The sequence below is a fragment of the Lethenteron reissneri genome, chromosome 71 (assembly GCF_015708825.2).
Source record: "Lethenteron reissneri isolate LAM-NWPU_2019-01 chromosome 71, ASM1570882v1, whole genome shotgun sequence".
Lineage (NCBI taxonomy): Eukaryota > Metazoa > Chordata > Hyperoartia > Petromyzontiformes > Petromyzontidae > Lethenteron > Lethenteron reissneri.
The window spans coordinates 4,405,524-4,549,702 of NC_083849.1; the positions used below are offsets into that span (position 1 = coordinate 4,405,524).

At 51.8% G+C, this 144,179-nt stretch overlaps 2 protein-coding genes across 4 annotated transcripts; both read left to right on the plus strand.

Annotated features, from left to right (window-relative positions):
• The first annotated feature begins 50,616 nt into the window (after positions 1-50,616).
• On the plus strand, positions 50,617-90,333 carry LOC133361098 (uncharacterized). Of its 3 annotated transcripts, none has more exons than XM_061579922.1 (10): positions 50,617-53,566; positions 55,621-55,731; positions 58,036-58,352; positions 59,835-60,048; positions 62,037-62,152; positions 75,933-76,188; positions 76,318-76,437; positions 77,113-77,293; positions 78,977-79,067; positions 88,039-90,333. In XM_061579922.1, the coding sequence occupies exons 3-10, from the start codon at positions 58,044-58,046 to the stop codon at positions 90,316-90,318; spliced, it is 3,567 nt and encodes a 1,188-aa protein (XP_061435906.1). In that variant the 5' UTR covers positions 50,617-53,566; positions 55,621-55,731; positions 58,036-58,043; the 3' UTR covers positions 90,319-90,333. The 3 variants fall into 3 exon arrangements, with proteins under 3 accessions (XP_061435906.1, XP_061435905.1, XP_061435904.1); XM_061579920.1 differs by having other exon boundaries at positions 52,439-53,566; positions 55,665-55,731; XM_061579921.1 differs by lacking the exon at positions 55,621-55,731 and having other exon boundaries at positions 50,618-53,566.
• Positions 90,334-90,412: 79 nt separating this feature from the next.
• LOC133361208 (uncharacterized) lies at positions 90,413-104,745 on the plus strand. Its single transcript, XM_061580092.1, has 9 exons — positions 90,413-90,696; positions 90,731-92,450; positions 94,480-94,641; positions 95,788-95,893; positions 97,227-97,383; positions 98,068-98,342; positions 102,214-102,405; positions 102,666-102,825; positions 104,644-104,745. The coding sequence occupies exons 1-8, from the start codon at positions 90,413-90,415 to the stop codon at positions 102,785-102,787; spliced, it is 3,018 nt and encodes a 1,005-aa protein (XP_061436076.1). The 3' UTR covers positions 102,788-102,825; positions 104,644-104,745.
• Positions 104,746-144,179: the final 39,434 nt, after the last annotated feature.

Sequence of the window (144,179 nt, forward strand, 5' to 3'; positions counted from 1 at the left end):
CGAATTATATTCTTCTTGAGTAGGTTCTCCAAGGTTTCTTGGATTGATTCGTAGGCAGCCAGTGGAACCTTGTATTGTTTCACATATACCGCTGGCGCTCCTTCCAGTGTGGGAATAGATACCACGTGTAGGTCGGTTTTGCCGCAATCATAGGGGTCTTCTGAGAACAGGAAGTGGTATTTGTGGAGCAGTTGACGAAGCTCATTTCGTTGAGTGTCGTTCTCGAGGGCGTCTGCTGCTTCAATTTGTTGTTCGATTTGTTCTTCTATTATGGAGACTCCTTGTCCTGGGTCTGGGTCCAAGGCCTTCGTGGTTTCGGGCGGCTCGGTTGAAAGTTCCTTTTGCGTTACTATCGGTTGAGTTGCCTTGGCTTCATCCGAGGGTAATACGCTCTTGCCCTTGTGTTCTCCTTCATCAGTTTGCAGTTCGTCGGTTTGGCCTCCAGGGGGCGGTAAATACTCTATGAGGGGACGTTCATTTGGTGATACTGACTCTAAGTCAGCTTCCTTTCGGTCTTCTCTCAGTCTGTTAGTCATTAGCTGAGTGATTCGAATTCCTGCTGGGAGCTCGTCTTCGTTCCTGATTGTCGTTGATAGGTCGTCGAGCTCTTGTGTTATCACTTGGATTCCCGTGGAGTCTCTCATAACGTCTTCATCTTCTGAGTCCCTTTGTTGCTCCGGCATTGACTGTGCCCAAATTTGTCGGGATTCAAGGTTCATAATGGGTTTCAGGCAATTCAGTAGTTCTATCCCAATGATCAGCTCTTTTCCGGGGCTCCGTACGACATATAGGGGATGGTTCATGTTGATTTTGTTGAACGTCAACTTCGTCATAACTTTGCCCAATGGTCGCATGTGGGTCCCTTCACATCCTGAGTAGGTAAGTTTACTTGGCATCATTTGTAGTGTTTCATTCTTCCTCTGGAGGGCAGTCTGGAGTTCGTCAAATAATTCTCTGGATATCATGGATATTTCTGCTCCAGTATCACAAAGGCCCTGGCTGGTCAGGGTGTCTTGCAGTATTACTTCCACGTGGACTCGTCCGACTGGTCCTACGGGAATCAATTCCCCCAGATGGTACCCTTTTCCCTCTGGTACCACTTCGGTGATTGCTTCGAGGCTTCTTGTCTTCCCTACGTTCACTTGGGCTACCTTTGCGCTGGGTGTGTCCTCCTCCTGTGTGGGTATAGTTGGTATTCTTCCCTTCGCTACTTGCATGGGAGTCTTCATACTCCCTAGGAGCTCTTTTTCCATCCTAATGTGGTGAGCATATCGATTCCTGTTAGCTAACGGTGGTCTATGCTCTATTGTTAGTGGAGGCGGCAGTGGGGGACGATATGGTAACTGGTTTGGTGGGCGTCGGCCTCCGCGGGGTAGGTATGGCCCGTCACTCGCTCTTCCTCCTCCATAATTCCAGCCTCCGCCCTCTTCTGCATTCCATGGTGGTGGCGGTTGTGGGTGCCAGGTTCCTCTGGCCTCGTTCCTCCCCCCACGTGGAACGTTATTCAGCGTGTTGTGGACGGGTGTTGATTCTATTGGGTTAGGCGCCCTCTCCTGGGGGAATTCATGTCCACCCCGTGTGGCGCTAATATTATTCCTTGGAGATTCGCTTCCCTCCAGATCGAGGCATTCTTTATCTCTGGTGACGATGTGGGTTTTGGCTATGCCAGTGGTTTTCCGTCCGTTCACCCAGGCCGTGTGGGCCTTGCTTTCAATCTGGCGTAGGGAGGCAGTCTCGGGGTCCAACATCATTCCTACTATTCTCACTATTTCAGGTCTCAATGATTGGAAGAACATCACTTTTAAGACTGTCTTATCTCCCTGGGCATTGTCCACGTCCCCTGCGTAATATGCTTTCTTAAGGCGTAGGAGATAATCTCGTGGGTCTTCGTCTACACGCTGGGTCATCAACTTTGCCGCGTTCAATCCTTCGGATAGTGTGGAGTATTCCCCAAATCTCTTAACTACTGCTCGGCTCAATTGTTTAAAGTCACTCTTCACCCTATTTGGCAGGGAGGCTACCCATGGTCTGGCGGGTTCATGTAGGCTCCTTGATAATAAACATGCCTTTTCTGCTGATTTACCCAGACCCCGGATCTTAGCCTCCTGTTCTACTGTAGCTATGTGAGTGTGTATCTCCCTGTTCTTGTTATGTGGATCGAAATAGGGAATTCTCACGAGTGCTTTGTCCATTAGTTTTAGTGTCTTACTGTTAAAAGTGTGTTGTTCGTCATCAGTGGTGTCGGTTCCTGAGGAGTGCTCCCTTGAGCTACCCTTGTCTCCACTATCACTGTTGTCATGTGTCCCGTGTCTGTGTCGTGATCTCCCTCTGTCCGAGGATTCGTATCTGTCCCGTTGCTTGTGTCTCTTGTTTTCCTTATGTGGGTCTCGTGATTCGTGCTTGTGGGTTGGTGTGCGTGGTCTCCTTGAGCGGTGTCTATGTGGTGAGTGTTTTTGTCCTTGACCTTCATACTGCCTACTACGTGTGTGGTGCCTGCTAGGTGAGGTGTTGTATTTATGTTTGTCTCGTGCTTCATGGTTATCGGGATTCCTGTCTCTGTCATCTGTGGTGCGGGTGGTTTTGCGTGAGTGATTTTTACATGTCATGCGTCCCTCTGGTGAGCTCTCTCTGTTACCCATGTCGTGTTGGTCATCGTCAGAGGAGTCAGTGTCAGATGAGCCGTCACCATCACGGTGGCTCTGCTTAACATAACTTTTGTAGTGCCTTTTGCACCTGTTACGTGGGTCAACTTGGCTCGGTGATTTCTGCTTATCCCATGGCTCATGCTTGTGTGATGTGCGTCTCTCTGGTGAGCTCCTGTTACCCGTGTCGTGTTGGTCGTGTTTGTGCGAGGTGCGTTTCTCTGGTGAGCTGTCTTTGTCATCTGCATCATGTCGGTCATACTTGCGTAGCGTGCGTCTGCCTGGTGTGCTGTTTATGTCATGTTTCCCGTCTTGCACCAGCTCCGCCCTTTTCCGCTCTATCATTACAGTGTATCCTGATGACTTAGGGTTAATTATTTGTCTCTCTCTAACGTTGGGGTGGTCGGCCTCATGTTTTCCCGTTTGTATTATTATTTCCTCTTCTCTCTCCTCGATTTGCGAGGGTGTTACTTTATCAAAATTGCTTTGCATAGTAGCCATACTCGTTGTGAGATCTGGCCCTGGGCTACGTCCACGTGGCTCGGAGTGTGGTAAATTGTTACTCCCGTATGTGTTCTGTATATCAACGTCTGGGTGTTTCACTGGTGCATTTAGTGCGGATTCTTTCTCTCTCACGAGGGCGTGCAGACGCTCTACCTGCACCATTAAGGACAGTTTCTCTTGTCTCTCCCTTTCAAATTTTTCCTCACTCCATAATCTTTCTCTGTCTGTCGGTGCGAGGAGATACGAGTCTACCCTCGCTATTTCTGCAATTTTTACGTCACGTTTGGCTTTGCCACATTTCATCACGTCCTTAAGTAGTTTCCTTCTATGGGCCTTAACATCTTCTGTATGGCTCCCCTCCCATATATCTCTCTGCTCCGTCTGCTGGCTAGCAGTCCGTCCAGTACGTTTTAACACAAATTCCCGATATTGTTTTTCCATAGATTCCATCTCCTCCTCAGAGGTCCACTCTGTATCAGTGTTATGCGTTGGTGTGTCAAACTCAGAATGTTGTGGATCCTGTGCCATCTCTATTATGTAGTGTGGTTAATAGACTTAAGTGCGTATCTTAATTCTAACATCTCATGTGCGTCGTGAGTTACTCTAGAATTCCCCTTCAGAGCACATATAAACAATTGTATCACAGGATGCGTCAGTTCAACTCGAGCAAATAATCTCAGCCCAGCTGTCTTTGTTATACTCTGCTACTCTGGTATTTCCCTTCAGAGCGCGTTTTGTTTGTATACCCCCGTTTACAATCACAAGGCAACGTTAGTTCACAACACTTTGATTAACACAACAGTGATTCGTTCCTGAATTCATGCATAAACTGTCTGCGAGAAATCCCGGACGACGCCCACATTATGTTGTATATGTTGGTTATCAAAATTTGTTATGTTGTATGCGTGCGTGGGTGAAATTATTATGTTGTATATGTGGGTTATGAATATTCAGTGAAAATAATAATAATTCAATGAAATTTGGCCAAATGTGTAATTATCCGGAAATATGTTAATTTATGTAATTACGCACATTTTAATTATGCCAATTCGAGAGGTAATCGTATTAATTATGCGAGTGGGTGTAATTATGATAATGCAAGTCGTTATGATAACCAGACCCCGCCTCGGTGATGAGGGTGGGTTATCGATCGGAATAAGGCAATTAATCGTATGCAGTTATGCAGGTGTGGTGTAAGTATGCAAGATTAACTTAGATTAACTCGGCATCGTTGTCTAGGTTCGTCTCATTCTCGCTTTAACATTCCCAGAGTGTGTATTCGTGGTTATATTTTAGGTCCCCGGTTCACCCCGTTATCGCTTTAACATTTACTGAGTATGTGTTAGTGTGTTTATTAAGGTCACCAAGTTCAGATCTCAACGCAGAAGCAGATCTTATGCATAGATTTCAGGAAAGAATCACACAACCACTTCTGTATTGATCAATTTATTACTAATTCAACCTTAATTATGATATAGTATGCGAACTCTCAATCCCGGAACGTCAACACGGCATCAATACAGTATCATCAACGATTGTCTGATTTCACTTTGACAACGGCACATGGATCCCGCATAACGCGATGGTTGTTAGTGAGAGAGAGAGTCGTTAAAATATGCAAATACTATGCTAAGAAAACCTTAACGTTAATGAATGATTATACTCAATTTTGTTCACGCAGTACCGCACTCCTTATTGATCATACGCAACCCTTATCACGTTGTTAGCACCTTGGGTCACGGGACAGTTGAATATTCTGTAGAGGATGCGAGTACGTGCGGCGATTATGACTGAAAGATACTTGAAAGATTATACGGCGATAAAAAAAACACAATCAAAAACAGTTATTATTCTTAAAGGCACCAATCTCAACAGATACATCGGCAGGTTATCTGACAACAGAACGGCTCGGAGTAAGGGCCTGCGACGGTGCTCCTTTTCCGAAGATCGTTATCTCATACCAAGTTTACTAATTGGGGACCAGATCACCTGATAAGGATCCGGTGGGCCACCACTCCCCACGTGAGCGTGGCTCGGCGGAAGGAGGTGCCAAAAATCAGTTCGTATTGATGGATCTGTTGGGAATTTATGCGATTAAGAGTACAGCCCACTAAATATTAAAGATAAAAATTACGAATACTTTTATAAACGACGGATGGCCATCACTCGGTCTCGTTGTGATGCCTTCCCAGCCACGGATGGCTTATGGGTTCGAGTGTGTTTGAGTGGTAAGAGTTGTCTTGAATAGTCAGTGTTCGGAGTCGATTCTTTATGTCAAACAGACGCCTGGTGGTCGTGTGATGAGGGGGCGGTGCGCGTCATACGTATCAGTCGCTCCCCTGTCACCGTGGTGAACTGGTTCGGATGGCTGTTGATACGCTGTCGCAGTTCGGAACCCGGTCGGTAGGTGGCGCCCACAACCCGCTCGCAGCGCGCAGTGCTGGGTCGTCGCCGAACCGCGATGCTCACCACTCCGGCGGCAGCAGAGACCTCCGACTCGGCAGAGGTTGACGAGCTGAAGATGAGTCGAGCCGACCCGCTGGTCGCAGCTCGCTCCTGAGTCGACCCGCTGGTCGCACCCCCCACGTGAGCCGACCCGCTGGTCGCACTCCTGAGTCGACCCTCTGGTCGCACTCCTGAGTCGACCCTCTGGTCGCACTCGTTCCTGAGCCAACCCACTGGTCGCACTAATTTCCAATGCTCAGGATCCTTTCCTTTATGCCGAAAAATCCCCCTGGATCCCGCCCACAAGGCGGGGCTTCTTTTCGATTTTTGCTGTGTCAGGATCTGTCCGTAGGCAGGTGTGTCCATGTGTGTGTCCGTACGTCCGTATGTCCTTGTGTGCATCACTCACGGTATTCCGTTGTCCCACTCCCTCCATAAAACCCACGAGCAAACAATCAGATGTTACAAATTGCCTCGAGGTCGTCTCTCTGTCTGGGTGCAATATTATCTCTTGTCTGGCCTTCTTCATGAACCCAAAACACAGACGTTACAAATCGTCTCATAGGCGTCTTTGTTCGTGTTGCACCACCTGGAGGGAGGGGCAACACTCTCTCCGACCCGGCGCACAAAGAAATGGTTAAGAAGTTTTAAGTTAACATTTGTCCCTTACTATTTCACAGTTATGATTCTGTATGTAACCTAAGGTCTGTCGTTTCCCATCGTGGTGCTTGACTCAAGTGGAGGTGTTTCCCCGAGCGTATACACACTCCTATCCCGCGCTGCGGAGATACAAAGACGGCCGGGATCTCCCTTTCTCTCCGACCCTGGGTTTAACATCGTTTTTTTATTATGTATTTATATTCGACCTGGTGGTGATTCATCCCGTTATCCTGGCTTTTCATAAGTTTTACTTTTGTCTTTTCATGCATATGCTTCGGGTCGAGTTGTATAGAAAGCATTAAAGTATGGAAATAACATTTCATATTGACTTAATGATGGTGATGGTTCAGTAGGCGTACTTGTGACCTGGTTTAATTGGAGTGGGTGTGAATATCAAACTTTAGCCTACCCTGTTGTTAAATTCCGACTTTAACGTTACTTTAATAGCAATACAGAATAATTGAGCTTTTTGTCTTAACTAGGCGAACGCGAACTTCTGGTGACCCCCGCAGCCTTGTTGTTCAGCTGGGTCTGCATCCTTGAGAGATATACAACCCTCTTATTCTCGTCTCACCGTGTATCACCTTCTGCTCTGGGAGTGTTATTCTTAATTTCAGGTCCAGGGCCCCCTCACGTTCAGACGTGCAGGGTTGTTTAAATCAGCTCCCTCCCCTGTGCACACAGCCTTGAGCTGACCCACTTAATTTAATTTCTTGGCCTTCTTGGGTTTATCTTTGCTCCCTCAGCTGCAGGAGGACAAGGCGTACTTCTACCTCCCCCCCTGTGTGCACGTGTTCCAACTAGCTCGGAATCCCTAAACACACAATCAGTGATGATTCTTGGCTTTCTGTGGTTGTGATTTAGACAAAGGCGCCTCTGTTTTCTTCCATTGCCTTTGAGTCGACACTGCCCTATTATTTGCCCATGTGCTGAGGTCATAGAATTCGTTTTGACTTCAGTAATATTAACATTCAGTATTGGATTAGCAAATGGGCAATGGTTCATTGATGTAGCTCGCAGCCTGGTCTCCAATTTGAGCGAGCGCGAGGATCGATACTTTAGCCTACTCTGTTGTTGAATTTCGAATTTTGTTACTTTAAAACCATGCAGGATGGTTGGGCTTTTTGCCTTAACTATGTCTGGCTGACACTCCCACTGTCTCTGCCGCCTGCACGGGTGACATGTGCCCGTTCATCAGGCCTTATCTTTCCTTGAAGCAAGGTTGCAAATTCTGCCATCCTAGCCCTCCTCCAGTTCATCACTTAACAACACCTGGTGTTTTGCAGTTTGCTGCGCTTTGGTGTGTTTAAAAAAACAAGTATAAAGATAATATATAAAAATCATCAAATATTATTAATCTCAATTTTGGAGGAAGGGTTAGTATACAACAAAACTCACCCACACACACTGACCCACATACACTCATACACTCACTCATTATATCATTGTATATGATGGCAATATTGTCAAGAGCTAAAAGGCCCGAGTCCGAGATCTGCTCACCATGAGAGGGCGTCAGGAGAGAGTTTGCTGCAGGTGTTTTGTTCCTTCTCTGTTGAAGGAGCAGTCCATAGTTTGGGTTGAATGGTCACAATCGTACTCCTTGTGGTTTGTGTTTTTCATGTATCTCTATTAATGTATAAGGGTCTCTATGAATAAATATCGATCTCATTGCATCTCTATGTATCTATAGGTGTCACTATGGTCTCTATGTCTCTCGATGGGTTCACTATAGGGACGATAGTTTGAGATGCATGACCATAATTGCACTACTGTGGCTTGTGTCTTTAATGTATCTCCATGAATGAATATGGGTCTCTATGTGTCACTATGGTCTCTATGTCTCTCTATGGGTTCACTGTGTGGTCCATAGTTTGGGTTTGTATGGCCACAATCGCACTACTGGTGGCTTGTATTTTTACTTTTTTCAATTATGTTGATGTTCTGATGCGATTGATGGTCATACCACTGGTGTCTTCCAGGAGTATCCAACTCAGGTGAAAAAAAGTGTGAACGGCCATTCCATTCCAATGTTTTCCAGCAGCATGTGTTTCAGCAGTTCCACATGGACAGGTTTTGACATTCCCAGTGTTATCTTATTTTTTATAAAGTCTAAATCCTAACATAGCATTTAAAAAAAACTAAATATGTTTTGGATGTAATACCATGGCGACAATACCCATAGTGTTCGTGTTCAGGAAACACAGTCTTTATTCTATATTAACTATTAACTGTTTGTATAGTGAATTATCAAGTGGAAATTTAAAGCAGCCAAAGACGCTGAACTAGCGTTGATTTTAAATGTGGAGGGAAAACCCGGAAGACCCGGAGAAAAAATTAACCCGTAAAAACAAAGTTTTTCACTATAAATCCTTTATATACGTGGCATCGGGGTGGCTAGAGTCCTCTCGTCCTCTGGCTTGAGATGGCTGCCACCTATGGGTAAGATGATTGTCTGGCAGCATTAAACAATTGGTAATTAAATATTTGTAAAAAATTCCCTAAACAGTGTAAAATTTTGGAAATGTTTTTTCACGAAAATGCATTGTCACGCACGAGTCTGTGTGCAAAATGTCAGCTCGATTGGATCACGGGAAGTGGATTAAAAAACGACCGAAAGATTTGCACGGTCCTAAGCAAGCAAGCGAACTTAATATAAAGGATTTAAAAATCCACGCGACCACGGGGAGAGAGACACTCAAACTCCAAATACACAGCAGGCGTCAGGGTCAGGATCGAACCCAATACCTGTTTACCAGGCGAGATAGTTTACATCTCCAAGCCACCCTAATGCAATTCAGTTCAGCTGTTTTTTTGTAAACAAGAGCAGAGTGAGCCCATGAAAAAAACCTGTTTTTCAAGGGGATTGGAAAATACAACAAATGAATGCCCAAACACGGAAACAGTTTTTTTCAGTTTCATTTATTTGGCATAGCCCTGTGAGCCATTCGGCTCTTGAATCGGGTGCAACCGCAACAAACAAAAGACAAAACACATGAACAAGAAAACATCTTAAAGTGACGATGTGACTATGTGCAAACAGAAAATCCAGAAAAAAACAGCAACATATTCCAGAAAAAGCACCGTACACCAACGCAGTGTGCAAAAATCCCAGTGGGACAAGGGTGTGTAATGGCTACTTGGGCTACCCGGTCTATTTTTTGTTAATCTAATTAGTTAAATGTAAGTGAGGGAGAGGATGTGGCAGTAATGGTGATCAGGATTGGTTTTAACAACCGACCTTATCATATAAATATTAATAGTTAATATAACGGGCAGTCTTCGACTTAAGAACACAATTCGTTCCTGAAGCCCATTCGTAAGTTGGGACACGGTAGTCTACTGCATGTTAAAAAGCCCACACATCAAAACAAAACAACTCAATCCCAGCACGAGGCTGACTCCTTTACATCTCACGGAGGATCGCTCAGCTGAACAAAAATAGTGCTGCGGTTCAATTCGCAAGTGAGAGTTCGCATTTGAAGTTGATGTTAAGGGGCCGTCCATAAATGACGTCACAAGATTTTGGATGATTTTTGACCCCCCCCCCCCTCGTCACACGGCATCACAAAAGTCAGACCCCCCTCAAATATGACATCACAAACCTCTGCACCCTCCCCCCCAAAAAATAAAACATGCTTCAATCGCTTTAAACGATTGTCATTGTAGTGCGTATTTAATGTGCCGCTGCACTCTGATGTTGTAAGAGAAAACATTTATTTAAAAGTCTATTTAATTAAGTAGAACGTGTTGTCTATATATATTAAAAGTTGCGCATTTTGATGTGACGTCACATTTCTCACCCCCCCCCCCCCCCCATCGTCACACATCGTCACAAATGTCTGAACCCGCTGCCCCCCCCACCCCAGGTACGTGACGTCATTTATGGACGGCCCCTAAACAAAACATTTTCAGTTTAACACGTAGCAGCTGGCTGCTGGCGGAATAGGGGAACTGCGGTGTACGTCAGTATTGAAGTCAGCAGCCCACGGGAGACACGAGAGGGGGCGTCTAGGGGGGGAAAGGTCACAGAGGGGGGCCCATCGGGAAGCCCCCGAGTAGGTTCCAGAGAGGGGGCGGGGCCGGGGTGGAGAGGGGGCGGGGCCGGGGCGGAGAGGGGGCGGGGCCGGGGCGGAGAGGGGGCGGAGCCGGGGCGGAGAGGGGGCGGGGCCGGGGCGGAGAGGGGGCGTGGCCGGGGTGGAGAGGGGGCGGGGGCGGGGCCGGGGTGGGGCCGGGGCGGGGCGGGGCCACGCTGAGAGTAAAAGAAGGGCCCCTGTGAGGGACCTCGTGGCTATTGCTGGAAGTGGGATCCCAATCGTGCTGTTCAAGATCGTCATTACCATCTCGTCATCGTCGTTGCCGTCTTCGCTCGATATTGCGCTGCTAGATCGTTGTTGGCTGTCTCGGTTCAGCGCCGTCAGTGTTAGACAGTGTTGTGTATAAGCTAGCAACAGTAACAGTGTGTACCACGTGGTGTTGTGTGTAGGCTAGTAACAGTGACAGTGTGTACCCACGTGGTGTTGTGTGTAGGCTATCAACAGTAACAGTGTGTACCCACGTGGTGTTGTGTGTAGGCTAGCAACAGTAACAGTGTGTACCCACGCGGTGTTGTGTGTAGGCTATCAACAGTAACAGTGTGTACCCACGTGGTGTTGTGTAGAGGCTAGCAACAGTAGAGTGTGTTCATAATCAACGTTTTTGGGTTTAGATCGCGTTATTTATAAATGTGTCGTAACCCTCCACCACCCGACACGGCCAATCAGTAAAAAAGTGTCACGTTGACAAAATACAAATAGTTCACTGCTTTAGCCCACCGGTGTGTTGAAGCGTGAAACCACAACATTTACAATTTGAGTATGACGTTTCGCTGGTAATTGCATCCAGCATCATCGGGCAATTCGCCAGAATGGTGAGGCTCTGCTCTGTCTCCCGTTCTTATATAGAGCAGCAGCAGGGTGACGTCATCATTAACTCATCCGGTGCAACGATTTGAGGGGGGGGGGGGGTTATTGTAATTATATACTAGATTAGTAATCAGGCAGTTGTTACGATGCGAGTTGTAGATTAGTAATCAGTTGGAATGTGTTTTATTGTGATTATGCTACATTAGTAATCAGTTAGTGTTTGTTTCCCTTATAAGGAATTGTAATGTATCTTATTTAACAATACGCTTCCAGGCTGCACTAAGCCTGTAGCTGTCTGAGCGATTAAAGTTATTTCTGTTTCTCTCAATTTCAATGGACTCTAATTAGTCTTTGCCAGTAGTAACTAGTTTTACACAACACTTCAACGTTGTCAAAATCAATTGAGTGTCCCTGTTGGCAAGCATGTTCTGCCACTGCCGACAGTTGTGTTTGTGATAGTTTAATATTTCTCTGGTGTTCTTTTAGTCTTACACTAATGTTACGCCCTGTCTGTCCAATATAGCATCTGCCACATAAACAATTAATCCGATATACACCGTCTGTTGATAATTTAGGTAATTCGTCTTTAGTGCAAGTTACTAGTTGTTGAATTTTGTGTACTGTACCAAATCTTACTGTAATGTTTTGCTTTTGCAAAACACGGGCTAATTTGTCAGTTACTCCTGAGATAAATGGTATTTTTATTGTTTTAATAATCTGATCGCTTTCAGCAGTGTTGCTTTGCGATCGTGATTTGGCATTTAGTGCTCTGTTAATTTGAGCATTATTGTAGCCATTCTGTCTTAGTGCTTCTTTAACATGTTTAATCTCTCTCACTAGACTTTCACCATCTGACACTGTTTTAGCCCGATGTATGAGCGTCTTGATAAGAGAGGATTTCTGAGCTGGGTGATGATGCGAATCTGCATTCAGATAGGCATCAGTGTGCGTTTGCTTTCTGTAAACGCTGTGTGTTATTTTACTATTTAGGCCATGCCCAAATAAAATATCCAGGAACGGGAGTGTGTTATTCACCTCCATTTCCATGGTGAACTGAATGGCCGGGTTTTGTGCATTGAGATGATTTAGAAAATCGTTAAGTGTATCTTTACCATGTGGCCAGACAACCAATGTGTCATCCACATATCTAAACCAAAAGGATGGGTTTAATGTGCTCGAGGCAAGTGCTCTGGTTTCAAAGTTTTCCATGTACAAATTTGCTATAGCAGGAGATAAAGGAGAGCCCATTGCTGCTCCCTCCCTTTGTGTAAAGAATTCGCCTCTCCATAAGAAGGAAGTGTTATTTAAACAATGGTCAGCGAGTTTCGATTCCAAGAACACAGGATGAGATGTTACTATCCTTTGTGCAAGCACTTCCAAGAGTTCATGAACAGTGAGCCTGGTGAAATTTGGGGAGCGCATCGTCAGTAGTGTACCTTTGGTTCCTAGGGTGTTTCGGCCTTTCATACTATACACCCTCCCCAAAGGCGGCCAGCGACAGGGTGATCAATCCTACGCTTGCGTCCCATTCCCAATTAGTCATAGGAGTTGCCTTGTTGTTGATAGCCAACATCCCATGGGACTATGCATGGCAGGGGCGTCCTCCTCCCTGAGTCAAGCATTGTTGACCGCATACCTCCTGGCCCTCTTACTTCGGAGCCCAGCTGGGGTCTTTCCTCTTCATCCAGAGCCACTGACTGCTGCCTTCTGCCGCCTCCGATACAGCTCTGATTGTTGAACGCTGGCTCTCGCCCTTAATTCCCAGGTCTCTAAGCAGTCTGGATGTAGATGTTGCCATAAAACCTCTGCAGCCCACCTCCACTGGTCGGACTTCTGTGTTCCAGCCATGATGCAGTGCTTCGGCAGCTAGATCGGCATAGCGCAGATGTTTTCGCTCATAAGCCTCATCTACTGAGTCCTCCCAGGGTACTGTGAGCTCGATGATGAAGACCTTCTTGAGCGAACGGGACCAGAGCACCATGTCAGGTCTTAGGGGGGTGGTTGCGATCTCCGGAGGAAACACAAGTTGCCGGCCAATGTCAGCTAGCATTTTCCAGTCGCGGGCCAAGCGCAGCTGGTCTCGCTCTAATGGTGTAGAGCCACTCTTCGGTGGTTTAGCCCCTTCGCGGACAAAGGTCGTCCGTAAGGGGTGTGATGCTGCTGGGGGTGGTAGGGAGTTGGTGGCAGCTCGCTTGTCCTCCAGGGCGGACACAAGGTTTTTAAAGACTTGGTTGTGACGCCAAGTGTAGCGTCCTTGGGTGAGGCTTGTTATACACCCTGTGAGAATGTGCCTGAGGTTGGCTGGCATGGACCAGAGGGCACAGTCCGGATCTTCACCATACCATTGGTGAAGATTGACTGGTGTTGGAAGGACGTCATATGTTGCTCTGATGGAAAAGCTCAACCGCCTCACTTCCATGGCCCACAGATCCTTCCAGCTGATCTTCCTCTTATCCACTCTGTCCCATCGAGTCCACTGTCCCTGTTTGGCAAGAGAGACTGCCTTGGCCCACCTTGCAACCTCCTCCTGATGGCGTACTTCCTGCACTACCATCTCCCGCCGCTCTGGTGCTGTGGCCTTACTCCAAGCAGCACGGCTAGTTAGCCCAAGGCCTCCTCTCCCTTGCTGAACATGACCCACAATGTCAGCATGTCTGAGGGCTGCTGTTGCCTCCTGGACTGCTTTTCCTGGCCTCCATTTGCGCCCAGTTGCCAAGGTCAGCGCGTTGTTGCTCACCACTGGGTCTCGAGATGCATTCAGTGTCATCTGGAGCCTGGTTTTTGCACACTTGAATTCCTCTGTTAGACTGGTGAGGGGCAGCTTGAGGACACCATCTCCATAGAGGCCTATGCTGGTAAGGCATCGTGGAACTCCGAGCCACTTCTTTAAGTAGCCTGTGACTCCTCTTTCCATCTTCTCCACTGTTGAGATTGGAACCTCATACACTGCTAGGGGCCACAACACCCGGGGTAGGAGACCAAACTGCAGACACCAGGCCTTTAACTTTCCAGCTAGCTGGGTGTTTTCGATGGACTGTAGGCTACTACTGATGTCTTTGCGCAGCTGTTGCACCTGGTCTTTGTCCTTCAGGCTTGCATCATACCACCTTCCAAGACTTTTTACCGGCTGCTCAGACACTGTTGGGATTTGGTCATCTCCGATGAAGAATTTCAGGTCAGAGAGTACTCCCTTCACAATCGAGATGCTGCGTGACTTGGATGGTTTAATCTTCATACGGGCCCAGCTGATGTTCTCCTCGAGTTTTCTGCGCAGTCTCCTGGTGCATGGGACAGTGGTGGTCAATGTTGTAATGTCGTTCATGTAGGCTCTGAGTGGAGGGAGGCGGAAACCAGAGTCGACTCGCTGTCCACCAGCAACCCATTTTGAGGATCTGATGATAACCTCCATTGCCATTATGAATGCCAACGGAGAAATGGTACATCCCGCCATTATACCTACATTCAGGCACTGCCATGAGGTGGTGAATTCTGAGGTGGTGAAGCAGAACTGCAGATCCTGGAAGAACGACTTCACCAGGGTTGTGATGGTGTCCGGTATGTGGAAAAATCTGAAGGCAGACCACAGGAGTACATGGGGCACAGAGCCAAATGCATTGGCGAGGTCGAGGAAGACTACATGGAGGTCCCTTTTCTCCACCTTGGCCATTTTGATCTGGTGCCAGATCATGCTGGAATGTTCCAAGCAGCTAGAGAACCCTGATATTCCTGCCTTCTGTACAGATGTATCGACGTACGTATTCCTTTGCAGGTACTCGGTCATCCTCTGGGCAATGACCCTAAAGAAGATTTTACCCTCGATATTCAGTAAGGAGATTGGGCGGAATTGGCTGATGTTCACTGCATCCTTCTCCTTAGGGATCAGGACCCCGCCTGCCCTATGCCACACTTTGGGTATTATCTTCTTTTGCCAAGCTGTTCTCATAAGCCTCCAGAGGAACCTCAGGACGTCTGGTGCGTTCTTATACACTTTGTACGGGACTCCATTTGGCCCCGGGGCTGATGCTGTTCTTGCCCGTCGAACTGTGTTTTCCACCTCTTTCCATGTCGGAGGGCTGGTCTCAATATGATGTTCCGGGGGTTCAATGGGTGGGATATCTGATGGGATGGCCAGATGTTCATGTCGCTTTGAGTCAAAGTTTGTTGTTCTCAGGTGCTCCTCTAGGTCTTTCTTTGTTGTTTTTAGAGCTCCAATTTTTTCCTTCGTGAAGAGACTTTTAAGGAACTTGAAGGGATCTTTATAGAATCGAGTTCTAGTTTGTTCTTTCTTCCTTATGCGTTTCCGTAGGTTCTCTGCTCTACGGAGGGATGCCAACCGGGTTTTGATGTCAGCCTGAAGTGCCTCTATGCCCTCCTTTTCCACTTCCGAGGCCTTCTTCCACTGTTTCTTAAGCTGTCTCCTTTCTTGAACGAGGCGCTTGATTTCTTGTTGCCTCCTGGAAACTGGTGGGGTTGGAACCTTTCTTCCGCCTTTTGCCTCTTGCACTCCAAAGCTTTCTGCCCCGTACTCATAGATGATGTCCCCCATCCTCTCCAACGTCTTCTCCACTGTGCCTCGAAGTTTCTCGAGGGTCAAGGTAAGGTCAGTATTCACTGTTTCCCACAACTTCTTGTCACTGGCGCCAGGCCACTTCACATACGGTCTGTACCCTGGTAGTCTCCTCTCGACTGTAGGTCTGGGAGGCTGGGTGAGTTCCACTTCTGTTGTTGGTTCCACCTCAGTTGTTACTTCGGTGGTTGAGTTTACGTCCTCCATGACAGTGGTACTGATGCACTGCAAACTATGCTTTGCGTCCAGTTGCTGTGCTTCATTCGACTGATTTGATCGCTTTCGCAGAAAGTAATCAATGCGAGGCCTCTGTCTCTCTTACCCAAACACCCCTGAATATCTTTTGGTAAACCTGTATTCTTTACTAGTGTATCAAGTAATTTAAGCGACTCGCTCACTGGAACCTTAGTGAATAGCGAAATCACATCAAAATTTACCAAAATATCATTAGGGTTAAGCTTAATATCTTTGATCACATTCACAAGATGTTCTGAATTTCTTATGAATGAAGATGTCCTACCGATGTAGGGCTGTATTTGTTTAGTTACATATTTTGCTATTTTATATGTGGCAGAGCCAATTGTACTGACTATGGGTCGTAATGGGATGCCGATTTTATGGAGGGTTACGACACATTTATAAATAACGCGATCTAAACCCAAAAACTTTGATTATGAATAATATTGGTCGCGAAAGCCTACGTGTTAAGTAGAGTGTGTACCCACCTAGGGTGTATATTATACCGATGGTGCTCGTTAAATAAAATAAGTGCCACCAAGTCTCATAGTTTCCGAGTTAAGTCACTACACTAGTGTAATATGAGGATACACCCGGGGGGTAACTGATAGGCTCTGCCGGCCTCAGCCCGCAGCCAATGGGACGGCGAGCCAGGGGCGTAGCCCTGTGGCTGCATAGCAACATCTGGAAGGTTCCAGGGGAGAGGCTGAGGATTGGCTGGTGGTATCACGTAGGCCAGGGGATACAAGGGGTGGAGAGAGACAGCTCGAGGAGAGTGGAGAGGGGCTGAAGAGAGAGACCACGTCTTGTGCCTCCGGCACGCCAGCGGCCACGTGGCAGGCCGGAGGCTGTCTCCCACACGCTGTTAGCCAGCGGCGTGAGGGAGCGATGAACGGGAAAAAGGGACCCGGCGTGTGAGGGAGCCGTGTAACCAGAGAACGAATAAAGAAAAGACAACAAGACACAATATCGTCCGGAGCGGGTTTATTACACTAGGATGGAATGCACATCATACAGTGGAATTATTTTAAAAATAACTTAGAGAATGTTCCTCTTCTCAGGTATTTTGGCTCGTAGCAGCCTTGTCACGCTTTGGCACGCCGTGACGCTAAAAGACATTGTCACAACACAGCCCAGCCTATAAACCCATTCATAGCTCGCATACTTGGAATGCATGCGTGTGGCCCGCGTAGCTTTTGAAATATCACTGAACGAAGTTCGACATACAGTACAAGTATTGTTCGTACGTACAAAAGGGGAAGTGACTCAACCGTGTAAAGAGACGACAATCGGGCATCGCAACCCACGGGGTCGGTCTGAATTCACCTGCCCGCTTCTTCAAGGAAGACGACCGCTCGCTCTCTTACAGCCACGATGAGTGGCGCAACCAGCAACAACTTCGCCTCGACCGCCAGCCGGTGGGATTTCAAGAAGTATTTAAAGAGTCCGGTCTCCGTTAACGTGACGGCTGTGTCCATCACACTGGGCCTGTTTACGTGGCTCGGCGACGAATTTGAATGCCCCTGCGTTGACGACGGCCGACGAAATGCGTTCGCCTACCTCTTCATGCTAACACCTGCGTTGTTGCTCGCCCTTCTGAGCTCCTGGGCTATGTACGAGATGAAACGGCCAAAGAAAAACGTGAAATTTGGCTTGATGACATTCGTCTTGGTCTTTTTGACATGGGTGGAGGTCGTGCTGCTCGACGGCAAGACTGTATGCTGCATGGAGAACTCCTACCCCGTTGATTTCACCTGCCACCTGATCAACGCGAGCGCTGCAGAGCGTGAGCAGCAGCACGAATCTTGCACCGCCACGTCGAAGGTGAGCTGTGCACTTCTCGAGCCAAGCACATTTTTTTGCGCAATGCTCCAACAACCCCTTTGATGGTCCGGTTATGGATCGAGATCGTGTAATGGTAGTGCGCTGTTTTTTGTCGGCGATACTTGCCATGTACGAATACCGTTCGACTCATTTGAAGCTGATTATCGAAATTTGGTAAATTGGGACCGCCACGGTTGTAAAAACCATCGCGGGATCTTCAATATTCCCTGATAGAAAACCCATCTTAATACAATACACAGTACTCCAAAATACCATAACTACCCATCTTAACATAGGCACTGTACACAGTACAGCACTCCAAAAGACCCTCATAGGCTACCATCACAATATTAATTTATGGAAAAAGCACGCATACATTAGGTGCTAGTACTGTGTGTGCTCGTATGAAAAGACGAAGACTCCCATTGTAGCCTTAACAGACCGTTGGGGCAAGTGCTGACAACGAGCAGCACCTATGAAGGCCGGTACGGCACAGGAGTGGGTGGGTGGCCAGCACCACTCGCAGCCACCTTTGTCTCCGTAGTGGCGATGTTTTACACTGCACCAGCTACTCATTTTAGGCTGAGTCGACTTAGGGGAGGCCAGGATTGGTTCCTATAATCGTCACTGGAATCGAACTCGGGTCGCTGCTTATCGCTACACCACTACCGCTAGTTACAGTACAGCTGTCGACACATCACTTTTGAGGTTCAGATAAAGCCAAACACGTCGACTTTCGCCATCAATCTGGCTGTCCTTCTGATGATGCTAGTTGTAATTACTGGCAAAACGTCGTACTCAACATTGTAAATGTTGCGGATTTGCTCTCCAACACACAGGTGTGCTGTACTAGTGAAGTACCGGTGAAGACGCTTGACGCCGAGGTTGAGGCACACGTATATTTATTTCACAATACGACAGTGGGCATATACACACTCGAGGGGGTATCGGCCCCCTCACCCGTATAACTCGGGATACACCCCTAGCTAACTCTGTCCTAGCCCCGAATCCTCCACTAATGGGCTAGGGGAGGCTAACTGGCCCGACACTGGTAAGTCGGGCCCGGTACCCGGAGTTCTAGACCAGCTCTTACAAGAGCACCGGCTCTGGCTTTCGGGACCACGCCGCTGGCTCAGTCCTGTCCGGCCCTGAAAAGGACATCGAACTAGGGGAGTCCAGGGCTCTATCTAAGACGTCTTCAGTCTTCTTCCCTTAGCTTAAACATAACTGACTCGAGCCCTTTGAACATCCCCTTTTATACCCAACCCCTCCCTGAGGGGTGGGGCCCCGGGGGATCATAACGTTCGAACCAGCCCCCCCCAGGGTGTCTGGCTCGGACGTCCTCGTGCACTTACGTAGCCCCGCCCACTGTGTTTGTTTTCCATAGGCTGCCATGCATAACGGGCCCTCTCTTTAACACCCCTACACTAGTAACGAAGTGGCATGTCTGTTTACGTGACAAACCTTAATAGTTGGCTGTGTTGGGTGGTGGCGGGTTTAACAACACATTTCTATTTTCGCGATCTAACCCAAAAAAATCAGATACAACTTTTATGCATTCATGACTACTGTATTCACATAATCAATGTGTGCATACGTTTATTTTTTTCAGATATGTTTTCTTTCCATCCTCATTACAATTGCTGCAATTTTGGCAGCGATCATCTACCGAAGATGTTCTAGAAAAAACGTTGAGGTGCGTGAGATACAATCATTGACAAAGCAGTGATAAAAATGGTATTTCCAACCAAATCACCAATCAGAGATTTGCCCGCCCCCCCTCCCCCATATTTGTAATTCAGTTGGTATGACTTTGGATGAAGGGGGTTGTCTTTGCCCATATATGGGTATGCGGATCGTTAATAGAGATTAATTGTATGGATTGCCACTCAGCCTATCCATAATAAACAAACATTAAAACTACCCAAACTCCTCTACTTACGAACACTAGACTTACCTACTTTTCAGAAATACGAACAAACCTGGTCTGTATGCCCAGTTGACTGTTCGGGCCGAGAGTCGTAATTTCAACCGCCACGCAATCTGCAAAACATGAATAACCGGTGGCATCTGTATCTACAGGAGATTATACGACTTTTCAAGCCATTCCACTTACTCTCTGGTTCTTTCGGTAAAGTCACGTAGGTGTAGGGGTGTTATGGTAGAAACACACCTCTGTTACAGCCGTTAGGATGCTACGGGACAAACACGTCGGTTACAGCTAGCACCCTGGGGGGCTGTGGGTTTTAGATCCCTCGCGCCCCTCCCAACGGGTGGGGGCTGCGGGGTGTGTTTTGATCCCTCAGAGCCCCGCCCCTCGGTGGCCAATTCATGTAAAAGATGGAAAGCCAGAGAGCTCGAGGCAGTGTTGGGGAGCCGAAGAGCGAAGAGCCAGTGAAGACTGAAGACCGGAAAGATAGACCCTGGAACTCCTCTAACCCGCTGTCCTTCTCAGGGGTGGGCAGAGCAAGCCAGTGGTGCGCCCCAGAGCCTCAGAGCCGATGTCCTACTAAGGTCTGTCTGGCTGGGTGTCGTGACCTGCGCCTTGGCTGGGCCAGGTCAGGTAACCTCCCCTAGCGCCTTTAGCGGAGGACCTGGGAGCATAAATAGTTAGGCAAAGAGCCTAGGGGTGTATCCCAGTCTAGTACGGGTGAAGGGGCCGTTACCCCTTCTCAGTATTACCCTGTTGAGGTATAATAGTGCTGCCTCGACTACACCGTCTCTGTCGCTTGTGAACCCACTACATAGGTATAAAATAAAATAAATCGCGACGTTTTGGGCGCAACAAAGTATCCATCATCAGGTTTGAAATGGGTGTAGTTCAAGTGTTTTAAAGAAGTGGCCAGGGCTAGTGATGTTAATGTGAGGGATTAGCATGTGAAAGTAAGCTAGGAGAGCAGCCTCCTAGACGAGGGCACGTAAGTGGCTATGTTAATGTGAGGGATTAGCATGATGTTAATGTGAGAAATTAGCATGTAACTGTAGAAAATAAGGAGAAGAAGAGCGGCCTCCTCGACGAGGGAGTGCAACCCAATGGGTGTAATCCAAAGGGCCTGTGAGTATGAGAGTGCAATGCAACGGACATGTGAGAATGAGATATCTAAGAGAGAGGCATAGAGAGACACAGAGAGTCGAAATAACAGATGACATATGCAGGTTGTATGGAAACATCACAGTCGGTTAAGACTTTACCTGGTTAATAACGTCCTTCCAATGATTGATCAGTTTGTAACCATCCTCTAGGTTGAAGTTGTGTCTGTTTTTAAATCCTTTATATTAAGTTCACTTGCTTGCGCGCTTACGACCGTGCAAATCTTTCGGTCGTGTTTTAACCCACTTCCCGTGATCCAATCGAGCTAACATTTTGCACACAGACTCGTTGTGCGTGACGATTTATTTTCGTGAAATTTTTTTTCCACTTTTTAGGAAAAAAAATGTCATATTTAATTTAAAATACCAATGTGATAAAAAATGAAACTCTTACTCAAGAAAAACATAAATGAATAATAAAATAAAAACGATGCCACGCATATAAAGGATTTATAGTGAAAAACTTTGTTTTTACGGGTTAATTTTTAAATCCTTTATTAAATCCTTTATATTAAGTTCACTTGCTTGCTTGCTTGCGCGCTTACGACCGTGCAAATCTTTCGGTCGTTTTTAACCCACTTCCCATGATCCAATCGAGCTGACATTTTGCATTATCACATTGGTACTCGTTGTGCGTGACAATTTATTTTCGTGAAAAAAATTCCAAAATTTTCCACTTTTTAGGAATAAAAAATTAATATTTAATTTTAAATACCAATGTGATAAAAATGAAACTCTTATAATTGGTTCTTTACCCTTCTATCTGGCAACAAAACTGACACCTTTTTGCAAGGAGTCATGTTTGCATAGACCGCAATTCCTGCAGTCATAATACAAACAAAAGAACATAACTCTGATAATGTGCACTGTCCTCAAGGACAGTGGGAAGTGGGTTAAAAACGACCGAAAGATTTGCACGGTCGTAAGCGCGCAAGCAAGCAAGCAAGTGAACTTAATATAAAGGATTTAATAAAGGATTTAAAAATTAACCCGTAAAAACAAAGTTTTTCACTATAAATCCTTTATATGCGTGGCATCGTTTTTATTTTATTATTCATTTATGTTTTTCTTGAGTAAGAGTTTCATTTTTTATCACATTGGTATTTTAAATTAAATATGACATTTTTTTTCCTAAAAAGTGGAAAAAAAATTTCACGAAAATAAATTGTCACGCACAACGAGTCTGTGTGCAAAATGTCAGCTCGATTGGATCACGGGAAGTGGGTTAAAACACGACCGAAAGATTTGCACGGTCGTAAGCGCGCAAGCAAGTGAACTTAATATAAAGGATTTAAAAACAGACACAACTTCAACCTAGAGGATGGTTACAAACTGATCAATCATTGGAAGGACGTTATTAACCAGGTAAAGTCTTAACCGACTGTGATGTTTCCATCCAACCTGCATATGTCATCTGTTATTTCGACTCTCTGTGTCTCTCTATGCCTCTCTCTTAGATATCTCATTCTCACATGTCCGTTGCATTGCACTGTCCTCAAGGACAGTGCACATTATCAGAGTTATGTTCTTTTGTTTGTATTATGACTGCAGGTATTGCGGTCTATGCAAACATGACTCCTTGCAAAAAGGTGTCAGTTTTGTTGCCAGATAGAAGGGTAAAGAACCAATTATCATATTTTTACTGGCAAATGAGGTCCCCATAATGAAACTCTTACTCAAGAAAAACCGAAATGAATAATAAAATAAAACCGATGCCACGCATATAAAGGATTTATAGTGAAAAACTTTGTTTTTACGGGTTAATTTTTAAATCCTTTATATTAAGTTAACTTGCTTGCTTGCGCGCTTACGACCGTGCAAATCTTTCGGTCGTTTTTAACCCACTTCCCGTTATCCAATCGAGCTGACATTTTGCACACAGACTCGTTGTGTGTGACAATTTATTATCGTGAAAAAAAAATTCTAAAATTTTCCACTTTTTATGAATTTTTTTTTCATATTTATATATAAAATCGTGCATGTCTGTCTGTGTGTGTGTGTGTGTGGATTTCGGACCATACGCACTTTCATTGGACGGCGGTTGCCCCTGCTAACGGCTAGCCACGCCTTCGCCACTTTCATAGGCTCCGTAAATAATTAAATAATAGCCATTACACAGTATTGTTGGAGCGCTGAGGGGGGGGGGGGAAGGCACGCCACCCGTACCCTGCCTTTGCCGGCTGGACAATTTTGGCGAGGCCGCAGGCTCTGCACGCTACTAGGCCTCGACACCCACCACGCCACTCTGAGGTAAATTCATCAAAGTTTTTCCTACTCTTCACTCCACCCCCACCACAATGTGTGCAATTTATATTACTTTTAAACCCAACGCGCCAACAATCGATTACTTAAATGTTCACTGTACAAATAGTCATTAAGCTGGGTCAGCGTACTGCCAGTCTATCATGTAGACTGTAGCCTGCTTATTAAACTCTGTGAGCGTACTGCCACTCTATCATGTACACTCTAGCCTGCTTATGAAGCTGAGTGCGTGTACTGCCAGTCTATAATGTGGACTGTAGCCTGCTTATTATAATCGATTCTTTATATGTTCTTTGTACAAATAGTCATTAAGCTGGTTGAGCGACCCCAGTTCCATTCCAACTCACGCCCACCACCGCTGACGATTATTTGAAACGGACCTGGGCCTCCCCTAGGTCGACTCAGCCTCAAACGCGTAACTGCTGTCGTGTGTGAACATCGTCACTGGGGAGACAAAGGCGGCCGGCCATCGTGGATCCAAGTCCCGGGCGAAGCCGGGTCATGTGTATGTGTGTATGTGTTTATGTGTATGTCTGTGTGTCTCTATGTATGTGTGTATGTACGTGTGTGCATGTGTTTGTGTGCATGTATGTGTGTGTGTATATATGTGTGTGTATGTGTTTCTGTGTATGTATGCGTGTGTACGTATGTGTGTTATGTGTGTGTCTGTGTATCTGCATGGATGTGTGTGTGTATTGTGTATGTGTTTGTGTGTATGTATGTGTGTGTTTGTGTGTATGTGTTTGTCTCTGTGTATGTATGTGTGTATGTATGTGTGTGTATGTGTTTGTGTGTATGTCTGTGTGTATGTATGTGGGTTTTTTTGTATGTGTTTATGTCTATGTCTGTGTGTCTGTATGTATGTGTGTATGTACGTGTGTGTATGTGTTTGTGTGTATGTATGTGTGTGTATGTGTTTCTGTGTATGTATGTGTGTGTATGTATGTGTGTTATGTGTGTCTCTGTGTGTCTGCATGTATGTCTGTGTGTATTGTGTATGTGTTTGTGTGTATGTATGTGTGTGTTTGTGTGTATGTGTATGTATGTGTGTGTATGTGTGTGTATGTGTGTGTATGTGTTTGTGTGTATGTGTGTGTATGTGTTTGTATGTGTTTGTGTGTTTACGCTCGCATTACACAAATGTCTTGCAGGTCTAAGGCGTTCCTCGCGCAGCATTGCCGCTTTATTATTGCAGTCGTTTACTGCCGTGCGCACCCTGAAAGTCGTGTGTGTCTGCAGCAAGCGCGTGTATGTGTACCTATGGACGCGCGCGCGTGTGTTGTGTAGGGGGAACGGTAGTGTAGTGCTTAGCGTGCTGTCTGTGTCTGTGTGTGTGTCTGTGTGTGGTGTGTGGGGAGCGGTAGTGTAGTGCTTAGCGTGCTGTCTGTGTGTTTGTGTGTGTGTGTGTGTCTGTCTGTGTCTGTCTGTGTGTGTCTGCGTGTGTCTGTGTGTGTGTCTGTGTGTGTGTCTGTGCGTGTGTGGTGTGTGAGGAGCGGTGGGTGTAGTGCTTAACGCTACGCTGCGCTACCAACCCGGCGAACCGAGTTCGATTCCCGATCACGGCCACCACCGGTGACGATTATTTGAACCTCCCCTAGGTCGACTCAGCCTCAAACGAGTAACTGGTGTGGCGTATTAACATCGGCACTGGGGAGACAAAGGCGGCCGGGCGTGGTGGATCCAAGTCCCGGGCGAAGCCGGGTCATGTGTATGTGTGTATATGTTTGTGTATGTCTGTGTGTCTCTATGTATGTGTGTATGTATGTGTGTGTATGTGTTTGTGTGTATGTGTGTGTGTATGTATGTCGGTTTTTTTGTATGTCTTTATGTGTATGTCTGCGTGTCTGTATGTATGTGTGTATGTACGTGTGTGCATGTGTTTGTGTGCATGTATGTGTGTGTGTATATATGTGTGTGTATGTGTTTCTGTGTATGTATGCGTGTGTACGTATGTGTGTTATGTGTGTGTCTGTGTGTCTGCATGTATGTGTGTGTGTATTGTGTATGTGTTTGTGTGTATGTATGTGTGTGTTTGTGTGTATGTGTTTGTCTCTGTGTATGTATGTGTGTATGTATGTGTGTGTATGTGTTTGTGTGTATGTCTGTGTGTGTATGTATGTGGGTTTTTTTGTATGTGTTTATGTCTATGTCTGTGTGTCTGTATGTATGTGTGTATGTACGTGTGTGTATGTGTTTGTGTGTATGTATGTGTGTGTATGTGTTTCTGTGTATGTATGTGTGTGTATGTATGTGTGTTATGTGTGTCTCTATGTGTCTGCATGTACGTCTGTGTGTATTGTGTATGTGTTTGTGTGTATGTATGTGTGTGTTTGTGTGTATGTCTGTGTGTATGTATGTGTGTGTATGTGTTTGTATGTGTTTGTGTGTTTACGCTCGCATTACACAAATGTCTTGCAGGTCTAAGGCGTTCCTCGCGCAGCATTGCCGCTTTATTATTGCAGTCGTTTACTGCCGTGCGCACCCTGAAAGTCGTGTGTGTCTGCAGCAAGCGCGTGTATGTGTACCTATGGACGCGCGCGCGTGTGTTGTGTAGGGGGAACGGTAGTGTAGTGCTTAGCGTGCTGTCTGTGTCTGTGTGTGTGTGTCTGTGTGTGTGTCTGTGTGTGTGTCTGTGTGTGGTGTGTGGGGAGCGGTAGTGTAGTGCTTAGCGTGCTGTCTGTGTGTTTGTGTGTGTGTGTGTGTCTGTCTGTGTCTGTCTGTGTGTGTCTGCGTGTGTCTGTGTGTGTGTCTGTGTGTGTGTCTGTGCGTGTGTGGTGTGTGAGGAGCGGTGGGTGTAGTGCTTAACGCTACGCTGCGCTACCAACCCGGCGAACCGAGTTCGATTCCCGATCACGGCCACCACCGGTGACGATTATTTGAACCTCCCCTAGGTCGACTCAGCCTCAAACGAGTAACTGGTGTGGCGTATTAACATCGGCACTGGGGAGACAAAGGCGGCCGGGCGTGGTGGATCCAAGTCCCGGGCGAAGCCGGGTCATGTGTATGTGTGTATATGTTTGTGTATGTCTGTGTGTCTGTATGCATGTGTGTATGTACGTCTGTGGATGTGTTTATGTGTATGTATGTGTGTGTCTATGTATTGTGTGTATGTGTTTCTGTGTATGTATCTGTGTGTATGTATGTGTGTTATGTGTCTGTCTGTGTGTCTGCATGTATGTGTGTGTGTATTGTCTATGTTTTTGTGTGTATGTATGTGTGTGTTTGTGTGTATGTGTATGTCTGTGTGTATGTATGTGTGTGTATGTGTGTGTATGTGTTTGTGTGTATGTGTGTGTATGTATGTGTGTGTATGTGTTTGTATGTGTTTGTGTGTTTACGCTCGCATTACACAAATGTGTTGCAGGTCTAAGGCGTTCCTCGCGCAGCATTGCCGCTTTCTTTTTTCAGTCGTTTACTGCCGTACGCACCCTGACAGTCGTGTGTGTCTGCAGCAAGCGCGTGTATGTGTACCTATGGACGCGCGCGCGTGTGTTGTGTAGGGGGAACGGTAGTGTAGTGCTTAGCGTGCTGTCTGTGTGTGTGTGTCTGTGTGTGTGTGTCTGTGTGTGTGTCTGTGTGTGCGCGTGTGTGGTGTGTGGGGAGCGGTAGTGTAGTGGTTAGCGTGCTGTCTGTGTGTCTGTGTGTGTGTGTCTGTCTGTGTGTGTCTGCGTGTGTCTGTGTGTGTGTCTGTGTGTGTCTGTGCGTGTGTGGTGTGTGAGGAGCGGTGGGTGTAGTGGTTAACGCTACGCTGCGCTACAAACCCGGCGAACCGAGTTCCATTCCCGCTCACGGCCACCACCGGTGACGATTATTTGAACCTCCCCTAGGTCGACTCAGCCTCAAACGAGTAACTGGTGTGGCGTATTAACATCGCCACTGGGGAGACAAAGGCGGCCGTGCGTGAGTGGTGAGGGAGGGAGAGTGGTGAGGGAGGGAGAGTGGTGAGGGAGGGAGAGTGGTGAGGGAGGGACAGTGGTGAGGGAGGGAGAGTGGTGAGGGAGGGACTCAGCCGCAAAACGAGTAACTGGTGTGGCGTATTAACATCGCCACTGGGGAGACAAAGGCGGCCGGCCGTGGTGGATACAAGTCCCGGGCGAAGCCGGGTAGTACAGCTAGTATTTAATTAAAAATGCCAATGTGATAAAAATGAAACTCTTACTCAAGAAAACCAGAAATGAATAATAAAATAAAACCGATGCCACGCATATAAAGGATTTATAGTGAAAAACTTTGTTTTTACGGGTTAATTTTTATATATTTGGATGGCTTCATGAACAAATCACTGAAGGTAACCGGTAGGTTTGCAGAGTACCTCCGTCTTGGAAAATATATTTCGAGTGAGCCCACAGCGTTAAAACAATGATCGGCAAAGGCAGAGGTATTAGTCCTACCGTGTTTCAGATCTGCCTTGTGTTCACGGACGCGGTCCGACACATGTCGTTTCATTTCCCCAATGTAACTGCTGCCGCAACCACAGCTCAGTTTGTAGGCACCAGGGTATTGCATGTCAGGAATCACATCTTTTACAGATGGGATTAAATCACGGATTTTGTGTACTGAATTTAAACGAACCTGGATCTTGTATTTGTTTAAGATTTTGGAAATCTTTTTGGTAACCCCAGCTATGTACGGTAAAGTGATAGTTTTGGTTAGATCCTCAGAAGGTTGTCTCCGCATGGCTGGGGAGACAGCTTTGCGGATTGTACGGTCCGAGTATCCGTTCATCTTGAGGGCTTGGTGTACGTGCTCCAACTCACTGGCTAGGTGGTGCTGGTCGGAGATGCAACATGCCCTATGGTGTAGTGTTTTGATGAGGGAATTCTTCTGGGCTGGATAGTGGTGGGTGTCAGGCTTCAGATAGGCATCCGTGTGGGTAGCTTTCCTGTAGACCGAATGTCCCAACGAGCCATCGGGTCTCTTCTCGATGAAAACATCCACGAATGGTAACTTGCCATCCTTTTCCACTTCCATGGTGAATTTGATAGACGGGTGTATGGAATTGATGTGGTTGAGAAATTGGTTCAGTGCTGGCAGGCCATGTGGCCAGATGACGAACGTGTCATCCATGTATCTCTTCTACAAGGAAGGACATAGGGTGGATGTCTGGATGGCATCTGTCTCAATTTTTTCCATGAAAACATCCGCTACCACTGGCGATAAGGAAAACCCCATTGAGGTACCCTCATTTTGTCTGTAGAATGTACCATTCCAGGTGAAGTATGTGTTGGTAAGACAGTGCCTTACCAAATTTGGTACTTCTGGTTTCAGTCCTTGTTGGACTAAGTCTTCAATGATTGCAATGGTGTCAAGTACATGTACATTGGTGAACAGAAAGACTACATCGAAACTGACAAGCAAATCATCCGGAGACAGTGAGATGTCCTTGATTAGAGAAACCAAGTGAGCTGAGTTAAGTACAGCTGAGGTGGACTTGCCAGAGAAAGGAAGCAGAGTCTGACATAAATCGGGCCAGTTTGTAGGTGGGTGAGTTAATCGTGGAGATGATAGGACGGAGCGAGGTACCTACTTTGTCTATATTTGTGTAATAAAGGTCACGGAGGCAACTTCTGGAATCAGTGTTGTTTATTAGCTTTCTTCCACAGCTCTCATCGTACGGGCTCCTCTGCTATCTGACTCCTTCACGCTGTTGGCAGACAGCGTGAGAGGGAGGGATAGAGAGTGAGAGAGATGACTGTCGCTGCCACGTGGGGCAGGCTCTAGACCCCGCGCTCCCGCGTGGCTTCCCCCTTCGTTCGTTCCAGCTCTGACCACGTGTTGCCCGTCTCCATCCCTTTTAATCCCTGGGTCACGTGGTGCCTCTCAGCCAGTCCTGGGTAACCTCCCTGGAATCTTCCAGATCCCATCCTACGGTCCCAGGACCACGCCCCTAACTCGTCCCCCCATTGGCTGTGGCTGAAGCCAGCAGGGCCAATCATCTCCTTCCAGGTGTCACCTTCGCATTACGTCAGGGCCATGCCCCTACTCCTCTCTCCATTGGTTATGGGCCTGGACCGGTAGAGTCAATCATTATCAATGAGGTGTGACCACTTAATCACCCACGTGTACCCTCACATTACATTTGGAAGGCCATAAAATCTGGGTGGTCTAACAGCCGAAGGTTTTAGGGGGCTCTGCTTGGTCTGATCGATTAGAGAAGTTGATTTAGTGATGATATTGTTGGTTTTAGTAGCTAGGCAGTTGGTGGGATCTGATTTTGGTATAGTCATCCATCATTAAGAAGGTCCTGAATTTTGTTGTTGTAAGTAGTTTTATCCATGATGACAGTGGCATTGCCCTTGTCGTCTCAGAGGATGACAATGTCATCTCTGTTTTTTTCATTTAGAGAGTTCAAAACGCTCGTCCTTGCTGATGTTGCTAATGGGTTTCTTAGCGTTTTTGAGGATAGCAGCGATTTCAGATCTAGCAACGTCTGCTGGGATGTGTCCCAAGCCTTTGAGGGCTACGGCAACCTGGGCGATTATATCATTCACTGGGATATGTTTAGGGGTTTCTGCGAAATTCAACCCTTTAGCTAGTACCGATTTTAGGCTGTCGGAAATTGGGATGTTACTCTGATTGATGACAATATTATAATTGGTTCTTTACCCTTCTACCTGGCAACAAAACTGACACCTTTTTGCAAGGAGTCATGTTTGCATAGACCGCAATACCTGCAGTCATAATACAAACAAAAGAACATAACTCTGATAATGTGCACTGTCCTTGAAGTTGATTGGTCCACACCCGAGACAGCTTTCCTTCGAGCCTAGTCTCATATGGGTTGGACCAGATGACGCCAAAAGGCGCCTTTTGGCGTCATCTGGTCCAACCCATATGAGACTAGGCTCGAAGGAAAGCTGTCTCGGGTGTGGACCAATCAACTTCAAGGACAGTGCACATTATCAGAGTTATGTTCTTTTGTTTGTATTATGACTGCAGGTATTGCGGTCTATGCAAACATGACTCCTTGCAAAAAGGTGTCAGTTTTGTTGCCAGGTAGAAGGGTAAAGAACCAATTATCATATTTTTACTGGCAAATGAGGTCCCCATAGTGATGACAATATTGTCAACATCTAACTTTTTAACGTGTGGCTCTGGCTTCTTTTTTGACAGGAGGTTGAATTTAGCGATCAAGTTAACTTTACATTCGGTTGACATTGAAGTAGCAGAAGAGACTGTCCTGTTATCTACATGGTTCCAATCAGAAGTGGACATTTTATCTGTTAATTTTAAGTGTGATTGTAAGAGAGTCTTGTCTAAATCATCAAGTTCAAATCGGAGCAATCTTTTTCTCTCTGAGATTAGCGATCGGCTAGCTTTGAACAAGATCCATTCAGCATTAGGAGAAGTGACAGCAGCAGATGTGAGTGTAAATGCGATCGGTATCACCTTGTTATCGCGGCATCTCTTGAGAAAGGTTAGCAATTCGATTCGGTGAGCCTTCTGTCTCGCAGTCTGTTAAAAGCTCTAACAGATGTGTGAAAACCCTCCGCGTAGAGGTGGTTCAATCTTGATTTGAAGCTTTCGGGACTGCAGGAATCCATACTCTTTGGTTCTTTCGGTAAAGTCACGTAGGTATAAAATAAAATGAATCACGACGTTTCGGGCGCAAAACAAGCATCCATCATCAGGTGGAAAAGCATGGTCTGCTGCTGAGGCAGACTGTTTTAAAAGGTTTGAAATGGGTGTAGCTCAAGGGTCATAAAGAATGGCCGGGGCTTGTGATGTTAATGTGAGAAATTAGCATGTAAAAGTAAGCTAGGGGAGCGGCCTCCTAGACAAGGGCACGGAAGTGGCTATGTTAATGTAAGGGATTAATGTAGATGCCGTACAATATGTTTGAAATTGACATGAGTAAAGTTGAACTTACGAACAAATCGACTTATGAACAGATCTCTGGAACCTAACTCGTTCTTAAGTAGAGGAGTCCCTGTACCGGTTTAATCATAACTTGCGGGTTAATCGCTGTGTCGATTGCTACCAATCGATCCATGGATCGAGTAATGATGTGACATGCCCCCTTCATTTGCTTGGCAAATATCAGCAAAGTCGGTGATTCCGTCGCATCCAGCTTTTATTGTACCACAGCGTTGCAATATGATGAAGTTGTACACCCGACGAAATCGCCGGTCAGAGCTTGGCCCTCCCCATATGTCAGATTGTATCTTAAATTAAATTCCACGGTTCACATATCATACAAAACAACGGTATTGATGTCCGATGTTTACGGAACTTTTCATCGTAATGTGTTCATGTAGTCGATCAAATTACTGTGTTAAATCGCTGTTTAACATTTTCCTTTTTTATGCTAAGGGGCCGTCCATAAATGACGTGACGCGATTTTGGACGATTATTGACCCCCCCCCCTCGTCACCACACGGCATCACAAAAAGTCAGACCCCCCCTCAAATATGACGTCACAAAGCTCTGCCCCCCCCCCCCCCAAATAAAACATGCTTCAAATCGCTTTAAACTATTGTTATTGTAGTGCGTATTTAATGTGGTGCAGCACTTTGATGTTGTAGGACAGGGGTGTCCAAACTTTTTGCAAAGAGGGCCAAATTTGATAAAGTGAAGATTACCCGGGGGCCAATAGTTAATTCTGACATTTTTTTCACTACAAAAGTTACATGAAAATACACACCGTTATGAAACAAATTTCATTGTCACAATTACCTTTATTTTTCAAATGACAATGTAACCAAATATAAGCCACTCAGGCAGACGTGAACAACTCTAAAAACACAATTCTGCCTTTCATTCAGTCAGATAACATTGAACAAACTGTATAGAATACCTTAAATTTCCATGAGTTAAATATCTTTGCCTCATGAACATTTTAAACAGGAGTTATAAGTAATGCAAAGTGGTCTGTTATCATTCAACTTTAAAACAAGTGAATTTTGCCCTTGTCTTTTACAAGATCTTTCAGAAAACAATAGTCTGTGTCACATCTACAGGTACATAACATCAACAGTTATAACCAAATCTTATTTAAGAGTTTAATAAAACAAGTGCCATAAGTCCAAGTGCATTAGTGTGCTTTTGGCTTTTCACTGTTAATAGTGACAGATGTTACCGTTCAAAACACTCAATTTCAGATTAATCAAGGAACAGAAAACTTGCTGACACTAATGAGAAGGGTGATACTGAGATCTAGATTTCAGTAAAGAGACCAGGTCTGGCTTGAGGGCAGTGGTTGAGATGCGTAACATGTCACGCAAGTGGGAGTCACTCATCCTTGACCTCAATCGGTTCTTGTTTAAGTTCATGACTGAGAATGTTTGCTCACACAAATATGTGGAGCCGAATAAGCTCAGCATTTTCTTAGTGAATAACCGCATTTCTGGAAACCTGCTTTAGTCCAGCTGCCGGTAAAAGTCAACAAGAGAACACTGCTGGTGTTTTCCGCAGCACTCATCGTCACACTGTAGCTCAATGAGCTCCAGCTGCAGCTGTGGAGGAGCATCATCAGGGTCCACGGAGAAGGGAGAAGAGAAAAGCAATATGTCCTTTTGTTGTATATGTTGGTTATCAAAATTTGTTATGTTGTATGCGTGCGTGGGTGAAATTATTATGTTGTATATGTGGGTTATGAATATTCAGTGAAAATAATAATAATTAAATGAAATTTGGCCAAATGTGTAATTATCCGGAAATATGTTAATTTATGTAATTATGCACATTTTAATTATGCCAATTCGAGAGGTAATCGTATTAATTATGCGAGTGGGTGTAATTATGATAATGCAAGTCGTTATGATAACCAGACCCCGCCTCGGTGACGAGAGTGGGTTATCGATCGGAATAAGGCAACTAATCGTATGCAGTTATGCAGGTGTGGTGTAAGTATGCAAGATTAACTTAGATTAACTCGGCATCGTTGTCTAGGTTCGTCTCATTCTCGCTTTAACATTCCCAGAGTGTGTATTCGTGGTTATATTTTAGGTCCCCGGTTCACCCCGTTATCGCTTTAACATTTACTGAGTATGTATTAGTGTGTTTATTAAGGTCACCAAGTTCAGATCTCAACGCAGAAGCAGATCTTATGCATAGATTTCAGGAAAGAATCACACAACCACTTCTGTATTGATCAATTTATTACTAATTCAACCTTAACTATGATATAGTATGCGAACTCTCAATCCCGGAACGTCAACACGGCATCAATACAGTATCATCAACGATTGTCTGATTTCACTTTGACAACGGCACATGGATCCCGCATAACGCGATGGTTGTTAGTGAGAGAGAGAGTCGTTAAAATATGCAAATACTATGCTACGAAAACCTTAACGTTAATGAATGATTATACTCAATATTGTTCACGCAGTACCGCACTCCTTATTGATCATACGCAACCCTTATCACGTTGTTAGCACCTTGGGTCACGGGACAGTTGAATATTCTGTAGAGGATGCGAGTACGTGCGGCGATTATGACTGAAAGATACTTGAAAGATTATACGGCGATAAAAAAAACACAATCAAAAACAGTTATTATTCTTAAAGGCACCAATCTCAACAGATACATCGGCAGGTTATCTGACAACAGAACGGCTCGGAGTAAGGGCCTGCGACGGTGCTCCTTTTCCGAAGATCGTTATCTTATACCAAGTTTACTAATTGGGGACCAGATCACCTGATAAGGATCCGGTGGGCCACCACTCCCCACGTGAGCGTGGCTCGGCGGAAGGAGGTGCCAAGAATCAGTTCGTATTGATGGATCTGTTGGGAATTTATGCGATTAAGAGTACAGCCCACTAAATATTAAAGATAAAAATTACGAATACTCTTATAAACGACGGATGGCCATCACTCGGTCTCGTTGTGATGCCTTCCCAGCCACGGATGGCTTATGGGTTCGAGTGTGTTTGAGTGGTAAGAGTTGTCTTGAATAGTCAGTGTTCGGAGTCGATTCTTTATGTCAAACAGACGCCTGGTGGTCGTGTGGTGAGGGGGCGGTGCGCGTCATACGTATCAGTCGCTCCCCTGTCACCGTGGTGAACTGGTTCGGATGCCCGTTGATACGCTGTCGCAGTTCGGAACCCGGTCGGTAGGTGGCGCCCACAACTTGCTCGCAGCGTGCAGTGTTGGGTCGTCGACCAGGGTGTGCACGGAGCCTCGTCGCCAAACCGCGACCCTCACCACTCCGGCGGCAGCAGAGACCTCCGACTCGGCAGAGGTTGACCCACGCAGGCCGAGTTGAGCTGTCAAGCGGGTCTTGCCCGCCTGCAGAGGAGATGGGGAGCCGCTTGAGTCGAGCCCCGAGAGCCGGCTTTGGTAAGCCGATCGAACTCGGCTGAGTCCCAGACGAGCTGAAGATGAGTCGAGCCGACCCGCTGGTCGCAGCTCGCTCCTGAGCCGACCCTCCCGGTCGAGCTCGCTCCTGAGTCGACCCGCTGGTCGCACTAGTTTCCAATGCTCAGGATCCTTTCCTTTATGCCGAAAAATCCCCCTGGATCCCGCCCACAAGGCGGGGCTTCTTTCGATTTTTGCTGTGTCAGGATCTGTCCGTAGGCAGGTGTGTCCATGTGTGTGTCCGTACGTCCGTATGTCCTTGTGTGCATCACCCACGGTATATTCCGTTGTCACACTCCCTCCATAAACCCACGAGCAAACAATCAGATGTTACAAATTGCCTCGAAGTCGTCTCTCTGTCTGGGTGCAATATTATCTCTTGTCTGGCCTTCTTCATGAACCCAAAACACAGACGTTACAAATCGTCTCATAGGCGTCTTTGTTCGTGTTGCACCACCTGGAGGGAGGGGCAACACTCTCTCCGACCCGGCGCACAAAGAAATGGTTAAGAAGTTTTAAGTTAACATTTGTCCCTTACTATTTCACAGTTATGATTCTGTATGTAACCTAAGGTCTGTCGTTTCCCATCGTGGTGCTTGACTCAAGTGGAGGTGTTTCCCCGAGCGTATACACACTCCTATCCCGCGCTGCGGGGATACAAAGACGGCCGGGATCTCCCTTTCTCTCCGACCCTGGGTTTAACATCGTTTTTTTTATTATGTATTTATATTCGACCTGGTGGTGATTCATCCCGTTATCCTGGCTTTTCCATAAGTTTTACTTTTGTCTTTTCATGCATATGCTTATTATTATTAATTTATTTCCGATATCTTAGGTTAAGGGGTAAGTTTCTTGATCCTAGGAATTCGTATTCCTTGGTGTCTGCATGGTTATATAAGCGGAATATAGTTTACGGTGAATAGCGTTAACATTGATGTTATGTACGATATTATGTATTGTGATGTCTTTAACTTAACTTGTTTGTCAGGGCTTTACTGACACGAAGTTGCATTCCATAGCCCCGCAGTCTTTGCCCCACCCTATCTCTGCTCGCCGTTGTTGTTGCTGTCCAGCTGACGCCGTTAACTCAAGGCCTCATTAATTTCCGTCACTCCTTGTAGGTGAGGGCGGTTGAACCTTGGAGTCAGTTCTGGTTTTTGTCTGCCTGCTTCTTCTTGTGTCCCCTGACCCCGGGAGTTATTATTTCTACTTTTATGGCCTGTCGAAGCCCGACTCGCTGTTGCTGGGCTGGTGTCGTTCCCGGCTTTTTGCTTACGTTTGCAGTTCGCCGTGCTCTTAATTTCCTTCCCTCTTCAACCTTATATCGACTATTCGCTCCTGTCTGGGTGCGATTCAATTTTGACTTAGGAAGGTTCTGATTGTCATATGCTTCGGGTCGAGTTGTATAGAAAGTATTAAAGTATGGAAATAACATTTCATATTGACTTAATGATGGTGATGGTTCAGTAGGCGTAACTTGTGGCCTGGTTTAATTGGAGTGGGTGTGAATATCAATAACTTTAGCCTACCCTGTTGTTAAATTCCGACTTTAACGTTACTTTAATAGCAATACAGAATAATTGAGCTTTTTGTCTTAACTAGGCGAACGCGAACTTCTGGTGACCCCCGCAGCCTTGTTGTTCAGCTGGGTCTGCATCCTTGAGAGATATACAACACTCTTATTCTCGTCTCACTGTGGCCATCCAACCTTCTGCTCTGGGAGTGTTATTCTTAATTTCAGGTCAAAGGCCCCCTCACGTTCAGACGTGCAGGGTTGTTTAAATCAGCTCCCTCCCCTGTGCACACAGCCTTGAGCTGACCCACTTCATTTGACCACTCACCCTGGATTTAATAATTTAATTCCTTGGCCTTTTTGGGTTTATCTTTGTTCCCTCAGCTGCAGGAGGACAAGGCGTACTTCTACCTCCCCCCTGTGTGCACGTGTTCCAACTAGCTCGGAATCCCTAAACACACAATCAGTGATGGTTCCTGGCTTTCTGTGGTTGTGATTTAGACAAAGGCGCCTCTGCTTTCTTCCATTGCCTTTGAGTCGACACTGCCCTATTATTTGCCCATGTGCTGAGGTCATAGAATTCGTTTTGACTTCAGTAATATTAACATTCAGTATTGGATTAGCAAATGGGCAATGGTTCATTGATGTAGCTCGCAGCCTGGTCTCCAATTTGAGCGAGCGCGAGGATCGATAATTTAGCCTACTCTGTTGTTGAATTTCGAATTTTGACGTTACTTTAAAACCATGCAGGATGGTTGGGCTTTTTGCCTTAACTATGTCTGGCTGACACTCCCACTGTCTCTGCCGCCTGCACGGGTGACATGTGCCCGTTCATCAGGCCTTATCTTTCCTTGAAGCAAGGTTGCAAATTCTGCCATCCTAGCCCTCCTCCAGTTCATTACTTAACAACACCTGGTGTTTTGCAGTTTGCTGCGCTTTGGTGTGTTTCATTCATTAAAAAAACAAGTAAAAAGATAATATATAAAAATATCATCAAATATTATTAATCTCAATTTTGGAAGAAGGGTTAGTATACAACACTTTTCAATAACTGCAAAGTCCCGAAAGCGTTTGTTAAATTCCACATAAAGAGATGCGATAGCTGTTGCATAACTTCATTTGCGCACCGATGTTGTCCTGTGGGAAACTGTCCATTACCTCTTTCAAAGCTGGGAAGTGCGCGGTGCAGGGCTCTGTTTGGGACAAGTGTCTTTGGAATAGTTGCAGTTTGGTTCCAAAGGCCTTGATGTGAGCGTATAGCTGGCTCACCACTGCAACTTTTCCTTGAAGATTAACTTTCAGCGCATTCAAATGCTTAGTTATGTCAACCAAAAAATCCAGATTTGCCAGCCATACAGGATCGGACAGTTCTTCCATTGGTTGTCCCTTCTCACCCAAAAAATCTCCAATTTCCTCTTTGAGAGAGAAAAATCGCTGCAGTGCGGACCCCCGACTAAGCCACCTCACATCGTTGTGATATATTACGTCACCGTATTCAGCCTGGATGTCACGCAAGAACTGCTGAAACTGTCGGTGGTATAGAGCTTTAGAGCGAATATGATTGATTGCCTTTGCCACTGGTTTCATAACATCGTCAAATTTGAGATGTTTGGCGCAGAGAGCCTGCTGGTGAATGATACAGTGAAGTTTAATAGCGTTACCTGCTTCTTCGCTGACTTTATTGTAGATCAGTGTGGACAATCCACTTCGCTCACCAGCTATGGTAGGCGCACCATCGGTAATGATCCCAGAAACTTTACTCCATGGTAGTTTCATATCATCAACAGCTTCACAAACAGAAACGAATACATCTGTTCCTCTGGTTTGCCCTTTAAGGCTTTTGAGGTCAAGCAGCTCCTCTGTCACGTTCATGTTGTCATCAACTCCTCTTTAAAAAAATAAGTAGTTGTACAGTGTCAGATGCATCGGTACTTTCATCGCAGGCTGATGAGAAATAATCAAAAGCCACTCCCCTGTCCCCCAGTTGTCTCTGAATATCTGACGATATGTCCTCAACTTTCCATGCCACAGTGTTGTATGCCAGGCAAACATTAATAAATTCTTGCTCCTTCTTGGGGCAAATGTTCTCCACCATTTTCATGACACAGTCTTTGATAAACGCACCTTCAGTAAAAGGTTGCCATGTTTAGCTATTAACATGGCCACTTCGTAGCTGACTTTGGTGATGTATTCCTTTGACTCATAGGCCCGCGTGAAGAATCGCTGTTGCTATGCCAGAGCAGCTTGGAGTTGCTTCGCTTTTTCAGCGTGGTCACTCCCTGTTAGCTTGTCGTATGTTGTAGTATGTTTAGCCTCGTACTGTGTCTTTACGTTGAAATCCTTAAACAAGGCAACCGTCTCTTTACAAATAGACAAACACAATTGCCTCGATTTTCAGTGAAGAAGTATTGTAATTCCCACCGCTTCTGAAAGCAGCGGCCCTCACTGTCAACTTTTCTCTTTTATTTTGCAGTCACCATGGCAGAAATTATTCGAGAAGGGTCCACGGCATGGATGCAGAGCCAGAGAGCATTAGCATGGTGCTGCCACCGTGTGGTGAAAGGAGGAATTACATCTTTAAAGTTTTATGATTTATTTATTCTGACAGAGCTAGCGAACCATAAATAACACATTATAAGAAGCTGCGGGCCGTATGAAATCTGACCGCGGGCCGTAGTTGGCCTGCCGGCCGGACTTTAAACATGCCTGTTGTAGGAGAAAACATTTATTAAAAAGTCTATTTAATTAAGTAGAACGTGTTGTTTATATTTATTGAAAGTTGCGCATTTTGATGTGACGTCACATTTCTCCAACCTATCCCCCCCTTGTCACACATTGTCACAAATGTCTGCCCCCCCCCCCCCCCAGGTGCGTGGAAGGCCACAAAGGAGTGCACACCTATCTTTTGAGGGAGCCGACGGAGACGTGGTAGAGATGGAGGCCATGCAGGGTCCCGTTGCAGAGAGAGAGAGGGGACGTGCTGACTCAGGGGAGTGAAGAGGGCCCGAAAACGAGCTGTCTTGTGGTTGTTGTTGTTTGACTTGCATCCCACTGAGATTTTTGCACACAGCGTTGGTGTACGGTGTTTTTTCTGCAATATTTTTGCTGTCTTTTCTTGGATTTTCTGTTTGCACTTAGTCACATATTCACTTTAAGATGTTTTTTGTTCATGTTTTTGTTTTTTGTTTGTTGCGGTTGCACCCGATTCAAGAGCTGAATGGCTCACAGGGCTATACCTAATAAATGAACTTGAACTTGATGTGACGCTGGCTCCAGTTCCGTCTCGAGAGACCGAGGAGGGGGCAGAGCGAGGCCACGCTCGGGAGGAATCAGAGGAACGGGGGCGGAGCGATCGGGGCAGTTTGGTGGGGGAGCTGACGGTGCAGGCGACTTCGGGGTTCGGACAGCGTCGGTCATCGTGGACTCAGTTACGGGGAGACCCCTTTAGGGGTCTCGTGTAACCCCGAGTGTTGTTAACCCGTAGCCCTGTAAAGTTGTTAATAATCGTGGTGCCTCCAGACTTCTGTGTGTGCCTCATGAGACATACACTACACATGTGTAGTGCTGAATTTCAAGCGACAGCTTCTTGCTCTTCCGTCGTCACTTTATTTCGCTAATACCATACAATTCAACATCGTTCCAGCATGCTCTCCGCTCACTCGCCGCGTTCCGCCGGCCTCGCTCGCTCCGCTTCTCCGTCTACGTCGACTCTCCTCTCCGCTCCCCCGTCACACTCCAGCCGCTTCCTGTCCGCTTCTCCATCACACTCCAGCCGCTTCCTGTCCGCTCCCCCATCACACTCCAGCCGCTTCCTGTCCGCTCCCCCGTCACACTCCAGCCGCTTCCTGTCCGCTCCCCCATCACACTCCAGCCGCTTCCTGTCCGCTCCCCCATCACACTCCAGCCGCTTCCTGTCGGCTTCTCCGTCACACTCCAGCTGCTTCCTGTCCGCTCCCCCGTCACACTCCAGCCGCTTCCTGTCCGCTCCCCCATCACACTCCAGCCGCTTCCTGTCCGCTCCCCCGTCACACTCCAGCCGCTTCCTGTCCGCTCCCCCATCACACTCCAGCCGCTTCCTGTCCGCTCCCCCATCACACTCCAGCCGCTTCCTGTCGGCTTCTCCGTCACACTCCAGCTGCTTCCTGTCCGCTCCCCCGTCACACTCCAGCCGCTTCCTGTCCGCTCCCCCATCACACTCCAGCCGCTTCCTGTCGGCTTCTCCGTCACACTCCAGCCACTTCCTGTCCGCTCCCCCGTCACACTCCAGCCGCTTCCTGTCCGCTCCCCCATCACACTCCAGCCGCTTCCTGTCGGCTTCTCCGTCACACTCCAGCCACTTCCTGTCCGCTCCCCTGTCACACTCCAGCCACTTCCTGTCCGCTCCCCTGTCACACTCCAGCCACTTCCTGTCCGCTTCTCCGTCAAACTCCAGCCACTTCCTGTCCGCTGTGTTGCATTGCATTACATTTTAAAATTTTACCAAGTTCGTTTGATTACGTGTTTTCTCTCTCTCTGTGTGTCCTCGCGTTGTTGCTCTATTATTTCATGCAGTCACGAAAGCTCCAAATCTGTCATTGACATGCTAATTTCTCCACCCCCCCCTCTCTCTGCCCCTCTCTCTCACTATTTAAGGCCTCGACACAGAGGCGTTGTTTCTCTGTGTGCCTATGTGTTTCTCTCTCTGCTTATGTGTCTGTCTGTGTCTCCGTGTCTGTGTTTTGTCTCTCTCTCAAATTCAGCAATCTTTGGAAGAACGTAATCAACCAGGTAGGGTGTTGACTGTTATGTTAGCCGACTCTCTGTGTTGTATTGCATTATATTTCTAAGTTTACTAGGTTTTTTTCCTCTTTCATTTGTACCTGATGATGATTGCTCGTGTTGCAATCGAAACGTCATATGCTATTATTTAATTAAGAGTAAGTCTTAACTGTTTCGTTCCTTATATAGAGGCGTAGATGTGGTGACCACGCTTCTGCGCTCTTGTGCCACGGGGGGGGGGGGGGGTTACTAAGGCAACGTACATTATGCATTATGCGAGCCCTTTGAAGTTTTCCTTCGGGTTATAATGACACATTTATATATTTACACGATCTAACCCAAAAAACCTCTATTATGGATATTGGTCGCGAAAGCCTACGTGTTAAACCAATGCATTTGTAATACTGCTGTCCAAAATGATGTTTTCTTTAAGGTGACAGGAGACTTATGAAACGAAAATCATGACAACTGTAAAATATTGTAAACTGTATCCAAAGAATAAAAACATGGGAGGTGCGATTATATCATCAGACCTCAGACTGTATGTTGGAGACACTCGGATGAAGAGAGGGGAAGAGCTGTCAACTGATCACCGCGGGGCGAAGTCACGGCCAGGCAAAAAAAAAGTTGGATCTGACGTGTGGGCACCGACCAGATAGACGTGGAAGCCCTAAACAAAAAGTGTGGGTTTTCTGGGAATGTCTGGCGGAAGACCCAGTAGAGAAAGATTTCAACTTCCACCTCTGGGAAAACTTCTCTTGCACTCCAGGGGAGGTCGTAAAAATTTAGTCCAAATGGATGATCTTTAGGACCTCAATTGTACAGTGAGGGAAAAAAGTGTTTGATCCCCTGCTGATTTTGTACGTTTGCCCACTGACAAAGAAATGATCAGTCTATAATTTTAATGGTAGGTTAATTTGAACAGTGAGAGACAGAATAACAACAACAAAAAACAGAAATACGCATGTCAAAAATGTTATAAATTGATTTGCATTTTAATGAGGGAAATAAGTATTTGACCCCCTCTCAATCAGAAAGATTTCTGGCTCCCAGGTGTCTTTTATACAGGTAACGAGTTGAGATTAGGAGCACACTCTTAAAGGGAGTGCTCCTAATCTCGGCTTGTTGCCTGTATAAAAGACACCTGTTCACATAAGCAATCAATCAATCAGATTCCAAACTCTCCACCATGGCCAAGACCAAAGAGCTCTCCAAGGATGTCAGGGACAAGATTGTAGATCTATACAAGGCTGGAATGGGCTACAAGACCATCACCAAGCAGCTTGGTGAGAAGGTGACAACAGTTGGTGCGGTTATTCGCAAATGGAAGAAACACAAAAGAACTGTCAATCTCCTTCGGCCTGGGGCTCCATGCAAGATCTCACCTCGTGGATGTGCAATGACCATTAGAACGGTGAGGAATCAGCCCAGAACTACATTGGAGGATCTCGTCAATGATCTCAAGGCAGCTGGGACCATAGTCACCAAGAAAACAGTTGGTAACACACTACGCCATGAAGGACTGAAATTCTGCAGCGCCCGCAAGGCCCCCCTGCTCAAGAAAGCACATATACATTCCCGTCTGAAGTTTGCCAATGAACATCTGAATGATTCAGAGGACAACTGGGTGAAAGTATTGTGGTCAGATGAGACCAAAATGGAGCTCTTTGGCATCAACTCAACTCGCCGTGTTTGGAGGAGGAGGAATGCTGCCTATGACCCCAAGAACACCATCTCCACGGTCAAACATGGAAGTGGAAACATTATGCTTTGGGGGTGTTTTTCTGCTAAGGGGACAGGACAACTTCACCGTATCAAAGGGACGATGGACGGGGCCATGTACCGTGAAATATTGGGTGAGAACCTCCTTCCCTTAGCCAGGGCATTGAAAATGGGTCGTGGATGGGTATTCCAGCATGACAATGACCCAAAACACACGGCCAAGGCAACAAAGGAGTGGCTCAAGAAGAAGCACATTCAGGTCCTGGAGTGGCCTAGCCAGTCTCCAGACCTTAATCCCATAGAAAATCTGTGGAGGGAGCTGAAGGTTCGAGTTGCCAAACGTCAGCCTCGAAACCTTAATGACTTGGAGAAGATCTGCAAAGAGGAGTGGGACAAAATCCCTCCTGAGATGTGTGCAAACCTGGTGGCCAACTACAAGAAACGTCTGACCTCTGTGATTGCCAGCAAGGGTTTTGCCACCAAGTACGAAGTCATGTTTTGCAGAGGGGTCAAATATTTCCCTCATTAAAATGCAAATCAATTTATAACATTTTTGACATGCGTTTTTCTGGATTTTGTTGTTGTTATTATGTCTCTCACTGTTCAAATTAACCTACCATTAAAATTATAGACTGCTCATTTCTTTGTCAGTGGGCAAACGTACAAAATCAGCAGGAGATCAAATACTTTTTCCCCTCACTGTAGATGCAGATGACTTCAACCTGCTGCGGAGTGCATTGTTCGCATAATCGTCGTCGTCGGCGTGACCGAGCAGTGGGTAGAGCATGACCCCCCTAATGACGATAAGTCATTTTTGTGTTTACAAAATGATGTTGGTGGTGGTGATGATGCTGCTGCACAAGAACAACAACAACAAATTAACACGGCGCGCGTGTGTGAGTGTCGGGGGCCTTTACATTGATACTGTGTCATTGACGACGTTTCGGTCGATGGGCCTTCTTCAGAGCACATATATTTTTATGTGGGCGGGGGGGGGGGGTATTAAAAAGGCCTATGGACCAAAACGTCGCCTATTAACCTATTACCAGGCGCATGCGGTTGAGTTAGTGAGTTGGTTGTGCAATGCGCGTGGTGGTGGTGGTGGTTGTGGTGGTGGTGGTTGGGGAGCCAATGAGCGCTACCAGCGGTGTCAAGATCGGCCTCTGGAGGAGGAGGAGGAGGCTCGTGAAGGACGCTGCTGCTACTGGTGTTGTATATGTTGGTTATCGAAATTTGTTATGTTGTATGCGTGCGTGGGTGAAATTATTATGTTGTATATGTGGGTTATGAATATTCAGTGAAAATAATAATAATTAAATGAAATTTGGCCAAATGTGTAATTATCCGGAAATATGTTAATTTATGTAATTATGCACATTTTAATTATGCCAATTCGAGAGGTAATCGTATTAATTATGCGAGTGGGTGTAATTATGATAATGCAAGTCGTTATGATAACCAGACCCCGCCTCGGTGACGAGGGTGGGTTATCGATCGGAATAAGGCAATTAATCGTATGCAGTTATGCAGGTGTGGTGTAAGTATGCAAGATTAACTTAGATTAACTCGGCATCGTTGTCTAGGTTCGTCTCATTCTCGCTTTAACATTCCCAGAGTGTGTATTCGTGGTTATATTTTAGGTCCCCGGGTTCACCCCGTTATCGCTTTAACATTTACTGAGTATGTATTAGTGTGTTTATTAAGGTCACCAAGTTCAGATCTCAACGCAGAAGCAGATCTTATGCATAGATTTCAGGAAAGAATCACACAACCACTTCTGTATTGATCAATTTATTACTAATTCAACCTTAACTATGATATAGTATGCGAACCCTCAATCCCGGAACGTCAACACGGCATCAATACAGTATCATCAACGATTGTCTGATTTCACTTTGACAACGGCACATGGATCCCGCATAACGCGATGGTTGTTAGTGAGAGAGAGAGTCGTTAAAATATGCAAATACTATGCTAAGAAAACCTTAACGTTAATGAATGATTATACTCAATATTGTTCACGCAGTACCGCACTCCTTATTGATCATATGCGAGTACGTGCGGCGATTATGACTGAAAGATACTTGAAAGATTATACGGCGATAAAAAAACACAATCAAAAACAGTTATTATTCTTAAAGGCACCAATCTCAACAGATACATCGGCAGGTTATCTGACAACAGAACGGCTCGGAGTAAGGGCCTGCGACGGTGCTCCTTTTCCGAAGATCGTTATCTTATACCAAGTTTACTAATTGGGGACCAGATCACCTGATAAGGATCCGGTGGGCCACCACTCCCCACGTGAGCGTGGCTCGGCGGAAGGAGGTGCCAAGAATCAGTTCGTATTGATGGATCTGTTGGGAATTTATGCGATTAAGAGTACAGCCCACTAAATATTAAAGATAAAAATTACGAATACTCTTATAAACGACGGATGGCCATCACTCGGTCTCGTTGTGATGCCTTCCCAGCCACGGATGGCTTATGGGTTCGAGTGTGTTTGAGTGGTAAGAGTTGTCTTGAATAGTCAGTGTTCGGAGTCGATTCTTTATGTCAAACAGACGCCTGGTGGTCGTGTGGTGAGGGGGCGGTGCGCGTCATACGTATCAGTCGCTCCCCTGTCACCGTGGTGAACTGGTTCGGATGCCCGTTGATACGCTGTCGCAGTTCGGAACCCGGTCGGTAGGTGGCGCCCACAACTCGCTCGCAGCGTGCAGTGTTGGGTCGTCGACCAGGGTGTGCACGGAGCCTCGTCGCCAAACCGCGACCCTCACCACTCCGGCGGCAGCAGAGACCTCCGACTCGGCAGAGGTTGACCCACGCAGGCCGAGTTGAGCTGTCAAGCGGGTCTTGCCCGCCTGCAGAGGAGATGGGGAGCCGCTTGAGTCGAGCCCCGAGAGCCGGCTTTGGTAAGCCGATCGAACTCGGCTGAGTCCCAGACGAGCTGAAGATGAGTCGAGCCGACCCGCTGGTCGCAGCTCGCTCCTGAGCCGACCCTCCCGGTCGAGCTCGCTCCTGAGTCGACCCGCTGGTCGCACTAGTTTCCAATGCTCAGGATCCTTTCCTTTATGCCGAAAAATCCCCCTGGATCCCGCCCACAAGGCGGGGCTTCTTTCGATTTTTGCTGTGTCAGGATCTGTCCGTAGGCAGGTGTGTCCATGTGTGTGTCCGTACGTCCGTATGTCCTTGTGTGCATCACCCACGGTATATTCCGTTGTCACACTCCCTCCATAAACCCACGAGCAAACAATCAGATGTTACAAATTGCCTCGAAGTCGTCTCTCTGTCTGGGTGCAATATTATCTCTTGTCTGGCCTTCTTCATGAACCCAAAACACAGACGTTACAAATCGTCTCATAGGCGTCTTTGTTCGTGTTGCACAACCTGGAGGGAGGGGCAACACTCTCTCCGACCCGGCGCACAAAGAAATGGTTAAAAAGTTTTAAGTTAACATTTGTCCCTTACTATTTCACAGTTATGATTCTGTATGTAACCTAAGGTCTGTCGTTTCCCATCGTGGTGCTTGACTCAAGTGGAGGTGTTTCCCCGAGCGTATACACACTCCTATCCCGCGCTGCGGGGATACAAAGACGGCCGGGATCTCCCTTTCTCTCCGACCCTGGGTTTAACATCGTTTTTTTTTATTATGTATTTATATTCGACCTGGTGGTGATTCATCCCGTTATCCTGGCTTTTCCATAAGTTTTACTTTTGTCTTTTCATGCATATGCTTATTATTATTAATTTATTTCCGATATCTTAGGTTAAGGGGTAAGTTTCTTGATCCTAGGAATTCGTATTCCTTGGTGTCTGCATGGTTATATAAGCGGAATATAGTTTACGGTGAATAGCGTTAACATTGATGTTATGTACGATATTATGTATTGTGATGTCTTTAACTTAACTTGTTTGTCAGGGCTTTACTGACACGAAGTTGCATTCCATAGCCCCGCAGTCTTTGCCCCACCCTATCTCTGCTCGCCGTTGTTGTTGCTGTCCAGCTGACGCCGTTAACTCAAGGCCTCATTAATTTCCGTCACTCCTTGTAGGTGAGGGCGGTTGAACCTTGGAGTCAGTTCTGGTTTTTGTCTGCCTGCTTCTTCTTGTGTCCCCTGACCCCGGGAGTTATTATTTCTACTTTTATGGCCTGTCGAAGCCCGACTCGCTGTTGCTGGGCTGGTGTCGTTCCCGGCTTTTTGCTTACGTTTGCAGTTCGCCGTGCTCTTAATTTCCTTCCCTCTTCAACCTTATATCGACTATTCGCTCCTGTCTGGGTGCGATTCAATTTTGACTTAGGAAGGTTCTGATTGTCATATGCTTCGGGTCGAGTTGTATAGAAAGTATTAAAGTATGGAAATAACATTTCATATTGACTTAATGATGGTGATGGTTCAGTAGGCGTAACTTGTGGCCTGGTTTAATTGGAGTGGGTGTGAATATCAATAACTTTAGCCTACCCTGTTGTTAAATTCCGACTTTAACGTTACTTTAATAGCAATACAGAATAATTGAGCTTTTTGTCTTAACTAGGCGAACGCGAACTTCTGGTGACCCCCGCAGCCTTGTTGTTCAGCTGGGTCTGCATCCTTGAGAGATATACAACACTCTTATTCTCGTCTCACTGTGGCCATCCAACCTTCTGCTCTGGGAGTGTTATTCTTAATTTCAGGTCAAAGGCCCCCTCACGTTCAGACGTGCAGGGTTGTTTAAATCAGCTCCCTCCCCTGTGCACACAGCCTTGAGCTGACCCACTTCATTTGACCACTCACCCTGGATTTAATAATTTAATTCCTTGGCCTTTTTGGGTTTATCTTTGTTCCCTCAGCTGCAGGAGGACAAGGCGTACTTCTACCTCCCCCCTGTGTGCACGTGTTCCAACTAGCTCGGAATCCCTAAACACACAATCAGTGATGATTCCTGGCTTTCTGTGGTTGTGATTTAGACAAAGGCGCCTCTGCTTTCTTCCATTGCCTTTGAGTCGACACTGCCCTATTATTTGCCCATGTGCTGAGGTCATAGAATTCGTTTTGACTTCAGTAATATTAACATTCAGTATTGGATTAGCAAATGGGCAATGGTTCATTGATGTAGCTCGCAGCTGTTGTATATGTTGGTTATCAAAATTTGTTATGTTGTATGCGTGCGTGGGTGAAATTATTATGTTGTATATGTGGGTTATGAATATTCAGTGAAAATAATAATAATTAAATGAAATTTGGCCAAATGTGTAATTATCCGGAAATATGTTAATTTATGTAATTATGCACATTTTAATTATACCAATTCGAGAGGTAATCGTATTAATTATGCGAGTGGGTGTAATTATGATAATGCAAGTCGTTATGATAACCAGACCCCGCCTCGGTGATGAGGGTGGGTTATCGATCGGAATAAGGCAATTAATCGTATGCAGTTATGCAGGTGTGGTGTAAGTATGCAAGATTAACTTAAATTAACTCGGCATCGTTGTCTAGGTTCGTCTCATTCTCGCTTTAACATTCCCAGAGTGTGTATTCGTGGTTATATTTTAGGTCCCCGGTTCACCCCGTTATCGCTTTAACATTTACTGAGTATGTGTTAGTGTGTTTATTAAGGTCACCAAGTTCAGATCTCAACGCAGAAGCAGATCTTATGCATAGATTTCAGGAAAGAATCACACAACCACTTCTGTATTGATCAATTTATTACTAATTCAACCTTAACTATGATATAGTATGCGAACTCTCAATCCCGGAACGTCAACACGGCATCAATACAGTATCATCAACGATTGTCTGATTTCACTTTGACAACGGCACATGGATCCCGCATAACGCGATGGTTGTTAGTGAGAGAGTCGTTAAAATATGCAAATACTATGCTAAGAAAACCTTAACGTTAATGAATGATTATACTCAATTTTGTTCACGCAGTACCGCACTCCTTATTGATCATACGCAACCCTTATCACGTTGTTAGCACCTTGGGTCACGGGACAGTTGAATATTCTGTAGAGGATGCGAGTACGTGCGGCGATTATGACTGAAAGATACTTGAAAGATTATACGGCGATAAAAAAACACAATCAAAAACAGTTATTATTCTTAAAGGCACCAATCTCAACAGATACATCGGCAGGTTATCTGACAACAGAACGGCTCGGAGTAAGGGCCTGCGACGGTGCTCCTTTTCCGAAGATCGTTATCTTATACCAAGTTTACTAATTGGGGACCAGATCACCTGATAAGGATCCGGTGGCCACCACTCCCCACGTGAGCGTGGCTCGGCGGAAGGAGGTGCCAAAAATCAGTTCGTATTGATGGATCTGTTGGGAATTTATGCGATTAAGAGTACAGCCCACTAAATATTAAAGATAAAAATTACGAATACTTTTATAAACGACGGATGGCCATCATTCGGTCTCGTTGTGATGCCTTCCCAGCCACAGATGGCTTATGGGTTCGAGTGTGTTTGAGTGGTAAGAGTTGTCTTGAATAGTCAGTGTTCGGAGTCGATTCTTTATGTCAAACAGACGCCTGGTGGTCGTGTGGTGAGGGGGCGGTGCGCGTCATACGTATCAGTCGCTCCCCTGTCACCGTGGGGAACTGGTTCGGATGCCCGTTGATACGCTGTCGCAGTTCGGAACCCGGTCGGTAGGTGGCGCCCACAACTCGCTCGCAGCGTGCAGTGCTGGGTCGTCGCCGAACCGCGAGCCTCGTCGCCAAACCGCGACTCTCACCACTCCGGCGGCAGCAGAGACCTCCGACTCGGCAGAGGTTGACCCACGCAGGCCGAGTTGAGCTGTCAAGCGGGTCTTGCCCGCCTGCAGAGGAGATGGGGAGCCGCTTGAGTCGAGCCCCGAGAGCCGGCTTTGGCAAGCCGATCGAACTCGGCTGAGTCCCAGACGAGCTGAGGATGAGTCGAGCCAACCCGCTGGTCGCAGCTCGCTCCTGAGTCGACCCGCTGGTCGCACCCCCCACGTGAGCCGACCCGCTGGTCGCACTCCCCCCGTGAGCCGACCCGCTGGTCGCACTAATTTCCAATGCTCAGGATCCTTTCCTTTATGCCGAAAAATCCCCCTGGATCCCGCCCACAAGGCGGGGCTTCTTTTCGATTTTTGCTGTGTCAGGATCTGTCCGTAGGCAGGTGTGTCCATGTGTGTGTCCGTACGTCCGTATGTCCTTGTGTGCATCACTCACGGTATTACGTTGTCCCACTCCCTCCATAAAACCCACGAGCAAACAATCAGGTGTTACAAATTGCCTCGAGGTCGTCTCTCTGTCTGGGTGCAATATTATCTCTTGTCTGGCCTTCTTCATGAACCCAAAACACAGACGTTACAAATCGTCTCATAGGCGTCTTTGTTCGTGTTGCACCACCTGGAGGGAGGGGCAACACTCTCTCCGACCCGGCGCACAAAGAAATGGTTAAGAAGTTTTAAGTTAACATTTGTCCCTTACTATTTCACAGTTATGATTCTGTATGTAACCTAAGGTCTGTCGTTTCCCATCGTGGTGCTTGACTCAAGTGGAGGTGTTTCCCCGAGCGTATACACACTCCTATCCCGCGCGGCGGAGATACAAAGACGGCCGGGATCTCCCTTTCTCTCCGACCCTGGGTTTAACATCGTTTTTTTATTATGTATTTATATTCGACCTGGTGGTGATTCATCCCGTTATCCTGGCTTTTCATAAGTTTTACTTTTGTCTTTTCATGCATATGCTTCGGGTCGAGTTGTATAGAAAGCATTAAAGTATGGAAATAACATTTCATATTGACTTAATGATGGTGATGGTTCAGTAGGCGTACTTGTGACCTGGTTTAATTGGAGTGGGTGTGAATATCAAACTTTAGCCTACCCTGTTGTTAAATTCCGACTTTAACGTTACTTTAATAGCAATACAGAATAATTGAGATTTTTGTCTTAACTAGGCGAACGCGAACTTCTGGTGACCCCCGCAGCCTTGTTGTTCAGCTGGGTCTGCATCCTTGAGAGATATACAACCCTCTTATTCTCGTCTCACCGTGTATCACCTTCTGCTCTGGGAGTGTTATTCTTAATTTCAGGTCCAGGGCCCCCTCACGTTCAGACGTGCAGGGTTGTTTAAATCAGCTCCCTCCCCTGTGCACACAGCCTTGAGCTGACCCACTTAATTTAATTTCTTGGCCTTCTTGGGTTTATCTTTGCTCCCTCAGCTGCAGGAGGACAAGGCGTACTTCTACCTCCCCCCTGTGTGCACGTGTTCCAACTAGCTCGGAATCCCTAAACACACAATCAGTGATGATTCCTGGCTTTCTGTGGTTGTGATTTAGACAAAGGCGCCTCTGTTTTCTTCCATTGCCTTTGAGTCGACACTGCCCTATTATTTGCCCATGTGCTGAGGTCATAGAATTCGTTTTGACTTCAGTAATATTAACATTCAGTATTGGATTAGCAAATGGGCAATGGTTCATTGATGTAGCTCGCAGCCTGGTCTCCAATTTGAGCGAGCGCGAGGATCGATACTTTAGCCTACTCTGTTGTTGAATTTCGAATTTTGACGTTACTTTAAAACCATGCAGGATGGTTGGGCTTTTTGCCTTAACTATGTCTGGCTGACACTCCCACTGTCTCTGCCGCCTGCACGGGTGACATGTGCCCGTTCATCAGGCCTTATCTTTCCTTGAAGCAAGGTTGCAAATTCTGCCATCCTAGCCCTCCTCCAGTTCATCACTTAACAACACCTGGTGTTTTGCAGTTTGCTGCGCTTTGGTGTGTTTAAAAAAACAAGTAAAAAGATAATATATAAAAATCATCAAATATTATTAATCTCAATTTTGGAGGAAGGGTTAGTATACAACACAGCCTGGTCTCCAATTTGAGCGAGCGCGAGGATCGATAATTTAGCCTACTCTGTTGTTGAATTTCGAATTTTGACGTTACTTTAAAACCATGCAGGATGGTTGGGCTTTTTGCCTTAACTATGTCTGGCTGACACTCCCACTGTCTCTGCCGCCTGCACGGGTGACATGTGCCCGTTCATCAGGCCTTATCTTTCCTTGAAGCAAGGTTGCAAATTCTGCCATCCTAGCCCTCCTCCAGTTCATTACTTAACAACACCTGGTGTTTTGCAGTTTGCTGCGCTTTGGTGTGTTTCATTCATTAAAAAAAACAAGTAAAAAGATAATATATAAAAATATCATCAAATATTATTAATCTCAATTTTGGAAGAAGGGTTAGTATACAACACTGGGCAGTTGGAGGCAGTCGCCCTCCAGCAACAACGGAGGGGGGAGGAGCGACGCTCACAACAACGAGCGGAGCGCCGGGCGGCTAAAACACAGCGAGTTGGCACAGTAGCGGGCACAGGTGGTGGTGCATCTACCGGTCATCTCAGTCAGTCGATCCGTGGCACCTGCTGGGTCTGTCCCGAAACCTCCTGCACCTAGCCTGGCACAGTAGCGGGCACAGGTGGTGGTGCATTTACCGGTCATCTCAGTCAGTCGACCCGTGGCACCTGCTGGGTCTGTCCCGAGACCTCCTGCACCTAGCCTGGCACAGTAGGGGGTACAGCTAGTGGTGCATCTACCGGTCATCTCAGTCATTCAACCCGTGGCACCTGCAGGGTCTGTATCGAGACCTCATGCACCTAGCCTGGCACAGTAGGGGGTACAGCTGGTGTGCATCTACCGGTCATCTCAGTCATTCAACCCGTGGCACCTGCAGGGTCTGTATCAATACCTCATGCACCTAGCCTGGCACAGTAGGGGGTAGAGCTGGTGTGCATCTACCGGTCATCTCAGTCAGTCGACCCGTGGCACCTGCAGGGTCTGTCCCGAGACCTCCTGGTCAGCGAGCCTTCAACGCTTCACGTGATAGCCTCAAAGTGCACCTAGCCTGGCACGGGCGCCGTGGTGACGTCTCTGTGGTATCGGTGGGGGAGCGGTGGTGCAACGGTTAGCGCGCTGCGCGCTACTAGTGACGGCTATTATCTTGAACAGGTCCTGGGCCTCCCCTAGGTCGACTCGGCCTCCAATGAGTACCTGGTGCGGTGTGTAGTAAAGATCGCCACTGGGGAGACAAAGGCGACCGGGCGTGCGCGCTGTTGGCCACCCACCCCCTCGTGTGCCGTGCCGGCCGTCAAAGGCGCTGCTCGCTAACAGCACTTGCCCCTACAGCCTGTTACAGGCTACGCGGGCCACCTTTGCCTACAGCACTTGCCCCTAAATCCCCTGGAGGCTATGCGGGCCACCTTTGCCTTTGGTGGCGGCCTCCGCCTCGTCACGTGGCTCGCCGCTCTGGCCAATCGCGAGCGCCCGGCCACGAGGGCGCCGCTGCTGCTGCCACAGCGCGAGCGCTCTTAGCCCGGAGCCGCAGCACGCGAAAGTGTCCCCAGTGCCTCTCTCTCGCTGTGTGTGGGTGCCTCTCTGTGTCTCTCTGTGTGTCTCTCTGTGTGTATCTGTGTGTGTATCTGTGTGTCTCTCGCTGTGTGTGGGTGCCTCTCTGTGTCTCTCTGTGTGTCTCTCTGTGTGTATCTGTGTGTGTATCTGTGTGTCTCTCGCTGTGTGTGGGTGCCTCTCTGTGTCTCTCTGTGTGTCTCTCTGTGTGTATCTGTGTGTGTATCTGTGTGTCTCTCGCTGTGTGTGGGTGCCTCTCTGTGTCTCTCTGTGTGTCTCTCTGTGTGTATCTGTGTGTGTGTCTCCCTCTCTGTGTCTCGCCGTCTCTCACTCTGTGTGTCTCTCCGTGTGTGTCTGTGTCTCTCTCTCTCTGTGTCTCTCTCCCTCTGTGTCTCTCCCTCTGTGTGTCTCTCCCTCTGTGTGTCTCTCCGTGTGTGTCTCTCTCTCCGTGTGTGTGTCTCTCTCTCCGTGTCTCTCTCCCTCTGTGTGTCTCTCCGTGTGTGTCTCTCTCTGTCTCTCTCTCTCTCTGTCTCTCTCCCTCTGTGTGTCTCTCCGTGTGTGTCTCTCTCTGTCTCTCTCTCTCTCTGTCTCTCTCCCTCTGTGTGTCTCTCCGTGTGTGTCTCTCCGTGTCTCGCTGTCTCGAGAAGTCGCGCGAGAGAGAGAGAGAGCGGCGAGAGTCGTCCCGTCCGGCGGGGCTGGATGATAGAAGTCGAGGAGGCGACACAGAGGCGCCTCTCTCGTCCGCGCCTATCGCCTGGGCCCTGCGCCGAGACCGCGCTGTGAGTTTACTTTTACACCGTGCACACTGTCCGCGCCGTGCACACTGTACGCGCCGTGCACACTGTACGCGCCGTGCACACTGTACGCGCCGTGCACACTGTACGCGCCGTGCACACTGTACGCGCCGTGCACACTGTACGCGCCGTGCACACTGTACGCGCCGTGCACACTGTACGCGCCGTGCACACTGTACGCGCCGTGCACACTGTACGCGCCGTGCACACTGTACGCGCCGTGCACACTGTACGCGCTGTGTACTGCGCTCGCACTGTAAACGGCGCGCGCGTGCAGCCAGTTGTATACTGTACGCGACTTTGAGAAAAGTTACCATCATCACCACCACCATCATCATCATCACCACCATCATCATCATCATCACCACCACCACCACCATCACCACCATCACACATCACTATCACATCATCACCGTCATGACCATCATCACCACCATCATCATCACCACCATCACCACCACCATCATCATCATCATCATCACCACCATCATCATCATCACCATCATCACCACCATCATTACCATCATCACCATCATCACCACCATCATTACCATCATCACCATCACCACCACCATCATCATCATCACCATCATCACCATCATCACCACCACCATCATCATCATCACCATCATCACCATCACCACCACCATCATCACCATCATCATCACCATCATCACCATCATCACCACCACCATCATCACCATCATCATCATCACCACCATCATCATCACCACCATCATCACCACCATCATCATCATCATCACCACCATCATCATCACCATCATCACCACCATCATCACCACCATCATCATCATCATCACCACCATCATCATCACCATCATCACCACCATCATCATCACCATCATCACCACCATCATTACCATCATCACCATCACCACCACCATCATCATCATCACCATCATCACCATCATCACCACCACCATCATCACCATCATCATCACCACCATCATCATCATCATCACCACCATCATCACCACCATCATCATCACCATCATCACCACCATCATCACCACCATCATCACCACCATCATCACCATCATCACCACCATCATCACCATCACCACCATCCATCACCATCATCACCACCATCACCACCATCATCATCACCATCATCACCACCATCACCACCATCACCACCATCACCACCATCACCACCATGATCACCATCATCACCACCATCACCATCATCACCACCATCACCACCATCATCACCACCATCCTCATCCATGGTCAATCCACTGCTGGGCGAGGGCCTTCCTCTGCAAACCGATGCCATAACAGTGCAGCACTGTACTACAGTCTATAGCATGCACAGTCTATACTCTATAGCATGCACAGTCTATAGCATGTACAGTATATAGCACGTGCAGTACCGGTCCGCTACAACCCGGCTCGGATGAGGGTCCCATGGTGCTGATCCCACCACTGAAACAGCATTGGGGCTCCGCAAGCCTCTCCTCAGCGTGCCTATCAAGGCGATGTTGAATAATCCTTGCCAGCACCTTTCCCGGCACACTGAGGAGTGAGATGCCCCTGTAGTTGTTACAGTCTGTACGGTCCCCCTTCTTAAAGAGGGGGACCACCAGGGCATCCTTCCAGTCCTGCGGAACCGTCCAGTGGCCCAGACTGTTGTTATGATGTCATGTAGGGTAGTCTGCGCACAAACGCCACCCTCCCTGAGCATTTCGCTTGGGAGATCATCTCTGCCCGGTGCCTTTCCTGGTCTCAGACTCTGGATCGCCCTCAGTACTTCCTCAACAGATGGCACCTCAGCCAGCCACTCACAGGGGGTGACTTCTTCCTCCAATATTTGAGGCACCGCAGCCTCAGCAGGGTCATCCCCACTTTGTCCAATGTTGTTTTCCAGGCTGAGGGATTCCCCCTCCCCCAGGACCTCAGAAATGCTCAGCAAATCTGCAAACCTGTTACTGGGGGTCGGAGATTGGATCACCCTTCTTTCCCCTAATGATGGTAATAGGTGTGGTGCTGCAGGTTACTTTTTTTATGGAATTAAATAGGGATTTGTGATCGCGGGCCATTGAAGCAGACTCCATCTCCTCAGCAACCCGCGACCACCACCCATCCTTGCAGCGCTTCACGGCTCTCCGAACCTCCGAGCGAAGGCTGCGGTAAGTCGCCTCATTCTTTGACGTGGGATGCTGTAGAGTGGGCCTGTCCCTTTTTCTCAACCTTCCTGAACACCTCCTCTTTCAGTCAGTCGGTCTCTGGGGAGGTCTGGACCGCGTACCCAAAGCAGCCATTGCAGCTGCATGAGTCGGTCCTAAATCTCGCCCATTTACCCTCGACATCTGGAGGAGTGGGGGACGATGCCAACCCCAGCCGCAAGCGATGATTAAATTCTCGCTTGCAACTTTCATCAGCTAGCTGAGATCAGGCCACCTTAGGTTGGAATGGGGTCCTGGGTGTACACCCACCACCGGAGTGGAAGAATGGCAGGCGCATCTTACAGATGACAAGTCGATGGTCAGAGGGCAGATCAGCTCCACGCTAGGTCCTGGTGTCAAGGACATGGGCTCGCATCCGCTGGTCCATCACTATTTAGTCCAGCAGATGTTCTTGCTTGGACCCGGCATGCATCCATGATGTTGTGTGGATGCGCCGATGCCGGAACAGCATGTTGGTAATTTCAAGCCCATGAGCTGCACAAAAATCTAGCAGCCTCCTACCATTGTTATTGAGCTTATCTGGCCCATGCCTTCCAATCACTCCAGACCAGGTGCCAGCATCATGACCAACTCGAGCATTGAAGTCGCCCAACAAGATGACTCTATCCCGAGGGGCCACTTCAGCCAGCACCTGTGACAGGAGGTTATAGAAGGCATCTGACTCATCGGCCTTGCCTGCATCCCTCCACGGATGTTCGTCTTCGATGGGGGCATAAGTAACCACCACCACCTCTCCTCGCCTCTGGTTGATAGGAAGGCGAGCCCAAAGTAGCCTGGGGCTTACAGCTTCCCACACCTCACCGCCACATTCCCACGTCCCCTTAATTTTTTTGTTCAGAAGAAGAGCCACACCCTGTTGTTTGGCAATCTCCTGCCCCGAGTAGAGGACTTTCCACCCCTCATGGTGACAGGAGCCAGAGCTGGTCCAACGGACCTGAATGCCACAGAGATCCAGGCGGTACCGGTCCAGCTCCCGACAGAGGCGTGAAAGCCTCTTCTCCGCAGTGAGCGTTCAAACATTCTACGTGGCCACACGTAGTGGCTTTTTGTTGTTTCTCGAGTAGCCCCGAGGGTAAAGATTCAATCTCCTGGCTCCGCCAGATGGGGTTTGGCCAGGATACATCATAGACGCCTGTCCCCCCGGAGCCTCCGGCACAAGCTTATAAATTTGATATTTTTCACGTGGTTTAGTGCTAATTTATTGAAGGTGGAGGGGTTACCAGCCCCTCGCACCCATCCAGAGCTCCTGATTAGCCGCTGTGGTGGTCACAAACGCCCTGAGGGGAAAGGCCAATCAGAATTGGCCCTCCCTCCCCCCACAGCACTGTCCACGACAACGTTGCCCATCCGGCACCACGGGGAGGTAGGGGGGGTTGTTTTTGGCAGACATGAAACTACACACACTACACCACACATGCTACACTACACATGCTACACTACACGCACTACACTACAAGCACTACACTATACACACTACACTATATACACACTACACTACACATGTTACACTACGCTATTATATACTACTACACCAGGGGTCGGGAACCTTTTTGACTGGGAGAGCCATAAAAGCCAAATATTTCTAAATATATTTCATTGAGAGCCATATAGTATTTTTAACGTTTAATAAATTAAATATGTCTTACTTTTAATGCGACTTCTGGTGCTGCATGGTTTTGCTGATGGCCTTGTAGTCTGGTTCATACGTGGTGAGGTTGAGCTTCATGCAGGCGTGACCCGTGAAATTTATCTTCAAAACTAATTTCTGTTTACTTTAAAATGACACAGTATCATTAAACAATATCACAAGTATTTTAAAATCAGTTCCAAACTGATTTTTAGTTTTTTCATTATTATTATTTTTTTCAACTCAAAATTGCTTGGGAGCCATATGCCGTCACTGGAAGAGCCATATATGGCTCGCGAGCCATAGGTTCCCGACCGCTGTACTACACTATTATACACTACTACACTATACACTACACTATACACTATTATACAAAATTTAAAACTAGTTTCTTTAGAACTGCTTTATGTGTTGAGTTTGTTGTCCTTCCCCCGCACCTCCGAAGAGCGCGGTTGGCTCTACATTACGGTACCAGCGAAGTTTGACGTCTGCGCGCGCAGCGCAAAATTGTTGGTACCGCTCTGCATCCACGTCAGCCGCACGACCGGAGGAGGAGGAAGTGACTGCCTCCCTTAAGTCCTCAAATTAAATCTGCCTCTCCTCTCTTCCACGTCCCCCAGCAAACACCATGAGCACCTGCCACTGGTGCACCCCGCAGCAGCAGCAGTACTGGCTGCAGTGCGGCGACGACTCCGGCGCGAGCACGCGGCGCGACGGAGGCGATGAGGGGGAGGACGACGCCGACACCGACGACGACGACGCCGACGGAGGGCCGAGCGCCGACGCGGTGCGGCTGCTGCGAGCGTACGCGCGGGGCCGGCTGCCCGAGCGGCGGGCGCTGGCCGCCGAGGAGGACCTGCAGTACTGCCGCGACTGCCTCTCCGAGTACCACAGCGCGCGTGCCATCCTGCTCTCTGCCTCGCCACACCTCCGCCAGGTGAGGGAGTTGTGCCGGCGGACAGGGCCCAGGTGGGTGGGGAGGGAGGGCGCTGACTCGGCTATGCGGTCTGGTCATCCTATAACGGGGCGGTAGTAGTAGCTACCGCTCTTACCCTGAAGTAAAATATTTTTTATTTTACTAGGTAAGGCCGATTGAGCTGCTATATCGCTCTTTTTCAGAAGCGACCTAGCCATCACAAGTGATTGCCAGGTAGCCCAAACTTTGTCGGGCTATCACAAATGATATTACAAATGATAGTCCGACGAAGTGGCTCATCCTCACGTGGAAGTTTATAGCAGCAGCCAAATCCTCTAAACGCGTGATGTCAATTCTAAATGGGGAGGGGGAAAACCTGGAGGACTTGGATACAAATCCATGTGACCACCACGGGGATAGAGAGAGAGACACCGCAAACGCCAAATATACAGCGGGCGTCAGGGTCGGGATCAAACCCACGACCCTCCTGCATACCGAGGCGGGGGAGTAAAAATCTCCTAGCCACCGTGGCACCTCCATGAATGTTACTTCGATTGTTTTAGCTGCTGTTAATTTCCACGTGGTGATGATGATACAGATAGTCCCCGAGTTACGATGGTCTGACTTACGATATTTCGATCTGGCGATAGCGATGCGACAAAATTGTAAAATATTTTAAATTTCGTGCGGCAGGCAAACGCAGTAGCGTACGAATCTTGGTGAGTACAGTACAATATGATGCGTTACGATACGTTCAATGCATGTATGATACGTAGCTTTAGCGATTACATTTTAGGGTTACCACGATGCGATACGTTCAATGCATGATAAAAGTTTTTATAGCAGATAGGATTGTTTCCTGAAAAAACTTTCTGTTAAATTGCAGTTCATATAGGTAGGTTAAGAATTTACTTTAGTTTTTTTTACTTTACATTTCACTGTGCAATACAGTATTGTAATTAATAAATACAGTATATTGTTTATACAGTACGGTACTGTTAATTGCTCTGTTTTGCTAAATTATCACCTTTCTTTAAGACTCCTGGGTAGGCGAGGCCATCTTCGACTTACGATATTTTTGACTTACGATGGGGTCGTCGTAACGCATCTCCATCGTAAGTAGAGGACTACCTGTATACAGCAAGCATTGTGAGCTGCTGTCATTTGTGGCAGAGCTAATAGCTCGGTGGCTCTTACCCAGTAAAATAAAAATGTGATTATTTATTTTTAGTGATTTTCTTACCTTTCCTATACTTTGCACTCCCACCGTGTTTTTGTGTCGCGTTTGTCGTTGTAAATTTTCTGACCCTCGTGTGCCACCCCCACTTAACAGAACATCTGTGATAAACAAAGAGCTTTACGGCTCATCGGATTCTTCCTCCGGTACAAGTAGAGGTTGCCGATTCGTAAACGCAACAACAATGATGATGGCGACGATGACATATGACGAATACGACACAGCGAAAGTCATTGTTGGCGCCTTGACCCCTGCTTCTGCCGCAGCCACTGTGGCTGCTGGAGGAGGCTCGCGTGCTCAGGCAGCTGCGGTCGTTGCTGCAAGGGACAGGCGGCGGCGATGATTGCCGCGGTAGTGACCGTGGTGGTGACGACATCGAGCTGGTCACCGCGTACTCCGTCATGGAGCTGCAGGCCTCGCTCAAGCTGCCCTTCATGGAGATCCTGCAACACGCCCACCTGCTGCTCAACAAGGACACGTGTGCGTGCATGTGTGTGCATGCGTGCGTGTGTGTGTGACGGGGGGTGGATTCTTGTGTGTGTGCGTGAGATGGGCGGTGTACCTATGTTTGTGTGACGGGCGGTGTGTCCGTGCGTGTGTGTGCGAGGCAGTGTGTGTGACGGGTGGTGTGTGTGTGTGTGCGCGCGCGTGTTTGTCCGTCAGTGTGTGTTTGCATGTGTGTGTGCATGTGTCCGTCCATCTGTGTGTGTGTGGTGGGCAGTGTGTTTGCATATGCATGGTGGGCAGTGTCTGTGTGTGTTGTTGTGGCGGTTCTGGGCCTATCCTAGATCGACTTGGTCTCAAATGAGTACCTGGTGTAGCGGTGTGTAGTAAACATCGCCACCCACCCCCTCGTGTGCCGTGCCGGACTTCATAGGTGCTGGCTAACAGCATTTGCCCCAACTTGCTGTTAAGGCTCCACGGGGGTGGTGGCAGGTTAACGGACACATTTATACTTGCACAATCTCGTGAACAGTTTCATTAAATTCTAGATTTGAAGCTTTCGTGACTGCAAGGATTCATATTCTTAGGTTTTTTCGGTAAAGTCACGTAGGTAAAGCATTAAAATTTATAAAAGTAAAATAAAATAAAAATCACGACGAATGAGGGTATCCCTATGGGCTCCCCCTTGTCACCAGTGATAGCCAACATGTTCATGAAAAAGTTTGAATCAGACGCCATCCAGACATCCACCCTGCGTCCTTCCCTGTGGAAGAGGTATGTGGATGACACTTTCGTCATTTGGCCACATGGCCTCCCAGCATTGAACCACTTCTTGGACCACATCAATTCCAGACACCCATCCATCAGATTCCCCATGGAAGTGGAGAAAGATGGTAAACTACGATTCTTAGATGTTCTGTTTGAGCAGAGACCTGACGGATCCTTGGGACATTCTGTCTACAGGAAAGCCACCCACACAGATTCCTACTTGAAACCTGATTCCCACCACCACCCATCTCAAAAGAATTCTCTCATCAAAACGCTATACCACAGAGCTCATGGCATTTCTGACCAACACCACCTGCCCAGTGAATGTACATCGGGTCCTCAGGATGAACGGATACTCTGACCGCACCATCCGCCAAACTGTTTCTCCCACCATACAGAAACAGCCACATGAAACTCCTATCAAAACTATCACGTTGCCATACATAGCAGGCGTGACCAAAAAGATCTCCAAAATTCTAAACAAACATAAGATCCTAGTCCAATTCAGTACAGTACATAAAATCCGTGATCTAATTCCATTTGTGAAAGATGTCATTCCTGACTTACAATACCCTGGAGTCTACAAATTGAGTTGCAGTTGTGGTGATTGCTACATTGGAGAAACGAAACGTCATATCTCTGATCGTGCCCGCGAGCACAAGTCAGATCTGAAACATGGCAAAATTCAGTTCCATTCAGAGCAGCCGCACCTCAACAACTCTTAGAACCTCCCAGTTCAACCAGTCTACACAACAAAGACTCATTCCTGGCAGCGGTTTCAGCTTCACCACCTCTACATAACAAAAGCCTCAGTCCCATTTACACGCACCTTTACATCAGCCTCACCTTAACAACTCTTTTCAACCAGTCTACACAACAAAGGCTCATTCCTAACAGCGTGCTTCAGCCGCACCGAACCTCACAATATTAATATCCAGGGCCTACCTTGGCTCCTCCCACCCTCAACCAGTATATATACAAGGACTGTTTTCTTGGAATTTCTCTTACTTGATACAGCTATCGTGCTGTGACGGTTCCACTTGAAGACGGAGGCTTGTGTTGCCTCCGAAACGTCGTGATTTTTATTTTATTTTACTTTTATTAATTTTAATTGAATTTTTTTACCTACGTGACTTTACCGAACAAACCTAAGAATAAGTTTCATGAAATACCCACGAATGTTACTTGAATACTTTTCCCTCTTTTCTTCTCTTTGTCGGGTCAATCGGTGGCTGCGTCGTTGTTTGGACTCGCAGGCAGCCTGTTTGTCCAGGGGCTCGAGCGGCTGCAGGGCGTCCACCACCCCTTCAAGGTGGACTCGGACGACAAGCTGCCCGGCATCTACCTCCTGTTCACCCACCCCAGCGAGATGGTAAGTCGGACGTGAGTTTAACACCTGGTAGTAGTGCTTTCGCGACCACGATAAGAGGATTTTTTAAAGTTAGATCGCATGAATATAAATGTGCGTGGGTTAAACCCGCCTCCACCACAACCCAACGCAGCCAATTATCGAGGTTCTATCACGTGAACAAAACGTGCCAATTTGTTACTAGTACAGCACTAACCAGTTGTGTGTTGCAGAGTAAACCCTCTACTACATTCACATTTATAGTGTGGTGTATTGTGTATACTAGTCCAGCACTAACCGGTTGTGTGTTGCAGAGTAAACCCACTGCTACATTCACAATTATAGTGTGGTGTATTGTGTATACTAGTGTAGAGAACTAGTCGACGACGACTCGGAGACGACGTGAAGGTTAAGGGCATTCGCCGGAAGGTTTATTAGGATATGGCAAATAACACATGGGTGTAACAATTTCTCAGGGGTTAGGGGTCCCGGGCTCGGTCCCACTGGTTCCCGACACAGCCGGCTGCCCCGTGCTGCCTCCTCTGCGCCGGCCGTGGGTTCAGCCAACACGGCCGACTGAGGAGCGCAGTCACCTCCAGCCCTGGCGCTGTGCTATCCCCTATTCCTACCCCCTTGCTCCTGGCTCCCCATTCCACCCTACTCCGACCCTAGATTCCAGCTACGACCCCGCTTACGTCACGGGGTGGGCCCCCTTAAGTACTAGAGGAGACATGACGTCATTGTGCCGCCCAGCGCGCATGACATCACGTCCCATGACGCCACTTCCATATTTTACTCTTCTACATTACCCCCTCCACCCCCCGTGAAAAAAAAACAGCCGACCCGGCTGCAACCACAACGCAAGCAGGGCCCAAACCCGGACTGAAGGCCGAACAACTAACAAAATGCTTGTGCCTGAAGGCAAAACCGGCTACTAGAAATAAACTCAACCTTAGGGCAGCACGGCACCACAGGCACAACAACAGAAAAAACAGAGAGAGAACGAAGGCCTCTTCTGCCCAGCAGCGCCGAACTGACGCCGGGCCAGGGCCTGCTGAACAGCCACAAAGGCCATCACCGGAGCCGCATCCCCCTCGAGCGGGTATGCGCTGCCGGCCCGCTTCCTCGTGTAGCGTCCGCCGCCCGTGCAGGTGGTCCGTTAGCGGGCGAAGGGCCCACCGCCGTGGCCTCCGGTGGCCGAGGGGTCTCCGCTGGCCTTACTTGGGAGGGGCCTGGGGGCACACACACAGGGCGGACGTCGCCTCCGTCAACGAGACCCGGCCGGTCAGGCACGACGGATGCATCACCCGCCGGCCGCTCCGGGAGTGGGGGTGGGTCCCCCAGGCTAGATGGTACATAACGCTTGAGCCGGGACGGGTGCACAATCCACCGCTGGCGACCGAACCGAATCCGGATGCGCTGCGGTCGTCGGACCTCCACAGCCTCAACGGGGCCCTGCCAAGGGCGATGTAATTTGGGAAACGTGCCAATGGGATCCTGGGGGAAATGTAGCCATGCCTTTTGGCCCGCCACCCACAGGAGACCAGCTGCCTGGTGTTTGGGCAGGCACTCATTAGCCGCCTGCCGGCTGGCGGAATTTTCGGTAGCGGCCTGCCGTGCCTCGCGCAACCGGTCAAGTGCGACCTTCAAAGGGACCGGCACCGCCGACCCCTTCTTGGAAGACCCAACGTCCATCTGGACGTGCACTGGGGGTTCCGGTTCCCTACCGTACATCAAACAAAAAGGCAAAAATCCCACTGAGGCGTGAGGGGCCAACCGATATGCCTCCAAGACCCCCGGGACGAACAGGCCCCAGTCCGACTGGGACGTGTTCACGTGGTGGCATAGCATGGACCTGAGGGTGCGGTTCAACCGCTCTACCATCCCGTCTGACTGGGGGTGGTAGGCCGAGGTGCAGATGTTCTTGGTGCCCAGGAGTTCACACCACCTTGAGAAACCTAGACGAGAAATTCCACCCCTGGTCAGTTAACAATTGTTCCGGCGCACCCTTGTCCAACACGTACCCCTGGACGAACGCCTTGGTGATAGAGGAGGCCGACTGATTAACCAAAGGCCACGCCACAGGCCCACGTGTGAGGTACTCAACGCCCACCAAGAGGTATTTATGGCCCCGTTGGGATGCAGGGAATGGGCCCAAAATGTCAAACGCCACAAGCAAATTAACGCGAGAAACCCAGATGGACTGCAGCGGGGCCCGGTCCTGGACAACTGGGGCCTTTCTCTGCACACAGTCGTGGCAACCCTTGAAAATTAGCGCCACATCACCCTCTACACCCGGCCAGTAATAGTCCCGCTTAAGGGTCAATAAGGTCTTGTGGTAGCCAGGGTGCATAAACTTCTTGTGAATGGCTCGGGTTAATTTTCCACGCAGGCTAGTGGGCACAACCACACAGTAGCATCCCAACGCATGAAGAGACGGTCATGCACGGTGATCGCCGGGGCCGCCAACGAAGCTGAGCTCCGGGCCTTACGCCCAACACAGAGAGGAATCCTCCATCTGCAAGCTGGACCATAGCTCTCTGGGGAGTCCTAGGCCGACATCCGCAGGCAACGCCGCACCTGGAGGGGTGGCCGCCTTGGCCGAAGCGACCAACTGGGCCACTGGATAATCATCAGCAAATATTGTAGGGCCGCATGGTCGGTTCGGACCGTGAACCATCTGCCGTACAAGTAAGGCCTATATAACGGAACAAAACATTATGGGCAGCACTTCCCTCCGGGTGACACTATCGCTGCTCCGTCGGGGACCGAACACGACTTCCGTATGCCACCACCCTCTCAACCCCGTCGACCACCTGGGCCAGGACTGCTCCAATGCCCATGTCACTGGTATCGGTGTCGAAGGAATGGTTTAGAAAAATCCGGGTACCCCAAGGGCGGCGCATCTGCCAAGGCCGTGCGAAGCACCGCAAAAGCAGCGTCCTCCTCCGCGCCCCAGTGAAACCTTTGGCCTTTGGCGGAGAGTGCATGCAGCGGCTTCGCAATTGTCGCAAAATCGCGAACAAACCGACGATAGTACGATGTGAAGCCGACGAAGCTACACACCTCCGCGACAGATGTGGGAGTCGGCCACGTCCAGACACAAGTTGTTTTCTCCGCATTCAGTGGCGACACCTGACGTACTAACAATGTGTCCCAAATACTTCATCGATGGTTGTAGCAAATGGCATTTCTGGGGTTAAATTTAAAGTCCGCAGCACGCACTTTGACGAACACAGACTCAAGGCGTTGCAAGTGCTCGTCAAACTGTACGGCCAAAAACAATGACGTCGTCCACCAAGACCATCTCCTTGACGCTGGAAGGTGGCTGGGGCCGGATGAAGACCCATATTAAGCCGATTGAATTCGAACAACCCCTGGGGCGTGCGGAACGCTGTCTTGGGTCTAGAGGTCTCGTCCAGTTGCAACTGCCAGAAGCCGGAGAGCAAGTTTAGAGTCGAAAAGAACCGCCTTCCTGACGGCATTTACACACATACCTGGTCAACGAGAATTCGAATGGGCATTCTAGACGAAAAGTCGGTCCCCAAGAGGCATGGGAATGCCAAGGTCTTGGAGACCAAAATAGGCCCGGCCAACTCAATCTCGTCAACCCGAACCGATGCTATAACGTGGCCCAAGATGTCTAAATTGCCGCCGTTCGCGGCGACACAAACCCCATGAACCGGCCTTAATGGACCCACGCTGCGGGGTAGTAGCTCGAGGATGGCCTCCGAAATAATAGTGGCAGATGCACCCGTATCCACCAAAAAGTGAACTTCCACCCCTTGCACGCATCCCGCCACCGCTGAGGAGCCAGCAGCCACCGCCTCCATCCGGTGCACAAGCATGTCCAACCACCCAGCGGGTGACAACGATGGTGCACCCGACCCCTCAAGGACAACCCCATGACGATGGGCCCTAGCCCCACTAGATGCATGAGGTGAGGGGAGCGGCCGTGCGGGTGATACGTCGCGACTCGTCTGGGGTTTGGGGCCCGATGCTGACGAGGGACCGGGAGGGGCCGGAGGCAGCTTGTTGAAGGCTCCCGGGGCATTCTGGCAGCCCCGCTCAATGTGGCCCTGCTGGCCACAGCGGACGCAGGCCACAGTGGCAGCGTCCTGCGGATGGGAAGGTCCCGGCCGCCCCCGCTGCTCCGGACGGCGACCCGCATCCCTCCCGCGATGCTCAGGATTTGCCAGGGCTGCGAGGGTGTCCACTCCCTGAGAGACGGCTCTCCCCTCTGGTGCCGGGACCCCCGCGCCATCTAGGGCTGTTGGCGGAGGGAGAGGTGTGTCTGAATGTTCTCGGCCACCGCCAAGGACGTGATCTGGCGATCGTTGTTGATCGACAAAGCGATCCCCAGCTCCCGTGCCAGGTCAAGTAGCCGTTCCAGGGCCATCGAGTCCAGTGCTCTGCCCTCCAGGTCAGGGTATGCGGCCTGTGCCAGGCCAGGAGCGAACAGCGGAAGGCCAATGGCAGTTCCCCCTCCTCCCGCCGCCGTAGCGAGAACTTCAGGCACGCACTGGACGGTGGCTCGAAGACGTTGGCCATCTGAATATACGCCGCCAGAAGCGTAGACTTATCGACTGGTGGGATTGACTTGAAAGCCTGCAGCGCCCTCTCATCCAAACGGGTCGGAAGGGCCCGCAATGCCTCCTCCATGGGCCAGCCGACCGACATATACATCGCGTCGAACCGGTCCTGGAAGGCCAACCAGTCGCCCACCTTTGCGACTAACAGTGCGACGTGGGTGCAACCGGCGCAGTCCTTGGCCGTGCGGTGCGGCGAGGTGTCGAAGCCCCTGCGGCACCCGCGGGCCACCCCGCAGACGTGGCGATGGGCGGCTGCGTTGCGGCACTTGTAGGCCACACCGGAGACGCGGCGAGTGTGGGCTGCGTTGCGGCACTCGTAGGCCACAACGGAGACGCGGCAAGGTGCGGTGGCGTTGCGGCCCCCGTGGGCCACGCCGTAGACGCTTCGAGGTGTGGAGGCGTCACAGCGCCCGCGACCCACCTGTCTGCGGCGGTGTACGGAGCCGCGGTGGCGCCCGCTGCCCACCCCGCAGCCACGGCGAGGTACGAGGCCGCGGTATCGCCAGCAACCGGCCCAGCGCACACGGCGACGGCGGAGGCGCGGCGTCAGCGTGCGTGGCTGCGGCAGCCCCCGCGGCCCCTTCGGGCCACGCCGTAGGCGCGGCGGTATGATTCGGGGCTGCGGCGGCCCCTGCGGCCCACCCCGCCGGCGCGGCGAGGTGCAGAGCCGCGGTAGCAGTCACGGCAACCTCCGGCGGCGTGGCGATGTGCGGGGCCGCGGCGGCACCAACGGCGGCGGCGGCCGCTACCCAATCTGGCGGCGCGGAGAGGATGACATCCGCGGACGTACTTGGAGCCCCCCAGCGGGCGCTGCGTGGTCCGTGGTGCGGAGCAGCGTCATCGCCGGCGGCCAGATCCGCAGGTGCGACGCGCAATGGAACCGCGGCTGCGCCGGCGATGAAGAGCGGCGTCCATGGCACCGACTTGCGGCGTTGCAGCAACAATGGCCGCCGCTTGCGACGTCACAGCCGAAATGGCGGCCATTTGCGGCCCCTCGGCCAACATGGCCGCCGCTGACTGCGTCGCCATAAACATGGCGGCCATCTCCCGCGGCGCACCCAGTGTGGAAATGGCGCCGTACCTCGACCCCCTGCACGCGCCCCAGCACGGACGAAGACCCGGCAGCAGCGGCCACCATGCGATGCGCCAGGGCCCGCCACTGGCGAGTCCGTCTGGGCCAGCCAGTCGTCACAGCACCCGAGTCGGACCCCCCAGAGATGGGCCCGTGAAGATGGACCCTAACCCCGCGAGATGCCTGAGGTGAAGGGAGCGGCCGAACAATGGATGCGTCGTGACTTGTTTGGTGCCCGGGAGGTCCCGCCGCTGGAGGGACGTCTGCGGGAGGAGAGGCCTTGGTGTAGATCCCGTGGGCGTTGTTGCACCCCCTCTCGAAGTGGCCCAGCTGACCACAACGGAAGCAAGTCACCCATCCCCGGACTTGCGAATGGGAAGGAGCCGCTCACCCCGCCCCTGTCCGGCGAGCAGATCCGCCGACCCTGCGGCGATCGTAGGTCGCCGCTTCCCGGGCCGCCACCACATCCGCCGGTGCCGGAGCACCCGCGCACGCTGCCATCGCCGGAGGGCGCCGCAGCACCAGTTGAGTTTGAATGTTCTGGACGACGGCCAACGACGTAATTTTGGACTCTGCCGCGATGGACAAAGCGACTCCTAACTCCCCCGCGAGATCCAGCAGCCTGTCCAACGCCAGGGAGTCTATCACGGCCCCCTCCACGTCGGGGTATGCGGCCCGAGCCAGCGCAAGGAGGGAGCAGCGAAACGCGAGAGGCGACTCCCCCTTCTCCCGCCGGCGCGCCGTAAACTTGAGTCACGCCGCAGATAGTGGCTCATAAACCTCAGCCATCTGATCAAAGGCGGACTGCAGCGTGGACTTCAGCGCTGGTGGAATACCCAAGAAGGTCTGCAAGGCCCTAGCGTCCAAGCATGTGGGCAGCCCTAGTAGGGCCTCCTCCTCCGGCCAGCGCACATATTGGTAGGCCACCACGAAGCGGGCCTGGAAGTCCGCCCAGTCCCCACCCTTAGCCACAAACGGCGCGACAGGGAGTAGCCGACGCAGCCGCCCCATCGCCCTGGCCCGCGGGGAGCCCGCTGCGACATCCGCGGCGACGTATGGAGCGGCGGCGCTCATGGGCGCCGCCATGACGCTTTTTATGACTTGCGGCATCGTATAAACCATTGCTCCCGACTCCGGCAACGCATGAAAAATTGCGCCCGCCAGCGGCGTCGCAGAAAAAATGGTGGCGCCCTGCTTCAGCGCAGCCAGTGCGAAAATGGCGGGAGCCTGAGTTGCGGCGGGAGGCGCGGCGTCAGCCAAATCATGACAATCGCGCGTCCCCCCGCCCGCGACGTGTGCACGCTCCCACTACGCCAGCACGACGGTGAGCTGAGCCACCGACCGCTGGAGCAGCTCCAACTGGGCTGCCATGACGCGCCAGACGTCAGCTGGCGGCACCGCGGTTCCCCCGTCGCCGCCTCCTCCGGCTCCAGCCCGGGCCACCTGTCCGGGGCGCGTCTCGAACTCCGGGGTCTCCGCCAAGCCACCCACAGCTTCGTCCTCCCCCACCAGAGGTATGCCAGCCATGGTCTTCCGTTTCGCGCTGGATTTTACATTTCCGCTCGTACGGAAGCCAGTCGTGTAGGGGCTCTACGCCAACTCTTTATTTAAGGGCTTGCGCCTAACTCGGGGGAAGGGGTTAACACAGTTATTAACTAATCTCCCCAGGGGAAGGGTACTGGGAGTTCCCTACACCCTACCAGGCTATCGGGCTCTTCCCACAGCACTGACCGAGGGTTCATCCAACTCGGCCAGCCGGATAAAGCAGCCCTTTAGCCTGGCTCTCTACCCTCTATCCCGGAACCCCCTACTCCCCTAACACTCACTCCTCTGGCTCACCGCGAAGATCCCGTCTACATAACGGGTCTCCCCTCAAATACCCCGGGTGGCATGACGTCACTTTTCCTTGACGGCATTCCCCCCGAGGCGAGTGTGACCTGACGTCAGCACTCCACTCCTCAACACTAGTGCAGCACTAACCGGTTGTGTTGCAGAATAAACCCACTACTACGTTAACAATTATAGTGTGGTGTGTTGTTTATACTAGTGTAGTGACATAAGAAGGGAGGGGCTGCTGGGGGCTCTGGGACCCTGGGTGGGCCAGGCGCTTAAGCATCTTGGCACCAGGCGGTGGGTTCTCAGGCGGGTCAGACGCTTAAGCCTCTTGGCATCAGGCGTTAAGTTCCCAGGCGCTTAATCCCCTTGGCGCCGCCAAAGGGGGGGGCTGTGTGTGCTCTGTGGGATATCTGGGGGCGCACACGGCCCCACCCCTCGTTGGGGACTGGGCATAAAAGTGGAGCTCCCTGGACGATCAGGGCCAGTCGTAGCTCAAGACCCAAGACCCAAGACCAGCCATCGGAGGACCCTGGGATGCTGTGAGAGCCAGTGGTGGGACTCTGGAACTCCCGACTCTACGACCTTGTGAGGCGAGTTCCAGAGCGTAGCCAGAGTAGTGTATCTAGGCTGTGTACCTAGGCTGTGTACCTAGGCTGTAACAGAGTATCAGGACTGTTGGAGAGTTGGAGTGTTGAATCGTAACAAAGAAGTTACATCTACAAGTGTCTCCGGAACCCATTACATTTGGCGTCAGAAGTGGCAATGGAGACAAGAGGTAAGAGGTACCTTCAGTCCTGACGGCGATGTCGAGGAACAAGCAGCGATGGGGCGGCCAACGCCGGCCGACAGCGACGCTGCACCGCCGGCTGAACAGCTGTCTGCTCTGCCGACCGTCCCCTCTCGAGCGTCGGGAGCAGCGATGGAGGAGGCGCTGCTTCGCCTCACTGAGCTGCTCCACGCCACCGTCTCCATCCTGGACGACATGCGTCGCTCACAGGCGGAGACAGGAGGGAGAGAGGCGGCGCAGCGGCCCCGCCATTCCGCCGGCTCCAACACAAAGATGGCAGTCGTTCCCGGCACAAATATATCAGGGTGTGTCGTCACTTCTGCCGGGGGAGCAATGACCGCTGGGAGCGACGTCACTTCTGGGCTCAGCGCTGTCCAACTTAGCAACGCCGCGTCATCAGCGCTGCGTCCCTCACCGCCGGGTGACAGCTGTTTGCAACCTAGCAATGCCGCGTCATCAGCGCTGCGACCTTCACTGCCGGACGACAGCTGGCTTCAACCTAGCATACCGTGTCATCAGCGCTGCGACCGGACAGTGAGGGCACCATTCTTACTGTAACCGGCGCCGGGGCCGGCACATCGACCGACATGCTGGTCGCCGCCTTTGCTGCTCTGGCCAAAGGTTGGAGGTCGGGAGACCAGGCCCCTGACACTTCGTACATTTACGCGCTCCGGATTAATGATTTTTTTGTTGATATTTTCTTCGTTGTCGTCGGGGAGTCGTGACTGTTGTTGGGTAAACTGTGTGGAGCTTCGCTCGTGAGTGTTGTCAATGTATGTACGAAACTTTGCTTGTGATTGTTAACAATGTATGGTTTCATCTTCTTGGTTCTTTCGGTAAAGTCACGTAGAAGGGACTTTACGTGACTTTACCGAAAGAACCAAGAAGATGAATCCCTGCAGTCACGAAAGCTTTAAATCGAAATTTAATGTATGGTTTGTATTGAGCTGTGTTCGTGATTGTTAATGTATAGCTTGTGCTGTCATTGTTAACGATGTATATACTGTATGGGGCATTTATCTTGAGATGGTGACATGCTGCCAAGGATTTGGAATTGTCATGCTGGCTCTCAAATATCTTGGGGTGCAGATCCTGACCAGGATGGCCCAGCGGGTGTTGCGTGTCTAACACGAGAGTTGTTCTCCCGTCATGCTATGGCTGACGGCTTGACCTGACAGCCCGGAGATAGAGACACTTCGTGGCATGTCTAGCCTCGGGGGCTGTGTGCTCACATGGCTCGGAGAGTGTGGTCCCGTTATGCTATGGCTGACGGCTTGACCTGACAGCCCGGAGATTGAAACACTCCGTGGCATGTCTAGCCTAGTGGGCTGTGCACTCACAGGGCTCGGAGAGTGTGGTCCCGTCATGGAATAGCTGACGGCTTGACCTGACGGCCCGGAGGTTGAGACCCTCCGTGGTGCGTCTGGAGCAGTAGGCTCGCCCTGACGGCCCGGAGATTGAAACACTCCGAGGCGCATTGAAACAGTGGGCTGGAGATTCGTGGTGTTCAGGTGTAGTTGTCCCGTTACGTTGGGACTGTATCCCTCAGTTGTTAGGGTGCATGTTGTGCAGGGAGTGAACGATGGGTCGTCTCAGCTCGGTCGGTACAGCTATATGCTGCGATGCGAGTCTTGGAGAGAGATTGGGTCGTCTCAGCTCGGTCGGTACAGCTATATGCTGCGATGCGAGTCATGGAGAGAGATTGGGTCTCCGCTCGGTCGGTACAGCTATATGCTGCGATGCGAGTCTTGGAGAGAGATTGGGTCTCAGCTCGGTCGGTACAGCTATATGCTGCGATGCGAGTCTTGGAGAGAGACTGGGTTGAAGCCCCCCGATTTGGCCGACGCGTGCTACTGGTTGTGATGCCGCGTCGGAAAGGCGGTGGGGTGGTAACACAAAAATTCCCCCCCGATATGGCCGACGTGCGCAGTTTTAGGATGGAGGCGCCATGTTGGAAAGGCGGGGGGTGCTAACGGTTGACATGTAATGTCGGTGGTGGTCCTCATTGAGGGCTGCTGGGACGCAAGCACGGAATGCCTTTTGGAGATGCGGTTCGTGCGTGCGGCCACCATTTATGGACAGGAGCAGGCAGATTTATTTTGTTTGTGTCATGTCAATTTTATATATATATTTTAAAATGTAGATACTGGAGCAGCCCTGAAGTGCGACTTCTTTGCCCAGTACATGGGTCGGCCCTGAAGTACGACTTCTCGACCCGGGACGTAGACAGACGTCCGGATAAGTGTGTGTAGAGGGGTGATAGACATGTTGGTCTTCGCCTTCTCACCACCTGACGGATGGGAGGATGGCAGGGTGGTGTGGATCCCTGCCATCCATGCGGTGATTGTGTGATTTCGGTTCGATTACCGGTGTTGGTTGTGCATCCAACGCGTCGGAATCTGTATATTTGTTGTTGTTAATTCCCCGTTTTCTATGCGGATCCCGAGGAGGGCTAGGTGTGCCGCGGGTCGTTTGTTCACATGTCATTGCTTCACCTTTTTGTTGATTGATGCTTGTATATAGTGTAAAGTTGTACAGGTTGGTTATGGTATTTATGGTTGCTTTATTGTTCTCTTTTCTTTTCCTGTTGAGGCTCGCGTATTTTTTTTCTCTCTCTCCCTTTCATTAATTTAAACTTTCTAATTATTGACAGCCGGGACGGTTGGAGGCTACGTAGAGGGGGGTAATGTAGTGACATAAGAAGGGAGGGGCTGCTGGGGGCTCTGGGACCCTGGGTGGGCCAGGCGCTAAAGCCTCTTGGCACCAGGCGGTGGGTTCTCAGGCGGGTCAGACGCTTAAGCCTCTTGGCGTCAGGCGTTGAGTTCCCAGGCGCTTAATTCCCTTGGCGCCGCCAAAGGGGGGGGCTGTGTGTGCTCTGTGGGATATCTGGGGGCGCACACGGCCCCACCCCTCGTTGGGGACTGGGCATAAAAGCGGAGCTCCCTGGACGATCAGGGCCAGTCGTAGCTCAAGACCCAAGACCCAAGACCAGCCATCGGAGGACCCTGGGATGCTGTGAGAGCCAGTGGTGGGACTCTGGAACTCCCGACTCTACGACCTTGTGAGGCGAGTTCCAGAGCGTAGCCAGAGTAGTGTATCTAGGCTATGTACCTAGGCTGTGTACCTAGGCTGTAACAGAGTATCAGGACTGTTGGAGAGTTGGAGTGTTGAATCGTAATAAAGAAGTTACATCTACAAGTGTCTCCGGAACCCATTACACTAATATAGCACTAACCAGTTGTGTGTTGTAGAGTAAACCCACTACTGCGTTAACAATTATAGTGTGGTGTATTGTTTATACTAGTGAAGTATCGGAATGACGGCAGGAAACCTCTTGACGGGTAGCACACTTTTTATTAAACCTTGACTTGTCACGATACAACGTGTGGTCACTATTCCTCACACTACACACACTTCACTTGACACGTGTGGTCACTACCTTTCCCACTACACACTCCACTTGACACGTGTAGTTACTATGGCTCACGCTGCATGCTCACACTGCATGCTCACACTGCACTCCAGCCCCGTAACGTCCGTGGAGCCTCCAGGCCCACCCCAGCTTGGGCGTGGGTCACAACCTCTGGGTCCCGAGGGCCGGCCCTCACACGGACGTTCGGCCCCGGGTCCCAGGGTCCCGCCTCTGGGTCACACAGAGCCCCGGCCCTTACAAGGACAGCGGGACTAGGTGCCGCAGGGCCCTATCTCTTCCTCCTCCGTCTTCAGTCTTCGCTGGTCACCAACTCCCTTTGCGCCTGTGCGCACCACCTTATATAGCCCCCGCTCTCGGGAGACGGAGCGTATGCGGACCTCGACGTGAGCATCCCCCTTAGTTGACCAATCCCCGCGCGCTTGCCCCAGGATCCCATCGCTGTCAGCGCACGTCACCGATACCCAGCCAATCACTGCGTCATAACCCCCGACCCCACGCTGACCCCTGATCCTTCACCGTCAGCGCGCGTCACCAACACACACAGCCAATCACTACGCGCTGGCACACAATCTCTACCCCAGCGCGTATCACCACTACACTAGTACAGCACTAACCAGTTGTGTGTTGCAGAGTAAACCCAGTACTCGAATTGGTCGATAATATTGGTCGCGATAGCGTTACGTGTTCAATTGTTTCAACAAATCCGCATTTAGAATCGACGTCGTGCGGATTACGACTTTTCGGCTGCTGCTTTGCATTTCCACGTTGTCATGATGATGATAAGCTGCCAGTTTGTTGAGCTGCTATCGTTTGTGAATGTTAGGTTGAGGGCTTCTAAAAAAGAAGCTGCACAGAGCAGTAGGACTTTACCTGGTAAAATATCCCGAGAGCGGGGGCTATATTATTTATAAATGTGTCGTAACCCTCCACCACCCCACACGGCCAATCAGTAAAAAATGTCATGTTGACAAAAGACAAATAGTTCACTATTTATACGAGTGAGGCACGCCGACTGAGACCGAGCATGGGAGAAGATTACCCACAATCCTGCAGCGAGAGAGAGAGAAGAACCATCGGCTCAGTTGTGATCACGTGACGCTCGGCAGACAAAGCGTCTACATACTACTCGTATTGCAAGACCTCGCTCATTTATCAAGTACATTTTTTTTTATTTGCTCGTCTTGCAGACCAAGTTACTCGCAATCCAAGGTTTTACTGTCCTTTTATAGAACGGAGGTAGAAGAGGCAAAACTCCACGCAGAAATGCTCCCTGATCGGGAATTGAATCCTGGTCCCTTCTGGGTGAGTGGGGATCGCTCAAAGACAAAGATCCCCCTGTATAGCCTTAACAGACTATTGGGGCAAGTGCTCCTAGCAAGCACCTATGAAGAACGGCACGGGACATGAGGGGGTGGGTGACCAGCGCCACGCTAGGGGCCACCTTTGTCTCTCCAGTGGTGACGTTTACTACACACCATACCAGGTACTCATTTGAGGCTGAGTTGACCTAGAGGAGGCCCAGGATCGGTTCAGATAATCGTCACTGGTGTTGGCCGTAAGCGGGAATCGAACTCGGGTGGCCGAGTTCGTAGCGCAGCGTGCTAACCACTGCACAAACACTCCCCACATCACTACCACCACCACCCCAATCTTCGCCATCACCATTGTCACCATCACCAGTGCCATCACTACCACCACTGCCACCATCGCCACCATTGCCACCATCACGACCACCACTGCCACCGCAACGCCACGCACACACGGACACACAGACACACCGCCACACGCACACACGGACATACTGTCACACACACGGACATTCTGTTACACACACACATACAGCAACAACCGCCATTCACCACTAAGTGGCGGTGACGTCACCACGACGCTTGTGCCAGGCCATGTGCACCTTGAGGCCACGTGAGGTGTCGAACGCCCGCTGGCAGGAGCTCACGGGGCAGACCCAGGTGCCACGGGTCGACTGACTGAGATGACCGAGATGACTGGCTGATGCACCACCTGTGCCCCCTATTGTGCCGACACACACGCTGTCACACACGCGGACACACCGCCACCACCGCCAGGTGCGCAAGTGGGCTCTGCTGACGGCGCGTGAAATGGGGCGCATCAGCCGGGACGACTACTACGACCTGGCGGAGGTGATCGGCTGCCTACTGCGCGTGGTCGACATCAACCCGTTCATCAACCCCGACCTCTACAGCGCCGCCCTGGAGGCCGCCGCCGAAGTAGACGGCGGCGGCGGCGGAAACTCGTCGCTGGCGCTGATGCTGCTGCCGCGCCATCTCTTCGACCCGACCAACCACAAGAGCTACTGGCTGGGTAACGTCTCACCCCGCTGCCCACCGCGCAGAGGGGGCCACGGCAGTTTTGTGGCACCCATGGTGTTGTTGTTGTTCTCTACCCAAGTGTTGCTGCTGTTGGCCTAAGGTGTGTTGTTGTTGTTTCCAGGTGTGTGCATGTTGCTGAGTCTCCTGGAGGAGCAGGCCATGGAGAGTTTGCTGCTGGGAGTGGACCGCAAGGCCGACCTGGTGCAGGCCATCATGCACACGCTAGAAATGTCTCCCACCGGTGAGACGACTTCACTACATGCTGGAATTCTCTCTCTCTCATGTCTGTGTGTGTGTTTGTGTGTCTGTGTGTGTGTCTGTCCGTGTGTCTGTCTGTGTTTCTGTCTGTCTGTGTTTCTGTGTGTCTGTCTGTCCGTGTGTCTGTCTGTGTTTCTGTCTGTCTGTGTCTTTGCATCTGGGAGCCGGGCATGGTGCTGGGAAACCCACCTTACCCTCAAGTGCCGTGCCGGCCTTCAAAGGCGCTGCTGCTAACTCCTCCGTGCCTCCGTGTTAGGAGGTGTTTTGAGTTGTCTTGAACTCCGTTTGGGGGCTTGGTGAACTCGCGTCGTCCCAAGGTTTACAAGAGCGCACCGGTCCAGGGTTGTGCTTGGGCGTGTGGCTTCAAGCGACGACGAGCGGCGTTGTGGAGGAGCTTGCTCACGACCCTGCTGCTGCTGCTGTTGCTGCTGTTGCTGCTGTCACTGCTGTTAATGCTGCTGTTGTTGTTGCTGTTGCTGCTGCTGTTGCTTCTGCTGCTGTTGCTGCTGCTGTTGCTGCTGCTGTTGCTGCTGCTGTTGCTCCCGCTGCTGCTGCTGCTGTTGCTCCCGCTGCTGCTGCTGTTGCTCCCGCTGCTGCTGCTGTTGCTGCTGCTGCTGCTGCTGCTGTTGTCGCCACCACGGCCACCGCGGATGTGAAGATGGTACTGCGAGCAACATCAGCGCGTTCTGGCCGGCGCTGCAGTGCCTCATGCTGTTGCTCGACCGGCTGGGCTCCAAGGTGTGGGGCGGCCACTCCATGGACCCCATCCAGGTGTTCCACAAAGTCACCTCTAGCGCCAGCTACCAGCACGAGGTGGACGCCGTGCGCCTGGCACACTGGTAAAGAAAACAACAACCAGGACAACAACAACAATAACCGGCATGACGGTCTTGATGCTGAGAGCATGTGGAGTTTGTGTTCTACCCCTGTTCTGCAGAGAGAGTGAGTGGAGTTTGTGTGATCTACCGCTGTTCTGCAGAGTGAGTGAGTGGAGTTTGTGTGTTCTACCCCTGTTATACAGAGTGAGTGAGTGGAGTTTGTGTGTTCTACCGCTGTTCTACAGAGTGAGTGGAGTTTGTGTGATCTACTCCTGTTCTACAGAGAGAGTGAGTGGAGTTTGTGTGTTCTACCCCTGTTCTACAGAGTGAGTGAGTGGAGTTTGTGTGTTCTACCGCTGTTCTACAGAGTGAGTGGAGTTTGTGTGATCTACTCCTGTTCTACAGGAGAGTGAGTGGAGTTTATGTGTTCTACCCCTGTTATACAGAGTGAGTGAGTGGAGTTTGTGTGTTCTACCGCTGTTCTGCAGAGTGAGTGAGTGGAGTTTGTGTGTTCTACCGCTGTTCTGCAGAGTGAGTGAGTGGAGTTTGTGTGTTCTACCCCTGTTATACAGAGTGAGTGGAGTTTGTGTGTTCTACCCCTGTTATACAGAGTGAGTGGAGTTTGTGTGTTCTACTCCTGTTCTGCAGAGAGAGTGAGTGGAGTTTGTGTGTTCTACCCCTGTTCTACAGAGTGAGTGAGTGGAGTTTGTGTGTTCTACCCCTGTTATACAGAGTGAGTGGAGTTTGTGTGTTCTACTCCTGTTCTACAGAGAGAGTGAGTGGAGTTTGTGTGTTCTACCCCTGTTCTGCAGAGTGAGTGAGTGGAGTTTGTGTGTTCTACCCCTGTTATACAGAGTGAGTGGAGTTTGTGTGTTCTACTCCTGTTCTGCAGAGAGAGTGAGTGGAGTTTGTGTGTTCTACCCCTGTTCTGCAGAGTGAGTGAGTGGAGTTTGTGTGTTCTACCCCTGTTCTACAGAGTGAGTGAGTGGAGTTTGTGTGTTCTACCCCTGTTCTACAGAGTGAGTGAGTGGAATTTGTGTGTTCTACCCCTGTTTTGCAGAGTGAGTGATTGGAGTTTGTGTGTTCTACCCCTGTTCTACAGAGTGAGTGAGTGGAGTTTGCGTGTTCTACCCCTGTTCTACAGAGTGAGTGGAGTTTGTGTGTTCTACCCCTGTTCTACAGAGTGAGTGAGTGGAGTTTGTGTGATCTACCCCTGTTCTACAGAGTGAGTGAGTGGAGTTTGTGTGTTCTAGCCCTGTTCTACAGAGTGAGTGGAGTTTGTGTGTTCTACCCCTGTTCTACAGAGTGAGTGAGTGGAGTTTGTGTGTTCTATGGTTCCACTTTATGTGCTCGTGTGACGAGGGCGACCTCATGTTGCAGATGCTGCATCTCGCTAATGATGTTACTTTGCTGTGCAGAATTCCACTGAGCTGCCATTGAACGTTGTCTCCTACATTGTGCGCAACAACGCTCAGTGATTGCTCCGTGTTCACGAGGTCCCCGTGTCGAGTGTTCACGTCGTCGTCGTCGATTAATATTCCGTTGTTCAATTTAACGCGTAGACTTTCGCGACCAATATCATCCATAATGCAGGTTTTTTTTTTCCTTGGCTTTGATCGCGTCACTTATATATATTTACGAGATCTAGCCCAAAAAACTGTATTATGGATTTCTGTTGTTCGTCTCCCCCCCTCCCCCCCTTAGCCAAAGAAAGATAAAACACAACCCGGGCGATGACGACGGGTTGTCGTGCAGTCAGATTGTTTACCAGTCCGACATCATGTTCCGCACAAAGGTACGTGTGTCTGCGTGCGTACGCAACGTGCTCTGAACCTTTTTATTCACACCGTACGCAGCCAACCGTGGCTTATCGGAGGTGTGGGGGGGAAGGGCAATACAACTCTACAGAAAAAAGCAGTTCTAAAGAAATGAGTTGTCAATTTAGTATGGTGGTGTAGTGTATAGTGCAGTGTGTGTAGTGTCGTGTGTATGTGTAGTGGTGGTGTTGACGTGCGCCGACAGTGATGGATCACGGGGCGCGGGGTTGGGCACGCGATGTGGGCGTGGTATGGACGCGCGCGCCGGTGGTAAGGCGCGCTGACACAAGGTGGGAAAAGAGGATCGTAGCCAGCGCGCAGTGATTGGTCAAATAGGATGGGTGCTCTCAGCGACGTCCGCAGGAGGTGCATAAAGGGGGACGCGCGAGAGCACTCGAGGTTGTTGTTAACCAGTTGAAGACCGAAGACGGAGTGGAGGAGGTAGTGGCCCGAGACCCCTAGTCCCGCCGTCCTTGTCAGGACCGGGGCCCTGTGTGGCTCGGAGCCGAGACTGGGGGACCCGTAGTCCGACGCCCGTGTGGGTCGGGACGGTGGTACCCAGAGCCGAGACGGACACCCCGGCCGGGTGTGTTCCGGAAGGCTACGGGGCGTAAGAGCCCGTGTCAATGTAGCTGAGTGGGTGTTAGTCACCCGAGTAGCTAAGTGGGTGTTAGTCACCCGTGTAGCTGAGTGGGTGTTAGTCACCCGAGTAGCTAAGTGGGTGTTAGTCACCCGTGTAGCTGAGTGGGTGTTAGTCACTCGAGTAGCTGAGTGGGTGTTAGTCACCCGTGTAACTAAGTGGGTGTTAGTCACCCGTGTAACTATAAGTTGGTGAAATAAAAGAGTGTGCTACCCGTGAAGTCGTCTCCCGCCGAGTTACTACTTTACAACTGGCGTCAGAAGTAAACCTGTCTTCAAGAAGAATGGACACAAGGAAGACTACCCGTACCCACGAGCAAGATCGGGGAGACGACGGCGTACCGGAGACACCAACCTCGGGAGGAGAGGACGAGGAGTTGCCGCCGATGCAGCACTTCGCGGCGATGGCCGATGCTCCGCTTGCCTCCGACACCAGCCTACAGGACGCACACTCCCGCCTGGCGGAGTTGCTGCTCGCCGCCGCTGCGATTTTGGCGGAAATCTCCGTTCCAGCGGGCGGAGGGACGGCTGCGGGGTTGGAGGAGGGAGCGCGGCTGGAGGGATCCCGCCAGAAGGCGCTTCGCGCCAAAAGTTTTGAAGTTGGCGCCATTTTTGAGGGTCCGCCACCAATTGGCGGGAAGCGCGGACACCACGTGGCCAGAGATCTCCACACAGCGCAGCCCGCGTCATCGGCGCGCGCAGGAGCTCTCCATTATGCGCCTGCAGACGGAGACGACATTTTCTGCAACCACAGCGGCGCGCGGGAAAATCGTTCCGACGACGACGACCGAGTCCTCCAGCAACGATTGCCCGCGCTATCGGCGTTCAAGGCAGACGGGGGCGACTGGGGAGCCTTCCAGCGAAGGTTCCTCGCACATCAAGAAATGTCGGGGTGGTCCGACACCACTGCCCTGCGCGCGCTGCCAGCGATGCTCGACGACGACGCGCTTGCAGCCTTCACATCTGCCCCGAGGTCGTCCCGCTCAACGCTCCAGGCCGCGCTACACCTGATGGCTAAGGTGTTCGGGCCACCCTCGACCTGTCACCACCATTTCTACGATCGGCCAAAGGTGGTTGGAGAAACAACGCTCGCCTATCGCACGGCGCTGCTCGCCCTGGCGGACTCAGCTTTTCCCCGCATGGGCAAGGAGGGGAAGGACGCCATGGTGACGGAGCAGCTGCTGGCGTTGGCTCACGACTTGGGAGTTCCCATCAATACGGCGGACGAAATGGACATCTGCTTCCTGGGGATTGCCACAAGTATTCACGCTTACGAAGTCCTCAAGCGCAAGCCGACGGTCGTCTGCGCATCGGCGGGGAACGGGGCACCGGCCGCCACGGTCATCGGACCTCAGCCTGCTGTGGCTCGGGAGGAGGCCTTCGCCGTTTCGAGACCGGGGGAGTGGAGAACGGGAGGTCGTTCGCCCACACGTTCATCCCGCAAGCTGGAGCAACCGAAACCTACGACGTCCCTCGTCGTCTGCTACAACTGCGGCCTTCGGGGCCACGTCGCGTCCGGGTGCCGGGCCCCGCGTCAGCGCAACACGGGACCACGTCCGGACGACGACCAGGGCCACAAGACATCCCAGCTGAACCCGGCAAGTCGCGGCACCTCACACGTTCGGTCCACATACACGGCACGTTCGGGTCGCCGCTTAGCGGTGGGGGGACCGCGTATGGACACCGGGGGTTCGGTTCGGCGAGAGGGGTCCGTACATGGCCCGAAAGCAGTCGAATGGTCCGAATTGGCCCACAGGACATTGGCTGCGTCGGCCGGGTCGTCCGTGGTAACGGGGTTTATTGACGGGGTTGAGGTCCGGGTGCTTGTGGACACGGGTGCGTCGGCCACTATCATTTCGGACCTTATTTATAACATTCTTCCCGTCCAATGTCGACCCCTTCTGCCGGTGGACGTACCATTTTACGCGGCGAACGGGGGATCCTTGGGAATCATCGGCCAGATTCGGGCGACTATTTGTATTGGCGATATAAAATTGGCGGGTCCTATTTTTGTATCATCATCGCTGGCCGTTCTTTGTTTACTAGGCATGGACTTTGTCTAAAATGCCCATCAAAATTCTCATAGATCAGGCCTGCATTGAGCTTCCATCGGGACGGCGGGTTGCGTTTTTGACGAGTCCTACTAAGATACGCACGGTTTGTGCGACGGTGCAGGCGCTGGCAACCCAGACTGTACGGGTGCCCCCGGGATCGCAAATGTTGGTACCCCTTCGGTTGAGAAAACCCCTCGGGGTAGATGCGGGGGCACAGGGAGTTCTGCTGGGGCCGTCTAACAGAGCTAAAGGGGGCCTCGACTTAGCGGTGGCCCAGACCATGGTGAGGGGGGACAGTGAGCCGTTCGTTATGGTCCTGAATACGGGGTCGCGGCCGGCCGTGATTACGCAGGGAACGGTGCTGGCTCGCGCCGCGCCGCTACCCGTCGAGGAACAGCTCGTTGCTCACGCCGATTCGATACGCATCCTCAAAGTGAGGAGGGGACAGAGTGGTTGGACTCGTTGTGTGCCGGGTCCAGTAACTTGTCCAGTGTGCAGTTGGGTGCATTGAGGGGCTTGCTACTCGAGTTCGCTGACGTGTTTAGCAGGCACAAGTACGATATTGGCTGCACAGACCTGTTGCGCCACCACATAGTTACTGGGGATGCGGCCCCTATTCGACAGAATCCCTTCCGGTTCAGTCCAGCCGAGAAGGAGCATGTGCAGTCGGCGGTTAATGACATGTTGGCGGCCGACATCATTTCGCCCTCTTCCAGTCCGTGGGGTGCTCCTATCGTCCTGGTTAAAAAACAGGACGGGTCCTTGCGGTTCTGTGTCGATTTCCGCCGCCTAAACAAAATCTCAATGGCCGATGCGTATCCGCTCCCCAGGATGGATGAGTCGCTGGATGCCTTGGCGGGAGCACAGTTTTTTTCGACGCTCGATTTGCTTTCGGGATTTTGGCAATTGCCCCTCGATGACGAATCGAAACCAAAAACCGCTTTCCGGACACCGGGAGGCCTATTTGAATTCAACCGATTGTCCATGGGCTTACATTCCGCTCCCTCCACGTTCCAGAGGCTCATGGAATTGGTTTTGTCAGGCCTCCAATGGGACACCTGTTTGATTTACCTCGATGATATCATCGTTTTCAGCCGGACTTTTGAGGAGCACCTCCAGCGACTGAGAGCGGTGTTCCTCAGGATGCGTTCCGCTAAGCTTAAATTTAAACCGGCTAAATGTTTTCTGCTTCGGGAATCGGTCAGGTATTTGGGCTATATCGTTAGTCGTTCAGGGATCTCGACAGACCCTGCTAAGACGCACTGCGTCAGCTCATGGCCAACGCCAACCTCTGTCACTGAAGTCCGCAGCTTCATAGGATTCTCCTCCTATTACCGTCGTTTTGTCAAGCAGTTTGCCACCATAGCCAGGCCCCTGCACGCTTTGACGGCTAAAGGGGTGCGGTTTCACTGGGGGCCGGAAGAGGAGGCCGCGTTCTGCTCCCTTCGTGACGCCTTGGTGCAGGCTCCCCCCTTGTGTTACCCCGATTTCACGCAACCGTTTGTGCTCGACACGGATGCCAGTAACACGGGTATCGGGGGAGTGCTCTCACAGGTGGTCGGGGGGGTCGAATGGGTGGTCGCCTACGGTAGCAGGGTTCTGTCCCCCGCGGAACAACGCTACTGCGTGACACGTCGTGAATTGCTGGCGATTGTGTTTTTTATACAGCAATTCAGGCCGTATCTTTACGGCCGTCATTTTACGGTTCGCACGGACCATGCGGCTCTCCAATACGCTATGCGGGTGGCGCAGCCATCCGGCCAATTGTCCCGATGGTTGGAGGTCCTTCAGGACTACCAATTCACGACGATTTACCGCAAGGGATTGCGCCACTCGAATGCGGATGCATTGTCGCGGTTGCCGCCGCGTACGGAATGCGCATGTCTGTTAGGATCGGCGTGGTGTAAACCCTCTGTCGCTGTCCCCGCGGAAGTTGTGCTCGCCGCCACGGATACTACGGGGGTCGACGCTCCCACGGGGAGGGACTCGCTGTTAGCGTTGCCTCTCATCGAGTGGGGCCGTCTGCAAATGGCCGACAGCTCCCTACTCACGCTACGTCGGAAGGTTGACGATCCCGAGGGAGGGGAAACGCGGGTCGGTTCCTGGGTGTGCAGACAGGGCCTCTTGATGAAGTGGGACAACATGTCCCGGCGTCACGCGCTCGTGGTGCCGTTTGCTATGCGGGGTAGGGTCGTCCTGGCTGCTCATGAACGACTCATGCATCTGGGGTTTCACAAAACGCTCGCCCTCATTCAGCGAGACTACTATTGGCCGGGGATGGGCAACGACGTGGCGAACATTCTTAAGGGATGTGTAGGGTGCGCCCAAAGAAAACCGCCACCAATAGCGGCTAATCCACCGCTGCAATCCATTCAGGTTTCGCGCACAAACGAATTGGTCGCGTTAGACATCTTGGGGCCCTTTCCCGCTACACCTCGGGGAAATAAGTTCCTGCTGGTTGGCGTAGAGTACTTCACCCGCTGGCCCATGGCATGGCCACTCGTCAACCAGTCGGCTGCGGCAGTGGCGGACGCCTTTGTCCAAGGTTATGTTTTGGACAAAGGCGCCCCCGATCGCTTGCTGACGGACCAAGGGAAACATTTTTCGAGCGTTTTGTTGCGCGAGGTGTGCGACCTGTTGGGTACAAAGAAAGTACGTACCTCCCCGTACCACCCGCAGACTGACGGTATGGTTGAACGTCTGAACAGGACGATTACGTCTATGCTGTGCCAACAGGTCTGCGACGACCAGGTGGATTGGGACTTACAGGTACCGGGGGTACTAGCGGCCTATCGAATGGCCCCTCATGCGGCGACGGGGTTTTCTCCATTTTTTCTTATGTATGGGCGGGAGGCCGATCCGGCCATGGACGTCCAACTGGGGATTTCCCAGCCGCGTGCAAAATCTAAATTGGCAGACCATATCAAGTTTAATATCGCCAAATTGGCTGAAGCGCGAGAGGTTGCGAGATTGAATTCGCGGTCTCGGCAGATCGCGAACGAGCGATTGCATGGACGGAGGGTGCATACACACGATTGGGAACCAGGCGATAAGGCCTGGCTGCATTGTCCACATGCACCGTTAGCTACATCCCCCAAATTGTTGAGACCATGGAGGGGACCGGTGGAAATTGTGCGGGTTGCACGACCCCAGAGTATACAGATTAAATGGGGAAAACGCCGTTGGTACGTGCACCCCTCCCGACTGAAACCCTACGCGGCGCCGCGTGACCCCGTTTTGTGCCGTAACGACCGAGCGTGTGATGTGACCGTCGACTCGGGGAGGGATGGTTCGCAGGCTGATCCTCACGTGTCTCCACCTGACCCACCCCCAGGTGTCTCGGACCTGACGGCTGTTGACCGTCGGGAACCGGAACCCCGCGGCACGCGCGGAGCCCCGATGCCTGGCCCATGCCTTCCTGAACTGCCGGCACCACCGGACGGTCAACCGCGTCTGGTGCCGTACGACGGACCGCCAAGGCGGACTCGGGCTAGGACACAACACTTTTCATGAAAAAAAGATTTTTTTTTTTCTTCAAACCCGACCTCGCCGCCGTGTTCCCCCTCTGCCGGGGTAATGTCCCGTTCAAGAGACGCTCGGAAAGATTGGGACGCTGCACGAGTCGGAGAGAAAAGAAAAAATAATAATAATAATAAAAATACAACTTTTTTTTTCTTTCTGCATACACATTTATTGTTGCCACTCGCCGGATTGTACATATTGTTCTTGCTGTTGGTGTGGCATTTGCTGATTTTTGCGGATTGCTGTGTTCGTGTTGTGTTGTGTTGTTATGTTGTTGTTGTTGTGTTACGGGGCACACATGGTGGGGAGGGGGTGTTGTATATTTTTATAGCAGCCGGGTCGGCTGCGAGCTATGTGGTAGGGGGTGATGTAGTGGTGGTGTTGACGTGCGCCGACAGTGATGGATCACGGGGCGCGGGGTTGGGCACGCGATGTGGGCGTGGTATGGACGCGCGCGCCGGTGGTGAGGCGCGCTGACACAAGGTGGGAAAAGAGGATCGTAGCCAGCGCGCAGTGATTGGTCAAATAGGATGGGTGCTCTCAGCGACGTCCGCAGGAGGTGCATAAAGGGGGACGCGCGAGAGCACTCGAGGTTGTTGTTAACCAGTTGAAGACCGAAGACGGAGTGGAGGAGGTAGTGGCCCGAGACCCCTAGTCCCGCCGTCCTTGTCAGGACCGGGGCCCTGTGTGGCTCGGAGCCGAGACTGGGGGACCCGTAGTCCGACGCCCGTGTGGGTCGGGACGGTGGTACCCAGAGCCGAGACGGACACCCCGGCCGGGTGTGTTCCGGAAGGCTACGGGGCGTAAGAGCCCGTGTCAATGTAGCTGAGTGGGTGTTAGTCACCCGAGTAGCTAAGTGGGTGTTAGTCACCCGTGTAGCTGAGTGGGTGTTAGTCACCCGAGTAGCTAAGTGGGTGTTAGTCACCCGTGTAGCTGAGTGGGTGTTAGTCACCCGTGTAACTAAGTGGGTGTTAGTCACCCGTGTAACTATAAGTTGGTGAAATAAAAGAGTGTGCTACCCGTGAAGTCGTCTCCCGCCGAGTTACTACTTTACAACTGGCGTCAGAAGTAAACCTGTCTTCAAGAAGAATGGACACAAGGAAGACTACCCGTACCCACGAGCAAGATCGGGGAGACGACGGCGTACCGGAGACACCAACCTCGGGAGGAGAGGACGAGGAGTTGCCGCCGATGCAGCACTTCGCGGCGATGGCCGATGCTCCGCTTGCCTCCGACACCAGCCTACAGGACGCACACTCCCGCCTGGCGGAGTTGCTGCTCGCCGCCGCTGCGATTTTGGCGGAAATCTCCGTTCCAGCGGGCGGAGGGACGGCTGCGGGGTTGGAGGAGGGAGCGCGGCTGGAGGGATCCCGCCAGAAGGCGCTTCGCGCCAAAAGTTTTGAAGTTGGCGCCATTTTTGAGGGTCCGCCACCAATTGGCGGGAAGCGCGGACACCACGTGGCCAGAGATCTCCACACAGCGCAGCCCGCGTCATCGGCGCGCGCCGGAGCTCTCCATTATGCGCCTGCAGACGGAGCCGACATTTTCTGCAACCACAGCGGCGCGCGGGAAAATATGTATGTTGAACGGCTTTTGCACCATTCGTAACCAACTGTGCTCATCAGAGGTTTCGGGGGAAGGACAACAAACTAAACACTAAAAGCAGTTCTCAAGAAATTAGTTTGCTTATCTAGATGATGATTTCAAAGTGCAGCATAGCACCCTAATATCGGAGGGAAGAGCGTTCCAGACGGCCGCAGAAGCGGGCGTATTCAGCAAGCGCGCGATGCGGTGGCCACCGTCTTTGTTCGGGGTCAGCCCGAAGCCGCTGCTGCGAGTTAACGTGATCACGGTTTACGCTCTTTGACGAGATCAGCGAGATATTGGGGTTCACTTTGTGTGCAATGAGTTGTGTCTGCTCATATGAATGTCCACGTGATGATGATGATGGTGATGATAAGTCATTTGGTTGAGCTGCCATCATTTGCGACAGCTTCTGAAATAAGTAATATTGAAAAAAACTTTTTTTTTAAAAACACTTTAATGAAATGTCCCGTACTCATAAGCTTGCCATAACGTAAGGGACCGTGTTGATTTACAGCCAACGTCAGTTGAGCGTGGACAATTAGACCCAAGCCAAAACATAACATATAAAAAAGAATGTTTAAAAATACTTTTTAGATTTAATTTTAATGATAGAATATAGTATTGTCATCAGTATGACATAAGTATTCCAAGTTTGCAGTCGATACCCCATTGGGAAGTAGGCTAAAATGGAGTTACAAGATTTGAGGATACGACAACAGCAATAAACAGACCGAGTGAGTTAAATAAAAGCGTGTAAAAAACTACACAGCAGCTCAGCGGTGTCTAACCCCATTCATTCAATTCGTTAATGCCAGCAGTGTGTAGTGTAGTGTATAGTAGTAGTGTATAATATAGTGTAGTGTGTAGTGGCGTATATTAGTGTAGTGTGAAGTAGTGTAGTGTGTATTGTAGTGTAGGGTTACTTTTCGATTCTATTGGGACGAATTAAGCCCTTAACGTGTATCTCCTTTACTCGCTGAATGGCCGGATTCGTGGAAACCAATTACATTCTCCTGCATAGGAAAGGTAAGGAAGTCACTATGAATAAATCTCAACTAAACTATCTTTATATTCTAGTTAGTCAGGCCCACTGTTGCTCTCCTCCTGTGCGCGCTTGCCCGTGAGCGTTTCACCTCTTGACCCGCAGCGCCTGAACCCCTTCACGCCGGCGGCGCCACCGCCGGCACGTTCCTCCCCCGTTGCTCCTCCTCCCGGCGACGACTCGGTGCTGTCGGACATGGCCTCGCTGCGGCACGTGCTGGCCACCGAGGAGGGCCGCTCGCTGCGCCGCCACCACTCCACGTTCCTGTGGCTGCTGCCGTTCGCCCGCTCCGTCATGGACCTCAACGAGTTCGGCATGGGCTACGTGAGCGAGGTGATGCACTACCTGCTGGAGAAGGCGACGCAGGCGTCTTCCGCGGCGACGATGCCGCCCGCCCCGTCGCCGTGGCGTCGTCTCCACGACGACCCCGACGACGACCCCTTGGCCGCCCTCTTCCTGCTGACGCTCGCGGCCGTCGTGCAGCTGCACTACAAGCGCGGCTACATGCACCTGGTGTGGTGCAGTTCGGGCCGTTGGCTCCGCGCCTTCGTCTCCGCCGCGGCGATGGCGGTGGCGGCGGCGCCGCCGGCGGCGCCGCCGGGGCGGCCGGCGTCGGCGTCGGCAAGCGTCGACGCGGCTCGCCGGGCCTGCCTCCAGCTGGTGCGCACGCTGCTGCGCGACGGCTGTCGCCTGGGACTGCGCGCCGCCTGCCAGCCGTTCCTGGACGACATCAACATGTGCATGCGCGTCGCCGGCGGTTCCGGCGCCGGAGCCGGCGCCGGAGCGTGGCCCCTGTGCCTGGAGCGTCGCGACCGCCTGCTCGGCTGTCTCACCGACGTCGTGGCGAAGCTGCGAGTTCACCGGGCCCAGCGCACCGAGATGCTGCTCGCGCCGCGCCCGAGCTCCGCCAAGCTGCAGCGGCGCCAGCAGCAGCAGCAGGAGAGGAAGCTGCCCAACCTGAAGCCGTGGTTCTCGGGGAAGTCGACCGATGAAACGGACAGGGCGGCGGGAGCCGACGCGCTCGGCGCCGGCGGTTTGGGGCCGCCCCAAGTCCCGGGCCGCACCGGCGCATGGCGCGAAGGGGCCGACGAAGATGGGGAGGAGGCGGGGACGCGACGGACGGGCGGCGCCGGCGCCTCCGTGCCGGCCGCCGGCGAGCGGAGAGCCGTGGAGCGCGCGCCACCGGCGCCGCCGGGCGCAGCCTGGGACGGTGGCGACAGCTACGACATCGAGATGATCGGCTCGGAGGGCGGCGATGACGACGACGACGGCGACGGCGACGACGTCCCCCTCACCCAGAACAAGTTCCTTCCCCGCGGAGGCACCGGCGCGGAGAGAGAGTGCGACGACATCATCCTCATCACCGACACCGACTCGACAGGCGAGGACGCCTGCACGGAGGTGCTCGGCAGCCGGCGAGACGGCAAACGAGCCGGCGAGAAGGTGACGTCGGCGGCCGCGGAGGAGCGACGAGGCGGGCGCCGGCCCGGCGAGGGCGGTCGTACGCCGCCGCTCGGCCACCAGCGCGACGGCAGAGGAATGGCACCGGCGGTGAAGAGCGAGCCGCTGGAGCCGCTGGAGCCGCTGGAGCCGCTGGACCGGCGCTCCTTGGACCCGGACAACGAGCTGGACGACGGCTTGGACTTCTCGCAGTACCTGGACGACGACGACGACGATCTGAACACGCAGCTCTACGACTTTGAGCTGGACGAGTTGAGGCACTCCCAGAGCCTCGTGGCCAAGCGGGAGGAGAAGGGGGAGGGGAAGAGGGGCGACAGCGAGGAGGTGGTGGATGTAGGAGGAGGTGGAAGGGATCAAGGAAGAGGCGGCAAAGGTCAAGAAGGAGGAGGCAAAGGTCAAGAAGGAGGAGAGGGGGGTCAGCCCGGTCGCTGCGCCGAGCGACGGCGCCCCGTTCCAGACCGCCGCTCCGACTCTTGGGAGCCACGTGCGGTCCCCCGGCGCCGCTGTCACCGTCAAAGTCCCCAAGCGAGAAGCGCCGGTCACCTCTGGCGTCATCTCCCATCGACCGAGCGGTGCCGCCAGGTTGCCGGACAGGAAGAGGGCGGCCGATGGCGGCGCCGGCGCGGCCAATACCGGCGCGTCTCGCCACGAAGGGCCCGCTGCCAAGATCTCCAAGTACTTCGACGAGCGGCGTCCGGCGTCCGGCGCCGCCAAGGACAGGACGGTGACGCCGACGGTGGTGCTGGCGGAGAAGCCGAAGGCGGAGAAGCCGACGGCGACGCTGGCAGCGAAACCGCCGGGAATTCCGGCGGAGAAACCGCCGGCAATGCCGGCGGAGAAACCGCCGGCAATGCCGGCGGAGAAACTGCCGGGAATTCCGGCGGAGAAACCGCCGGCAATGCCGGCGGAGAAACCGCCGGCTGAGCCGGCGGATAAACCACCGGCTAAGCCGGCGGATAAACCCCCGGCAGTGCCGGCGGCGAAACCGCCGGCAGAGCCGGCGGAGAAACCGCCGGCAATGCCGGCGGAGAAACCGCCGGCCGTGCCGGCGGAGAAACCGCCGGCAATGCCGGCGGAGAAACCGCCGGCAGTGCCGGCGGAGAAACCGCCGGCAAAGCCGGCGGAGAAACGGCCGGCGGAGAAACCGCCGGCGAGGCCGGCGGAGAAACGGCCGGCGGAGAAACGGCCGGCGGAGAAACGGCCGGCGGAGAAACGGCCGGCGGAGAAACGGCCGGCGGAGAAACGGCCGGCGAGGCCGGCGAAGAAACCGCCGGCGAGGCCGGCGAAGAAACCGCCGGCGAGGCCGGCGGAGAAACCGCCGGCGAGGCCGGCGGAGAAAACCGCCGGCGATGCCGGCGGAGAAAACCGCCGGCGATGCCGGCGGAGAAACCGCCGGCGATGCCGGCGGAGAAACCGCCGGCGTTGCCGGCGGAGAAACCGCCGGCGATGCCGGCGGAGAAACCGCCGGCGATGCCGGCGGAGAAACCGCCGGCGATGCCGGCGGAGAAACCGCCGGCGATGCCGGCGGAGAAACCGCCGGTGGTGGCCGGTGGTGCCGGTGGCGCCGGCCGCGAAGCCGACGGTGGCGCCGGCTCCTCGGCCGAGTAGCAAGGAGGACGGGAGGGGGAAGGCGGCCGGCGGCTCCCCGGGCCGGAAGGGTCGATGGAGCTGGCCGCGGCTCGTCGGCCATGCCGACGCTCCCGCCCGCGGCGGCTCGCCGGCCGGGGTTCAAAATGACGACGCGCACGGCCCCTGACCTCTCCCAGACCAGCCTGGCGCGCGTGCAGCGCTTGCGCTGCAGCGGAGTGGCCAAGGCGCCCAGGAAGGCCAAGCTGATCTCGCCCAAGCCGCTGGCGAAGCTGCGTGGCAACACGTACATGCTCGCCTGCCAGGAGACGCGCCGGCGCGCCCAGCAGCTGGGCGGCGGCGGCGGGAGCACGCACGGGAGGGGACGTGCCGGGGGCGGTGCCGGCGCCGAGAGAGCGGCGAGGGTGCACCGCGAGAAGGAGGAGGACCGCGCGGCGGGCGGCGTGCCGCCGGCGCCGCCGCTTTCCGCCGCCGCCTGGCGGAACGACGGCGGCGCCAGAGGCGGCGACGAGTTGGAGGACGAGAACTTCTTCCGGCTGTCGCAGTCGCCGCCCATCCCGCAGCAGAGCCAGGAGGAGCACTACATGAGCGACCGCGACGAGTTCCGCTTCTCGGACGACGAGGCGGGTGAGGAGGCGACGGCGGAGCGGCGGAGCGGCCTGCCGGCCGTCCTCGGCGACTTGCCACCCGGCGTTCACTTCAAGCCGGGAACATTCGCGGCGGCGGTAGCGGCGGTAGCGGCCACGACGGCCGCCAAAGATAACGCGAGTGGCTCCGCCTCCGCCACCGACGCCACCAGCTCCTCCGAGCTCGTAGAGCGCGGCGGGGCCGAGCCGGGGTGGCGGTGGTGGGGCGATGACGGGGAGTGGAACGACGGCGACCTCCTGAACCTCACCCAGCGCGACCCCGTCGACATGGACGTCGACGAAGACGACCCCGGCGGCGATGACGTCGTCCCCATGGAGGTGGACGAAGCGCCAGAAGGCGCCGGCGGCGCCGACGAGCGCCGGCTCGGGACGGCGCCGCCCGGCGACGCCGGACCGCGCGCCCAGGCGACGGCCAGGGTGTTCGCCAGGCCGGGCCCGTCGCGCAACGCCCTGCTCACCGGCGACATCGCCAAGGCGGCGGTCGCGCAGCCGCCGGCGCCCACCGGGGCCAGAGTCGGCGCCGCGCCGGCGCAGAGGCCTCCGTCGGCGGCGCCGGGCGGCGGATTGTCGCCGCTGGATGGCATCCTGTCGCTGATAGACGACAGCCGGGGGAGGTTTTGCCCGGCCGGCGCTTTGTCGGCGGCCGGCGTTTTGTCGGAGGCAGCGGCGGCGGGGATGGAGGTGGGTGGCGCGGCGCCGGCGGTGAGGAGCGCCGCGGTGGTGGAGACGCGAGCCCTGGAGCAGAGCGTCGCCCGGGGCCGTGACCCCCACGGGGGAGTCGACTTCGGCGCCATCACAGAACCGCTGTTCTTTATCAACCAGGTGACGGCTCCCTACTCCCCTCTCCTCTCTCCCCTCTCCTCTCTCCCCTCTCACGCCATCCTGACCGACACTTGAATATGGGCGGCAGTGTGACTTGGTGGTCACTCGTGTGCTCTGCAAAGTGAAACGCACCCCAAACTTCATGGTTATTGGAAAAATAATGTTTTATATATTTATAGAAATATGGATGCTGAAGGGTCGGGATCAAACCCACGACCTCCTGTAGACCAGACGAGGTAGTTAACATCTCCTAGCCAGCGCGGCGCCCCCCGACATGACTGGGTGGGGTCTCTAGCAGGGATGGGCGCACCCAGAGAGGAGTTGGCGGCCCACAGGAGCGGCCCTATTGCACCGCAGTGGGACGCAAACAATCAAATCGTCCTCGTGTGTGGGGAACTTCTTTCGCACCGTACGTAGCCAACCGTGCTAATCGGAGGTGCAGTGTTGAGTCTGTGGGTAGTGTTGAGTCTATGGTGCAGTGTTGAGTCTATGGGCAGTGTTGAGTCTATGGGCAGTGTTGAGTCTATGGGCAGTGTTGAGTCTATGGGCAGTGTTGAGTCTATGGTGCAGTGTTGAGTCTATGGGCAGTGTTGAGTCTATGGGCAGTGTTGAGTCTATGGGCAGTGTTGAGTCTATGGGCAGTGCTGAGTCTATGGGCAGTGTTTGAATGTTGAACTTCTTTCGCACCACCGTACGTAGCCAACCGCGCTAATCGGAGGTGCGTGGGAGGAAGGACAACAACACTAAACACAACAAACACAACAAGAAGCAGTTCTAAAGAAATGACTTTGTCAATCTGGACGATTATTTAAAAGTGCAGCGTAGCTCCCAGCGTCTTCCTAACATCGGAAGGGGAAGAGCGTTCCAGACGGCCGCAGAAGCGGCGCGTCTGAAAGCAGCGCACGATGATGATGGTGAGCCAAAAGCCGCCGCCGCTGCGGCTGCGGCTGCAAGGATGACCGGAGTGCCGCGTGATGGCAGTGGTTTATAGCTGCTTGACGCGATCAACAGCCGAGGTACTGTCGTTCATTTGTGTGATGAGCGCGAAAAGGACCCCGGGTTCGAACTCCCAACTCGGGCGACTTTCTTCGTGGAGTTTGTCTGGTTCTCCGCGTGTTCCGCAGGATGCGAGCGAGTTGTCTGTGTGACGATATTTTGTGGGGAGCGGTAGTGGTGCAGCTGTTAGCGCTGCGCTACGTACCGCGCGACCCGAGTTCGATTCCCGCTCACGGCCACCAACACCGATGATGATTATCTGCACCGGTCCTGGGCCTCCTCCCCTAGGTGGACTCAGCCTCAAATGAGCACCTGGTGTAGCTTTGTTATAGTAAACATCGCCGCTGGGGATACAAATGCAGCCGGGCGTGGTGCTGGCCACCCACCTCCTCGTGTGCCGTGCCGGCCTTCATAGGTGCTGCTACTCGCTAACAGCACTTGCCCCAACAGTCTGTTAAGGCTATACAGGGGACCTTTGTCTTTGAGCGACCCCCACTCGCCCAAACTGCATCCTCAACTAAAATGGAACTTGTGTTTTTATTTCACCAGGTAAGGCCCACTGAGCTGTGTAGTTATTTTTTCAGCCACAGGCCATCGCAGATGATAGCCCAACGAAGTTGCTTATCACGTGCACATTTAGAGCACCTCTGGTGAGCACGGTTGGCTACGTACGCTGGACAGAAGTTCAGCACACATGCGTACGTACACTCTAAACGCATGATGTCGATTCTAAACATCGAGGGAAAAACCGGAGAAACCCGGAGAAAAATCCACGCAACCACGGAGATAGAGACACGCAAACTCTAAACTTACAGCAGGCGTCGTCAGGGGATCGGGATCGAACCCACGGCCTCCCGCGTACCAGGCGAGGTAGTTAACATCTCCCAACCACCGTGATGATCATGAGAGAGAGAGACACGCAAACTCCAAATACACAGCAGGCGTCGTCAGCGGATCGGGATCGAACCCACGGCCTCCCGCGTACCAGGCGAGGTAGTTAACATCTGGTCGCCACCGCGTGCACCCCGCCCAGGTGCTGCGCTGGGAGGTGCAGGCCCTGCAGAGAGGGGTGGGCGGCCCTCCCAGCGGCCTTTGCGGCTCGGAGCCGCGGTTCAGCGTCCCGCTGCACTTCCCGTCGCACGAGGCCTACGTGCAGGTCTTCCTGCCGCTGCTGCTGCTCGAGTCGTGGGAACAGGTGAGGGGGTGGGGGTCAGGTGAGGGTGGGGGCAGGTGAGGGGGGGGGGGCAGGTGAGGGTGGGGGTGGGGGCAGTTGAAGGGGGTGGCAGGTGAGGGTGGGGGCAGGTGAGAGGCGGGGGCAGGTGAGGGTGGGGGCAGGTGAGGGTGGGGGTCAGGTGAGGGTGGGGGCAGGTGAGGGGGGGGGGCAGGTGAGGGTGGGGGCAGGTGAGGGTGGGGGTGGGGGCAGTTGAAGGGGGTGGCAGGTGAGGGTGGGGGCAGGTGAGAGGCGGGGGCAGGTGAGGGTGGGGGCAGGTGAGGGTGGGGGTGGGGGCAGTTGAAGGGGGTGGCAGGTGAGGGTGGGGGCAGGTGAGAGGCGGGGGCAGGTGAGGGTGGGGGCAGGTGAGGGTGGGGGGCAGGTGAGGGTGGGGGCAGGTGAGGGTGGGGGCAGGTGAGGGTGGGGGCAGGTGAGGGTGGGGGTGGGGGCAGTTGAAGGGGGTGGCAGGTGAGGGTGGGGGCAGGTGAGAGGCGGGGGCAGGTGAGGGTGGGGGCAGGTGAGGGTGGGGGTGGGGGCAGTTGAAGGGGGTGGCAGGTGAGGGTGGGGGCAGGTGAGAGGCGGGGGCAGGTGAGGGTGGGGGCAGGTGAGGGTGGGGGCAGGGGAGGGGGGGGGCAGGTGAGGGTGGGGGGCAGGTGAGGGTGGGGGTGGGGGCAGTTGAAGGGGGTGGCAGGTGAGGGTGGGGGCAGGTGAGAGGCGGGGGCAGGTGAGGGTGGGGGCAGGTGAGGGTGGGGGGCAGGTGAGGGTGGGGGCAGGTGAGGGGGGGGGGGCAGGTGAGGGTGGGGGCAGGTGAGGGTGGGGGTGGGGGCAGTTGAAGGGGGTGGCAGGTGAGGGTGGGGGGCAGGTGAGAGGGGGGGGCAGGTGAGAGGGTGGGTTAGGTGAGGGTGAGTGGCTGTGTCAGGTGGTGGAGGCTTAACGACACATTTATATTCTCGCGATTGAAACCAAAATAACCTTTATTATTATCAAAGGGTGGCAGGCCGGGCGTGGTGCTGGCCACCCACCCCCTCGTGTGCCACAGTGCCGGCCTTCATAGGTGCTGCTACTCGCTAAGAGCACTTGCCCCTAACGGTATGTGAAGGCTACCCGGGGGATCTTTGTATTTTTGTTCAGCTGGCATCGGACATGGCAGAGGAGCGGCGCCGCAATCGCCCGGCGTTCCGGATGCGGCTCAAGTGCTCATCGAACCGGCAAGGGCTGTCGTGCGGAGAGTTTGAACGTAACTCGCTCGCTCACTCGCTCACACTGTCACTCACTCGCTCACACACGGACTCGCTCGCTCGCTCACTCACTCATTCACACTGTCACTCACACACGCACACACTCGCTCACTCACACACTCACAGACTCAGTCACACACTCACTCACACGCTCACACACTCGCTCACTCATTCTATCACGCACTCACTCGCTCACACTGTCACTCACACTGTCACTCACACACTCGCTCACTCATACAGTCACGCAGTCACTTACTCGCTCACTCGCTCACGCTATCAAGCACCCATTCACACGCACTCACTCACTCGCTGACACACACACACTTGCTCGTTCACAGACTCGCACACTCGCTCACTTACTCACACACTCACTCACTCACACACCCGCCCACTCACTCGCTCACACACTCACTCACTTGCTCACACACTCACACACTGGCACACTCGCTCACTTACTCACACACTCACTCGTTCACACACCCGCCCACTCACTCACACACTCACTCACTTGCTCACACACTGGCACTCACACACTCACTCACACACTCACTCACACACCCGCTCACTCACCCACCCGCTCACTCACCCACCCGCTCACTCACCCACCCGCTCACTCACCCACCCGCTCACTCACCCACCCGCTCACCCACCCGCTCACTCACCCACCCGCTCACTCACCCACACACTCACTCACTTGCTCACACACTGGCACTCACACACTGACACTCACTCTCATGCAGTCGCACACTCTCTCTCTCTCTCACTTGCTCACACACTCACTCATGGTCACATGCACTCAAACTCACACTCAGTCACTCACTCACACAGCCACTCACGTTGACACTCGCAGAGTCACTCACGCACTGTCACTCATTCTCACTCGCACGCACTCACTCATGTTAACACGCACTATCTCATGTTAACACGCACGTACACACTGTCACTCACTCACACTCTCTCACTCTCTCATTCACTCGCACAAAGGCAAAGATCCCCCGTATAGCCTGACTGTCGGGGCAAGTGCTGTTAGCGATTAGCAGCACCAATGAAGGCCGGCACGGCACACGAGGGGGTGGGTGGCCAGCACCACGCCCGGCCGCCTTTGTCTCCCCAGTGGCAATGTTTACCACACACCGCACTGGTGAATCATTTGAGGCTGAGCCGACCTAGGGGAGGAGGCCCAGGACCGATGCAGATAATTGCTATCACCGGTGTTGGCTGTGAGCGGGAATCTAAATCGGGTCGCCGGGTTCTTAGCGCAGCGTGGCGCTGACTGCTCCACCACCGACCCTTCGTGAGACCCTCGGTGAGACACTTTTTTTCTCTGCGCAGGGATCCTTCCGGCCGCGGCCGCTGCAGCCTCTCCTCCGTTGGGGCTTGGCGACGTCCTCATCTTGTGGCTGCCCACAGCCGGAGCCGGAGTCGGGAGCCGGAGTCGGGGAGGTGCCGTACCTGGGTTACGTGTGCCGCATCACCCAGCAGGGCATTGGTGAGAGCAGCGCCGTTGGCAGCGCCGGCGAGAGCGCCGCCGGTGGCTAGGAGACGTCGACTACCTCGCCCGGTGTGCAGGGGCTTTGATCCCGACCCTGATGATGCCTGCTGCTGCTGTATATTTGGAGTTTGTGTGTCTCTCATCATCACGGTGGCTGTAAAATGTTAACTACCTCGCCTGGTCTACAGGAGGTCGTGGGTTCGACCCTGAGCCTGACGATGCCTGCTGCTCTGTATATTTGGAGTTTGTGTGTCTCTCTCTGTTCACGTGGTCGCTGTGGACATTCATAGCAGCAAGCAAATACTCTATAAGTGCATAGAGACACATAGAGACCCATATAGACACATAGAGACCCATATAGACACATAGAGACCCATAGAGACACATAGAGACCCATAGAGACACATAGATCCCCATAGAGACACATAGAGATGCATAGACGAAGCTAAACTATTTTTATTGTACCAGGTAAGGCCCGCTGAGCTGTGTAGCCCTTCAGAACCGACCCCCCCCCCCCCCCCCCCCGGCTATCGCGAATCGTAGCAGCTCAACGTAGCGGCTCGTCGTCGTCGTTAACGTCATCGTCGTCATGGTTGTCGTCGTCGTCATTATCATTGTGGTCATCATCATCATAGTCGTCACAAACGCCGCCACCGTCGCCCCCCCGCCCCTCCCCCGCAGGCTCCGCCGTGACGCACGACCCGGCTCGGCGCGGACCCCACGGCGCCGCCGACGTCCGCTTCTCGGTGTCGGTGCAGACGGTGGGGCCGCTGTCGGCGCTGCTGGAGCGGGAGGTTCGCTGCGAGGCCGCCGGCGCGGTCGTGACGGCGGAGCGCCGCTACTGGGCGCTGCTGGCGCTGCCCCGCAGCCCGCTGGCCGCGGCGTTGCTGGCGCCCCGGCCGGCGGTCTTCATGACGCCGCTCGCAGAGGCCACCGGAGGCTTGCCGAGGCCCGGGGTGAGCGGCGCGCATGCATACACGCGCACACGCACGGACACACACACACGGACACACGCACACACACACGCTCGCACACACGCGCTCACATGCACGCACACACGCGCTCACACGCATGCACACATGCGCTCACACGCACACACACGCTCACACACTCACACACACACACACGCTCGCACACGCACACAACAACAACAACAACCGCCATTCGCCACTAAGTGGCGGTGACGTCACCACGACGCTTGTGCCAGGCCATTTGCACCATGAGGCCACGTGAAGTGTCCAACGCCCGCTGGCAGGAGGTCACGGGGCAGACCCAGATGCCACGAGTCGACTGACTGAGATGACTGAGATGACTGGCTGATGCACCACCTGTGCCCCCTACTGTGCCAACTTGCTGTGCTTTAGCCACCCGGCGCTCCGCTCGTTGTTGTGAGCGTCACTCCTCCGCCCTCCGTTGTTGTTGGAGGGCGACTGCCTCCAACTGCCCAGTAGCGTCCTTCACGAGCCTCCTTCACAGAGGCCGATCTTGACACCGCTGGTACCAGTCATCGGCAGGTCCACTCAGATCCACGTTCTCCTGTACCACATCACTCCATCTCCTCTCTAACCCGTGCCGTACCCGTCTAGCCCCCTCTATCCGGCCGAACAAAAGACGCCGAGGCATGCGGTGGCTGGGCATGCGGGCTACATGACCCAGCCAACGCAGCCTTGCCTGCCGGAGGAGCTCACCGATGGGACTTTGCCCAGATCTTTCAAGGACTTGTGAGCTCCTCACACAATCCAGCCTGGTTAAACCCAGGATGGATCGTAGGCAGGCCAGCCTAACCGGCAAGGATGTTCCATTAGGGGGGTTCACGCCTCGCAAGCGTAGAGAAGGGAGGGAATGACTGTGGCCGAGAAGACCTGAAGCTTCGTGCGGAGCGACAGACCAGGCAGCTTCCACAGAGGGCGACCACCACGGCATCCTTCCAATCCTGCGGAACCCGTCCAGTGGCCCAGACTGTTGTTATGACGTCATGTAGGGCAGTCTGTGCACAAACGCCTCCCTCCTTCAGCATTTCGCTTGGGAGATCATCTCTGCCCGTTTCCTTTCCTGGTCTCAGACTCTGGATCGCCTTAAGTACTTCCTCAACAGATGGCACCTCAGCCAGCCACTCACAGGGTGTGACTTCTTCCAATATTTGGGGCACCGCAGCCTCAGCAGGGTCATCCCCACTTTGTGTCACGATGTTTTCCTGGCTGAGGGATTTCCCCTCCCCCAGGACCTCACAGAAATGCTCAGCAAATCTGCAAACCTGTTCCTGGCGGTCTGAGATTGGATCACAGTTTTTCCCCCTAATGATGGTAATAGGTGTGGCGCTGCAGGTTACTTTTTTGATGGGGTTAAATAGGGATTTGTGATCGTGGACCACTGAGGCAGACTCCATCTCCTCAGCAATCCGCGACCACCACCCATCCTTGCAGCGCCTCACTGCTCTCCGAACCTCCGAGCGAAGGCTGCGGTAAGCCTCCTCATTCTCTGACGTGGGATGCTGTAGACGGTTAGAGTGGGCCTGTCGCTTTTTCTCAACCATCCTGAACACCTCCTCTGTCAGCCAGGGTCTCTAGGGAGGTCTGGACCGCGTAGCCAAAGCAGCCATTGCAGCTGCATGAGTCACAGTCCTAAATCTCGCCCATTTACCCTCGACATCAGGAGTGGGGGACGATGCCAACCCCAGCCGCAAGCGATGATGAAATTCATCTTCTGAGACCAGGCCACCTTAGGTTGGAATGGGGTCTTGGGTGTACACCCACCACCGGAGTGGAAGAATGGCAGGCGCATCTTACAGATGACTCGTCGATGGTCAGAGGGCAGATCAGCTCCACGGTAGGTCCTGGTGTCAAGGACATGGGCTCGCATCCGCTGATCCGTCACTATGTAGTCCAACAGATGTTCTTGCTTGGACCCGGCATACATCCATGATGTTGTGTGGATGTGCCGATGCCGGAACAGCGTGTTGGTAATTACAAGCCCATGGGCTGCACAAAAATCTAGGAGCCTCCTACTGTTGTTATTGAGCTGATCTGGCCCATGCCTTCCAATAACTCCAGACTAGGTGCTAGCATCATGACCAACTCGGGCATTGAAGTCACCCAACAAGATGACTCTATCGCAAGGGGCCACTTTAGCCAGCACCTGTGACAGGTGGTCATAGAAGGCATCTGACTCATCGGCCTTGCCTGCATCCCTCCACGGATGTTAGTCTTCGGTGGGGGCATAAGTAACCACGACCACCAGTTCTCGCCTCCGGTTGATGGGAAGGCAAGCCCAAAGTAGCCTGGGGCTTACAGCTTCCCACACCTCACCGCCACGCTCGTTCAGAAGAAGACCTTGTTGTTTGGCAGTCTCCTGCCCTGAGTATAGGACTGTCCACCCCTCATGGTGACAGGAGCCAGAGCTGGTCCACCGGACCTCCTGAATACCACAGAGATCCAGGCGGTACCGGTCCAGCTCCCGACAGAGGAGTGGCAGCCTCTTCTCCGCAGTGAGCATTCGTACATTCCACGTGGCCATCCGTAGTGGCTTGTCGTTGTTTCTGGAGGAGCCCCGAGGGTAAAGATTCAATCTCCTGGCTCCGCCAGATGGGGTTTGGCCAGGAGACGTCATAGACGCCTGGCCACCCAGGGCCTCCGGCACAAGCTTATTAGTTAGATATTTTAGTCGTGGTTTCGTGGTAATTTATTGAAGGAGGGCTTACCAGCCCTTCGCACCCATCCAGAGCCCCCATTTAGCCACTGTGGTGGTCACAGACGCTATGAGGGGAGAGGCCAATCGGAATTGGCCCTCCCCCCCCACAGCACTGTCCACAACAGCGTTGCCCGTCCGGCACCGCGAGGAGGTAGGGGGTTGTTTTTTTCACGCGTACACGACCACCGGTGCCTTGGTCTGCCTCTGTGAGCATTGAGTGTGTTGGAGTATTCGAGTCATAGGGGTGTGCCTTAGTCTGAATCTGTGAGCGTTATTGATGAAGCGCTCTCATTTCTGGTGGCCAGGTCACTTCTGACGAAGGCCTACAACAGCTCTGTTGGCCCTTACCTGGTGAAATAAAAAAATATAGATCCGATGGTGAGATGTGAGTGGCTGCGGTGTTTGTGTGTACGCTGAGCTTCTTTCGCACCCTGCGTAGCCAACCGTGGACAATCGGAGATGCTCTGTGCGAGTGTGTGCATGTGTACGTACGTTGAAAGATCTGGACAAAGTCCCATCGGTGAACACCTCCGGCAGGCAAGGCTGCGTTGGCTGGGTCACGTAACCTGCATGCCCAGCCACCGCATGCCTAAACGGCTTTTGTTCGGCCGGATCGAGGGGGCTAAACGGGCGCGGCACGGGCTAGAGAAGAGTTGGAGTGATGTGGTACAGGAGAATGTGGAGCTGAGTGGACTTGCCGATGACTGGTACCAGCGGTGTCAAGATCGGCCTCTGTGGAGGAGTCTCGTGAAGGACGCTGCTGGGCAGTTGGAAGCAGTCGCCCTCCAGCAACAACAGAGGGCGGAGGAGCGACGCTCACAACAACGAGCGGAGCGCCGGGTGGCTAAAACATAGCGAGTTGGCACAGTAGGGGGTAGAGCTGGTGCATCAGCCAGTCGCCTCAGTCAGTCGACCCACGGCACCTGGGTCTGCCCCTTGACCTCCTGCCAGCGGGCGTTCGACACTTCACGTGGCCTCAATGTGCACAGCCTGGCACAGGCGCCGTGGTGACGTCACCGCCACTTTGTGGCGAATGGCGGTCGTCGTTGTTGTGGCTGTTCATTGACCTTCGTTTGGCACCGCCGTGCGTAGCCCAGCGCGACTAACGGGGAGGTTGTGGCCGCTGTGCCCTCTTGTCAGGAGGAGTACAACAGCGGGCAGCTGATGGCCATCGCCGCCGTCTGCAACATGGTGCTCGGGTGCAATGCGGGGCACCAGCAGCAGCAGCGCCAGCAACAGCAGCAGCCGCACATCTGCCTGGTGCATGGCCCTCCTGGCACCGGCAAGTCCTCCACCATCATGGGCATCCTGTGCCGCCTGCTGCTTGCCGAGGTGAGGGATGCTGAATAATTTAAGTTTCGTTCATCACGCTTTTGTTTTCTTAGCTTTGTGCGGAGTTCCGCGACTGGTAGTGTTGGCGGGAAATTTGGTGGGTGATTGATGATGATGGTGAGGTGAGTGCGTGATGATAATGACGAAGGCGTGACTGATGATGAAGGGGTGGGTGAGCGATGGTGAGGTGGGTGGGTGAGTGGGCGGTGATGATGACGAGGGGGGTGAGCAACAATCGGTGGTGCCGTTCCAACCCGCAGGGCCAGGAGCAGTTGGCACCGCCACCGACCTCCGGGCTGCGGGCACCACGCCCGATGCGGATCCTGCTGTGCGCTCCGAGCAACGGCACGGTGGACGACCTCATGAAGAGAATCATCATTAAGTTCAAGGACCTGGTACAGAACAAGGCGGCACCACGGGGTACGTAGCTGCGTGTGTGTGTGTGAGCGAGCGAGTGAGTGAGTGTGAGAGTGTGTGAGTGAGCAAGTTAGCGTGCCCGTTTAGCCCCCTCTATCCGGCCAAACAAAACCTGTTTAGGCATGCGGTGGCTGGGCATGCGGGCTACATGACCCAGCCAACGCAGCCTTGCCTGCTGATGGAGCTCACCGATGGGACTTTGTCCAGATATTTCAAGGATTTGTGAGCTCCTAACTAGGCCTCGGCAAGGTAAGGTAATCTACCCTTTTTACCGGGTGGAAGGGTAAAGGTGTCGACATGCCAAGGGGGTAAGGTAAAGGGTAGGGTAAATACGGTACCTTGTTTACCGCTTTAAGCTCCGTGGCGCAGTCCGTGGCGCAGTCCGTGGCCTCCATTTAATAAGTAATATTTTAAAACAACTTTTTAAAAAAACACGCTTTAATGAAATGTACCGTACTAGTAATGGAAGAACTCCACGACTCCAGGAAGTGGCCCCGAGGCTTGCCACAACGTAAGCGACCGTGGTGATTTACAGCCAACGTGAGTTGACCGTGGACAATTAGACCCAAGCCGAAACATAACATATAAAAAAGAATGTAAATATTCTTTTTTATGATAGAATATAGTATTGTCATCAGTGACATAAGTATACCAAGTTTGTAATCGATACGACATTGGGAAGTGGGTTAAAATTTAGTTACAAGATTTGAGGATACGACAACAACAAGCGTGTAAAATTGGAATCATCGAGAGTGTTCTATAAGAATAAAGTGCTCTACCCAGCATTTACCTGTTACAAACCTTCTTCATGTGTAGTAGTTCCCTAGTAATTACCCTGTGATTGGGTCATTTGTATGGAGTAAGGGTAAAAGGTAGGGTAAAGGTAGGCTCGTTGCTTTTTATCTTTTACCTTACTCTGCCGAGGCCTACTCCTCACACAATCCAGCCTGGTTCAAGCCATGTGATGGATGGTTGCAGTGCCGGATTATCCTAGTAGCACAAGTAGCTACATACGCTACGGGCTCCGCACTTTCAAGGGCTCCGCGCTAAACGATTTCAAGCTTTCAATTCCGGTTCGGTGATTCTGCACTGGCTCTTGCTATGGTACTATACTGCCTTCAACTTTTAGCAACGACTGGGTGTTTAAGGTGAGCGATTTGTCGTTTTTATCTGCCTGTATTGCAAATGACAAAAATACAATAGTTTTACTCTGCAAGTAAAAAATTGTTTTTTTTCTATTTACGGTTTTTTTATTAATTAATTTAAGGCCCCTTTGTAACATAGGCCACTAACTTCATCCGGCACTGGATGGTAGGCAGGCCAGTCTGAATGATTCATACACACACGTACACACACACATACATACACACATGTACATGCACACACGTACACATACATTCACACACTCGCATGCACACACGTACACATACATTCACACACTCACATATACACACGTACACATTCACACACGCATACTTACACACACGTACACATTCACACACTCACATACACACACGTACACACACATTCACACACTCACACACACGTACACATTCACACACGCATACATACACACACACACATACACACGTACACACACTCAAATACACGCACATTCACACACTCACATACACACACGTACACATTCACACACACGTACGCACAGACTCGCGCACTCACTAACACGCACACAAACGCTACCCGGTAAGCGTGGAGATTCAGCCCCTTGCGGCTCTGCTGCCTTCTCTTGGTGAGCCGGGGGCGATGGCCGCTCCACGCCGAGGGAGTTCATCCTTGCGACGTCTGTGCCACGCGTCGCAGGAAACTGCGGAGACATCAACCTGGTCCGGCTCGGAGCCGAGAGGAGCATCTCCGAAAAGGTCATCAAGTTCAGCCTGGACAACCAGCTGCAGCACCGCATGAGTACGTGTGGCAGGAGGGCGGGCGGGCGGGCATCGTATGTGACGGTGTGTGCACGTGGCGGTGCCAGTGTGGTAATGGGGTGTCGTGTGTGCGCGTACGCGTGTGTGCGTGTGTCTGCATGTGTGTGTATGCGTGTGTGTGCGTACGCGTGCGTGCGTGCGCGTACGCGTGCATGCGTGTGTGTCTGTGTGCGTGCGTACGCGTACGTAAGTGCGTGTGTGTGTGTGCCTGTGTGTGTGTGTGCATAAGTACAGATATAATGGGAGGCTGATCGACGCCCGGGTGCGATCAAGGGATGGCTCCCTATTGGTCAACCACGTTATGTATGCCGATGATTTGGTAATAGCTGCTCATTCAGAAGAGGAGTTGGAGACGCTGCTGCTGAGACTGGAGCGTGCCACTAAGAGGTGGGGCCTTACCATCAGCCCCACCAAAACTAAGCACCTGCCTGGGTATTTTGTACCATCGGACACTCCACCCCCACAACTCCCAATTGGTGATGGGGCAGTTGTGGAGAGAGTGGAGAGTTTCCCATACCTGGGCAGTGTGCTTATGACCGGCTCCAGTCTATCAGCAGAGGTCTCACTCCGAATCAGTCGAGCGGCAATATCTTTTCATCGGTTGCGTAACGCTGTGTGGAAGCTACCTGGTCTGTCGCTCCGCACGAAGCTTCAGGTCTTCTCGGCCACGGTCATTCCCTCACTTCTCTACGCTTGCGAGACGTGGACCCCCCTGGTGGAGCATCTTCGCCGGTTGGAAACATTTAGGCTGGCCTGCCTACGATCCATCCTGGGTTTAACCAGGCTGGATTATGTGAGGAGCTCACAAATCCTTGAAAGATCTGGCCAAAGTCCCATCAGTGAGCTCCTCCGGCAGGCAAGGCTGCGTTGGCTGGGTCATGTAGCCCGCATGCCCAGCCACCGCATGCCTAAACAGCTTTTGTTCGGCCGGATCGAGGGGGCTAGACGGGCGCGGCACGGGCTGGAGAAGAGATGGAGTGATGTGGTACAGGAGGACGTGGAGCTGAGTGGACTTGCCGATGACTGGTACCAGCGGTGTCAAGATCGGCCTCAGTGGAGGAGGCTCGTGAAGGACGCTACTGGGCAGTTGGAGGCAGTCGCCCTCCAACAACAACGGAGGGCGGAGGAGCGACGCTCACAACAACGAGCGGAGCGCCGGGTGGCTAAAGCACAGCAAGTCGGCACAGTAGGGGGCACAGGTGGTGCATCAGCCAGTCATCTCGGTCATCTCGGTCAGTCGACCCGTGGCACCTGGGTCTGCCCCGTGACCTCCTGCCAGCGGGCTTTCGACACTTCACGTGGCCTCAAGGTGCACTTGGCCTGGCACAAGCATCGTGGTGACGTCACCGCCACTTAGTGGCGAATGGCGGTTGTTGTTGTTGTTGTTGTGTGCATAAGTGCGTGTGTGTGTGCCTGTGCGTGCGTACATGTACTTGGGTATGTGCGTGTGTGTGTGTGCCTGTGTGTGTGTGCCTGTGTGTGCGTGTGTGCATGTCCCTGTGCGTATGTTGGTCTGTAGGGAAGCAGCAGGCCGATGCACAGGAGGGGAAGATTCACCTGGACAAGCGAATCGATGAAACAACGCGGACGCTGAGTCGGCTACGCTTGGAGCTACCCATGAAGTTGGAGCAGGTGGCACTCACACTCACTCACTCACATTCACTCACTCACACTCACTCACTCACTCACATTCACTCACTCACATTCACTCACTCACACACTCACACTCACTCACACTCATTCACTCTCACTCACACTCACTCGCACTCACTCACTCACACTCACTCACACTCACTCACTCACTCTCACTCACTCACACTCACTCACACTCACTCGCACTCACTCACTCACACTCACACTCACTCACACTCACTCACACTCACTCACACTCACTCACTAACACTCACTCACTCGAACTGACTCACTCACACTCACTCGCACTCACTCACACTCACTCGCACTCACTCACACTCACTCACTAACACTCACTCACTCGCACTCACTCACACTCACTCACTCGCACTCACTCACACTCACTCACTCACACTCACTCGCACTCACTCACTCACTCTCACTCACCAACTCCCTGCGTCTCACTCTCACTCTCTCCCTGTGTCTCACACCCTGTGCCCACCCCTCTCGCCCTTGCTCCGTGTCTCTGCGTGTGCAGTATCAACAACAGTGCAAGCTTCTGAATGACCTGGCCAGGGATCGGGAGATTCTGAACCACACAATCAAGGAGGTAATTTCAACACGCGTCCCAGGGTAGCGTGTTCATTTATAAACACAAAGACCCCCCCCCCCCCTTAAGCCTCAACGGCGCTGTGGCACATGGCGGGATGCGGATTTGGGCTGCCGGGTTCGTAGCACAGCGCGCTAACCGCTGCGCCGCCGCTCCCCACAACGACGCGCAAAGACGAAGAACCCCTCCGTGTAGCCTCAACGGACTGTTGGGGCAAGTGCCGTTAGCGAACACCTCACACACATACACAGACAAAGCTCCCCCGTGTAGCCTCAACGGACTGTTGGGGCAAGTGCTGTTAGCGAGCAGCACCGCCTGTGAAGGCTGCCGGCGCTGTGGCACACGAGGGGGTGGGTGGCCAGCACCACACCCGGCCGCCTTTGTCTCCCCAGTGGCGATGTTTACTACACACCGTGCGCGCCAGGTGCTCATTTAAAGCTGAGTCGATCTAAGGGAGGCCCGGGACCGGTTTAGATAATCGTCACCGGTGTTGGTCGTGAGCAGCAATAGAACTCGGGTTGCCGCGTTCGTAGTGCAGCGTAGCGCTAACCGCTACACTACCGCTCCCCACACACACACAGACGCACACACGCACACACACAGACACACGCACACACAGACACACACACTGACCACCCACAGACACACACACACTCTCGTACTCACAACAACAACAACCGCCATTCGCCACTAAGTGGCGGTGACGTCACCACGACGCTTGTGCCAGGCTATGTGCACCTTGAGGCCACGTGAAGTGTCGAACGCCCGCTGGCAGGAGGTCACGGGGCAGACCCAGATGCCACGGGTCGACTGACTGAGATGGCTGAGATGGCTGGCTGATGCACCACCTGTGCCCCCTGCTGTGCCAACTCGTACACACACACACCCACACACGTACACACACTCAAACACACCACCAAAGATCAAAGATCCCCCGTATAGCCTTAACAGACTGTAGGGGCAAGTGCTGTTAGCGAGCAACTATGAAGGCCAGAACGGTACACGAGGGGGTGGGTGGCCAGCACCACGCCCGACCGCCTTTGTCTCCCTAGTGACGATGTTTACACACCGCACCAGGTACTCATTTAAGGCTGAGTCGACCTAGGGGAGGCCCAGGACCGGTTCAGATAATCGTCACTGGTGTAAGCCGTGAGCAGGAATCGAACCCGGGTCGCCAGGTTCATAGCGCAGCGCGCTAACCGCTGCACTACCGCTCCCCACAAACACACCACCACACAGGTACACACACACACCCACACCCACACACGTACACACACTCAAGCACACGTACACACACACCCCACACACGTGTAGACACACACTCAAACACACACCCACACATGTGTAGACACACACACACCCACACAGGTACACACTCACAAATATCCCTCCCCATATAGCCTTTAACAGACTCTTGGTGAACGTGGCTTTAGTAGCGAGTAGTAGCAGCAGCAGCACTGCCTATGAAGTGCGGTACTGTGGCACCAAATGCATTTGGCAGTGCCCCCCTCCCCCATCCCCAGTGGGGGGGGGAGGGGAGTGGGGGCACCCCCTGACTTGGAAACCTCGCCAGCATTTTGCGTTGAGATTATATTGATTACAGGGACTCCTCTACTTTCGAACATTCGACTTACGAACTTTGAGAGATACGAACACACCTGTGTCCGTATGTCGAGTTGCCTGTTCTGACCGAGAGTCGTAAGTTCAACCACGGCATCTACATCTACAGAATGTGAAGAACCAGTGGCATCTATATCTGCAGAACGTGAAGAACCAGTGGCATCTACATCTACAGAACGTGAAAAACCAGTGGCATCTACATCTACAGAACGTGAAGAACCAGTGGCATCTACATCTCCAGAACGTGAAAAACCAGTGGCATCTACATCTGCAAAACGTGAAGAACCAGTGGCATCTACATCTACAGAATGCGAAGAACCAGTGGCATCTACATCTGCCGAACGTGAAGAACCAGTGGCATCTACATCTGCAGAACGTGAAGAGCCAGTGGCATCTATATCTGTAAAACGTGAAGAACCAGTGGCATCTACATCTACAGAACGCGAAGAACCAGTGGCATCTACATCTGCAGAACGTGAAGAACCAGTGGCATCTACATCTACAGAACATGAAGAACCAGTGGCATCTACATATGTAGAATGTGAAGAACCAGTGGCATCTACATATGTAGAACGTGAAGAACCAGTGGCATCTACATTTGCAGAATGTGAAGAACCAGCGGCATCTACATCTGCAGAACGTGAAGAACCAGTTGCATCTACATCTGCAGAACGTGAAGAACCAGTGGCATCTACATCTGCAGAACGTGAAGAACCAGTGGCATCTACATCTGCAGAACGTGAAGAACCAGTGGCATCTACATCTGCAGAACGTGAATAACCAGTGGCATCTACATCTGCAGAACGTGAAGAACCAGTGGCATCTACATCTGCAGAACGTGAATATCCAGTGACATCTACATTTGCTGAACGTGAAGAACCAGTGGCATCTACATCTGCAGAACGTGAAGAACCAGCGGCATCTACATCTGCTGAACGTGAAGAACCAGTGGCATCTACATCTGCTGAACGTGAAGAACCAGTGGCAATCTACATTGAGAACGTGAGGAACCAGATGGCATCTACATCTGCAGAACGTGAAGAACCAGTGCCATCTACATCTGCAGAACGTGAAGAACCAGTGGCATCTACATCTGCTGAACGTGAAGAACCAGTGGCATCTACATTTGCAGAACGTGAAGAACCAGTGGCATCTACATCTGCAGAACGTGAAGAACCAGTGGCATCTACATCTGCTGAACGTGAAGAACCAGTGGCATTACATTTGCTGAACGTGAAGAACCAGTGGCATCTACATCTGCAGAACGTGAAGAACCAGTGGCATCTACATCTGCAAAACGTGAAGAACCAGTGGCATCTACATATGTAGAATGTGAAGAACCAGTGGCATCTACATATGTAGAACGTGAAGAACCAGTGGCATCTACATTTGCAGAATGTGAAGAACCAGCGGCATCTACATCTGCAGAACGTGAAGAACCAGTGGCATCTACATCTGCAGAACGTGAAGAACCAGTGGCATCTACATCTGCAGAAAGTGAAGAACCAGTGGCATCTACATCTGCAGAACGTGAATAACCAGTGCATCTACATCTGCAGAACGTGAAGGAACCAGTGGCATCTATATCTGTAGAAACGTGAAGAGACCAGTGCATCTACATCTAGCAGAACGCTGAAGAACCAGTGGCATCTACATCTGCAGAACGTGAAGAACCAGTGGCATCTACATCTAGCAGAACGTGAAGAACCAGTGGCATCTACATATGCTAGAATGTGAATGAACCAGTGGCATCTACATTGTAGAACGTGAAGAAACCAGTGGCATCTACATTTGCAGAACTGTGAAGAACCAGCTGGCATCTACATCTGCAGAACGTGAAGAACCAGTTGCATCTACATCTGCTGAACGTGAAGAACCAGTGGCATCCTACTCTGCAGAACGTGAATAACCAGTGGCATCTACATCTGCAGAACGTGAAGAACCAGTGGCATCTACATCTGCAGAACGTGAATAACCAGTGGCATCTACATCTGCTAGAACGTGAAGAACCAGTGGCATCTACATATTGCAGAACGTGAAGAACCAGTGGCATCTACATCTGCATGAACGTGAAGAACCAGTGGCATCTAATCTGCAGACGTGAAGAACCAGTGGCATCTACATCTGCTAGAACGTGAAGAACCAGTGGCATCTACATCTGCAGAACGTGAAGAACCGTGGCATCTACATCTGCAGAACGTGAAGAACCAGTGGCATCTACATCTGCAGAACGTGAAGAACCAGTGGCATCTACATCTGCAGAACGTGAAGAACCAGTGGCATCTACATCTGCAGAACGTGAAGAACCAGTGGCATCTACATTGCAGAACGTGAAGAACCAGTGGCATCTACATCTGCAGAACGTGAAGAACCAGTGGCATCTACATTGCTGAACGTGAATAACCAGTGGCATCTACATCTGCTGAACGTGAAGAACCAGTGGCATCTACATCTGCATGAACGTGAAGAACCAGTGGCATCTACATCTGCTGACGTGACGAACCAGTGGCATCTACATCTGCAGAACGTGAACCAGGCATCTACCTCTGCAAAAAGTGGCATCTACATCTGCAGAACGTGAAGAACCAGTGGCATCTACATCTGCAGAACGTGAAGAACCAGTGGCATCTACATCTGCAGAACGTGAAGAACCAGTGGCATCTACATCTGCATGAACGTGAAGAACCAGTGGCATCTACATTTGCAGAACGTGAAGAACCAGTGGCATCTACATTCTGCAGAACGTGAAGAACCAGTGGCATCTACATCTGCAGAACCGTGAAGAACCAGTGGCATCTACATCTGCTGAACGTGAAGAACCAGTGGCATCTACATCTGCAGAACGTGAAGAACCAGTGGCATCTACATCTGCAAGAACGTGAAGAACCAGTGGCATCTACATCTGCAGAACGTGAAGAACCAGTGGCATCTACATCTGCAGAACGTGAAGAACCAGTGGCATCTACATCTGCAGAACGTGAAGAACCAGTGGCATCTACATCTGCAGAACGTGAAGAACCAGTGGCATCTACATCTGCAGAACGTGAAGAACCAGTGGCATCTGCATAAACTGCAGAACTTTAAGACCAGTGGCATCTACATCTGCAGAACGTGAAGAACCAGTGGCATCTACATCTGCTGAACGTGAAGAACCGGTGCATCTACATCTGCCGAACGTGAAGAACCAGTGGCATCTACATTTGCAGAACGTGAAGAACCAGTGGCATCTACATCTGCAGAACATGAAGAACCAGTGGCATCTATATCTGCAGAACGTGAAGAACCAGGGATACCTACATCTGTAGAACGTGAAGAACCAGTGGCATCGACATCTGCAGAACGTGAAGAACCAGTGGCATCTACATATGCAGAACGTGAAAAACCAGTGGCATCTACATCTGCAGAACGTGAAGAACCAGTGGCATCTACATCTGCAGAACGTGAAAACCAGTGGCATCTACATCTGCAGAACGTGAAAAACCAGTGGCATCTACATCTGCAGAACGTGAAGAACCAGTGGCATCTACATCTGTAGAACGTGAAGAACCAGTGGCATCTACATCTGCAGAACGTGAAGAACCAGTGGCATCTACATCTGCAGAACGTGAAAAACCAGTGGCATCTACATCTGCAGAACGTGAAAAACCAGTGGCATCTACATCTGCAGAACGTGAAAAACCAGTGGTATCTACATCTGCAGAACGTGAAGAACCAGTGGCATCTATATCTGCAGAACGTGAAGAACCAGTGGCATCTATATCTGCAGAACGTGAAGAACCAGTGACATCTACATCTGCAGAACGTGAAGAACCAGTGGCATCTACATCTGCAGAACGTGAAGAACCGGTGGCATCTATATCTGCAGAACGTGAAGAACCAGTGACATCTACATCTGCAGAACGTGAAGAACCAGTGGCATCTACATCTGCAGAACGTGAAGAACCGGTGGCATTTACATCTGCAAAACGTGAAGAACCAGTGGCATTTACATCTGCAAAACGTGAAGAACCAGTGGCACCTGCATCTGCAAAACGTGAAGAACCAGTGGCACCTGCATCTGCAAAACGTGAAGAACCAGTGGCACCTGCATCTGCAAAACGTTAAGAACCAGTGGCACCTACATCTGCAGAAAGTGAAAAACCAGTGGCATCTACATCAGCAGAACGTGAAGAACCAGTGGCACCTACATCTGCAGAACGTGAAGAACCAGTGACGTCTACATCTGCAGAACATGAAGAACCACTGGCATCTACATCTGCTGGAGATTATACAAATTTTAAAGCCAATCTCCGTGTTTAGTGTACACTCCGTGCAACACGTTTGGAATCGACGGCAGTGAAGACCTAAGAACACAGACCTCTGGAACCCAACTCGTTCGTAAGTAGAAGAGTCTCTGTATTCGATCATTTCGATTATTTGGGCTGATATTAATTCTCCCTGCCCCCCTCCCTCCCCTGCCCCTCTCCCCCCGTGGTGAACAGATGCGAAGCCAGAAGTGGATTGTGCAGAAGAAGTTGATCGTCGAGTCGAACATCATCTGCTGCACGCTCAGCACCAGCGGCATGCAGATTCTGGAAACGGCGATGCGTGGCTTCAGGGAGTCATCGTTCGCGTGCGTCATTGTCGACGAGGTGGGGACAACCCATCCCCAATCCCCCCGGCTATGAGATGTTGACTACCTCGCCTGGTATGCAGGAGGTCGTGGGTTCGATGCTGACCCTGGCACCTGCTGTATATTTGTAATTTGCGGTGTCTCTCTCTCATCATCATCATCATCACGGTGGCTAAGAGATGTTAACTACCTCGCCTGGTATACGGGAGGGCGTGGGGTCAATCCCGACCCTGACGTTGCCTGCTGCTGTATATTTGGAGTTTGCGTGTGTCTCTCCCTATAGTGGTCGTGTCAAATTTTCTCCAGGTCCTCCGGTTTTTCCCTCCACATTTAGAATCAACGTCACCACCACGCGTTCAGAGTGTTTGGCTGCTGCTATAAATGTCCACGTGATGATGACGACGATGATGATGATGAGCCACTTATTTGAGCTATCATTTGTGGTAGCCAGGCCGCTTCTGAAAAATAACGATTAGCTGGTAATATAAAAAAAAACTAATTCGTTTTAGAGTGGAGTTTGTGTGTTCTGCGCCGATTATCTGATTCAGTCCTGGACCTCCCCTAGGTAGACTCGGCCTCAAATAAGTACCTGGCATGGTGTATGTTAAACATCGCCACTGGGGAGACAAAGGCGGCTGGGCATGGTGCCTGCCACCCACCCCCTCGTGTGCCGTGCCGGCCTTCGTAGCCACTGCTCGCCAACAGCACTTGCCCCGACGGTCTGTTGAGGCTACACCGAGGGTTCTCCGTCTTTGCGCGTCGTTGTGGGGAGCGGCGGCGCAGCGGTTAGCACGCCGCGCTACGAACCCGGCAACCCAAATCTCGATTCCTGCCGTGTGCCACAGCGCCGGCCTGCACAGCCGCTGCGACACCGCTCACTCGCGGCACTTGCCCTGGCCGCTCGTGAAGGCCCTACGTACAGCGGTGTGGATCTTTTGTCTTTGTGCGACGACAGGCTGGCCAGGCGTGCGAGATGGATTCCCTGGTCCCTCTCATGCACCACTCCAGCAAGCTGGTGCTGGTGGGGGACCCAGAGCAGCTGCCACCCACCGTGCTGAGCAAAGTACGGCACTCCGCCCGCCCGCTCGCTCGCTCACCCACTCAGCCACTCGCCCACTCACCCACTTGCTCGCCCGCACGCTCACTCACCCACTCGCCCCCTCGCCCACTCACCCACTTGCTTACCCGCTCACCGGCTTGCTCGCCCGCACGCTCACTCGCCCGCACACTCACTCGCCCACTCACCCACTCGCCCACTTGCTCACCCGCTCACTGGCTTGCTCGTCCGCACACTCACTCACCCACTCACCACTCGCCCACTCATCCACTTGCTCGCCCGCTCACTGGCTTGCTCGCCCACACGCTCACTCACCCACTCACTTACTCGCCCACTTGCTCACCCGCCTGTTCGACCACTCACCGACCACTCACACTCTCCCTGCTCCACTCACACCCCTCCTCTGACCCCCTCCCCTCTCCTCACCTCCTCCCACTCTCCTCCTCCACATCCCCCTCCCCCCTCCTTCTCCGCGCTCCTCTACGCCCCTTTCCCCCACACCTCCTCCCCTTCCTTCTCCCTCCTCCCCTCCCCCCCCCGTGCCCCCCCCCCCTCGTACCGCCCACCACCCCCCCCCCACCATCCCTGCCAGAGAGCGCAGGAGCTGGGCTATGGGCAGTCGTTGATGGAGCGTCTCTACGAGTGCGTGCGCGGTGCCGCCACTCCGGCATCGGCGTCGCTCCGTGGCAAAGGCAATTGGCTGGGTCCGGTGATGCTGCTGAGCATGCAGTACCGCATGCACCCCGACATTGCCGCGTTCCCTGCCTCCTACGTCTACCGCGGAGAGCTCACCACCAACAGGTACCGTGGTAAACTACTACACTTAGACCTCACCAGCAACAGGGACCGTGGTAAACTACTACACTTAGACCTCACCACCAACAGGGACCATGGTAAACTACTACACTTAGACCTCACCAGCAACAGGGACCGTGGTAAACTACTACACTTAGACCTCACCACCAACAGGGACCATGGTAAACTACTACACTTAGACCTCACCACCAACAGGGACCGTGGTAAACTACTACACTTAGACCTCACCAGCAACAGGGACCGTGGTAAACTACTACACTTAGACCTCACCAGCAACAGGGACCGTGGTAAACTACTACACTTAGACCTCACCACCAACAGGGACCGTGGTAAACTACTACACTTAGACCTCACCACCAACAGGGACCGTGGTAAACTACTACACTTAGACCTCACCACCAACAGGGACCGTGGTAAACTACTACACTTAGACCTCACCACCAACAGGGACCGTGGTAAACTACTACACTTAGACCTCACCACCAACAGGGACCGTGGTAAACTACTACACTTAGACCTCACCACCAACAGGGACCGTGGTAAACTACTACACTTAGACCTCACCACCAACAGGGACTGTGGTAAACTACTACACTTAGACCTCACCACCAACAGGGACCATGGTAAACTACTACACTTAGACCTCACCACCAACAGGGACCGTGGTAAACTACTACACTTAGACCTCACCACCAACAGGGACCGGCAGGGGCGGGGTGTGAACTGGGTGGCCGCTCCTCTTGTCGCTGCAGAGTCACGGCGGAGAGACGCTGCAATGGCTCCACGTTCCAGCCCTACCTCGTATTCGACATCGCGGACAGCCAGGAGGAGAAGCAGGGAGAGTGAGTCCAGCACCGCCACCAGCACCACCACCACCACCAGCACCACTAGCATCACCATCATCACCAGCATCACCAGCACCACCACCACCAGCATCAGCAGCACCACCACCAGCACCACCACCACCACCAGCACCACTAGCATCACTAGCACTACCACCACCAGCACCACCACCAGCACCACCACCACCAGCACCACCACCAGCACCACCAGCAGCAACACCACCAGCACCACCACCATCAGCACCACCACCAGCAGCACCACCACCAACAGCAGGACCAGCACCACCAATAACAACAACAACCGCCATTCGCCACTAAGTGGCGGTGACGTCACCACGACGCTTGTGCCAGGCCATGTGCACCTTGAGGTCACGTGAAGTGTCAAACGCCCGCTGGCAGGAGGTCACGGGGCAGACCCAGCAGGTGCCGTGGGTCGACTGACTGAGACGACTGGCCGATGCACCACCTGTGCCCCCTACTGTGCCAGCTTGCTGTGCTTTAGCCACCCGCGCTCCGCTCGTTGTTGTGAGCGTCGCTCCTCCGCCCTCTATTGTTGTTGGAGGGCGACTGCCTCCAACTGCCCAGTAGCGTCCTTCACGATCTTCCTGATCTTGACACCGCTGGTACCAGTCATCGGCAAGTCCACTCAGCTCCACGTCCTCCTGTACCACATCACCCCATCTCTTCTCTAGCCCGTGCCGCGCCTGTTTAGCCCCCTCGATCCGGCCGAACAAAAGCTGTTTAGGCATGCGGTGACTTGGCATGCGGGCTATATGGCCCAGCCAACGCAGCCTTACCTGCCGGAGGAGCTCACCGATGGGACTTTGACCAGATCTTTCAAGGATTTGTGAGCTCTTCACACTATTCAGCCTGGTTAAACCCAGGATGGATCGTAGGCAGGCCAGCCTAAATGTTTCTAACAGGCGAAGATGCTCCATTAGGGGGGTCCACGTTTCGCAAGCGTAGAAAAAGGGAGGGAATGACTGTGGCCGAGAAGAACTGAAGCTTCATGCGGAGCGACAGACCAGGTAGCTTCTACACAGTGTTACACAACTGATGGAAAGATAATGCCGCTCGACTGATTCGGACTGAGACCTCTGCTGTCAAACCAGCACCACCACCAGCACCACCACCACCAGCACCACCACCACGAGCACCACCAGCACCACCACCAGCACCAGCACCACCACCACCATCAGCACCACCACCACCATCAGCACCACCACCAGCACCACCACCACCACGTGTCTTGTAGTGGTCGCAACTTGCGGTGGGTAGGAGATATTATCTCCCTCGGCTGCTACACAGGAGGTCGTGGGTTCGAGCCTGACCCTGACGACGCCTTCTGCTGTATAGTTGGAGTCTGCGTCTCTCTCTCTCTCCATGGTCACGTGAATTTTTCTCCTGCTCCTTCGGTTATTCCCCCTCCACATTCATGATTAACGTCACCACCACGCGTTGAGAGTGTTTGGCTGCCGCTATAATCTCCACGCGTTGATGACGATGAGGCACTTCGTTGGGCTAGGGTCAGGCCAGGGCTCATAGTTCAGTGAGGTCTCACCTGGTCACAATCAATGGAAGTCCTCCTTGTCTGTTTCCCTCTCTCCACCTCCCCACGACTCCCCTTCACTCCTCTCGCTTCTCCCACTGTCCACCTCCTCGCCCACCTCCACCTCGTCATCCGCCTCATCCACCTCGCCCACCATCACCTCATCCACCTCGCCCACCTCCACCTCGTCATACACCACCTCGTCCACCACCTCGTCATCCACCACCTCCTCATCCACCTCCTCGTCGTCCACCTTCACCTCCTCGCCCACCACCTCCACTTCGTCGTCCACCACCACCTCGCTGCCCATTCCCTCGTCCACCTCCTCACCCGCCACCACCACCTCCTCCTCGTCCACCACCACCTCATCCACCTCCTCACCCACCACCACCTCCTCGTCCACCTCGTCCACCACCACCTCGTCCATCTCACCCACCACCTCCTCACCCGCCACCACCACCTCCTCCTCGTCCACCACCACCTCATCCACCTCCTCACCCACCTCCTCCTCGTCCACCACCACCTCATCCACCTCCTCACCCACCACCTCCTCCTCGTCAACCTCCTCATCGTCCACCACCTCATCCACCTCCTCAACTGCCACCACCACCTCCTCGTCCACCACCACCTCGTCCACCTCCTCACCCACCACCACCTCATCCACCTCCTCACCCACCTCCTCCTCCACCACCACCTCGTCCACCTCCTCACCCACCACCACCTCATCCACCTCCTCACCCACCTCCACCTCCTCCACCACCACCTCGTCCACCTCCTCGCCCCTGCCGGCAGCTCGTACGTGAACCGGGTGGAGGCGCGAGTGGCAGCGCATCTCATCAGCTTCATGCTGTCGCGTCCGGAGGATCGCTGGCTGGGAGTCATCACCCCCTACCTGGCCCAGAAGCACCTCGTCACGAAGATGTTGGCCGACAGCCTCGGAGGGAGGGCCAGGTACCACCGGCGAGATGTTAACTCCCTCGCCCGGTAAGCGGGAGGAGGTCGCCGGTTAGATTCCCGGACCCTGATGACGCCTGCTGTTGCATATTTGGAGTCTGTGACTCTCTCGCTGCTGTATGTTTGGAATTTGCGTATCTCTCTCTCATCATCATCACAGTGGCTAGGAGATGTTAACTACCTTGCCTGGTATGCAGGAGGTCGTGCGTTCGATCCCGACCCTGACGCAGCGTTTGTGCAATTAAATTCTGCGCCCAGTCTCCGACCTGCTGGGTCTCATCATCAACGTCAGGCCTGTTGACTAAGTGCAGCCTAACTACCCGATGCTATGGGCAAGATGAATTTGACCCTGGTTAAGAGCGGAAACGCCCGCCGTTATAATGCAGTATGCGCACCGTTATAACGCGTTATAACGGTGCGCTATAACGCAGTATGCGCACCGTTATAATGCGTTATAACGGTGCGCTATAACGCAGTATGCGCGCCGTAATAACGCGTTATAATGTGCTATAACGCAGTATGCGCACCGTTATAACGTGGTATAATGCGTTATAACGCAGTATGCGCGCCGTTATAACGTGGTATAATGTGCTATAACACAGTGCGCACCGTTATAACGTGGTATAATGCGTTATAACGCAGTATGCGCACCGTTATAACGTGGTATAATGTGCTATAACGCAGCATGCGCACCGTTATAACGTGGTATAATGCGTTATAACGCAGTATGCGCACCGTTATAACGTGGTATAATGTGCTATAACGCAGCATGCGCACCGTTATAACGTGGTATAATGCGTTATAACGCAGTATGCGCGCCGTTATAACGTGGTATAATGCACTATAACGCAGTATGCGCACCGTTATAACGTGGTATAATGCACTATAACGCAGTATGCGCACCGTTATAACGTGGTATAATGCGTTATAACGCAGTATGCGCGCCGTTATAACGTGGTATAATGTGCTATAACACAGTTTGCGCACCGTTATAACGTGGTATAATGCACTATAACGCAGTATGCGCACCGTTATAACGTGGTATAATGCGCTATAACGCAGTATGCGCACCGTTATAACGTGGTATAATGCACTATAACGCAGTATGCGCACCGTTATAACGTCGTATAATGCGTTATAATGCAGTATGCGCACCGTTATAACGTGGTATAATGCGCTATAACGCAGTATGCGCACCGTTATAACGTGGTATAATGCGCTATAACACAGTATGCGCACCGTTATAACGTGGTATAATGCGCTATAACGCAGTATGCGCACCGTTATAACGTGGTATAATGCGCTATAACGCAGTATGCGCACCGTTATAACGTGGTATAATGCACTATAACACAGTATGCGCACCGTTATAACGTGGTATAATGCACTATAACGCAGTATGCGCACCGTTATAATGCGTTATAACGGTGCGCTATAACGCAGTATGCGCGCCGTAATAACGCGTTATAATGTGCTATAACGCAGTATTCGCACCGTTATAACGTGGTATAATGTGCTATAACGCAGCATGCGCACCGTTATAACGTGGTATAATGCGTTATAACGCAGTATGCGCGCCGTTATAACGTATAATGTGCTATAACACAGTGCGCACCGTTATAACGTGGTATAATGCGTTATAACGCAGTATGCGCACCGTTATAACGTGGTATAATGTGCTATAACGCAGCATGCGCACCGTTATAACGTGGTATAATGCGTTATAACGCAGTATGCGCGCCGTTATAACGTGGTATAATGCACTATAACGCAGTATGCGCACCGTTATAACGTGGTATAATGCACTATAACGCAGTATGCGCACCGTTATAACGTGGTATAATGCGTTATAACGCAGTATGCGCGCCGTTATAACGTGGTATAATGTGCTATAACACAGTTTGCACACCGTTATAACGTGGTATAATGCACTATAACGCAGTATGCGCACCGTTATAACGTGGTATAATGCGCTATAACGCAGTATGCGCACCGTTATAACGTGGTATAATGCACTATAACGCAGTATGCGCACCGTTATAACGTCGTATAATGCGTTATAATGCAGTATGCGCACCGTTATAACGTGGTATAATGCGCTATAACGCAGTATGCGCACCGTTATAACGTGGTATAATGCGCTATAACACAGTATGCGCACCGTTATAACGTGGTATAATGCGCTATAACGCAGTATGCGCGCCGTTATAACGTGGTATAATGCGTTATAACGCAGTATGCGCGCCGTTATAACGTGGTATAATGCGCTATAACGCAGTATGCGCACCGTTATAACGTGGTATAATGCGCTATAACGCAGTATGCGCACCGTTATAACGTGGTATAATGCGTTATAACGCAGTATGCGCACCGTTATAACGTGGTATAATGCGTTATAATGCAGTATGCGCACCGTTATAACGTGGTATAATGCGCTATAACGCAGTATGCGCACCGTTATAACGTGGTATAATGCGTTATAATGCAGTATGCGCACCGTTATAACGTGGTATAATGCGTTATAATGCAGTATGCGCACCGTTATAACGTGGTATAATGCGCTATAACGCAGTATGCGCACCGTTATAACGTGGTATAATGCGTTATAACGCAGTATGCGCACCGTTATAACGTGGTATAATGCGTTATAACGCAGTATGCGCACCGTCATAATGCGTTATAATGCGCTATAACGCAGTATGCGCACCGTTATAACGTGGTATAATGCGTTATAACGCAGTATGCGCACCGTTATAATGCGTTATAATGCGCTATAACGCAGTATGCGCACCGTTATAACGCGTTATAACGCACGTGGCTGTTATAGCAACACGGGAGCGAGCAGCGCGACGTTATTCCGCGCCGTGTTGTTGTCCCCGGCGCAGGCACGTGGACGTGAACACGGTGGAGGGGTTCCAGGGCCAGGAGCGCGACTACATCGTGGTGACGTGCGTGCGCGCGCACGGCTCCTCCGCCAGGGGAATCGGGTACGGACTCTCGGCTCGCAGCCGGCCGCGTCTCCCCAGGATACCCGCAGATCCTCGAGGATTAGGTCACAAATGTTGTACGTCTGTGTGTGTGTGCGTGGGTACGTATGTCATGGGGAGCGGTGGTGTAGCGGTTAGCGCGCTGCGCTATGAACCTGGCGACCCGGGTTCGATTCCTGCTCACGGCCAACACCAGTGACGATTTTCTGAACTGGTCCTGGGCCTCCCCTAGGTCGACTCAGTCTGAAATTAGTACCTGGTGCGGTGTGTTAACATCGCCACTGGGGAGACAAAGGTGGTGTTGCTCGCTAACAGCACTTGCCCCTACAGTCTGCTAAGGCTATACGGAGGATCTTTGTCTTTGTACCTACGTATGTTGTGGGGTACCTTTTTGTTTGGCCAGTTATCAAAGTGTGAACAACAAGAATCGGTGTTCCCCTTTCTGGTAGTAACACAGCAGTTGTGTTCAGATGTTCAAACACCAAATAGACGACACACCTATTGCAGGGAATCACGTTACTGCACGAATCACACAGCACCTGTGGTGTGAACATGCAATCAAACATGGTCTGCTCTTTGGTTCCTTCGGTAAAGTGACGTAGAAAATCAAATAATAATAGAATACGACATTTCTGTTGCAACACAAGCAGCCATCATCAGGTAAGAATGATTAAACACAGACACGCGAACAGCACAGGCAGACGCACTCTCATCATCATCACGGTGGCGAGGAGATGTTAACTACCTCGCCTGGTATACAGGAGGTCGTGGGTTTTATCCCGACCCTTCAACATCCATAGTTATATCAATATATAAAACACTTTTTGGTTTTATTTTTTCAATAACCATGACGTTTGGGGTGCGTTTTACTTTCCGGACCATCTTATAAGCCAAAGGATGAGGTAACTTGTGTGCGTGCGTGCATGCATTGGCCAGTCATCCAAAATAGATGTTTTTTGAGTCCGTCAACCCATGGCACAACCTGCAGGGGGGTCTGTCCCGTGACCTCCTGCCAACGGGGCATTTGACATTTCACGCAAAAGCCTCAAAGTGCACCTGGCCTGGCAATGGCGCCGTGGTGACGTCACCGCCACCTAGTGGCGAATGGCGGCTGTTATTGTGTGTGTGTGTGCGTGTATGTGCGCGCCAACAGATTTCTGGCGGATCGCAAGCGTCTAAATGTGGCGCTCACGCGCGCCAAGTACTCGCTCATCATCGTGGGCCACCTCCGAACACTCCAGGCAAGTTGTCAGTTCCTCGAGACGTGCTTGGCGTGTGTGTGCATGTGTATGGTATTAGTGTGTGTGTGTGATGTCAGTGTGTGTGCGTCTAAAATATCTAATTAGTAAGCTTGTGCCGGCGGCTCCGGGGGAACAGGCGTCTATGACGTCTCCTGGCCAAACCCCATTTGGCGGAGCCAGGAGATTTAATCTTTACCCTCGGGGCTCCTCCAGAAACAACAAAAAGCCACTACGGATGGCCACGTGGAATGTTCGAACGCTCACTTCGGAGGAGAGGCTGCCACTCCTCTATCGGGAGGTGGACCGATACCGCCTGGATCTTTGTGGCATTCAGGAGGTCCGGTGGACCAGCTCTGGCTCCTGCTACTATGAGGGATGGACAGTCCTCTACTCGGGGCAGGAGACTACTAAACAACAGGGAGTGGCTCTTCTTCTAAACAAAAGAATGAAGGGGGCGTGGGAGCGTGGCGGTGAGGTGTGGGAAGCTGTAAGTCCCAGGCTACTTTGGGCTCGCATGATACCCGGGTAAAACTACGTGGCCGGGAGTCAGAGCCATTCGCTGTACACCTTCGGGTGCGACAGGGATGTCCTCTGGCTCCCACATTATTTAACATCTATTTTGACTACGTAGTTCGTAAGGCCTTCAATAGCTGTACTGGAGGAATTTCCATCTGGTACAAATATAATGGGAGGCTGATCGATGCCCGGGTGCGGTCAAGGGATGGCTCCCTATTGCTCAACCATGTTATGTATGCCAATGATCTGGTAATCGCTGCTCACTCAGAAGAGCAGTTGGAGGCGCTGCTGCTAAACCTGGAGCTTGCCACTAGGAAGTGGTGGGGCCTTACCATCAGCCCCACCAAAACTAAGCACTTGCCAGAGTATTTTGTACCATCGGACACTCCACCCCCACAACTCTCAATTGGTGATGGGGCAGTTGTGGAGAGAGTAGAGAGTTTCCCATATCTGGGCAGTGTGCTTATGACCGGCTCCGGTTTAACAGCAGAGGTTTCACTCCGAATCAGTCAAACGGCATTATCTTTTCATCAGTTGCGTAACGCTGTGTGGAAGCTACCTGGTCTGTCGCTCCGCACGAAGCTTCAGGTCTTCTCGGCCAGTCATTCCATCCCTTCTCTACGCTTGCGAAACGTGGACCCCCCTAATGAAACATCTTTGCCAGTTAGAAACATTTAGGCTGGCCTGCCTATGATCCATCCTGGGTTTAACCACGCTGGATTGTTTGAGGAGCTCACAAATCCTAGAAAGATCTAGACAAAGTCCCATCGGTGAGCTTCTCCGGCAGGCAAGGCTGTGTGGGCTGGGCCTGTAGCCCGCATGCCCAGCCACCACATGCCGAAACAGCTTTTATTCGGCCAGATCGAGGGGGCTAAACAGACGCGGCACGGGCTAGAGAAGAGATGGAGTGATGTGGTATGGGAGGATGTGGAGTTGAGTAGTCTTGCTGATGACTGGTACAAGCGGTGTCAAGATCGGCCTCTGTGGAGGAGGCTCGTGAAGGACGCTATAGGGCAGTTGGAGGCAGTCGCCCTCCAACAACAACGGAGGGCAGAGGAGCGGTGCTCACAACAACGAGCGGCGCGCCGGGTGGCTAAAGCACAGCAAGTTGGTACAGTAGGGGGCACAGGTGGTGCATCAGCCAGTCATCTCGGTCATCTCAGTCAGTCGACCTGTGGCACCTGGGTCTGCCCCGTGACCTCCTGCCAGCGCGCGTTTGACACTTTACGTGGCCTCAAGGTGAACATGACCTGGCACAAGCGTCGTGATGACGTCACCACCACTTAGTGGCGAATGGCGGTTGTTGTTGTTGGTGTGTGTGTGATGTTAGTGTGTGCGTGGTGTGTGTGATGTTAGTGTCGACTCTGCCTCAAATGAGTACCTGGTGCGGTGTGTAGTAAACGTCATTACTGGGGAGACAAAGGCGGCCTGGCGTGGTGTTAGCCACCCACCCCCTCTTGTGCCATGCCGGCCTTCATAGGTGCTACTCGCTAACAGCACTTGGCCCAATAGTCTGTTAAAGCTATACGGGGGATCTTTGTCATCTTTGGTGCAAGTGCTGCAGTTGTAGATTCCACTGGTTCTTCACGTTCTGCAGATGTAGATGCCACTGGTTCTTCACGTTCTGCAGATGTAGATGCCACTGGTTCTTCATGTTCTGCAGGTGTAGATGTCACTGGTTCTTCACGTTCTGCAGATATAGATGCCACTGGTTCTTCACGTTCTGTAGATGCCACTGGTTCTTCACCTTCTACAGATGTAGATGTCACTGGTTTTTCACGTTCTGCAGATGTAGATGCCACTGGTTCTTTACTGTCTGCAGATGTAGATACCACTGATTCTTCACGTTCTGCACATGTGAATGCCACTGGTTTTTCACATTCTGCAGATGTAGATGCCACTGGTTCTTCACGTTCTGCGGGTGTAGATGCCACTGGTTCTTCACGTTCTGCAGATGTAGATGTCACTGGTTCTTCACGTTCTGCAGATGGAAATGCCACTGGGTCTTCACGTTCTGCGGGTGTAGATGCCAATGGTTCTTCACGTTCTGCAGATGTAGATGTCACTGGTTCTTCACATTCTGCAGATGGAAATGCCACTGGTTCTTCACGTTCTGCTGATATAGATGCCACTGGTTCTTCACGTTTTGCAGATGTAGATGCCACTGGTTCTTCACGTTCTGTAGATGTAAATGCCACTGGTTCTTCATGTTCTGCAGATGTGTAGATGCCACTGGTTCTTCACGTTCTGCAGATGTCGATGCCACTGGTTCTTCACGTTCTGCAGATGTCGATGCCACTGGTTCTTCACGTTCTGCTGATATAGATGCCACTGGTTTTTCGCGTTCTGCAGATGTAAATGCCACTGGTTCTTCACGTTCTGCAGATATAGATGCCACTGGTTCTTTACGTTCTGCAGATGTAGATGCCACTGGTTCTTCATGTTCTGCAGGTGTAGATGCCACTGGTTCTTCACGTTCTGCAGATGTAGATGCCACTGGTTCTTAATGTTCTGCAGATGTAGATTCCACGGTTCTTCACGTTCTGCAGATGTAGATGCCACTGGTTCTTCACGTTCTGCAGATGTAGATGCCACTGGTTCTTCACGTTCTGCAGATGTAGATGCCACTGGTTCTTCATGTTCTGCAGATGTAGATGCCACTGGTTCTTCACGTTCTGCAGGTGTAGATTCCACTGGTTCTTCGCGTTCTGCAGATGTAGATGCCACTGCTTCTTCGCGTTCTGCAGATGGAAATGCCACTGGGTCTTCACGTTCTGCGGGTGTAGATGCCAATGGTTCTTCACGTTCTGCAGATGTAGATGCCACTGGTTCTTCACGTTCTGCAGATGTAGATGCCACTGCTTCTTCGCGTTCTGCAGATGTAGATGCCACTGCTTCTTCGCGTTCTGCAGATGGAAATGCCACTGGGTCTTCACGTTCTGCGGGTGTAGATGCCAATGGTTCTTCACGTTCTACAGATGTAGATGCTACTGGTTCTTCACGTTCTACAGATGTAGATGCTACCACCGCCATCTGTTGCGTGGCTGTTGAACTTACGACTCTGGGTCCGAACAGGCAACTGGACAAAGGGACCTGGTTTGTTCGTATCCCTCAAAGTTCGTAGGTTGAGTAGTCGTAAGTAGCGGAGTCCCCACTCACGTTTTAGTTCAACGAGCTGAATTTGGCTTTGCAGACCCCCCCCCCCGGGCCCCCACCTTCCCCAACCCCCCCCCCCCCACCCTTTTGCCTGGCGTCTGAACGTAACCCCCGATGCGACCGCCGCAGGTAATCGAGGACTGGAGGAACCTCATCAGCAACGCCCACTCGCGGGGCGCCATCGTGAGCACCACGGAGCGCGACTTCAAGCGCGACCTCCACAGGGTCATGAAGCCGTCGGCGGTTGCGGGTGCGTCCACGCACCCGCAACAACAACCCCTGCTTCCTCTTCCAGCGCTTCCAGCGCTTCCAGCGCTTCCAGCGCTTCCAGCGCTTCCAGCGCTTCCGCTTCCGCCCGACGGACCCCGGCACGAGCGGAATGTCGTCGTCAGGCGCCGCTGTTCCGCCAACGACGCCGGGAGGCTCTCCACCTCGTCGGCACCGCCCAGCAGCATCCTCAAAGCCAGCTACGGCGGCACCGGCACCAAACAGCCGCTCCGATCGGTGCGCTTCAACATCCCGTCAACTTCCGCCGCCGCCGCCGCCGGCAGCAACCAGAAGATTTTTCTGGGATTGCCGCTCCCACCGATAGTCAGGGAGCGGAGCGAGCGTGGGGGCCGTGGGGGGGGCTTCACCCCGCCGTAGCCGAGCCGCCGCGCTGTGCGCGGTGGACGGTTCTTTGTTGGCGCCCAACCGCACTGCGTGTGGGCACGCACGTTGAAGGACGACAACACCAAACACAGCGGCAACAAGCAGTTCTGAAGAAAGGGGCGTTCCAGACGGCCACGGGAGCAGCGCGTCTGGAAGCGCCGCCGTCACCGCGCGCGATGATGATGCGGTGACCGCTAGGAGGATGACGACCGCCGGAGTTTGCGCGGCGATGTTTGTTTTATTGCTCTTTGACGAAGAGCAGAAGGAGGAAGAGACGTAGAGTGAAACAGCCGAGGTGCCACTGTTGAGGTTGTGCCGCAGGTGTAAATATATTGGTTCTGGAAATCAAGTTCGGTTATTGTTGTTACGGTTTGTGTAAATTTTTGTTAACGGTTGTTTTTTGTTGGGGGCGGGGATACTTTCAATTCCTGGACGCGGTGACGCCGGAAGGTGCGTCGTCTTTGTGTGCCCCTCCGTTCTTCTCGACTGGAGGTTACGTGGCGGGGGTGGGCTGGGCGGGGTTAACGTATCGCCGGGACATGTTTGTTGATGTGACGTTTTACACACGCACATATATATAGAGAGTAAGAAAAAAAAAAACATTTTTTGCGAGGGGTGGTGGAGGTGGGGTGGTTTTAATTTTTCACGAGAACCCCGGGGCATTCCACTCCTCGACGCGACTGCCACACACGCACAGGCAGTCCGCCGACGCTCTGCTCACATTCCTCGTTCGCATTTTGCACCCTCGTGACGTGCGCAATTGTTTTTGCTCAGTTTTTGTTGCCCCCCCCCCCCTTCGTTTGCGTTGTCGTTTTCACTACGGGAGAGCTCCGCTCAGCGTCCCCCCCACCCTGCGCTGCTCCTTCTCATCCAAACGGTTTCCTCCCCCCTTGTTTTTGTTGATTTGGGAAGTGACTCTTGAGTGCCGGAGTCGCCGTTACCATGACGCAAGCAAGAAAGAAACGTCGTGGCCGTAGCGCCCGGCGGCTTCTTGATAATCGGACGGAAGCGACGAAGGAGCATTCCAGACGGGCCGCGGCAGCGCGTCCGAAAGCGCCGCGCGGCGACCACCATCTTTGTTCGACGGTTACCCAAGAAGCCTTTGCCGCCGCTGCTACTGCGAGGATGAGCAGAGTGTCGCGTGGTGGTGCCTTTAACGACGAGATTGGCGAGGTGTTGCGGTTCATTTGTGGCGAGCACTTTGCGTGCGCGTGATGTAGCGCGACCGTGTTGATGGTAAACTCGTCTTCACACTTGACTTTTTTGTTGCATGCTGTTACCAATAACTTTAACAATGAAAATTTATTTTAAGGCTCGGCCGTTGTGGCGGTGATGTCCGTCGGAGCGTTGTTACGGCACGGCGGTGAGCGACGGGCAACCACCTTTTGCCATTTCTTTTTGCTAATAAAGCGTTGGGCCCATCAGCCCCCTGGAGATGCGTTTCCGCAAATATTTTTCATCTTTTCACGACAAAGGGGGTTTGGTTTGTCGGGGTTACATCGCGTGAAGATGCAGGGTGTGTGTCGTGAACCCGACCACCTGACACGGCCCCAATTTCGTGAGGTTTGTGTCGCACGAACAAAACGTGGCCACATTAGTGACTACGTCGGCGCACACCGGTTGTGTCGTGGGGAGTAAACCCAACTACAACATTTACAATTTGAGTTACTGAACCAAAAATGTTGCCGGAAGAATAATGTTATTCGCCTACGATTACTGCTACGCGTTCAATTGCATCTTCTTCTACGCGTGCGAACACGCATCGACTGCACGGTCTGAATAGAGGGGCTTCACTTATATGGGGCTATCGTTTTTAATGGAAAAAGAACGGATAACACACTGGTAACGTGATAACAAATGCATGTTAATCGCTTCAAAAAGTCAGAGGCTCCACTTGTTCGCAATCATTGTCAACGCGTGCCTGGAATCTTCTCCAGGTGGTCTCCAGAGCCCGGAGGCAGCACATTTTTTGTGGCGTTGTTGCAAATTCTCAGAAGTGTTAAACATGTTTTGAAGCTCCCTGTATTTTTAAAGTGGTTTGGTTGATATACTGCAACTACGATGACGATTTTTATTTTACCAGGTAAAGGCCCACTTGGCTATCAAGCTCTTTTTCAGAACCACCCACTCACCTACTCACTCACCAAACTTACCCACCCACTCAACCAATTCACCCAACCACCCACTCACCTACCCACTCACCCACCCACTCACCTACTCACTCACCTACCCACCCACTCACCTATTCACCCACTCACCTACTCACCCACCCACTCACCTACTCACTCACCCACTCACCTACCTACTCACCCACTCACCGACTCACCCATCCACTCAACCAATTCACCCACTCACCTACCCATTCACCCACCCACTCACCTACTCACTTACTAACCCACTCACCTATTCATTCACCCACTCACCCACCTACTCACCACTCACCTACTCACCCATCCACTCAACCAATTCACCCACCCATAGAAAATAGAAGCCTCCTCGTGGTGCATCCTGGTAACTTCTGGAGGGGTATTCCCCAGAAGGCCAAACATATTAACCCTCCTAAACCAACCGCATCTATCCAAGAAACGCGTGGACAAAAACAGTCGGCACTGTCAATCCTCTCAATATTGATGGATACAGGCCAAAGCTGACGTTCTGGCAGTCAAATCAGAGGAGTATGACTTTGTATGCTTACAGGAAGCAGACAAACGTCCTAATAACCCCCACCCAACCATTGAGGGGAAAGCACTCTCATACTCTGATGGTGCATTGTCTTTGAGTTGTGCACCTTTTGGCGTCATCTGGTCCAACACCATGTGAGACTAGGCTCTAAGGAAAGCTGTCTCGGGTGTGGACCAATCAACTTCAAGGACAGTGCATACATTATCTGAGTTATGTGTTTTGTTTGCATTATGGCTGAAGGTATTGTGGTCTATGCAAACATGACTCCTTGTAAAAAAGGTGTCAGTTTTGTTGCCAGATAGAAGGGTAAAAAAACAATTATCATATTTTTTACTGGCAAATGAGGTTCCAATTGTGGGGAAAAGCACCCGTTGCTGGAATAAGACGTAGGCAGTATGGCAGTGCGGTTTTTGCAAGACCCGACCTGAAAATTGAGAGTGCACACCCAACATTAACGGGAACAGCATCGAAACTATCACACTCAGCCTCCAGAACATCACAGTAACATATATACAGTATATAAAAGGGAAATTTGTGAATGTGTCTGTTCGAAATGTTTAGCATACTTCCCAACATGCAACACACTTTAAATTTGGCATGTGGGTAGCTTCCAGACTGTACACAATGCAAAAGTATAAAAATAGACTTTTGTATTTTTGGGGGGGGGTGCAATAATGGATATATTTTGCACGGCAAGTGAGTGGTGACGTCACATCTGTGATGTCACCCGCATGCGGCAGCGTCACGCGGTGTGCCTGCTGACGTCACACGTCCCTCCCCCCCCACCCTCCGCGAAGGCCGCGTATTAATCCAAGACAAGAATCCAAGTCTCGGGCGAAGCCTGGATAGTAAAGCTCGTCATTGTACGAAGCACCGTCAAGTACTTTCGAGTGGAACGTTTTACGGGATGGCTGTATACGCAAGTGGAGCCTCGTGGTCGGGGATTTGAACTCCCGTGACAGAGCTTGGGGGAGGGATACGATGCCAACAACAATGACGGTACCCCGAGGGAACAATGGGCAGAGTCCAGTAGCCTGATGCCCAAACAACCCCCCAAGTCATTCAACAGCAGCCGCTGGAGGAGAAGATACAACCCAGACATCGGTTTTTACAAGCAATTAAATTAGCCATATTTGCCGTAAAGCAGCACTAGAGCCCATACCTAACACCCAGCACCGCATGGTTCCCAGGCCGTGGACCGGTACCGGCCGCGGACCGGTACCGGCCCGTGGCTTGTTAGGAACCGGGCCGTACAGCAGGAGGTGAGCGGTGGGTCCGCGCGTGGCCCGCCCCCATTGTCTTGTTGTTGGTAAGCCCACAAGCTAACCCCGAGGCCAAAATGAGCTTCTTTGAAAAGGGGGAAAGACCCAATGATGACCCCCCCCCCCCCCCCCGGTCTGTGAAAAAATTGTCTTCCACGAAACCGGTCCCTGATGCCAAAAAGGTTGTGGACCGCTGCCCTCGAAGTATCAAACTGGGGTCACCAATAACAGTGCTAACACATCTTCTTGGTTCTTTCGGTAAAGTCACGTCGAAGGGAAGTAGTAAAATAATAAAAACAAAACATAATAAAATAATTCTCACGACGTTTCGGCCACAACGCAAGCAGCCGTCCTCAGGTGAAGAATGAAACACCACCAAGCTTGGAGCGTATATTTAAGCTGGGTTGGAGGGGGGGAGGTGGGAAGAAGAGCGCCTTAACAAAATAATTTGCATATCAAGAGGAATTTAGCATATGGAAAATGCGTAGGAGGTGGGGGGGGGGGTTTCAAATTAATATTATGCCCGTGCATTATGCAGGATTAGCAGCATCAAAGGGAGGGGGAAGAGGGGTAGCATTAACAAAGGAAAGGAATGTTAATAGTATGTAGCTGCAGTTACTAAACAACCACGTAAAAAACTAAAGTATAAACTACATAAACAACTAAAGTATAAACTACATAGCATAATCAGTATACTTACTATACTCTACAATAAGCTGAGTTACTAACAGTAAGTAATACATTACAATTCTACGTCGTAAAAATTATATAATATGCTTCCATATAAACTTTATTCTCTTATATCACACGAGTCTACACCGTACTATATACTACCATAGACAAACCCAACATTAATTTATATACTGTATTGCTATATACCACCCTATACCTTATACATTTTAATATAACATGTATTATTCTACCCACCTTAATGTGTATCACACTGCTATATATTTACTATACAATTACGATACTATATATTACTTTGTACATTGTATTAAGCATATAAATGTTATACTATTTGTTATTATACACTATCCCATTGACCGTCGTGTCAATGGGTGAGTAGTGCTAACACACTCCGTTTCGTAGACGATACAACCTGAAAAAGCCGATTGGATAGCCTCACAGGGGACATCACTCCCACCCACGGGCACTACAGCGATTTCACGACGGCTGTGAAAATAAGGGCTGCCGCACAAGATACATCCCAGGCAGGACCAGATTAAGATTGTGTAGGCCCCTGGGCTACAGGGTACTGGGAGCCCCCCAGTAATATTTTCAAAAAGAAAACAAAGTTTAAGAAAAATAAAAGTATTTTTACAAGGCTAACAATACAAATTCAGCGTTCACAACTTAAATCACTTTTCACTTCATCTCTGGAGGCCCCTGGGCTGCAGCCCCAAAGGGGCCGTCCATAAATGACGTCACGCGATTTTGGACGATTTTTGACCCCCACCCCCCTTCGTCACACGACGTCACAAAAAATCAGACCCCCCCTCAAATATGACGTCACAAAGCTCTGCCCCCCCCCCCCCGAAAATAAAACATGCTTCAAATCGCTTTAAACTATTGTCATTGTAGTGCGTATTTAATATGGCGCTGCACTCTGATGTTGCATTAGAAAGCATTTATAAAAAAAGTCTATTTAATTAAGTAGAACGTGTTGTCTATATTTATTACAAGTTGCGCATTTTGATGTGACGTCACATTTCTCAAACCCCCCCCCCCCCCTCGTCACACATCGTCACAAATGTCTGACCCCCCCCCCCCCCAGGTGCGTGACGTCATTTATGGACGGCCCCTAAATCCCATGCCTGAATCCAGGCATGTCAAGCACAACATCGGAGCTGTCTGCTCTCTATGAGACAGAATACCATCTCGACCCCTTCTCAGAATCCCCTATTACTTTGCGAGATAACCTAATAGACAACAGAGGAGTCGAGCGACACACACTGCCTGGAGGGAAATGATCGTGAACGCGAATATGACACACGACAGCGTGAACGCTTGGGCGACCATAAGAAAACTTAGGAGGTGACAACATGAAACGCATCCAGCCGCGTCAAACGTTACCGCCAGCGAGGTCGCACAACAGCTGCTCAACAACGGGAAGCGGTTGTGTCGGGGTCGCTGGCCCCCGAGATCCCTCCCTCTGTACCGCTAACGGTCGGGTTAACCTCATTATTAACCTCATTACTCGCCCCCTTGCTACTAGGCGAACCGCTGTTGGGTTCTTCACCCATGGGGTGAGAGCCGTCGCTCGAGGATTCCCCTCCCCCGCGGGTCCGCGTAATAGGCATGGTTAATTACGTACGCGCACACCCACACACAGCTCTGCGCGGCACTCACTCAATACCGACCACTCACGTTAGGATCGCGCACCTGTATTATACACGTAGTGAACGTGCGCGCGCACACGCATACAGCTCCACACGCGATACCCACTCTTGCGCCGCTCTGCGCAGCGCTCGCCGCCTGCTGGCCGCTTACATTATGATCGCGCACCTGGGGTACGCCGATTACGCACGCCGCGAGCTTACGCACACACAGTACCACACGCGTTCCCACACGCTCACACTGCACGACAAGATCACGCGAGACCACGCTTCGCTATTAATGATTTATTACCTGGTACTAATGTTGAATCAGTGAGTCGACGAGGCTGGCCTATTCCCCTAAACCGGCACCTATTCCCTATTTATCGGCTATTATCTTACTTCACCTCCCCACTCCCTGTTTGGCGCCCGCGGAGGTTCGCTGCTCCCTGCGCTAACAACGTACCTCGATGCGTCTCACGGACGTCCGGGTCGCTGGCTGGAGCTGCTGCTGGTCCGCTGGCCTGGAGAGAAGAGAGCGATTCCCCCTCTGCGCCCCTCTATTTATCCTCCCTACCTCAAAGGGGATGCTGCGCTGAACAATGGGCTCGTGCACCTCGAGCCCGCGCACGGCGGTTCCGGGCGCTGTTGATATGCTAATCAGTGTGCGGCGTGCAAGGCGTAAATCCTAATTACTCCCTTACCCTTCCTAACAATGGGGCCTGCGCGCTCAAGTGTAATTATCCCAACCCTCCATGACTATGCGCAACAGCTCCTGCGGTCCCGCTATTCATGCTGTCCCGTCCCTCCCCTGCTTGCCCCGTCGACCCGTGGGGGTGTGTGTGGGGGGAAATGCGCCTCAACCGCGGTGGCCGAATGCCCCATGCCGCGACCACACCATATTAAGGCTGGTCGCACCGCCGCGGTGCCACGTAGCACGGGGGAGGTCATCCAATTCCCTGATCGCCGGAAACCGTGAGAGTTAACCCCGATAAGGGTTTCTCGGATAAAAACCGGTCAGCCAGGTGACCTCCCCTCGGAGCTCTATGGGGGGGGGGGGGGGGTAATGCGTGCGGGTGTGTTCGTGTGAGGTGAGGTGAGGGGGACGCGGGGTTGGCTCCGTTGCTTGGTGGTGGCAAGGTCGGGGATTTGGGCGCTTGCCGAACGGCTTCGTGGCGGCAGCATCACAGTTGCAAAGAAGAAACAATGGAGAACGACATCGATCTTTTATACCACCTGAAAAGCAGCCACCCACAGACTCAACCTGCCCGTGTACTTTGGATGATCTGACAGCCGGCATAGGCCTGCTTCAACAGGGGTTGTAGCAGGAGTAGACGACATCCTAGTTGAGATGGTACAATGTCTAGGAGCCACCGCTCAGCAATGGATTATTGGTCTGTTTAACACGGTGGCTTTTGCGTCACCTTTCATTTCGGCACTTGAGTGGTTATAGTAAAGTCGGGTAGAAGGGAAATAATAAAAGAATAAGAATAAAACAATAATAATTAAAATGTATTATTTTATCATTTCCCTTCTCCGTGACTTTACCGAAAGAACCTTAGAAGATGAAATCCCTGCAGTCACGAAAGCTTTAAATCAAAATTGGTTATAGTAATTGGGTTCAGTTATTAAATAATATACATTACAACTAATTACTCATCTACAACTGATTATTAATCATAACAATTGACTGATTACTACTCTATTCACTTTGTTTTTTTCGGTAAAGTCACGTAGGTAAAAAATAATCAAATAATAATAATGAATGAAAACAACTAAATTAAATCACGACGTTTCAGAGGCAACACAAGTCTCCGTCTTCAGGTGGGACCGTCACAGCCAAGTGAAGAGAAATCCAATATCTATCTAACTATCTAGTTAATATTATCTATCAGCTTAACTTAGCATCCCTATTAATCAATTCAACTTCCACGTTCACGGTACCCCAATACCCCCCTCTCCTGCATCATGAATAGATGTTGGCAAGCGGCTTACCTTCAGGCTAGCATCCCCCCCCCCACCCCCCACCTGGGCCCCCCCCCCTCCCCCTCTTACCCGATAGAGTGGCGTCTCTCTATTAGCTCGCTTCACTCACGACAGCGACTTTGGCTGTAACGGCTCCACCTGAAGAAGGAAGCTTGAAGGAAGCTTCTTTTTGTTTGCATTTTGACTGCTTGTGTTGTGGTTATTGCAAACATGATGCCTCATTTAAAGGTGTCAGTTTTGTACCAGTTGAAAGGGTAAAACCCTATTACTATATTTTGCCACTGGTAAAGGAGATGTCTCATAGTGTAAATGCTTACCCGGAGCTCTCAATACTCTGATAGTGCGCTGTCTTTGAGTTGTACGCCTTTTGGCGTCATCTGGTCCAACACCAATGGAGACTAGGCTCTAAGAAAAGCTGTCTTGGGTGTGGACCAATCAACTTCAAGGACAGTGCATATCATTATCATTATCAGAGTTGTTTCTGTTTGTTTGCATTTTGACTGCTTGTGTTGTGGTTATCGCAAACATGATCCCTTGTATAAAGGTGTCAGTTTTGTACCAGTTGAAAGGGTAAAAACCTATTACTATAAGGAAGCTTGTGTTACCTCCGAAACGTCGTGATTGAATTTAGTTGTTTTCATTTATTTTATTTTATTTTTGACCTACGTGACTTTACCGAAAAAACCAAAGAGTATGAATCCTTGCAGTCACGAAAGCTTCAAATCTAGAATTGATTACTGATCTATCATATAATTACAATAACCTCCGCCTCAAATCACTGCACTTGCTCCCGGATCTATTTAAGACCGAGAGCAAGTGGAGGGCTTCACCATTCTGGCAAAATTGCCCGATGATGCTGGATGTAATTACACGCGAAACGTCGTACTCCAAAATTGAAAATGTTGTGGATTCACTCTTCAACACACCGGTGGGCTAAAGTAGTGAACTATTTTGTCTTTTGTCAACGTGACACTTTTTTACTGATTGGCCGTGTCGGGTGGTGGAGGGTTATGACACATTTATAAATAACGCGATCTAACCCAAAAACGTTTATTATGCTCCTTAACTTATTCAATGCAATTGACGAGTCAACAGATACCATCAGTATGGAGGCAGGCAAGAGTCAGTTCTGCCCAAACCAGAGAAAGACCTCACCAAGAAGCTACAGACCGATCTCCCTCCTTAGCAATTTGAATCACAGTTCCTATGATCACTGTTACATTGTTTTTATAGCTTTATTTTGGTGATTTTGAAACGTTTTGGTTTAGCCATATTTGTTTGTTGTAGTACAGAGTTAGCCTGATAACTTTAATCTAAATTGTCTTATGGTTGTTATTGTTTGACTTGCATCCCACTGGGATTTTTGCACACAGCGTTGAAATACGGTGTTTTTTTCTGGAAGACTTTGCTGTTTTTTCCTGGATTTTTCTGTTGCGTGTGTAGTGAGCGTAAGTAGCGCAGGAGACGTCGATGGAAGCAACACTTATTTATTAACAAGAGCTACGATACAGCAGCACGTAGCGAACCCTCACACTTGAAGGGGTAACGGCCCCTTCACCCGATTCTACTAGAGGATGTGTTCCTCAGCTAACGCTCCTCGTTAGCTCATACTACACCCCTCTATCTCAGACCATCCTAAAGGAGGCTAACTGACCTGGCCCAGCTTCGGCTCAGGTCCGACCCTCAGCCACTCGAGCCTGGCCCTCACAGGGACCCAGACCTCGCTCTCTGAGGTCGCCCCTGGCTTGCCCTGCTCGGCTCTTATAAGAACTGCGAGACAGGGGAGTAGTCCCAGGGCTAGGCTAGTCGCTCTTCAATCTTCACTGGCTCTTCATTCTCTTCTGGCTCCAACGACTGCCTCGAGCTCTCTCTCTCACCGCCTTATATACCCCCCCCCCCCCCAGAGGGGCGGGGCTGTGTGGGATCCCAGCCACAGCCTCCCACACAGCCCCCCAGGGTGGTGACCGTTTGCGGACGTTGATGTAGACACCCCCAACGTAACAGCTCGCCACACCCCGTTACGTAATACCTCTACACGTGTAGTCACTTTAAGATGTTTCTTGTTCATGCTTTTGTCGCGCTTGCACCCGAGTCAAGAGCCGCATGGCTCACAGGGTTATACCTAATACATGAAACTGAAAAAAACTGAAAAAATTCTATGGACATCCTGCAACAAATTTCACCCCGCGTAGATCTCAAACTCATACGAGACCAAGCGGGCTTCAGACCCGGCCCATCCTGTGCAGGCCAACTCCTAAGCCGCACACAGCACAGCGAAGATGGTTACCAACAGAAGATGATCACCGGCACGGCGTTTGTTGATTTGCCTGCTGCATATGACGCTGTTCGGAACCGCATCTTGATCCACAAATTGTACCTCATAACTGGCGACCTAGACCTAGCCAGACCATTCGTAGCCTCCGAGAGAACAGAGGCTTCCACGTGGAACTAAACGGGCAGAAAAGTCGATGGCGTTCTCAAAAGAATGGCAGTGTGGCTCGCCCCACTTTTATTCAACATCTACACCAACGATCAGCCACTTCTGATACATGTCAGTGGTCCATCTACGCTGACGGCCTCTGTATCAGCATACAGCAGACGAATTTCGAGGACACAGAAAAGATCCGGGAGAGGGCAATGGACGAGATGTCAAGATACTCCCTAAACAATCATCTCAAACCCAACCCGAGTGAAACCCAAATCTGTGCCTTCCGCCTGAGAAACTGGAATGCAGAGTGACACGTGAACGTCACCTGGGGTGACCAGGGCCTCGAACACCATCGTCACCCGGTGTACTTCGCGGTAACATTGTTCAGTTTATTTATGAGGTATAGCCCTGTGAGCCATTCGGCTCGTGAATCGATTACAACCGCAAACAAACAAAAACGTGAACAAGAAACATCTTAAAGTGACTACGTGCAACCAGAACAATCCAGGAAAAAACAGCAGAGTCTTCCAGTAACACTGGATCCTATACTCAGCTACAAAAAGCACACTTTAAATACCAAAGTCAAGATCAACACACGAAACACGATTCTGCGAAAGCTCGCAAATTCAGAGTGGGGAGCACATCCATCCACGCGCCACTGTCTTGACACTTTGTTTCTCTGTGGCTGCATATGCATGCTCTACCTGGGGACGCTCAATCCACAGTGAACATGTCGACACGGCCCTAAATGACACGTGCAGAATCGTATCAGGGTGCCTGAGAGCCGCCCCTGTCCCCTGCCTATATGCACTATCTGGCATAGCGCCCCTTAACATCAGGAGGAGGTTGGCAGGTGACCACAACCTGCAAGTCATAGAGTGGGGGGGACGTCCGTTATTCGCTACGTGGCCATTAGCCAGCACCACCGTCGTCTGTCACCGACAAACAGCTTCTTGTGCCCCACTGTGCCACTGACCACATCACCGGAATTTGCTAGAAGTTCCCTCTGGCAAAAAGAATGTGGAAAAAAAATCAGTTCCGGTCCTGCCGCTCCTAAAACCCTGTCAAGATCACGGTCTGTGCGGGGGCCGCCCCCCGTGCAGGACGGGCCGGCAACCCGCACTCGTTCTAAGTCCCTCCCCTTTTGTTAATTGTTGTTGTTCTAATCTCCGTTATGTCTTGTGATTCCTGATCGTCATGTTGTTGCTCGCATTATTATTGTTCTGCTGCAGCCGGGGACGGCTGGCTTTTTCATCAGTGGGGGGGTCATGTAATGTGAGCATAAACGGGGTGGTTGCTGGCCTCCGCGCCAATCACACGGCCCGTAACATTGGGGGGCGGAGCCTGGTCGGCGGGGCGTGTGGGAGGAGCCACTGCTCACCTCGGCTCCAATGGGAGACGAGGTGAACGGGGGGCGGAGACGGGGGCAGTACGGGAAGGAGGAGTCAGGGTCACGTGATGGGAAGGATATAGGGGGAGAGCCGGAAGAGATCGAGGAGTTGGAACGGAGCGAGAACAGGGGAAGCCACGCTGGGCAGTGCGGGAGGAGCGGCGCCATCTGCCACGTGGTCGAAGACCTACGCACACCGTCGGCCAGCGGTGTGCGTGGGGTAGACGGGGCTAGCAGTGTGTGAGTGACTAGCGGAGTGTGCGGGGCACACGGAGCGAGCGGTGTGGCTGGCGGCGTGTGCGGGGCACACGGAGAGAGCGGAGCGGCCACCAGCGAGTGCGGGCCACACGGAGCGTGCGCGGGGCGCGCGGCGGAGGCAGCGCGGGTCCGGCCGAGGACCAGCGGGGGTGTGATACGAAGAACCTAAATAAACGACAATGGAGACCAAGAGAGCCTGACAGAGTCGTTTATTACAGATGCACCAGTTGTGCCCCCTACTGTACCAGGCTAGGTGCAGGAGGTCACGGGACAGACCCTGCAGGTGCCATGGGTTGGCTGACTGAGATGATTGGCAGATGCACCAGTTGTGCCCCCTACTGTGCGAGGCTAGGTGCAGGAGGTCACGGGACAGACCCTGCAGGTGCCATGGGTTGACTAACTGTGATGACTGGCAGATGCACCAGCTGTACCCCCTACTGTACCAGGCTAGGTGCAGGAGGTCTCGGGACAGACCCAGAAGGTGCCATGGGTTGGCTGACTGAGATGACTGGCAGATGCACCAGCTGTACCCCCTACTGTACCAGGCTAGGTGCAGGAGGTCTCGGGACAGACCCAGAAGGTGCCATGGGTTGACTGAGATGATTGGCCGATGCACCACCTGTGCCCCGTACCGTGTCAACTTGCTGTGTTTTATCCGCCCGGCGCTCCGCTCGTTGTTGTGACGGTCGCTCCACTGCCCTCCACTGTTGTTGCTCGAGGGCGACTGCCTCCAACTGCCCAGTGGCAGTGTCCCTCACAAGCCTCCTCCTTCACAGAAAACGATCTTGACACCGCCAGTACCGATGCTCACGTTGATCTCGAGGAAGCAGGCTCAATCTGGATTCAAGTGTACGGTTTCATGATAAAAGAGTTTGTTTTGTGTTGGGGGTTCGGTCACATCATTTAAATGTGTTGTAAACCTCACCATCACCTGACACAGTCAATCAGTTAAGGTTTGTCACGTGAACAAAACGTGCTAATTAGTTACTAGTTCAGCACTAACCGCTGTCTGTGTGTATGTGTGCTGGAGAATAAACCCACACTACAGCATTTACAATTCAAGTAACCGTGACGTTTCGCTGGCAATTACAACAACAACCACAACAACAACCACAACAACAGCCACCAGCCTCATCAGGCGACAGCCACAGAGTTGTGGAGAATCCTCCTGCTGCTTCGGTCTTAAATGTGTCGTGTCAGCGGAGCGGGAGACAAGGTTTTTCAGGAGCACCTACTTTATTAACACCTTCAGATTCCCAGGTCCGTCCTCGCGATCTCCCTAGTCGTCTAGCCTAGCCTTAACACAACCCTCACCGTGTAACACCGACGGCGCAGACCGAGACAGCAAACAACTATCCGGCCGCGCAATATCTCGCCAAGATGGCAGCGGCGAAGACGACGAAGACGACGGCGACGATGAGATGAGTCCACTTCCCGGAGCCGACAGCCACGAGCTCCTGCCCTCCGCTGCTTTTATGCTACCCGACGCGGCCTGGCTCCACCCTGGCCGCGCCTCCCTTCTCGAACCGACTAGCGGGTTCCAGGGGCTTCCAGACGGGGTCTTCCATGACCCTTGCCCCAGTTCCTCCGCCCTGCCGACACACAGCCGTGTACTTGCTTTACCGGCTTGTGTACTGCTCATCCACCGCAGTTGCCGTTTCTGGGCAACAGTCGGCGCTATTACACTACACCTGTATAATTGTATAAACTTGTATAGTGTTTTAGCGCCCAGATGCGTTTGCACAATATAGTGGCTAGTTTTTTTGGTTGCATCTTTTCACAATAAAGGTTTTCATACTCTCTGGTTCCTTCGGTAAAGTCATGTGAATAGAAAAAAAACACGACGTTTTGGTCGCAACACAAGCGTCCGTCTTCAGGTGAGAAAATTATCTGCTGTTGTGGCTTTATATAGGCACAGGAGGAGGGGAAGGGGTGGAAGGAGTTTTGTCGAGTCGTGGCTGTAGGAGTTCACGGGGGAGAGGGGGGGGGGTTTGTGGCGTGCAGGGACGGGTGGGGGCTGGAGAAATTAGCAAGTAAATGAACTTGTGTTGCGACCGAAACGTCGTGTTTTCTTTTATTATATTTTTTTCAATCTACGTGACTTTACCGAAAGAACCAAAGCGTATGGATTCCTGCAGAATAAAGGTTTTGTTGGGTTAGATGGCGTAGATGCAATGAGGGAAAAAAGTATTTGATCCCCTGCTGATTTTGTATGTTTGCCCACTGACAAAGAAATGATCAGTTTATAATTTTAATGGTAGGTTTATTTGAACAGTGAGAGAGAATAACAACAACAAAATCCAGAAAAACGCATGTCAAAAATGTTATAAATTGATTTGCATTTTAATGAGGGAAATAAGTATTTGACCCCTCTGCAAAACATGACTTAGTACTTGGTGGCAAAACCCTTGTTGGCAATCACAGAGGTCAGACGTTTCTTGCAGTTGGCCACCAGGTTTGCATGCATCTCAGGAGGGATTTTGTCCCACTCCTCTTTGCAGATCTTCTCCAAGTCATTCAGGTTTTGAGGCTGACGTTTGGAAACTCGAACCTTCAGCTCCCTCCACAGATTTTCTATGGGATTAAGGTCTGGAGACTGGCTAGGCCACTCCAGGACCTTAATGTACTTCTTCTTGAGCCACTCCTTTGTTGCCTTGGCCGTGTGTTTTGGGTCATTGTCATGCTGGAATACCCATCCACGACCCATTTTCAATGCCCTGGCTGAGGGAAGGAGGTTCTCACCCAAGATTTGACGGTACATGGCCCCGTCCATTGTCCCTTTGATGCGGTGAAGTTGTCCTGTCCTCTTAGCAGAAAAACACCCCCAAAGCATAATGTTTCCACCTCCATGTTTGACGGTGGGAATGGTGTTCTTGGGGTCATAGGCAGCATTCCTCCTCCTCCAAACACGGCGAGTTGAGTTGATGCCAAAGAGCTCCATTTTGGTCTCATTTGACCACAACACTTTCACCCAGTTGTCCTCTGAATCATTCAGATGTTCATTAGCAAACTTCAGACGGGCATGTATATGTGCTTTCTTGAGCAGGGGACCTTGCGGGCGCTGCAGGATTTCAGTCCTTCACGGCGTAGTGTGTTACCAACTGTTTTCTTGGTGACTATGGTCCCAGCTGCCTTGAGATTATTGACAAGATCCTCCCGTGTAGTTCTGGGCTGATTCCTCACCGTTCTCATGATCATTGCAACTCCACGAGGTGAGATCTTGCATGGAGCAACAGGTCCATTTGCGAATAATCACACTAACTGTTGTCACCTTCTCACCAAGCTGCTTGGTGATGGTCTTGTAGCCCATTCCAGCCTTGTGGAGGTCTACAATCTTGTCCCTGACATCCTTAGAGAGCTCTTTTGTCTTGGCCATAGTGGAGAGTTTGGAATCTGACTGATTGCTTCTGTGAACAGGTGTCTTTTATACAGGTGTAATGCGGGCGCGGGCGACCTCCCGGATGTGACGTCACGGAGAGGTGGAGTTAGGTGATGTGGGAGCAAGGTTAAGGTTCTTAAGGGATGAGACCGGAAGAGGAGGGGAGAGAGTGAGAGACTGGACAAGAGTAAGGCCACGTTGGGCGAAGCCAGGAAGAGTGGCACCGGCGGCCAGCGGTGGCCAGCTAAGGGAGCAGCCAGCGGAGCTGCGGGAGAAGACAGCGGTGGGGCTGCTGGAGAGAGGGCGGTCGAGGAGCTGCGGTGAACACAGCCGGCGAGGCTGTGTGTGAGAGGCTACGAGAGCGACGAGAAGAGAAACTGCAGCGAGTGCAGCCAGTGGGGGCTGCGTGAGGGTGACAGCGGCGAGGCTGCTGGAAGGTTACGAGAACAACGGGAGACCAACAGAGGAGCTGTTGGCGTGACGGGGTTAACAGCAGTATCAGTGCAGAGCGGAAAGCCTTATAGAAGGACAGCCGTGTGGGTTACGAGAAAGAACCGAATAAAGGACACCAAGCCAGACTTCGTGGTCGAGTCCTTTATTACACAGGTAACAAAGCTGAGATTAGGAACAATCCCTTTAAGAGTGTGCTCCTAATCTCAGCTCGTTACCTGTATAAAATACACCTGGGAGCCAGAAATCTTTCTGATTGAGAGGGGGTCAAATACTTATTTCCCTCATTAAAATGCAAATCAATTTATAACATTTTTGACATGCGTTTTTCTGGATTTTGTTGTTGTTATTCTGTCTCTCACTGTTCAAATAAACCTACCATTAAAATTATAGACTGATCATTTCTTTTTCGATTTAAAGCTTTCGTGACTGCAGGGATGCATCTTCTTGGTTCTTTCGGTAAAGTCACGTAGAAGGGAAGTAATAAAATAATACAAATAAAACATAATAAAATAATCCTCTATATATATACGCTCCAAGCTTGGCAGTGTTTCATTCTTCACCTGAAGACGGCTGCTTGCGTTGTAGCCGAAACGTCGTGAGACTTATTTTATTATGTTTTATTTGTATTATTTTATTACTTCCCTTCTACGTGACTTTACCGAAAGAACCAAGAAGATGATCATTTCTTTGTCAGTGGGCAAACGTACAAAATCAGCAGGGGATCAAATACTTTTTTCCCTCACTGTATATAAATGCATGTGTTGTTAACCCACCACCACCACCGCCGTTCAGCACTCACCGGTTCGAGTAACCGTAACGCTTTGCCAGGTAATTTCAACAACTAAAGTATTTTACTAGGTAAGGCCCACTGAGCTATGTAGGTCTGTTTCAGAAACCCTGATCTTATCATGTGGAAATGTATCCAAAGGTCCAGCGATCGGCAGCACCATTCGCGTGACAAATAAACTCCTTTAAAAACAGTTTTTTGTTAAACCACGGTTTATTAACAACTTGT

Coding starts and splice junctions, on each gene's coding strand:
- LOC133361208 (XM_061580092.1), top strand. CDS start 90,413: ATGCCGGCGGAGAAACCGCCGGCCGTGCCGGCGGAGAAACCGCCGGCA. Junction 97,384..98,067: donor CATCACCCAGCAGGGCATTG/GTGAGAGCAGCG, acceptor CCTCCCCCGCAG/GCTCCGCCGTGACGCACGAC. Junction 102,406..102,665: donor GCCGCCTGCTGCTTGCCGAG/GTGAGGGATGCT, acceptor TCCAACCCGCAG/GGCCAGGAGCAGTTGGCACC.
- LOC133361098 (XM_061579922.1), top strand. CDS start 58,044: ATGAGCACCTGCCACTGGTGCACCCCGCAGCAGCAGCAGTACTGGCTG. Junction 62,153..75,932: donor TCACCCACCCCAGCGAGATG/GTAAGTCGGACG, acceptor CACCACCGCCAG/GTGCGCAAGTGGGCTCTGCT. Junction 79,068..88,038: donor ACATCATGTTCCGCACAAAG/GTACGTGTGTCT, acceptor CTTGACCCGCAG/CGCCTGAACCCCTTCACGCC.